The sequence below is a fragment of the Tamandua tetradactyla genome, chromosome 7, assembly GCF_023851605.1.
Source record: "Tamandua tetradactyla isolate mTamTet1 chromosome 7, mTamTet1.pri, whole genome shotgun sequence".
Lineage (NCBI taxonomy): Eukaryota > Metazoa > Chordata > Mammalia > Pilosa > Myrmecophagidae > Tamandua > Tamandua tetradactyla.
Window position 1 is genome coordinate 107,006,969 of NC_135333.1, and position 121,896 is coordinate 107,128,864.

A 121,896-nucleotide genomic window follows, 5' to 3' on the forward strand; every position below is an offset into this window, starting at 1 on the left:
TTTTTTTTGTATTTGTGTTTTATTTCATAACTAAAAATGTTGAAAAAAAAAGTAGAAGGAATTTGGAAAGGGCATATAGATATTGATACTAACCTGGGCTTTGTGATTCGCCAAGATCTCATTTAAAACCCTTAAAATATCCTAGAAAAGCCATGATCTTGCACAATCCAGCAGAAGTTGAAAATTGAGATCTCTAGGCCAATTCTAGATGGAAGCACTTTGGGATGGTCTACGTAAGGTTCCCCTACACATTTTGTTGCCAAATAAAATTATATTTAATATCATTTAATTATTTAATATCATTTTGTTGCCAAATAAAAACAAACTGATTTAACACAAAAGAAAAAAAAAAGCAAGGTATTCTTAACATTGCCTCCTGCCCTTCCATAAAAGAAATCCAGAGTAGTTAGGGGAAAAATCATTGACAGAAGAGTCTTTTGAGGACAAGGACTTTTCTTGCTTTTCCTGGAATTCTCTTTAGCAAGATACCTATATACTCCTGATGAAGACAAGGTGATTTTATATGATATACAGAAAAGGCATCAAATAACACTGATACACAGAAGGCGGAAGTTATTTCCTGTTTGATATTCCTTTAATTCTTATAATGCGTTGGAAGAATTAGAAATTCTTCTTCCAATTTCTCAAAGGAGAAAGTCTCCACTTGATGCTGGTATATATTTAACATTTCTTTGGTACTTGTTAGTCTCCCTTATTAAGAGAGAGAACAGGTTTAAAGCTCCCCCTGTAGCAAGTAACAGAATATGCTCATTGTATTCCATTGCTTTCTGTTCTTTGTTTTAATTTTATGGTTATTTTCTGTTTATAACAAATGATTCTGCTTTTTTATTTATGGTAGTGATAGGAGAATTCTTTTTTTAAAAGTGGAAGAAAATCAAGAAGTGAAATAAAGTGCAGGCAATGCCTGAATGTGGTAAAAATCATGAATGGTGACCTTGAATATCCAAAATTGGGAAACTCATGCTCTATAGCACCCAGCACCTACCTGGCTCACAGCAGGTGCTCCTGAAATAGATAGCAGTTCTTAGATCCAAAGACAGGCCTCTCTCTGCTTGACACTGACACATTTTTAAAGGTCAATCTCAAACCTGTATTCTTAAATAACTCTTAAATGCTCTGTTGCTGATGTGAGTAGCTACCAAGTCATTCAAAGAACAAGTCTGTGTCCAGGGAAAATGTATGCACCATGGATCCCAGATTCTCTCTCTCTAGAGGGTTCTCATATGCCTATAAATTTAGCAATATGCTTAAGGTTTTATAAATGGCTTTTGCTCTTATGAGCCTTACAAGATCTCTCCATTCTCTCCTCTCCACTCCTATGCTCAGTGTCTTTGTTCAGCCCGGCATCTTGTCAGAAATTTAAAGCAACTTTCTCTCTGATCTACTTGACCTTGCTTTTTCTCCATTTCCATCCAGAGCTATACTATGCTGAAACAGATTTATCATCCTTCTCTGCTTTATGTACCAACCCCCAAAGCTCTCCATGGCCAAGGCAGGAAGTCCCAACTCCACTGGGTGGCATTCAGACCCCTTGAGCAGGTTTTTTGTGGACTGTCCCCAGCTCTTCTCTCCAAAGCACACTGTACTCCAATTATACCCTCATTCTTACCTTTCCCTAAACAATTTCTGAACACTTAAGGATTTTCCAAACATCTTCATGATTTCACTATGCAGTTCTACTGCCACACAAATACTACAGGCAAAATCAGGTTATAACCTAGAAGAAATATGATTTCAGAGCCCCAGACTCTTCCTCCCACCATGTTACCACACTGGATTGAATGGTGGAATGCAAACTCCGAGACAAGTGCCAAATAGAGGCCCGCAGACCACGTGGCCCAAATTTCTCCTCACCCACTTAGTTCAACTAAGCACAACTCCCATCCACAAGGTGCCCCTGTTGTTGCTGTACCACTGGCATCCCCTTTCTACATTCTTCAAAGAGCCTAAAGCTGGTAGGCTAGATTCAAATGTAGAACTCTCAGAGTTCTTTAAGTTTCATTCAGGATTTCCAGGGGTTGATGGCCCTTTTCCTTCCATGCTGGCTCTGCCCAGTACCATGAGAGGCCTCAGACACAGGTTCATGGACATCTCAGCCTACATGTCCAAACTCAGCCCACCCCATCACACACACACACACACACACACACACACACACACACACACACACACACACAGTGTGGGGAAGGCTCCATCCCTTTGAGAATTGGTCTATTTGGGTAAGGAATTCTAGAGTAAAACTGCCTAGAGCATGTTAGAAGGGAGAACATGGACTACAGGTGGCCATATCCACAACCTGGGATCCCAAGACTCCCTGCATTTTGGAGAGGGGCACAACTACCCCACCAGGGACTTCTGATGAGCTCAGGAAGACTGAAGACAGAGGTTTCTCTTGTATTGGTCTAAGAGGATGGGGAAGTGGTGTGTCTTCAAATGAAAATAATTAAAGACTACTCTCATTTTGTGAACTGGTTGTTTCCCTAAAACAGAGATCTTCAACCCGGGGTGATTTTGTTCCCTACAAGAATTTACCAATATCTGGAGATATTTTTGTAGTCATAACTTGGAAGGTGTCACTGGCCTCTAGTGGGTAGAGACCAAGGATTCTGCTAAATATCCTATGATGCACAGGGCAGCCCCCGCATAACAAAATAGCTAAATACATCAATAGTGCCAAGGTTGAGAAACTCTTTTCTAAAAGTTAATTCGTAAGTTTGCTATATATAATGTTATTACCAAATAAATCTTAAAGCAAAGTTCAGTTCATATCACTTGACTACTCAAAACATTTAATACCCCCTACCATTACCTATAGACCGAAGTCTTAATTTCTTGGCTTGGCACTCAAAATAATTTTTGATTTGGAGCTTACTCTGTCTTATTAATTTCATCTTTCTCTATATCTCCTTCAGTAGCCTAAAATCTCCATCTGTACTCTAGACAGATTTAAACATTTCAGAATGCCTTGTTGCTATCTCCCATATTTTTCCAACCTTAGCTCACTTAACTGAGTCTCCAGCAGTGAATTAAGCCTCCTAATGTAAAATGTTCACAAGTTGGACATTATCTGCACATTAACAGAACGACCCAATTGAGGATTGCAAAATGAAAGCATGTGTAAATCACTATGTCGATGTTACATATATGATGTCCCTAGCACACAGTAGGAGCTCAATAAATAAACTGTCTCCCTCTATAATGGAAAAGGTATTCCAAGGTAGGAAAAAGCTTTTGCAAATTAATTAGCAAAGCTAGTCCCATTTTTTGTTTTTAAAAAATCCTAAATGACAACACAATAAAAATTTATTTCTCACTCACAAAAAATCCTAAACAAATATTCCTAGTTGGGGGACCAAGAAGGAAGGCAGTGGAGAAAGTGCATGCATTCATTCAGCTCCCTAGGCTGATGGAGCATCCACTCTATTCTACATGTAGCTTCAAAGATCATCCTGTTTTTTTTCTTATCGTCCAGCTAACAGCCAGGTAGAGATAAAGCACAGAGCAGACACTATCACTTCTTAACCATCATCCACCAAGAAGTGACACATATTTCTGCTCATATTCCACTGCAAGAACTGGGCATATAGCCCTTCCTGGATGCAAGGAAGGGTGGGACGGGAAATGTGAGCCCTGGCTGAGAAAGCGCTGGAAAGGGGATTAGCCATCTTTGCCACAGCAAAGCGTTAAGGGGAGAGAGTATAAAAGTGAAGAGGGTTGCCTGGCTAGAATCTGAATTGGAGTTTCATGACAGATGAGAACACTTAGGCAAAGACAGAGAGCCAAATAGTGGGACCCATGATCCCATCAGAGTTGTTTTATTTTCAGAGAAAGCTGTGAATCAGAAACCTTGAAAGAGAGTTATTTGATCAACAGTGATATTTAAAACAAATATTATAGCTTTGGAAAAACATTTATTTCACTACAAAATAAACCTGGTTTTCTTTCAGGCACACATATCTTCCTTATTTAGAGATTTATCGTTTTAAAAATGAATCACTGCATCACTACAGACACTTTTCACAGAATTTTCATGCCCATTCCAGCCATACATTTCAATCAGTGTCCTTTCTCATTGCTTCACTTACTTCCATGGGCTCATAAACCCACCCCATTGTGTTTATTCATTTGCTGCTCTGTTTGCATTGCTACCCCTGCTGTGTTTAACTCTCCTCATTTTTTGGAGGGGGCAGGGAGGGTGTCCAGCCTGTTTATTTCTAAAACCCATCAGCATCCAGTGAGTGATAAGAATCACTTCAGAGAATCTCAAGAGAATTGCATCTGGGTTACTTTTCAGCCCCATTTTTTTTGTGCAGTTAAAATGTAATTTATTTCTCTAGGCTTGTATAATGTCATGCCAAACATGAAATTAATCTTAACTATACAGCATTCAAGTTTTGACATTTCACTACCTTTAGTAAAATATTAAAAGATAATTTTCCTTTAAAAATGTCAATATGAAAGATGGGTTGCTTTCCTGAGTGATAATTTAGTGTATCTCCCACATCAACTTGCAGTATCCAGAGAAACGTATCTTTACTTTTATTATAGAAGTCAGTGGGAAAAGGAAATTTACTCTACAAAAATTCATATTTAGAGTCAACTTTTTGATGTTTGCTTTCAGTCAATAGTATAATGTATACCCATATAATCTATTGTTTTAACTCTATAGATGCCAAAAACATTTTTGTCTACTGACGCTAGAGTATCCTCGCTATTAGTGCGCCATCTAGTGGCTCAAATTGGAATATTTTTCAATTCTTTATTGAGGTAGAAATGGCTTCAAACAAATGCCATATAGAAAAATATCCAGTACGATTTCTTATTTGGTACAGTGTTGGAATAAGACTGTCATATAAAATAGCCAAGTGAAAAATGTTGAGTCCTCGAGACATTTATGGGATATGACGTAAATTCTGATTTAGCCAAAATAATTAAGAAATGGAGCTTTCTGAACAATTCAGTATCTTATCTTAGTATATCATGATACACAAAGCATAAATCCATCGACAATAAACCAAGAACTAGAATACAATAAAATGCATTTGACAGTAACATTAAATTAACTTTAATTTCACCCTTGTTATTGGGATGGCACTTTAGAATCTTGTAACTCTGTGGTATGAATATCAATTATCATTAGAAAGTATGAAAACATATTCTTTTAGCTTTCCGGTTGCTTGGATTTTAATTAAAAGTGATTCTGTATCTATAAAGGACCAAACCTACAGGGCTCAGTGTGACACCACCTTACTTGATGGTATTTAGCTCACTTCTTAGATTCCCCTATTTATTCTCATCCATTAAGTGTTTCCATCTGTGCATTTGGTTTTGAATGCATTATACTAATGACTCTAAGTTGAGCCCTAAATTCTCCAGCCCTAAATTCTCCCCTGACCCCTAGACTTTCAAATCTTCTGCCAAATCGACACACCTCTTGGATGTATAGTAGATACACTGATTTAATATGCCCAACACAGAACTCTTAATACCTATGTGTCCCCTTGCTGAAACATGTTCCTCTCCTGGTAACCCTATCAGTAAGTGACACAAACATTAAGCGCTATACACCAGTCGAGATCTTTGGGATCATTCTTAGATGCGCTCTTGTTCTGTTTCTGAGAGGAAAACAGCATAGGGCGGTTAAGGGTAGGGATTCTGGTGTCAGACAGCTTGCAGTGAAATCCCAATCCCGTTGCATACCAGCTGCCTAACCTTAGGTAAATTACTTACCCTTTCTGAACCTTGTAATTGGATAATTATAGTAGCTGGATCCCAGAAATGTTGTGACTATTAAATGAATTTACGTATGTAAAGTACTTAAATATTATATATTAGGTGTTATTATTATTCTCCCATAACTCATCTCCAATCCACCAACAAATCTTGTTGGTACTATCATCAAATTCCATCCCAAATCTGACCATTTCTTCCCACCTCTGCCACCAATCACTATTCCAAGCCCTCAACCTCTCATGTCATGTAAATCTAATTGTTCTAACAAACTGAAAGCCAACCAAATAAAAACTTCAGTACTTGAAAGCAGACTTGACACAACAACAGTTTGAATGTTCAGTGCAATTTATTTGCTTGCTTAATCACAAACTGCCAACACAGCTGATACACAATAACCAGATCAAGGGCACACAGCACATTTAAAGGTGGAGAATACCAACAAATCTAGAGTCCATCTGCAGGAAGGCTGACAAAAGACAGGCTAGGACCTTAAAAAAAGAGTTCTTGGGAGCCGGGACTGATGCGGTGTGAGCGCCCAGGAGGTGTTTGTTGATCCCAGTGTGACCAGGAGAATGACAGCAAGCCCTCCAGCACAGACCAGGGCTAGAGACAAGTCAGGGTGGCTGGGTGTCAACCTGCTTCAACCTGACACTCACTGGAGTGTCATATGCACTGGGTTTTTATACATCAGAGGCCCGGTTGCCAATGTCCTTATCAAGGGAGTACTTTCTGGTAGGCAGCAGGTGAGTCCATATCATATCTTCATGCAAATGCCTAGTTATTACTTGTTACAAAAAACAAGCTTTTCTCAATGTGTTTGCATTCTAATTGCAGTCAATATGATACCATTCAAACATGGGGTTCTCTGCCCAATGAACTGTAGCCAATCTATGACACTGGCGTTTCAAAGAGAGAAAGAGTTTATTGCTAAGTGTGAAGCAAGAGATCAGATGGCCTATTGACTTAAAATCTGTGTCCTGAACTGCAGTAACTCTTACAGTTTTATGGTATCAAAAGATAAGCAGGCTTTAGGGTAATGGCTCAATATGCAAAATTTTAAATGATTTAATTATTGAGCATGTGCAAATTGATTACATGCTAACTTTGTCCAGTAAGATAGTTTAAAATTTGGGGAGAATTAGTTCTGGAATGACTCATGTTCCTTCATTAATAAACATTAGGGGCTATCTTTCTGATCAGAAGACTCTGAAGTTGTAAAACAGTATAAGAGGGTATAAGCAGGGCCAGTCATAAGGTTTTTACAATCATAAGACAAAGGTGCTATAGCTACATAACCATCATTAAAGATCAAAACATCCCAGACCATGCACCCAACAAAAAAAGATCAAAGCAGTAGGCTTAAGTTCGTAATTTCATGTATTTCCTTTTGGCTCTTTTATAATATGTGAGAAAGTAAGAAAAGCGTCTATATAATTCAGTAATCATAATCATTAATTCTTAACTCTCAGTTACAACTCCTACCACTTATTTGTCAATTTCCTCAATCTTGAGGGATATCTAGGAGATAACCATTCTAACTTTTTCATGCTGATAAGAGGTGCTGGCATTATGGGGTAGGGAATGAAACTGGTTGTCATTCCTAGAGAGACTGGTACTTCTGGGTATCATGGCCTAACAATCCATAGGCTTTAAGTCTGAAAAGTAAAATTATATGTTTAAATAAAGAGAGTAGAAAGAATATGATAAGGTAATTGTTCTAGCTTGCTAGCTGCCAGAATGCAATATACCAGAAACAGAATGACTTCTAAAAAGTGGAATTTAATAAGTTGCTACTTTACAGTTCTAAGGCCGAGAAAATGTCCCAATTAAAGCAAGTCTGTAGAAATGTCCAATCAGAGGCATCCATGGAAAGATACCTTGGTTAGAAAGCCGATGAAGTTCAGGGTTTCTCTCTCTAGTGAGAAAGCACGTGGCGAACATAGTCAGGGTTTCTCTCTCAACTGGAAGGGCACATGGCGAACACAGCATCATCTGCTAGCTTTCTCTCCTGGCTTCTTGCTTCATGAAGCTTCCTGGGAGGCATTTTCCTCCTTCATTTCTAAAGGTCGCCAGCTGGTGGACTCTCTGCTTCATGGTGCTGCAGCATCCTCTGCTCTCTCCAAATCTCCCATTCTCCAAAACGTTCCCTCTTTAATTGGGCTCCAGAAGCTAATCAAGACCCACCCAAATGGGTGGAGACACATTTCCCCCAGTCCAGCTTGACAATCATTCTTGATTGGGTCACATCATCCAGGGAAATGATCTAATTACAAATTCAAACATACAGTATTGAATAGGAATTATTCTGCCTTTACAAAATGGGATTTAGATTAAAACATGGCTTTTCTAGGGGACATATATCCTTTCAAACCAGCACAGTGATTTATAATTGTGTTACACTGGGGAAATAACTTTTTGAAGGTTTTTAGATAGAACCCAGGCTGTTCTTTAGGGTTTTCAGGAATAGTGTTGGCAATATCTGACTGAGATCTGCATAAAAATAACTCCTGGAATGACTGCCCAACTCTATTTTGAAATCTCTTAGCCACTGAAACTTTCTTTTCTCTCTCCCACTGGAAGTGGAGGGAGGTTACTCCTGGAAGTCATGTCCCATGATACCAGGAAAATTTATTCCTGGAAGTCATGTCCTACATGGAGGGGAAGGTAATAAATTTATCTGTAGAATTTGGTTTGGTGAGAGAGGCCATATTTGAGCACTATGGAGATTTACAGGAAGTGACTATTAGACATTATGTCATACAGAAATAAGTTTTATATTGTAAGTTTCAAAATCAAGGACTTGGCTTATTAGCATATATCCTTTTATTAGGCAGGGTACATATATTTTAGAATTTTTCTAAGACCCCTGTTACAAGTTTAAATGGAGCTAATTTATATTTTTCAAAATGGAATAGATCTTAGATTTAGTTTTTGCAAAGTTCTTTGATTTCACTTTTAGTAAATTAGGAACTCATATTGCTTGAGAGAATAGCAGGAATCCCCCAGGTGGGGAAGTTTAATAATTTCATGCTTTCTTTCCCCAGTCCCTCATGGGACATTGCAAATACTTTCTTATGCCCAAAATATTCTAAAATGCACCAGGGTATTACATTAACCTCAAAGAAAACTAAGATCTCATTTCTTATTCTAGGCTCCATATCAAATAAAGCTGAATTAGGTTGTTCAAATAAACTGATCAGACTGGTGAAGTCAGTGTGCTATAAAAGTTTAAATTTGGGGACAAAATAAATCTTTCTTTTTTTGGCCTCTCATAGAAATTAAAGTTTTAAAATATAGTTAATGTCACTCTTTACCCTAATTCTAATTCACTTTAGTTCCTAACTAGATCAATCCCATTCACCTCTTTAATTGAGGTCTGATTCTGTCATTAGCCTTTTAACAATTATTGTATGAAGTCTTTTTTTTTTTTAAGAATGAATGCTTTGCTCTAGTTTGCTAGCTGCTGGAATGCAATATACAAGAAATGGAATGGCTTTTTAAAAGAGGAATTTGGTAAGTTGCAAGTTAACAGTTTTTAGGCCATGGAAATATCCCAATTAAAGCAAGTCTATAGAAATGTACAATCTAAGGCATCCAGGGAAAGATACCTTGGTTCAAGAAGGCTGATGAAGTTCAGGGTTTTTCTCTCAAGTGGAAAGGCACATGGCAAACATGGCCAGGGTTTCTCTCTTGGCTGGAAGGGCATATGGCCAACACGGTGTCATCTGCTAGCTTCCTCTCCAGCTCCCTAGGAGGCATTTTCCTTCTTCATCTCCAAAAGTCGCTGGCTGGTAGATTCTGTTTCGTGGTTCTCTGGCGTTTTCTGATGGCTCTGTCATTCTTCTCTGTTCTCTCCAAATTCTCCAACTTTCCCAAAAATGTCTCCTCTTTTATAGGATTCCAGTAAACTAATCAAGACCCACATAGAATGGGTGGAAACACATCTCTGTCTAATCAAGTTTTATACCCACATTGCTTGAGTCACATCTCCATGGCGTTAACCCAGTCAAATTTCCAGCCTATAGTACTGAATAGGGATTAAGAGAAATGGCTGCTCCCACAAGATTGCTTAGGATTAAATCATGGCTTTTCTAGGGTACATAAGTCCTTTCAAACCAGCACATGCTGCTTCTAGTACCTTTAAGTTGGAGAACTTTAACTCTGAATTTCAGGGTCACACAGAACCCAAAGTTCTAGGGAGTTACCAGGTTATACGCAAAAAGCAAAGCATCTCAGAATTTAGAAACAACAATTAAAGTTTAGGAATAAATTTGACTGCTCTAGAGCTCATGATCTAGGCCCTAATTTTCCTATAAGCATTTTCTAAATGAAGCTGTTTCCATAAATAAAAACATTTGACAATGGAGTTATATTGGGCCCACCACAAACCATAGCAGACGTTTTTGTCCAGTCTCACTTTTACACTTTTACCAGGGTTATGTTAATTAACAGGTAGAACATAATTTATATACTTGCCTTGCTTCTCTTTTAAAGTCCTTTTTTGTTGAAGATGATGCTCTGACTCATAGCTAACTATGTGTACTTTCAGAGAAACATTAGAGCAAAATTGTGAAACTGGCAATGTTTTGGGGATTCAAGATCATAAATATCATTTCCATACACAATATCTCACCTGGATTCTGTAATAAGCTCCTAACTGGGCTCTCCTCTTCTATTCTTGTCTCTGTTGGGGAATTATAGTTAGAAACAAAATCTCCTGTCAATCCAGGAAAACCTCTTCACAAGGGTAGATAAGAAAAAAACCAATTTTACTATTGAATAAGCATTAAACCAGAAGAATGTGGTACGCATCACAGTCTGCTAAAGACATTACAAAAACAGAGAGAAATCTTACTCTTTTATATGGCTAAGTGGATACAATTCATAACATTCATGTTTTCAAGATAAAATTGCTAATTTTCTTGAATCTTTATGACCGGAGAAAGGTTTTGCAATTTGGAGTCAGGTGACAGCTGCAGTTAGGCCCATCTTCCTCCAGGAAGCTTGGAACTAGGGCGCTAGCTTCCGTGGTGATTACATCTCAGAAGGATGACTCTCAAGCCTTAAGGGAATGTTCTGAGATTATGAGACCGGAGAGAGACTTATTTAGCATTGGACTTTATACCCTCACAAGTCTATCCTCCACATAGCATTCAGAATGCTCCCTATAAAAGCTTAGATCAGGGGTTGTAAGTGTAGTTCAGTGGTAGAATTCTCGCCTGCCGTGTGGGAGACCTGGGTTTGATTCCTGGTCCATGCACTTCCCAAAAAAGTGAACAAACAAACAAAAACTAAACGAACAAAAATTCAATAAATGGTGCTGCAATCATGAGGTGCTCGTATGGAAAAATAATGAAATGTGACCTCATCAGACAGCATACAAAAAAAAAGCGTAATCACAGGTCACACTATTCCTCTCCTCTAGATGCTCCAGTAGCATTCTATCACACTCATAAGCAACTGTGCTAAATTTTACTCAAGTCTGTGGCCCTGGGAAATAGCAAAGATTAAGAAATCCCCCTACCTTTTGTGCTCTGGGCAACAGCTTACTGCAAAGAACCGCCCAAGCACCTTCCCCATATGACTTAGACAAGACTCAGGGATCCTCACCTTGTTTGCCTCTGACAAGGCTGGAAACAGACCCTCCACACTCCCAGTCTTTGCCTCATAAATGATTAGCTGAACTGCTTGTCCTGTGATCAATCCAAACAAAATGCTTGTGAACCAAATGTTGGTTAGTCTTTCCTTCCTCCAGGTCCCTGAACTTTAAGGGCACCTCCCAGAAAATAGGCTACTTCAGCATAAATATTCTCAGATCTACCAGTCTTTCATCCTACTTCCTTGTACTCAGTTCTTTCCTCTCTTTAAAAAAAAAAAAAAAAATCTTTTTGCCTAGCTCTTGAAACGTTATGGACCTTATGGTTAGAGACTGATCCCCTATTGAAGTAGTCCCTTCCCTCCTTTGTACCAGCCCCTTTCCCCCTTTGCAATCATCCTTTCGAATAAAGTCTCTTCTTACCAAGTCCCTATTTGTCTTTTTATTTGATGAACGAAATCCAAAGTCATAACTCTGGCCTGCAAGTAAGTGATTTGGTCCCTGGCTACCTGTCCATCTCTCCTGCTCACTCCGCTTTGCTGCATGGCGCTCCTTGAAGTTCCTCGCACCAAGCACACTCTGGCCCATGGGCTAAGCATGAGGGTGAGGGTCCTGCCCCTAAGTATCAGCTGCTCTTCCTGTGGGAACACTTGACCCAGGTATCTTCAGGGCTCACTTCACTGCGTTCAGGTCTCAGCGCACCATCTCTGCAGGGATCCTGTCCCTCACCACTCACCCAACACCACCTTCCACCCACCCACTCACACTTTCCTTCTGCTGCTCTAGTTTTTAGTCAGAGCACTCGTCATTACCTGACTTTTAATATATTTCTCATAATAATTTTAATATAAAAGGAGGATGAAGTGGTTAGGGTCAGGTGTCAACTTGGCCAGGTGACAGCTCCTGTCGTTCTTTCTGTTTCTGTGGACTTAAATCACCAGCATGTGAAATTCATCCAAAGCCGATTACACCTGTGGTGGGCTAAGGGGCGTGGCTTCTGTAATGAATGATGTTTAATTCAATTAGCTGGAGGCTTAAAAGAGAGAGGTCAGAAGAGAAACAGCTCAGTACAGCCCAGCGTACGTCATCTCAACACTCAGAGCCAGCTCAGACCCAGATGTTTGGAGGTGCAGAAAGGAAACGCCGCCAGGAAAGCCATATAAACCTAGAAGCTGGGAGAGCGGGCCAGCAGACATCACCATGTGCCTTCCCAAGTTAGTAAATTTCTAACTAAATAAATCCCCTTTATAAAAGCCAGTCTATCTCTGGTGGATTGCATTCTGGCAGCATTAGCAAACTAAAACAGAGGGCATACAATGAAGCACTCTGGAGGAAGAGTCTGGAGTCTGACTGCCTGGTTCTGAATCTCAGCTTTGACATTTATTTTAAGCAAAGTGAATAACTTTATATTCCTTTGCATCTATTTTCTGGAGATAACATTTGAGGATAATAAAATACCTACCTCAGAGGGTTATTGTGAAGATTAAATGAGAAAAGACACTTAAAACAGGGCCTGGCACATATTAAGTTCTCAATAAGTGCTAGCTACTTTTGGAAATTTGATTATTGTCTGGCTCTCCCACTAGAATATAAACTCAATAGGGACAGGGATTTCTCTGTTTCATTCACTGCTAGGGCTATTAGCTAGGGCTCTCTAAAGAAAAAGAATCAGCAGGAGATATCTGTAGATATAAAATTTACAAAAGTGTCTCACGTAGCAGTGGAAATGTAGAGTCCAAGGTCTGTAGGGCAGGCCACAAGCTAGTAACTCCGATGAAAGTCCACAACGAACTCTCAGGAGAGGCTGACTGGGCAACCGTGGGAATGGAAGAGTCTAAATCCTATAGGGCAGGCAGTGAAGTTGGTGACGCCAACGAAGGGTCTAGATGAACTCCACAGTAGAGGCTCACCAACTGAAGCAGGAAGAAAAAATTGCCTCTTCTGAATCTTTCTTAAAAGCCTTCTTTTGATTAAGCATCACTCATTGCAGAAGACACTCCCCTTAGCTGATTACAAATGCAATGAGCTGTGGATGTGCTGACATAATCATGATTTAAGTCCATGAAATGTCCTCCTAGCAACAAGCAGGCCAGTGCTTTCCTGACCAGACAACCAGGCACTAATACTTGGCCAAGTTGACACATGAACCTGACCATGACAATTGCCATGGCCTTAAAAGATAGAGAGCACAGCATATAAGAGGTTCTCCCTAAATAGTTGTTGAATAAATAAATGACCATCATCTTCTTTCTTACTGTACTAACTACTCAGTATGGTGCTTTATTTACTCAGCATTCAGTAGTTATTCAGTGAGTGCCTACTATGTGTCAGAACAGTTTCAGGTATTCTAAGATCTCTCATTCTCATAATACACCTGGAAAAAGTAGGTAATATTGTTCCCATTTTACTGATGAGGAAATGAGGCTAGTTAAGTACCTTGCCCAAGATCACCTGACAAAATAAAGTGGCAGTTCTGAGATTCAAACCCAGATATTTGACCTTTGTTTCCAACACACCATATGTTTAGTTTGTTTACGAGTGGGGGAAGAGGATTATGGGAGGGGGTTAGAAAATTGGCTAATATTCATGTGCTTAGGTCTTTTGGAATTCATGTGACTGATGAGTGTCTTCCAGAAACTGTCCCCACAGGGCCTTTTTGAGATTTAGAGGTACATACCACCCGTCATACTGAGGCTTCTGTATGTTAAAAACAAAACAGAAAAATGACAAAACAAGCTTACAAAATTATGGTATATATTTTAAATGTTTATACTTCATAAATTAATGCCTTTAAAACACACACAAATACAATGACTACTCCTAACCTCATTTGAAATGGGCCCCATCACCTCCTGAGCCTTCCCACCACGGGCCCTGCAGCCAGGGGACCTGCTAGCCCCAAGCAAGTCTGCGGGGCCTGAAGCTGAGGCGGTCCTTCCTGAACAAAGGAAAATGGAGCTGGGTTCACACTACTGGCCTCCCTACCCTCACCCACTCACTCTCAGCTTTCCTGTAGCCTTTGGAATTTACTATTCCAATCACTGCATCCTTCCTCTCTCATAACATGAACTTACTTAAGACTGGAGAAAACAGGTTCATTTCGATAATGGGGTAAATAGGCAAGAATGAAGCCATCGATATGAAGTCAGGGAGACTCCTGCCATGTCTTCCGCTGAGTACCGAGGATGGGACGGCGAAACCTGAGTCAGTGAGAGGATGAGGGTTAACCCTTAGCCAAATCAGACTCAATAAAGATTTTTTTCTTCTGCCTACTTCCCCTTTCGTGACATTCATTTAGGACACACGAGTTACTGGGCTCAGTAGTACCTTGTGCTCTGCCCAGCAGCCCCATAATCCTGAATTGTTACGTCTTCCCTCCCTCCAAATTTTTTGTCCTTAATATTTTCTCTCTACCTTTTGCCATGGTCAAATCTTATCAGAAGTTTGTCTATTCCTTCAGAGAAGTGCTTTCATTTAAATACCTTGAGGGGAAGCGATCCTGAAGCATAGTTAATTCTGAAGAATGAAGCACTCTGGTGGTGGCCGTCCTCTCGGTATTGGTATTTTTAAAGGGAATCTTGCATTAACCCCTTGAAGGTACGGTAATTGTGGAAGGCCTGTGAGAATGAAGCTCTCCACCCTCACACTCAACCTGGACATTGAGAACAGAAACCATCCTTTACTGTCCACATTAAGACAACTTCATGCTATTCCTCTGTCTTCATTAGCATGACTTTACTTTTCCAGTAGTCTCTGCCCAGGCAAAACACTTGATTGTTCATTACAGGGACTTCTCATAAAACCCATCCCCTCTTCAACAGAAAATTGGCAGTTTGTACCTAAGGCAGATCCCTTACCTTGCTGTTTCCAGCAACCCTGAATTCTTGTATCAAGATCCTTTTCCAATTCTAACCAACCCCCACTTTGAAAGGCCCATTTTAAGTTGCACTTGTAATTCTTAATAAATTCTGATCTTTCCTTCTCCCACTCCTAGACAAGGCCAAAACTTTGGAAAGTGGTGTTCTTCCTTACTGCAGTAAGCCATAAACTCAGCTGTGCCTTATCAACAGGTTGTATTGGTGATGTGTGAGAAGCCAGCTTTTGATACGGCTCTGGAAGTTTACATTGAAAGAAGTCTGTAACTTTCAGTTATCAGATTCTACTTAAATGTGAAGCTGCCCCTACACTGATTACACAAAGGCACAAGGTGGGTGCTAGAAAATCCTCTGAGTTGTTCATATAAATTAAACTCCATAACCAAGCCACAAGAAGAGATAATTTCATCAGCCCTCGAAAATCCAAGAATTTAGATGGTATTTAATTTCAAGGGCACATATTATCTGAATGGGCAAATTTAAAGGTAAATTAGGCCTTTTAAAGTGTTGTACTTTAAAGTGTTGTAAATGAAGTATGTAACTTCTAGGTATGAAAATATTAGACCTATAAGTTGTTAGATAATTCTTTTCTTAAAAAAGAATTTCCTATATAGATACAAATGGAATGAAGATATGGTAACAAACTTCAACTTGGAAGAAGAGAAAGAGTATATAAGAGCTACCATAATTTTCCAATGTCTGTCTCTAAAACTTCCAAGAGTCGTTATGTAGCTATTTAACGAGAGAATATTTTATTTTTTAATTCTGTTCTGTTTAATGGCAGTTTTTGGTATTTCATATTTTAGAAGCCACTAGAGGGCCCTAAAGCCCACCTTAAATGCAGAAGATGTTTATTTCACAAAGGAAATAATCATTGACTATAATCAACAAAGAAAGACAATTATATAAAAATGGCAAGAAGCAGAAGAAAAAAATTTGGTCATTTGCTTTTGAATAAAAGCTAGAAAAAGAATAAGTAACTCTTACAAGAGCATGAAATACATCCCGTGTTTTCTTAGTCATTTAAGAAAACCAAGTTTTATCCCTCTACCAGAGTAGCTTTTTCCTTTTTGAGAAGATATAGGCACGTCCAATAATAACCAACTTGTCTTCAACGTAAGTGATTTCTGAAGGAACTAATGTACAGGGATTTGTTTTCCAGTGCCGAATCAATTTTTAGAGCTTCTAAGGAGGAATGTGATAATAAAGAAAGACAATTTATGAGAAATAGTGAAACCGAGTGAGGCAGAAACTCAGTTGAGTTGTTTGATCCAGCCTAAGAAACCCAAGACAGAATATTTTGCAAGACATGGTGTCCCTAACTCCATGGCCCACTGTGCTGTCCCCACCACAGCACTGCCACCCCGGCACTGGGATTCCCGTTGACCTGACTGCCCCCTGCAAGACAGGCCCACGGCTCTCTCGGTCTGCCTCTTCCCCATCGCCCAGCACAATGCCAGGCACAGAACCGGGACTCAACACATATTCTATTAAGGAAGCTGTACATGTTAATCAAAAGGAATAAATCACATTCAATACGATAAATAAGTTGGTTTGTTCAAAACAGAAATACAAATTAAGGAAGGGGACTAAGTGCCACAATTGCGCTGATGCCAGAGTAGAGATACGTGATTAGAAACAGGTACAAAGTGGAAAGCACACATTTACCAACAGTAGAAAGTGGAAGATGGAGATGTATGAGAGGCCCACAGTGAGCCTCTGGAGAGCTGGTAGACAGCTCGGGGAAAATATCAGATTTTCACGGGGATGAAATGGGTATTTAAGCCAATCTGATTAAAATTCTACGGTGTTTCCTCAGTGGGCCCAAAGTTGTCATATACGCATTTTAAACTAGAACACGCATAGAGAAATGGCCAACTGAAATGCAAATGATAGAAAGGCTCTGGGAAAGTTGGCTCAGGAGCCTCAGGATTCTGGAAGAAATAAAATTAGCCCCATGCAAGGGAGAAGGCAGCTAGGAAAGACAGAGTCCTGAGGAATAATACCTTTTTTTTGCAAGATATCTGTGAGGTGAGACAGTCAGCCTTCCTGAATGCAGCCAGCAAGGTCAAGAGTGAGCATTTCTTAATCAGTCACATGGCTCCAGGCTCTTTAAAATACAAACGCCCAGATTTTTTCTGGTAAAATAAAGGTCCATTTACTAAGTAAACAGCCCTTTTAATAAGAAGAGGAAACTTATTTTATCCTTTTCTGGTTTTTATTCCTATCACTTCTTCCCTTAATAAGGTTATTTCTATGTCTTGCAAAACCATATGTTTTCATTATCTGGTAAAAATGTCTGGAATTTTTTATTTATTGGCGTGCTTTATTTGTCTTTGTCGTAGTGCAACTAGAAATAAGTGAAGCCATGAGACTTTTTTGATGACTCAGTGAGCCTCCTTTCCTCTCAAGGTGCCCTGGTATCTTCATAGGAGAATCACCCTTCTGGCCAGATGAGAAAACTGGAAAAATCTCTCCATAGCACTGGCTCCTGATTTGCAACTGTAATCAAGATACATCATTTGAAATAAAGTCATCCATCAAACATTTACTGAGGACCTAATATATGCTGCAGATATAGAAATAAATAAGCTTTGGTCCCTAACCCTAAGGAACCCATGATCTAGTAAAAGAGAAAGAAAAATAGTGATTAAAAATACTGTGGTAAGTATTGTGATTGAGGGTCACATGGTGTAACACTTTGGGCTGCAAGCTATATTTATTAGGAATCCATTAAATGGCGAGAAAACCCAACCAACACTCGCCTAAACAAAAAAGGAGTTCATTTGTCTCATAGGGCTAATGCTGAAGCTGCATGACGCTATCAGAGACCCAGGCTTTTCTCTTTTCTTTTAACCATTCTTAGTTTGTAGATATGTCTTCTTGCTTGTTGTCTTGTGGTTGCAAAATGGCTGCTACACCTTAAGATATCATCTTTTCATGTTCTAGGTAATGACAAGAGGAAAGAACAAAAGGTAAAATGAGTCATGCTACCTCACTCTTTCTCCTTTGTATCAGGCAAGAGAAAAATTTCCCAGAGGCCCCAGCAAGTAGACTTTCCCAATTATCTCACCAGCCAAAGCCACATCATAGGGCCCCTCCCAGCCAAAAGGTAGTTAACCAGAATGGGGTTTGGGATGGGAATTAGATTAGCCAACCACAGTGTTGGCCTCACTAATGCATTCCACATCTCTTCCTTATTCTCTCCCACCTACTCATGCAACCATTGTTCTCTAATTGGTCTAAACATAAGCAGGGAAAGTGGTAGGTTGAGCCTCTGATATGCCTATGGCTATAGCTCTTTCAAAACAGTTTACTGAAGGGGTCAGGCCGGGGTAGCTCAGGGGCAGAGTTCTCCTCTACCATTACAGAGACCCAGGTTCGACTCCTGATGCCTGCCCATGCAAGGGGAAAAAAAGGTTCATTGAAGGAAGATGTTAAGCAAGGGCCAGGGTCAAGTAGGGCAGTTACAAGAACCAGACTGAAGGGGCACGGGAAGCTACGTTCCAGCCTCTGGGTTTGCCCTCCGCATCTCAACTCAAGATCTCGAAATGCATCGGGATTCCTGTCTATTGGAATGTAAGCGTTATGTAGATAATTTGGGAAACAATAGCAACAGGACTGAATTGGAACGGAAATTGGGGATATTATAGATCACTCCGAAGCGTATGAGTTGCTAGAAACTCTCCCGTCTTTGCTTTACTCGCATTTGAAGGTCCTCGGGAGATGCCGTGGATGCTGTCTGAGAACCAGATGGGAGAGCACTCCATGGCTGCCGTGTAAGAGTGGAACTGTCGGATGAAAAAAGTCATGATCGAGACCCTCTTCCTTCATGGGGTCGTCACTCTCGATTGTCATAGAAGGAGTCCTCTTCTCCAAGAAGGAGAAGCTTCTCCAGTAGCCAGAACAGGTCCCTTTCTAGAAATAGAAGAGAAAGATCACTGTCTCCGGATGGAAATCCTAAGCCCTCCCGATCCTTCTCTAGGTCTAGTGCTGTTCTAGGCCAAATGAAAAGGAATAGAAGATCAGTTGGCAAGAGGAGTGGCGTACAGGAAATAACTTCATTTGACGGGAGTATGTACAGAAAATTCAAGTTCTGCTTGAGACTTCATAAGTTTGGTGCATTTTTAAGATGTTTTAGCTGCTCACATTTGTTTATTGTCTCGTGTATCAGTGACACGCATGAAGATGTAACTCTCTGGTTTGAAATGGGTCATATGAAGCATGTTGTAATACTAGGAATTTGTTACTTTACAACGTTCCCTCAAGCAAAATTGAATTTGCTTTGAATTTTTAGTCTCGCATAGACTAATAATAAACCTCTAAATCCTGCCCAGCCAAAGTGTGATGTTTTAATAGTATGAAAACAAAACTGGCAAAAATTAAAGTCTTTAGCTTTGTCCATAGCTGGGACATAGTATGTAATTGTGGTTGAGCAAGCAGTCTTTAAAAACTGCTATGAACACAAGCCAACTGGTAAAAAAAAATAAAAGCTGCACCATTAAATTAGGTCAGTTTTAAAAGATTCAACTCGTCTTTGCACTAGACAGAATTGCCCAGTGGCTGTAGAAGCTCATATTTCAAGAAAGTTACTTTGCTTTAGGTCATAAATTCCTTATGTCATTGCTATGTATGAATACGTAGCTGTTTAATAACATCCTTTATTTGGAAATCTGAGGCTTTTCGAGATATCTCTGTCCGGCCGGTTTAAGGATACATTGTAGAATTTTGAATTACTGTGCAAAATTTTCTTCATGCTGTGATTTGTAATATGTTTTGCGAGAATCCTTGAGATTAAAGTTTTGGTTACAAATTGTTACAAATTTGTTGTAACTTGAAAGCCTGTTTTTCCTTGCAAATCTGTGAGCTTGGTGCCAAGTTCAGTACAACATTCCCATTGGTGAAGCCAGACTTATATTTTCTCTTGTAAAGTGCTTTTAAAGTAATAAAATATTAGCATAATTGTGTAATATAGTCATTTGAATCCACCACTACCACAGTTCTTGTCCCATGGAAAGCAGTTGGTTACAAAATTCTTATTTTAAAAGAAATAAATGAGGCACTATGGATTTAATCTTTTGAAATGAAGGGAAGTTTTGGTTGTCACCGAAATGGTAGTTAGTAATCCATTTCGTAGGAGTAGAAGCCAGTTGAGGGTCCATGACAGTGACCAACAGTTTGAAGTATAGCAGCCCTGGTACATTGTAACCAAAGTAGCCCATAAAAAAGGTTTTTATCATTAGCATGAAAACTTTTTTGAAGTTTAAAAAATTGCTTCCTTTTTATGTAATTTAAGATATTGCATGGGAAATTCTAAACTAATCCATTGATCCATCATGAGGTAAAGTTCACAACATTGTTCAAATATAACAGTGCAGAATTCATGAATAATATGAAGGAATGCATAACCTTTCTCTTAGAAAATGGGAGGAGTTGTAATATTTCACATTTTTGTGCAATTAGATTAAATCATAATGTAACAGTCAAAAAAAAAAAGGATGTTAAGCAAGAAAGTTCATCATTTTGAAGATTTCCCCTGTTTACATGTTGTTAGGTGTTAAACTGGAAGCTGTTTAACCAAGTTTCCTTAAATGGGTGTACCTTTCCCCCTCTTTGGAGCTCAGGATCTATCTTGACCTGTAGAGAATTCAGTATTCCCAAAACTGTTTTTAGCTTCTCAGTGTACCCACAACCTCTTGGTCAGAGAACTGAATATCCCCTCCCCAAGGGACACTCTTCTCCATTCTTTAATCCTCAACAACAAACCCATGAGATGCTAATGTATCTATTTAATAGATGAGAAAGCCATGGCATACAAAAATGTGTCTGAAATCAATGGCTATTAAGGAATGAGAATTAAAACCCAGGCAATCTCCCTTTCAATGGGCTCTGGGCAGGAGCTGCTAATAGTAAATCACCTCTCCTCAAATGGTTGGAATTGCATTCCCAGGAGTTCTTCAGGCTACAGAGACTAGACCCCTACTGTCAGCTCTAAATCAGCTTAGAAAGGTACATGTTAACACCAGTAATTCACTTTATTATATATTTTAATATAACCATTCATTTACTCAATAAATATTTATTGAGCCTCTGCTATTTGCTTGGTACTACTTCGGGGCCGTAGGGTTCAACAGCAAGCAAATAGCATGGTCACTGCCTTCTAAGACTTTATAGTCTCAAGCAAAAATAAGTGAATAAAGGAAATTTGATGAGTAATATTCGAGGTGCTATAAAAGTGCACTTACAGGGGCACTTATCCTATGGGACTGGAGAGGAGCTTGTCAGAGAGTGCTTCTAAGAGAATGTTAAGTCCTCCAAAGAACTGAGAAGTTAACCAAACAAAAAGCTGATAGGGAAGAGTATTTCAGGTAGAAATGTGTATGTGTATGCATTGGTATGTATCTAGAGTCAAGAAAATAACTTGGCTTATTAGGGAATTGCAATGAATTACAAAATACCTAGGGCAAAAATTCAAGGAAAAAATGTAGAGATGGGCAAAAGTCAAGTCATGAAGTACTCTATAACCTTGTAAGCAAAGTTTAGGTCAAATTTTTGTTCATAGCTTCAGGTTTTTACAATTAGAATCACAGTGTCACCTGTAAAGAAATCATAATATAGCTCATGGCATTTTTGTCCCAAAATTGCTTGTTAATTTCATGGTACATTGATCATTTAAAAATGAAGTTTTTTCCTTAATTGACTTTAGAATATTTGGAAATGAATTGCTTAATATTTGAACACATTACTTATACTTTATAATGAAGGAAAACTGGCTAAGTAACTATTAATTTTCTTGACAACATGCTTTCGTCTTGGTTCTCCTTGTTTCATGATTCTTAATGAAAGAGATACGCCTTCATTCTTCTAGTCTATCCAGAGACTGCTTTCAAGAAGTGAAAGTGTTTTATGAATAAAACATCATTCTTCAAAGATGTGATGATTGTATATGTAGAAGTTATGAGAGAACCTATAAACAAATTACAAAGTTACTAGATATGAGGTCATGTTAATATACATCTACTTGCATTTATATATGCTAGTAATAAAAATACATACCATTTTATATTAACATCAAAAATATCTAAGAACAAATCTAACAAAAGATGTGCAAGACCTCTATGCAACAAACTGTAAAACATTATTGTGATAAATAAAATGAAACCTAAATAATTAATGGGCTATATAGCATTCATACATTGTAAAAACAACTGAAGAAATAACAAACAAAGCTGCAAGACAACAAAAACATTTATTTGGAATGCAATTCAAGAAGCACTGATTCAAGTAGCCACCCAAATAGTGTCCTGCCTTAGCATTACAGAAAAGGGTTTTTTAAAAAAAGAGGTTAGGTAAATTTACTGTGGTTGGTGGATATTTTGAGTACTCGATTGTCCTTGGGATTAAATAATTCACTGAATTCTTTCCCTGGTGGAGTTTTTAATGATTAAATTAGTCTTAATTTTTTTCAATGGTCATTATGGTTTTTCTATTTTGTTTTGTTTTTTATCATCACAATCCACTTTTTTCTTTTTTGTGAAAAATAACAAATATACAAAAACAATATATTTTAAAACACATCACAATAATTAGTTTAGCAGATTTCAGAGTTTTGGTATGAGTTACAATTCCGCAATTTTAGGTTTTCACTTTTAGCTGCTCTAAGGTACTGGAGACTAAAAGAACTATCAATATAATGATTCAGCACTCATACTCATTTGTTAAACCCTACCTTCTCTGTATAACTCCACCATCACCTTTGGTCTTTCTCCCACTTTTTAGGGATATTTGGGCTATGCCCATTCTAACTTTTTCATATTGGAAGGCGCTGTCAATAAAATGGGATAGGGGGATGAAGCTAGCTGATGTTCTGGAGAGGTTGGCCCCTCTGTAGAGGACTTATCTGGTCCAGGGACCCATCTGGAGGTTGTAAGTTTCTGGAAAGTTACCCTAGTGCCTGGAACCTTTGTAGAATCTCATATGATGCCCTAGGTGCTCTTTAAGATTGGCAGGAATTGTTCTGGTTGGGGGTTGGCAAGCTATGATAGGTAGCAATGTCTAACTGAAGCTTGCATAAGAGTGACCTCCAGAGTAGCCTCTCGAGTCTATTTGAACTCTCTCAGCCATTGATACCTTATTTGCCACACTTCTTTTCCCCCTTTTGGTCAGGATGGCATTGTTGATCCCACGGTGCCAGGGCCAGGTTTATCCCTGGGAGTTATCTCCCATGCCACCAGGGAGACTTTCAGCCCTGGATATCCCACGTAGTGGGGAGGGCAATGGTTTCACTTGCAGAGTTGGTCTTAGAGAGAGAGGCCACATCTGAGCAACAAAAGAGGTCCTCTGAAAGTAACTCTTAGGCGTCTCTTTAGGTAGGCTAAGTTTCTCCGCTACATAAATAAGCTTCATAAGAGTAAGCCTCAAGATCAAGGGCTTGGCCTATTGATTTGGGTATCTCTAAAGTTTGGCACAATATCAGGGCATTCCCTGATGGTAAAGTTTAATAGTTTCATATATTTTCCTCCCATCTCTTAAGGGACTTTGCCAATACTGTTTTATTATCTGCTTAATATACTCTGGGATATATCCAGGCATTCCATTTAACTATGCAGGATTAAAGGCCCTCATTCTTATTCTGGGCTCCCTGTGTTTGAATTGTTTAAATGATCTATCCAGACAGGTTGAGTTATATTATGTGCTACAGAAAATTTAGGTTCTAGACAAAATAAATCTTTATTCCTTTGGTCTCAAAGAGTAGAGGAAGTTCTAAAATATGAACAATGTCTTCCTTAACCCTGTGTTCTGAATTACCTTAATCCCGACCTAATTGGCTTCATACTTATCTCTAAATACCAGGTTATACATATATAAAACAGCCTCTCAAAATCCAAAAATAACAAGTACCACTCCAGACTAAACGTGACTGCTATAAGAGCTTGTAATCTAGGCCCCTGTTGTCTTATAACTATTTTCTAAATGAAACCATTCAATTTTTGCTCCTTTGTTTCTGGCTTATTTTGCCTCACCAAATGTCCCACAGGTTCATTCACAATGTTGCATGCCTCACAAATCTGTTCCTTTTTGTAGCAGCACAATATTTGATCATATGTATACCTACCTTATCATTTGCCAATCTACTTTTCAGTCAGTGCACCCTTCAGCCACCTCCATTTACTGGAAATCGTGTATAATGTCTCAAGTCAGCAGGCCACCAACACCCTTAATTTTAGATAATTTCATTGTTCCCAACAGAAAGATAAGCACAATAAACATACCCTCACCAAATAGAAAGCCTAAACTTCCCCTTAACTGTTGTCCTTCCCCCCATTATTTGCCCCCGCTATTTGTGTGGCACTGTTGATATTTCCCTGTTAAACACAGCCCATAGCATGCAATAGCAGATCCCCCCATACCCCAAATTTATACGCTCTTTGTACAAGATTCATACCTTTACAGTAATTCATGCAACACATGAATGTCATGGGACACATGGGTCTATGAAATTCCTTTCAATCATGTTCATTTTCAATATGGCAATATTATTTATTGACACACTAGTGAACCACCTTCAATTCTATCTATTCCATTACATTTAAGTTCAACCTCACTGGCTACCTGTTCACCCATGTCTAGCTTCCATGTGTTTCTAGGTCCCCTATATTCTATATTATAAGACTCTGATTTTACCTATAGTCATAAAAGTAGAATCATAAAGTATCTATTCTTTTGTGTCTGGCTAATTTCACTCAGCATTATGTCTTCAAGGCTCATTCATCTTGTTACATGCTTCAGGACATCATTTCATCTTACTGCTGCACAATATTCCATCGTATGTATAGACCACAATTTGTTAATTCACTCGTCTGTTGATGGAGACTTGGATTGCTTCCACCTTTTGGCGATTGTGAATAATGCTGCTATGAACATCGGCGTGCAAATGTCTGTTTGTGTCAATGCTTTCAGGTCTTCTGGTTACAAACCGAGTAGTGGTATTGCTGGGTCATAGGGCAACTTGATATATCATTTCCTAAGGAACTACCAAACTGTTTTCCATAGTGGCTGTACCATTATACATTCCCACCAGCAGTGCATAAGTGTTCCAATTTCTCCCCATCCTTTCCAACATTTGTAATTTCCTATTTGTTTAATAGCAGCCATTCTTATAGGTGTGAAGTGGCATCTCATTGTAATCTTGATGTCCGTTTCCCTTATAGCTAATGAAAATGAGCATCTCTTCATGTGCTTTTTAGCCATCTGTATTTGCTCTTCAGAAACATGCCTATTCATATTTTTAGCCCATTTTGTAATTAGATTGTTTGTTCTTTTGTTGTTGAGTTGTATGATTTCTTTATGTATGCAGGACATCAAAACTTTATCTAATATGTGATTTCCAAATACTTTCTCCCATTGAATTGGCTGCCTCTTCACTTTATTGACAAGGTCTTTTGAGGTCAAAAGCATTTGATTTTAAGGAGTTCCCATTTATCTAGTTTTCCCTTTGTTCCTTGTGCTTTGGGTGTAAAATTTAGGAAGATATCTCCTATTACTAGGTCTTGAAGATGTTTCCCTGCATTTTCTTCTAGGAGCTTTATGGTACTGGTACTTATATTCAGGTGTTTGATCCACCTTGAGTTCATTTTTCTATAGGGTGTAAGGTAAGGGTCCTCTTTCATTCTTTGGCTATTGATATCCAGTTCTCCCATGCCTGCTTATTGAAAAGACTACTTTGTCTCATTTCAGTGGATTTGGAGACCTTGTCGAAGATCAATTAACCATAGATTTGGTGGTCTATTTCTGCACTCTCAATTAGATTCCATTGGTCAATAATTCTATCTTTGTGCCAGTACCATGCTGGGTTTTTTTTGTTTGTTTGTTTGTTTTTATTATTTTTTTTATTAATTAACGGAAAAAAAGAAATTAACCCAACATTTAGAAATCATACCATTCTACATATGCAATCAGTAATTCTTAACATCATCACATAGATGCATGATCATCGTTTCTTAGTACATTTGCATCGGTTTAGAAGAACTAGCAACACAACAGAAAAAGATATAGAATGTTAATATAGAGAAAAAATAAAAATAATAATAATAGTAAAAACAAAAAAAACCTATAGCTCGGATGCAGCTTCATTCAGTGTTTTAACATGATTACTTTACAATTAGGTATTATTGTGCTGTCCATTTTTGAGTTTTTGTATCTAGTCCTGTTGCACAGTCTGTATCCCTTCAGCTCCAATTACCCATTATCTTACCCTGTTTCTAACTCCTGCTGGACTCTGTTACCAATGACATATTCCAAGTTTATTCTCGAATGTCGGTTCACATCAGTGGGACCATACAGTATTTGTCCTTTAGTTTTTAGCTAGACTCAGTCAGCATAATGTTCTCTAGGTCCATCCATGTTATTACATGCTTCATAAGTTTTTCCTGTCTTAAAGCTGCATAATATTCCATCGTATGTATATACCACAGTTTGTTTAGCCACTCGTCTGTTGATGGAGATTTTGGCTGTTTCCATCTCTTTGCAATTGTAAATAACGCTGCTATAAACATTGGTGTGCAAAGGTCCATTTGTGTCTTTGCCCTTAAGTCCTTTGAGTAGATTCCCAGCAATGGTATTGCTGGGTCGTATGGCAATTCTATATTCAGCTTTTTGAGGAACCGCCAAACTGCCTTCCACAGTGGTTGCACCATTTGACATTCCCACCAACAGTGGATAAGTGTGCCTCTTTCTTCGCAACCTCTCCAGCACTTGTCATTTTCTGTTTTGTTGATAATGGCCATTCTGGTGGGTGTGAGATGATATCTCATTGTGGTTTTGATTTGCATTTCTCTGGTGGCCAGGGACATTGAGCATCTCTTCATGTGCCTTTTGGCCATTTGTATTTCCTCTTCTGATAGGTGTCTGTTCAAGTCTTTTCCCCATTTTGTAATTGGGTTGGCTGTCTTTTTGTTGTTGTTGAGTTGAAAAATCTCTTTATAAATTCTGGATACTAGACCTTTATCTGATATATCATTTCCAAATATTGTCTCCCATTGTGTAGGCAGTCTTTCTACTTTCTTGATGAAGCTCTTTGATGCACAAAAGTGTTTAACTTTGAGGAGCTCCCATTTATTTATTTCCTTCTTCAGTGCTCTTGCTTTAGGTTTAAGGTCCATAAAACCGCCTCCAATTGTAAGTTTCATAAGATATCTCCCTACATTTTCCTCTAACTGTTTTATGGTCTTAGACCTAATGTTTAGATCTTTGATCCATTTTGAGTTAACTTTTGTGTAGGGTGTGAGATATGGGTCTTCTTTCATTCTTTTGCATATGGATATCCAGTTCTCTAGGCACCATTTATTGAAGAGACTGTTCTGTCCCAGGTGAGTTGGCTTGACTGCCTTATCAAAGATCAAATGTCCATAGATGAGAGGGTCTATATCTGAGCACTCTATTCGATTCCATTGGTCGATATATCTATCTTTATGCCAATACCATGCTGTTTTGACCACTGTGGCTTCATAATATGCCTTAAAGTCAGGCAGCGCGAGACCTCCAGCTTCGTTTTTTTTCCTCAAGATGTTTTTAGCAATTCGGGGCACCCTGCCATTCGAGATAAATTTGCTTATTGGTTTTTCTATTTCTGAAAAATAAATTGTTGGGATTTTGATTGGTATTGCATTGAATCTGTAAATCAATTTAGGTAGAAATGACACGTTAACTATATTTAGTCTTCCAATCCATGAACACTGTGTGCCCTTCCATCTATTTAGGTCTTCTGTGATTTCTTTTAACAGTATTTTGTAGTTTTCTTTATATAGGTTTTTTGTCTCTTTAGTTAAATTTATTCCTAGGTATTTTATTCTTTTAGTTGCAATTGTAAATGGGATTCGTTTCTTGATTTCCCCCTCAGCTTGTTCATTACTAGTGTATAGAAATGCTACAGATTTTTGAATGTTGATCTTGTAACCTGCTACTTTGCTGTACTCATTTATTAGCTCTAGTAGTTTTGTTGTGGATTTTTCTTGGTTTTCGGCGTATAGTATCATATCGTCTGCAAACAGTGATAGTTTTACTTCTTCCTTTCCAATTTTGATGCTTGTATTTCTTTTTCTTGTCTAATTGCTCTGGCTAGAACCTCCAACACAATGTTGAATAATAGTGGTGATAGTGGACATCCTTGTCTTGTTCCTGATCTTAGGGGGAAAGTTTTCAATTTTTCCCCATTGAGGATGATATTAGCTGTGGGCTTTTCATATATTCCCTCTATCATTTTAAGGAAGTTCCCTTGTATTCCTATCTTTTGAAGTGTTTTCAACAGGAAAGGATGTTGAATCTTGTCAAATGCCTTCTCTGCATCAATTGAGATGTTCATGTGATTTTTCTGCTTTGATTTGTTGATATGGTGTATTACATTAATTGATTTTCTTATGTTGAACCATCCTTGCATACCTGGGATGAATCCTACTTGGTCATGATGTATAATTCTTTTAATGTGTTGTTGGATACGATTTGCTAGAATTTTTTTTTTTTTTTTTTTAAGGAAAGACAGAGAGAAGGAAGGAAGGATAGAAGGAAGGAAGGAAGGAAGAAAGGGAAACATTTTTAAACATTTTCTTGTTTTATTGTATTCTGTTTCTCCGTTTTTGTTACATGGGCTGGGGCCGGGAATCGAACCGAGGTCCTCCGGCATAGCAGGCAAGCACTTTGCCCGCTGAGCCACCGCGGCCCGCCCGATTTGCTAGAATTTTATTGAGGACTTTTGCATCTATATTGATTAGAGAGATTGGTCTATAGTTTTCTTTTTTTGTAATATCTTTGCCTGGTTTTGGTATGAGGGTGATGTTGGCTTCATAGAATGAATTAGGTAGTTTTCCCTCCACTTCGATTTTTTTTGAAGAGTTTGAGGAGAGTTGGTACTAATTCTTTCTGGAATGTTTGATAGAATTCACATATGAAGCTGTCTGGTCCTGGACTTTTCTTTTTAGGAAGCTTTTGAATGACTGATTCAATTTCTTTACTTGTGATTGGTTTGTTGAGGTCATCTATTTCTTCTTGAGTCAAAGTTGGTTGTTCATGTCTTTCCAGGAACCCATCCATTTCCTCTAAATTGTTGTATTTATTAGCGTAAAGTTGTTCATAGTATCCTGTTATTACCTCCTTTATTTCTGTGAGGTCAGTAGTTATGTCTCCTCTTCCATTTCTGATCTTATTTATTTGCATCCTCTCTCTTCTTCTTTTTGTCAATCTTGCTAAGGGCCCATCAATCTTATTGATTTTCTCATAGAACCAACTTCTGGTCTTATTGATTTTCTCTATTGTTTTCATGTTTTCAATTTCATTTATTTCTGCTCTAATCTTTGTTATTTCTTTCCTTTTGCTTGCTTTGGGGTTAGTTTGCTGTTCTTTCTCCAGTTCTTCCAAGTGGACAGTTAATTCCTGCATTTTTGCCTTTTCTTCTTTTCTGATATAGGCATTTAGGGCAATAAATTTCCCTCTTAGCACTGCCTTTGCTGCGTCCCACAAGTTTTGATATGTTGTGTTCATTTTCATTCGTCTCAAGGTATTTACTAATTTCTCTTGCAATTTCTTCTTTGACCCACTTGTTGTTTAAGAGTGTGTTGTTGAGCCTCCATGTATTTGTGAATTTTCTGGCACTCTGCCTATTATTGATTTCCAGCTTCATTCCTTTATGATCCGAGAAAGTGTTGTGTATGATTTCAATCTGTTTAAATTTGTTAAGACTTGCTTTGTGACCCAGCATATGGTCTATCTTTGAGAATGATCCATGAGCACTTGAGAAAAAGGTGTATCCTGCTGTTGTGGGATGTAATGTCCTATAAATGTCTGTTAAGTCTAGCTCATTTATTGTAATATTCAGATTCTCTATTTCTTTATTGATCCTCTGTCTAGATGTTCTGTCCATTGATGAGAGTGGTGAATTGAAGTCTCCAACTATTATGGTATATGTGTCTATTTCCCTTTTCAGTGTTTGCAGTGTATTCCTCACGTATTTTGGGGCATTCTGGTTCGGTGCGTAAATATTTATGATTGTTATGTCTTCTTGTTTAATTGTTCCTTTTATTAGTATATAGTGTCCTTCTTTGTCTCTTTTAACTGCTTTACATTTGAAGTCTAATTTGTTGGATATTAGTGTAGCCACTCCTGCTCTTTTCTGGTTGTTATTTGCATGAAATATCTTTTCCCAACCTTTCACTTTCAACCTATGTTTATCTTTGGGTCTAAGATGTGTTTCCTGTAGACAGCATATAGAAGGATCCTGTTTTTTAATCCATTCTGCCAATCTATGTCTTTTGATTGAGGAATTCAGTCCATTGACATTTAGTGTTATTACTGTTTGGATAATATTTTCCTCTACCATTTTGCCTTTTGTATTATATATATCATATCTGATTTTCCTTCTTTCTACACTCTTCTCCATACCTCTCTCTTCTGTCTTTTTGTATCTGACTCTAGTGCTCCCTTTAGTATTTCTTGCAGAGCTGGTCTCTTGGTCACAAATTCTCTCAGTGACTTTTTGTCTGAGAATGTTTTAATTTCTCCCTCATTTTTGAAGGATAATTTTGCTGGATATAGGGGTCTTGGTTGGCAGTTTTTCTCTTTTAGTAATTTAAATATATCATCCCACTGTCTTCTAGCTTCCATGGTTTCTGCTGAGAAATCTACACATAGTCTTATTGGGTTTCCCTTGTATGTGATGGATTGTTTTTCTCTTGCTGCTTTCAAGATCCTCTCTTTCTGTTTGACCTCTGACATTCTAACTAGTAAGTGTCTTGGAGAAGACACTTACTTCTCCCAAAGAAGTGTCTTTGGGTCTAATCTCTTTGGGGTGCGCTGCACTTCTTGGATCTGTAATTTTAGGTCTTTCATAAGAGTTGGGAAATTTTCAGTGATAATTTCTTCCATTAGTTTTTCTCCTCCTTTTCCCTTCTCTTCTCCTTCTGGGACACCCACAACACGTATATTTGTGCGGTTCATATTGTCCTTGAGTTCCCTGATACCCTGTTCAAAATTTTCCATTCTTTTCCCGATAGTTTCTGTTTGTTTTTGGAATTCAGATGTTCCATCCTCCAGTTCACTAATTGTAGCTTCTGTCTCTTTAGATCTACCATTGTAGGTACCCATTGTTTTTTCCATTTTTTCTTCTTTGTCCTTCACTCCCATAAGTTCTGTGATTTGTTTTTTCAGATTTTCTATTTCTTCTTTTTGTTCAGCCATGTCTTCTTCATGTCCTCCCTCAATTTATTGATTTGGTTTTTGAAGAGGTTTTCCATTTCTGTTCGTATATTCAGCATTAGTTGTCTCAGCTCCTGTATCTCATTTGAACTATTGGTTTGTTCCTTTGACTGGGCCATATTTTCAATTTTCTGAGCATGATCCGTTATCTTCTGCTGGCGTCTGGGCATTTAGTCAGATTTCCCTGGACCCAACAGGTTGAAAGATTTTTCTGTGAAATCTCTGGGTTCTGTTTTTCTTATCCTGCCCAGTAGGTGGCGCACGTGGCACACGTTTGTCTGTGGGTCCCACCAGTAAAATGTGCTGTGTGTCCTTTAACTTTGGAAAACTCTTGCTGTGGGGGAGGTTCGCCAGCCGAAGCAGCTTGGAAGAGTGCCAGCCGGCCCGGGGGTCCAAACGTGGGGAGGGTCGCCAGCCGCCGCAGCCCGGGAGAGCGCCCATCCGAATTTCCTAGTCGGCCCGGGGCGCCAAGCATGGCGGGAGGGCGCCAGCCGCCGCAGCCCAGGAGATTGCACCTTTCCCAGCCGGACTGGGGAGTCACGTGTTTGAAAGGGACCCCCTCGGTCACCATTCTCCGCGGCCTGGGGATTTCCGATCCAATTCTGTCAGTTGGTCCGGGGGGCCGCGTGTGGTGGGGACGCCAGCCGCCGCGGCTTGAGGGAACCGCCTGCCCAATTCTGCCAGCTGACCCGGGAAGGAGGAGGGGATGGACTCCGGCCACTTGCCGCCCCACCCGGGGAAGCCCGCACCCCTCAGCGATCTCACCAGAGCGGGTTCTCCCAGCCAGTCAGCCGTTCCAGGATGGGGTACGCTGTCTTTTTTATCTCTGTCGTGGCTCTGGGAGCTGTTCTGTATCATTTCTACTCCCCTAGTAGCTGTTCTGGGTTTGCAGCAGGGCCAGGGCCAGGGCCCGAGGCTACGGCAGGGCCCCACGCCTGGGCGCAGGATGCTCTGCCGGGCTCCGCTCTCAGTACCATGCTGTTTTGACAACTGTTTTATAATAAGTTTTAAAATTAGGAAGTATTAATCCTCCCACTTTGATCCTCTTTTTAAAGATGCTTTTAGCTATTCTGGGTCTCTTTGCCTTCCAGATGAGTTTGGTAACTAGCTTTTCCAAGTCTTCAAATTAGGTTGTTGGAATTTTGATTGGTACTGCATTGAATCTACAGATCAGTTTGGGTAGAATTGACATCTTCAATATATTTAGCCCTCCTATCTATGAGTAGGGAATATCTTTCCACCAATTTAGATCTTCTCTTGATTTCTTTTAGCAATGTTATGTAGTTTTCTATGTACAAGTCCTTTACATCCCTAGTTAAGTTCATTCCTTGATATTTTAGTCTTTTAGTTACTTTTTTGAATGGAATTTTTTCCTTAATTGACTTCTCAGTTAGGTCATTGCTTGTGTATAGAAACATTACTGATTTTTGCACATTAATTTTATATGCTGCCACAGTGCTGAAATTGTTTATTAGTTCAAGTGACTTTGTTGTAGATTTCTCAGGGTTTTCCAAATATAGTATCATGTCATCTGCAAATAATGAAAGCTTTTTCTTCTCCTTCCCAATTTGGATGCCTTTTATTTCTTTGTCCTGCCTAATTGCTCTGGTTAGAACTTATAGTGCAATGCTGAATAATAACAATGACAGAAGGCATGCTTGTCTCCTTCCAAATCTTAGGGGGAAAGCTTTCAATCTCTCTCCATTGAGTATGATGGTGGCTAGGAGTTTGTCATATATGCCCTTCATCATACTGAGGAAGTTACCTTTGATTCCTACCTTTTGAAGTGTTTTTATCCAAAAAGGATGTTGAATTTTGTCAAATGCTTTATCAGCATCAATTGAGATGCTCATGTGATTTTCCCTTTTGATTTGTTAATGTACTGTATTACATTAATTCATTTTCCTGTGTTGAACTATCCTTGCATTCCTGGTATAAATCCCCTTGGTTGTGGTATATGATTCTTTTAATGTATTGTTGGATTCCATTTCCTACTATTTTGTTGAGAATTTTGGCATCTATGTTCATTAGGGAGATTTGCTAGTAGTTTTCCTTTCTTGTAGCATCTGTACCTGGTTTTGGTACTAAAGTGATGTTAGCTTCATAAAATGAGTTAGGTAGTGTTCCTTTTCCCTCAGTTTTTTTTAGGAGGATTGGTGCTAGTTCTTTTTTGAATGTTTAATAAAATTCCCCTGTGAAGCCATCTGGGCTTTTCAAATCTCTTTTCTAGGAAGAGATTTGATAACTGATTGAATCTCTTTACTTGTGATTGGTTTCTTGAGATCTTCTATTTCTTCTTAAGTCAGTGTAGCTTGTTCATTTATTTCCAGGAATTTTTCCATTTCATCTAAGTTGCCTAGTTTGTTGGCTTATAGTTGTTCATAGTTTCCTCTTATGATTATTTTATTTCTTCAGGGTGCAGTAATGACTTCCTTCTCATTTCTGATTTTTTTTTTATTTGCATTCTCTCTCTCTTTTCTTCCTTGTCAGTCTTGCTAGTGGTCCATTGATTTTATTGATGTTTCTCAAAGAAACAACTTTTGGTTTTATTGATTCTTTCTATTGTTCTTTTGTTTTCCCATTAACTTAACTCTGTTTTAATCTTTGTTATTTCTCTTCTTCTTTTGCTTTGGGACTAGTTTGCTGTATTATGTTCCTCCAGATGTGTAGTTAAATCCTCAATTTTTACTTTTTCTTTTTTCTTCTTCTTCTTTTTTTGCATCGGCAGGCACCAGGAATCGAACCTCGGTCTCCAGCATGGTAAGCAAGAACTCTGCCTGATGAGCCACCATGGCCCACCCTTCTTCTTTTCAAACATAGGCATTTAGGGGAATAAATTTCCCTCTCAGCACAGCCTTTATTACATCCCATAAATTCTGATATGCTGTATTCTCATTTTCATTCATTTCCAGATAGCTACTGATTTCTCTGGAAATTTCTTCTTTGGCCCATTGGTTGTTTACAATTATGTTATTTAATCTCCATATAGTTGTGAAAGTTCTCATTCTTTGGTGGTTATTGATTTCCAGCTTCATTCCATTATGACCAGAGAAAGTGCTTTGAACAATTTCAATGTTTTTAAATTTATAAAGACCTGTTTTGTGCCTTAACATATAATCCATCCTGTATAATGTCCCATAAGCACTAGAAAAGAATGTGTATCCTGGTGTTTTGGGGTATAATGACCTGTATATATGTCTGTTAGGTCTAATTCATTTATCAAATTGTTTAAGTTCTCTATTTCCTTGTTGATCTTCTTAATGATTATTCTGTCTACAGAGGAGAGTGGTGTATTGAAGTCTCCTACTATTATTGTTGAAATGTCTATCACTCCTTTCAGTTTTGCCAAATCTGTCTCATGTACTTTGGAGCTCCTTGATTGGGATCATAAATGTTTATGATTGTTATTTCTTCTTGGTGAATTGTCCCTTTAATTAATATACAGTGTCTGTCTTTGTCTTTTATGATGTCTTGACATTTAAAATCTATTTTGTCTGATATTAGTATAGCTACTACTGCTTTCTTTTGGTTACAACTTGTGTGGAACATCTTTTTCCATCCTTTCACTTTCAATATATCAGTTTCCTTGTGTCTAAGATGAGTCTCTTATTAGCAGCATGTAGCTGGATTATATTTGTTAATCCATTCTGCCAATTTGTACCTTTTAATTAGTAAGCTTAGTCCCTTTACATTCAAAGCTATTACTATAAAGGCATTTCCTGAATCCACCATCTTATCCTTTGGATTTTATTTATCAGATCTATATATTCTTTTTCCTCTTTCTCTTTTTATCCTTTTAGTTACCTTACTTGTACTCATCAATTCTGTGCCCTCCTCTGGGTCTTCCTCTCCTGTCATTTTTTTTTCTGCTGACAGAACCCCCTTAGTATTTCTTGTAGGACCAGTCTCTTCTTGACAAATTCTCTCAGCATTTGTTTGTCTATGAAAATTTTAATCTCTCCCTCAATTTTCAGGGACAATTTGGATGGGTACAGAATTCTTGGCTGTAAGTCTTTCTCTTTCAGGATCTTAAATATATCATACCACTGCCTTCTTACCTCCATGGTGCCTGTTGAGTAGTCTGAACTCAGTCTTATGTGGTTTCCCTTGTATATAGTAGATTGTTTTTCTCTTGCTGCTTTCAGGATTTCTGCTTCTCTACAACATTTGACAGGCTGATTAGTATATGTCTTAGGGAAGGCCTATTTGAATTGATTCTATTTGGAGTTTGTTAGGCTTCTTTGATTTGCATATTTACATCCTTTATAAGGGTTGGAAAATTTTCCCCCATTATATCCTCAAGTAATCTTCCTAGCCCTTTTTCACTCTTCTCCTTCTGGGACACCAATGATTCTTATATTTGTGTGCTTCTTTTTGCCCATCATTTCCCTGAGATCCAATTCAAGTTTTTCCATCTTTTTTCCATTTGCTGTTTGAATGTTCAGAATCAGTTACCCTGTCCTCTAGTTCACTTAGTCTTTCTTCTGTCTCTTCAAACCTGCTGCTGTGTGTTTTGAGTATATTTTTTATTTGGTCTATAGTGTTGTTAATCTCTGTGATATCTGCTATTTTTCTATTCATTTTTTCAAATTCCTCTTTATGCTCTTCTAGTGTCTTCTTGATCTCCTTTACATCATTAGGCATCCCATTGATTTTATTTAATAGAGTTATATGAACATCTTTGATTAGTTGTTCCAAAGTCTGTGTCTCCTTCAGTGTTTTAATTGGTCATTAGACTGGGCTATATCTGCATCTTGATATGCTTAGTGATCTTCTGTTGCCTTTGAGGCATGTAAATATCTTGATAGGGTTAAGTTTGGAAGTGGATTTCCTTCAGTAATCTGAAGCTTTGTATTTGTGGGATGGATGTGGGCAAGATGTAGGACATGGGGTGAGGCACAACAATGCAGTGATGGGTTGCAGCACAGGTACAGGCTGGGGCTGTGCAGATGCACGGGGAGCTGGTGGGCAGGCAGGATACCCATGTGGAGCTTGGGGGTCATGGGTATCAGGGTGTGAGGTAAGGGGCACGGAAGTCGGGACAAAGGAAGGGCATGGCATGGGTGTGTTCTTGCACAGGGGGAAGGGTTCAGGGTGCCAGGATGTGGATGTGCAAGTGTGTAGGAGTGGGGCACAGGTTGCAGGGTTTGTGGGATGTGAGTCCGGGGCTGGTGATGTCAGGTGTGTTTGGCCCTGGCATGCGTGGCAGGGAGGATGTGGCTGTGCATGTGCGTGGGACTGGGGGGTCGGGCTCTGGCATGTGCATGCGCAGTGCTCAGGGGCAGTGGTGTGGGTTGCATGTGTGGGGGCTGGGTGTGGCCTGGATGCAGAGGTCAGCGCCTCTTACCCAGAGCTGGTGGGTGTGGTGGGGGTACACGCATGTGTATGCTCAGGTCTGGGAGTACAGGATGCTGATGTACTCATGTGCTGAGCTCAGGGGGACAGAATGGGGTTGCGTGACTGTATGGGCTGGGGCAGGTGTGGCCCAGGCTTTAGGTGAGAGTTCACAGCCCAGATGTGCAGGCAACCCCTGCAGGGGTGCAGGGAGGGGCATGGTTGAGGGGCTGGCTGTGGGCTTGTGCAGGAGAGGTGGGTCAGGCCAAGACAGACCTGTTCGGGGTGGGGGTGTAGGGTTCAGATGCAGTGGGTGGGGTCAGAGCAGGGGCAATTGGAGCATGGTGGGGGTGGTGACAGGTTCTGGTACATGGGGTGTATGGGGAGTCACAGGACAGGAGCGGAGTGCACGAGGGTAGTGTGTTCTTTAACGCAGCTTGGCTTACTTCCTGGCCCCCGTCTCCCTGTCTGTGCACTCCTGAGAGCTCCAGGCTTCCATTTAGAAATGGGCGAGTTAGGCTGTTTGCACTAGCTGGCTGGTCTCCGATTCTCTGCATCCCAATTCCTCTGCTTTTTCAACCAGGGCCTCCCTACATGGTGTAAAAAAACCCTCCCAGGATACTTAGACACCCTGAAATCACTGTCCCAGTTGCCTTCCTGTCACTTCTCTAGCTGTTCCTTGGAGTAGGGTTGAACTCGACTTATCCTATTCCACCATCTTTCCGGAAACTACTCCTGTGGTTTGTTTTATGGTGTCCAGATGTCCTTGGGGTTTTGAGGAACATTATTGCTTGAGGCTTTGCATACTTTGGCAGTTTGTGATATCTGGCTGATATCTGCCTTAGAGTTATCTCCAGAATGACCTCCTAACTCCATTTTAAATCTTAGTCATAGTAACTCTATTTTGTTTTATCTCTTTTTACAGTAAGAATAACAATTGCAAGGATCAGTTCTTCCAAAATGGATCTATTCATTCAATGCAAATACCTTTATTGCTCTTCTTTTCTTTAATAAAAATTGACAAGCTGACTCTAAATTTAGTTAGACATTCCCAGAGCTAATAATAGCCAAGGCAGTTTTTTTAGAAGAAGAACAAAGCCAGAGGTTTTTTTTTTCTGATTATCAAGATTAATTGTGACACTATAGTAAAGATACTGGCAGAAATTAAGATACAGGCACAAGAATAGACAAATAGACTAATTAAATAGATAAAGAGTCAAAACAAACTTAGACATAAATGGACACTTACTAAGCAAGGGCTTGCTGCCTGATGCACATAGAGGCCAAGGCTATGACACTAGAATTTTGAGAAAATAGTTTTATTGCGAGGTTGACCAGCAGGGAGAAAGGAAGCAAGCTCAAATCTGTGTCCCTGACCTAAGAACTAAGGGAGATTTATAGGCTGGAAACAAATGAAGGTAGGGACGGTGATGGAATTCAGGTTGGCATATTCTGATTAGTTGTTTCTATCATTGTCTGTATATGGCAGAAGCATGCCAGCAGGCCACATCTCATCTTCCTTTTGACAGACCATTCACATTTTATTTGCTTTTGACAACTCCTCAATCCTGTAATCTTGGTTCTGAGGGAAGTGATTTTGTTCCTAGTGTCTCAGGGATCATTCAAGGAGTAAAGGCACAATATGTCTGTGTTTGCATGTGCTCCATCAGCAGCTGAGTTTGACTATGACTAAGTTTGACTGTAAGACAAGCTCAGGAAATAATTTTAGCATGGCAGAGGAAGGAATTCTGATTTGCAGCAGATTTTGGCCTGAATCTGTATTTTTAGTTAGGACTCCTGGCTATCTGCCTATGGTTTCAGACCCCCCTTTCAATTATGGACATCTCTCAATCTTGAGGGATTTGCAGCAATGACCGCTCTTTTTTTCTGCTGACAGAGGACATAGTTTAGGGTTTGAGGAATGGAACAATTTGACTTGGAGTTGAAGATATTCTCAGGTTCCAGGTTGCTTTTTACAGATGGGTAAAAAGCTGTAAAGATTGAATTGGCACAGATATAGTCCAGAATCCTAAGCCTTTGAAAAGTGAATTTAACAACTGAGGTAAAAATTATAGGTCCAGGGCAATGGTGGCTCAGTGGCAGAGTTCTCGACTGCCATGCCAGAGACCTGGGTTTGATTCCCAGTACCTACCCATGTTAAAAAAAAATATATATATATATATATTTCCAAATAAGTGCTGCAATAATTATTATTCTGCTGCTTTTAACTAATATATGCCAGTCATGCTAAGAGGATGAGTTTTAATTGATTCCCATATTAAGTTGACAGAGGGATCACTGATTCCATGTAGCCATGTAGCCTGTGCATATATTTTTTTGTATGTTCTGCTCTATTTGCCCTGAAGTATTTACCCAAGTAAAACAGGAAGTATTGGCTACTGTACAAACACCATCCTGTTCAGTGAGTAGATTGTGTAAGGCTAGGCAGCTGCCCACGACTACATTTGCTAATGTATCTATGGATGAATGAATAGCTCTTAGAGTAGCTGCAGTGGTATTGACTAACCCTTCTACAGAGGCTGTGAGGTTTTATAGGGTGGCTTCATGGTAGGTAAATCATCCCCAAGGAGCTAATAATCCAGTAATGAGTCCAATGCCTGACACAATCATTCCTAGGGCTTTTTTTCCCTTAATGTGATTGAATGGTTTGTAAATGGATATATCAGATTTTGTATAACCTAGTGTACACTGACCTGTTATCAAATATTATTTAAACAATTGAATACCCTGGCGTTAGTGCTATAGCTGCACTAGACTCTGCAAATGGGAGTTGGTTTTTGGAATTTCCACAGATAAACACATAGCTTCTAGGGGTGCATGACATTTGTCAGACAATGAAGTTTAGGACTCTGTTAAGTCTTTGTGATAGGTCTAAACTGGCTTTGGTCACTTTGGGGTTATGGCATAGAGTTGATAAAGAGCCTACCTTGAGGGGCCCAGGCAAGTTACAAGATCCATGGGAAAGCATACTCCCTTGCAAAGGATGATTTTTACAGAATCCTTTTCATTCTTCCCATTTATTTGGGTTGTTGTGCACTTGTGCCCAATCTGTCTTGGCTAATCAATATTTATAGGTGCTGATTTGGTTTGCTAACTGGAATGCAATACTTCTGAAATGGATTGGCTTTCATAAAGGGGATTTATTAAGGCACAAGTTACAATTCTAAGGCCATGAAAATGTCCAAATTAAGGCACCAACAAGAAAATAGCTTCTCAGAGGAAAGGCAGCATTGGGGTTCCTCTGTCACATGGGAAGTCACACCACGATGTCTGCTGCCCTCCTGGGTTGGTTTCAAAAAGATTCTCTCAGCTCCTGTGGGTCCTTCTGGCTTCTGCTGGGGAACTTTTCTTCTGCATCTCCAAAATGTCCGTGTCTAGGCATCTGCTCTCTGCATATCGGCTCTGAGCTCTTTCTCTCTCCGTGATCTCCCTTAAGGATTAAAACTCACCTCAAGGGCGGTGCAATGGTGGCTCATGTAGAATTCTTGCCTGCCATGCCAGAGACCGGGTTTGATTCCCAGTGCTTGCTGATGCAAAAAAAAAAGTTCAACTCAAATTGGCAAGGTCACACATCCATCAGAGTAATCTAAAGACTGCACCCACAATTGGATAGGTCACATATCCATGGAAACAACCTAATCTGTTATAATTTGCTAGCTGCTAGAATGCAATACACCAGAAATGGAATGGCCTTTAAAAAGGGGGAATTTAATAAGTTGCTACTTTACAGTTCTAAGGCCGAGAAAATGTCCCAATTAAAACAAGTCTATAGGAATGTCCGATCAGAGGTATCCAGAGAAAGATACTTTGGTTCAAGAAGGCCAATGAAGTTCACAGTTTCTCTCTCAAGTGGAAGGGCATGTGGCGAACACGGTCAGGGTTCCTCTCTCATCTGGAAGGGCACATGGCAAACACAGCGTCATCTGCTAGCTTTTTCTCCTGGCTTCCTTTTTCATGAAGCTCCCTAGGAGGCATTTTCCTTCTTCATCTCCAAAGGTCCCTGGCTGGTGGACTCTGCTTCTCGTGGCTTTTTCATTCTGCTCTGCTCTCTCTGAAGCTCATTCTCCAAAATGTTTATAGGACTCCAGTAAACCAATCAAGACCCACCCAAATGGATGGAGACATTTCGTCACCTAATCCAGTTCAACCACTCTTGACTAAATCACATCATCCAGGGAGATGATCTGATTACAGCTTCAAACATACAGTATGAAATGATAGGGATTATCCTACCTTTATGAAATGGGATTTTGATTAAAACATGGCTTTTCTAGGGGGCATACATCCTTTCAAACCAGCACAGTCACATATCCATGGAAACAACCTAATCAAAGGATCCTACCCCACAATAAGTCTGTCCCCACAAGAGTGGATTAGGATTGAAAGAACATGGTTTTTCTGGGGTACATAACAGTTTCAAACCAGCAAATAGAGGTGAAACTGTTCACCCCTATTTTTACTTCATGTGTGGACTGGCTATTCACACTGCTGAATAATTTAGGACTCCATTTACTGTGTGGTTGCAAGTTGTTTGATTGTAATTGTCTGCTAAGATCCAACCTGTTGTGTTTCCCCATAGGTGTTGGAAGGTGGGATGTAGAAACACAATTTTTGTTTCTTAAATTAAGGTTGATACAGGGGTAATATTAAAGCATGGAAATGGGTCACTTGAGAGTTTTCAATTTAAGTTTTTGACAACCTTCCTGAGGGAGTAATTGGAATTTGAAGAAAGTCACTCACAGGAAGGGCTGAAAATGAGTCAGGCAGGGTCTTGGATATGAGGCTTTGGATAACATATCCAACAGTTCTGTAACTGTCTTCCAGTGGCTGCTGCCTGTCGTAACTTGATTAATAAGTTGGTTTACCTTCTGCTTATGGGATCAGACCAAAAAGATAAAGTTAATAAAATTACTAATGTGACAAGCATGGTGGAAAATAATTTTATCCTCCTTAGCTGCATAGGAAATGGTTAAGTCAGTCAGGTAATTTACAAAGGTCCATTGATCTTTAAAAATGACAATAAGATAGGCAAATATATTCATCTAAGACCAAGGATCTATCACTGCAGACTACCCTTTTAAGGAGTAGTTTTAGATCAGTTGTGGGCTCACGTGAATATTTTAGAGATGTAAAGGTTTCTGTGGTATTCAGGAACTACTCAGTGTTCAGTTGGTTTGGTCTTGCTGGTTCTCACTATTCATAGAGACTCTCTCCTATTTGGGGCTCATAATTGATCAGCTGATAGGTGCTAGTTTTCTCAGGAATAGTGAATCCACAGGTTCATGCCCTGTAACTTAACAGAAAAGTGAGTAGCCAGCAGAACTTCATAAGGCCCATTCCACTGAAGTTGTAATTGATCTTCTGGGTGATGATTTCTTAAGGTTTTAAAAAGTGTCCCATCTCTTGGATTTATGCAATGGAGGGGTATCTGTGGGAAACAAGATGTCTAGAAGCATATTGGTGAATAGCAGATAAACTAGCACTTAAAGATTATATACACTTGACAGTATCGAGTTCTTTTACAATATGATTTAGATTGCAATAAAACTTAGTCCTAAGGAAAAGTTTCCCATATATTTCATAAGGGTCCAATCAGAGCTTGCTTCTGGGGTTTATTCTTACCCTAAGCAGTGTACTTGGCAGTGCTCCATCCCATGTTAATTTCTCGGCAAATTTTTGCTAAAGTCTTCTTTAAGGTATGTTTCATCTTTTCTGTTTTTTTCCTGTGAATTGTGGCCTCCATGAAGTAGCTTCCAATGTATTTCTAGGGCTCTCACTATCTCCTTGCTTACTGTAGCAATAAATTTCCTCTGTTATCACTCTGTATAGACTATGGCAGTCCAAACCTGGGAATAATTTCTTTTAGCAGGAAATTGGTTACTACTGAAACCTTCTCTATCATGCAAGAAAAGGCCCTCCCCATCCAGAGAACGCGTCCATAAACACTACTAGGTACTTTTAATTTCCTCTGGCCTTTGGCATGACAGTAAAATCTACCTGCCAGCCCTTTCCTGGTTCTGTTCCTCATGTTTGAACCCCTTTAACAGAAGAAGGGGGTCCTGCTTTGAGGGTTATTTTTAGCACAGATTAAGCAGTTCTGTACTACCCTTTCTATTATTTTCTGCACATTTGAATCAATTAGGAATCTTTATAGCCATAGGTACATGGCATCCCTCCCATGACGAGGTCCCTGATGTAAATGTTCAGGCACTAGTATCCCTTGTTCATTGGAAATCCACCTTTCCTTGGTGTTCTAGTCTGCTAGCTGCCAGCATGCAATATACCAGAAATGGAACGGCTTTTAAAAGGGGAATTGAATAAGTTGCTAGTTCACAGTTCTAAGGCCAAGAAAATGTCCCGTTTAAAACAAGTCTATAGAAATATCCAATCAAAGGCATCCAGGGAAAGATACCTTGGTTCAAGAAGGCTGATGAAGTTCAGGGTTTCTCTCTCAAGTGAGAAGGCACATGGCGAACAGGGTCAGGGTTTCACTCTCATCTGATAAGGCATGCGGCAAACACGGCATCATCTGCTAGCTTCTTCTCCTGGCTTCCTGTTTCATGAAGCTCCCTGGGAGGCATTTTCCTTCTTTATTTCCAAAGGTCACTGCCTGATGGACTCTGCTTCTTGTGGCTATGTCATACTGCTCTCTCCAAATCTCCCGGCTTTTGCTCTTGTCATTCTCTTTTATAGGATTCCAGTAAACTAATCAAGACCCACCTGAATGGGTGGAGACACATCTCCACCTAGTCCAGCTTAACAACCACTCTTGATTAAATCACATCTCCAGGGAGATGATCTAATTACAGTTTCAAACAGACAGTATTGAATAGGGATTAGAAGAAACAGCTGCCTTTACAAATGGGATTAGGATTAAAACATGGCTTTTCTAGGGCACATACATTATTTCAAACCAGCACACTTGGTGTCTCTGTCAGGCTTCTTTCAGAGTTTATGCAAAAATCCCCATTCTATAGCCCTGCCCAAATCCATCATTGAATTTTTGGGCTTAAATAAGTCCAACTCCATGCTCAGCATCAGAGCCAAGATATTTCTGTTTGGCTTTTGGGTTTTTACATCTTGTTTAGCAGCTTGGTGAGCTAAATTATTTCCTTTGCTATCAGGCTATCATTTTTTATTGCCCCCAGGCAATGGACAATTGCTATTTCTTATGGCAATATAATGGCTTCTAACAGGGCTAATATGACAGCTGAATGTTTAATTTATTTCTTCCCTAAAGTTAATGATCCTTCCTTTCTCTTTCTGAATCACTCCATGGGCATGGACTACTGAAAATGCATATTCTAAGATCTGTATAAATAGTGACTCTTTTTTTTTATAAGGCTCTGGTGAGGGCTATAAGTTCCACCTTTCAAGTGGATGTAGCTTGAAAAAGTACATTCACGTCTAGAACTTCCTGGAGAGTTAGTATAGCTCTTCAGAATCCTCGGTCCATGAAGCTGCTCCCGTTGGTGAATATCTCTAGTTCTGGATTCTCCAGGAGTTGATCTGTGAGTTCAGGTAGGCTAGAATAGACTTCTCAATTATTTGTATACAGTTATAGATAGGTTCTTCTTGTGTATTGGGAAGTAGGATGGCTGGGTTTAAAGAGGAAACTGCCTTCAATTTAGCATTAGGATTATCTGCTAATGTGGCCTAGTACTTGCCTAGCCTCCCTGAAGTGAGCCAATATCACTCTTTGTGTTCAAGGAGGGGTATTACACAGTAAGGGGTGTATACTGAGGTTGGTTGTGTTAAAGTAAGTTCTTGAATTCCCCCAGCAGGTCCCAAGAGGCATACTAGCCCTCCTTGGATCACTGTATCTAATTGTTTAGAGAAGTAAGCAACAGGCCTTCTTGTGCTGCCTACATTTCTGTTAATACCTCAAGGCTTATTCCTTGCCACTCGTGTACAAATGGAAAGGTTTCCTTATGTCTGGGAGGCCAAGTGTTAATGCTGTCAAAAGTTTCTCCTTAATAGTATGAAATGCCTACTGGCATTCAGCAGTCCAATTTAAGGGTTTATTGTCTTTCCCTTTAAGGACTTCATATAGAGGTTTGGCTATCCGTCCAGAGTTTGGAATCCAAATACAGCAAAATCTGGCCATTCCCAGGAACCCTCGGAGCCGCCTCCTAGTTGTTGGTACAGGCGCTCTAGCTAATGCGTCTCTTCTTTCTAAAAAATCCTAGATATTTCACAGAAGGTTGTGAGATTTGGGCTTTTTTCTTGGAGACCTTGTATCCTCAGTCTGCTAAGAAAGTTCAAAATTAGAATAGCATTCTTATGTGAAGCATCCTTGATGGTACTGGCAATCAGGATATTGTTGACATATTGCAGTAAAATTCCATCTGGAAGTTGAATTTTTCTTAAATCCCTAGCCAACATTTATCCAAATAGAGCGGGGGTAACTTTTATCCCTATGGGAGCACTAGCCAGCAATACTGTTGCTTTACACTGGTTTGGGGATTCCTCCCCACCCCCCGCCATTTAAAAGCAAATAGATACACATGGAGCCTAGAATACGGAATGAGCTCTTGTAATTCTGTATAGCTTAATGTAATATGCTGATACATTCCAGAGTATGTTGGGTAGATAATAAAAAAGTATTTGCAAAGTCCCTTGAGAACTGAAGAAAAAAATATGAAGTGCTTAAACTTCCTCAACCTGGGAAATTCCTGATACTTTCTCAAACATTAGGAACTCCCAAGTCAATAGGCCAAGGCCTCAGTCTTGAGTCTGGCTCTTATGGAATTCATTTCTGTAATGGGGACACTAAGCCTACCTATAATTATGCCTAAGAGTCCAGAGAACCTCTTTTGTTGCTCAAATGTGGTCTCTCTCTCTCTAAGCCCAATGCTGAAGATAAACTCATTACCCTCCCTCCTACGTGGGACATGAATTCCAGGGGTGTAAGTATCCCTGGCAATATGGAACATGACTCCCAGGAATGAACCTGGCCCTGGCATCATGAGATTGACAATACCTTCTTGACCAAAAGGGGGGAAAGAAATGTAACAAAGTAAGGTTTCAGTGCCTAAGAGATTTCAAATTGAGTTAAGAGGCTATTCTGGAGGTTATTTTTATGCATGCTTCAGCTAGATATTGCAGCTTGCCAAGGTATACCAAGACCCAACCAACAGTACTCCTGAAAACCCCAAAAAATACCTAGGGCTCTATCTGAGACTATATAATAGTTTCACTCAGTTTATTTTTTAGAAATCTTAAACCTCCAGATTGTTCCTATGCCAGAGAAGCCCTGAAACCCAGAGATACAAGTTTCTCTAAGAACATCAACCAATTGCAGTCCATACCCCATAATGTTGGCACCCCTTTTCAACATGAAGAAATTAGAATGATCATTGCCCAAACATCCCTAAAAGACTGAGAGAAGGATCAAATGAGAGGAAGGAGTTGTAACAGAGAAGATAAGATTTAACAAATGAGTATGACTATTGAATCATTATTTGATATTTCTTTTTAGTCTCCAGTATATTAGATGAAGCTAGAAGGAAATACCTGAAATTGTGAAATGTAACCCATACCCTACTTTGAAATTTGTTCTATTACAACTTGTTAAAATGTACTTTGAAAGCTATCACTTTTCTGCATATATGATATATTTACAATAAAAATGTTTTTTTAGTAAAAGCAAATAGTTCTTGTGATTCTGGATGCAGAGGCAGAGTAAAAGGCATCTTTTAAATCCAATACCATGAGCCAGCAGAAATCCCCAGATAAGCTGGTGAGTAATTGTTTCAGTTTAGTAAACCTGACAAAATGCAATATACCACAAATGGACTCATTTTTAACAATGGGGATTCATTATCTAACAAATTTATAGTTCTAAGGCCATGAAAATGTCCCAATTAAGGCATCAAAAGGACAATAACTTCTCTGAAGACCAGTTGCTGGCAATCTAGACTCCTCTGTCACATGGTTAGGCACATTGTAATGTCTGCTGGTACTTCTCTCCCAGGTATCATTGCTTCAGCTTGTGGCTTTTCTCTAAACTTCTGTGCTGGTTTGTTTATGTACCCCAGAAAATCCATGCTGTTCTAATCCATTCTTGTGGGGGGAAACCTTTTGATTAGGTTGTTTCCATGGAGATATGACCCCACACACAAGGTAGGTCTTAATCACTTACTGGAGTCCCTTAAGAGAGAAACATTCTGGAGAGAGCTCAGACAGAAACATCCTGGGACATCTAAGCAAGGACCCACAGAACTAGAAAGACCCAGAACCTAGAGAGAATTGAGAGAAGCTAAGATATGAAATCCAAAGTTCGCCCCGGAGAATCTGAGAGGACCCACAGACATTTAGAGAGAGAAATGCCCCAGAGATACTAAGAGAAGACCTGCAGGACACAAAAAGAATGCCACAGAACCACGAAGCAGAGAGTCCACCAGCCAGCAACTTTTGGAGTTGAAGAAGGAAAATGCCTCCTGCGGAGCTGGAGAGGAAGCTAGGAGATAGCACCGTGTTCACCATGTGCCCTTCCAGCCGAGAGAGAAATCCTGGTTGTGTTCTCCATGCGCCTTTCCAGATGAAAGAGAGACTCTGAACTTCATCTGCCTTCTTGAACCAAGGCTTCTTCACCTGGATGCCTTAGATTGGACATTTCTATAGACTTGTTTTAACTGGGACATTTTCTTGGCCTCAGAATTGTAAACTTGTAACTTACTAAATTCCCCTTTTTAAAAGCCATTCCATTTCTGGTATATTGCATTCCAGCAGCTAGCAAACTTGAACAAAGGGGATTTATTAGGTTACAATTTTACAATTCTAAGGCCACGAAAATGTCCAAATTTAAGGAATCATCAAGATGATACCTGGACTCTGAAGAAAGGCTGCCAGCATCTGAAACACCTGTCAGTTGAGAAGGCATGTGGATGGCATCCACTGGTTCATTGCTTTTACTCCTGATTGCAGTGGCTGTGTTGTTCTCTGCTCTCTCTGAATCTTCTGCTTTCTCTAAAATGTTTCCTCTTTTATAGGATTCTGTAAACTAATCAAGACCCACCCAGAATAGGTGGAGACACATTTCCAGCTAATCTGGTTGAACAACCGCTCTTAATTGAGTCACATTTCCAGGGAGATAATCTAATTAAAGTTTCAAGCATACAGTACTGAATAGGGATTAGAAGAAATGGTTGCCTTTACAAAATGGGATTAGCGTTAAAACATGACTTTTCTAGGGTACATACATCCTTTCAAACCGGCCCTTATAAAAGCCAATCCATTCTTGCTACATTGTGTTTCGGCAGCTTTGGCAAACCAAAACAATTATCTGGGAATTCTTCTGTAAGTCTCTCTTAATTTCACCTCTCTTAGTTTCTGTATATGTTTTATTCTCTTAGAAAGGACTCAAATAAGGGACTTATTCAAGGTGGGTCACATCTTAATTGAAATAAACCAATCAGGAGGTTCACCTACAATAAGTCTTATACTTATTGTATATACTTATATACTTATACACAGGAATGGATTTTTAAAACATGCCTTTTCTGAGGTACATAACATCTTTAAACTACCACATTCAACCCCGCTAGACACCAAAAAGACATGCCTTTCCATACACAAAATACATTCATTACATCACAATATCACAAAAACCTTAAACCATTTCAGTAACAGTGCTAAGTATGTAGTCATCAAAATCAGCTACAGGTGTAGTCTATACTAAGGCAAAGTACCCCTCTAGCTATGAAACTTAGAACAAGTTACTTACTTTCAATAGCCAAAAGAAGGACAGTCATAGAGAGAATGTTCCCATGGCCATGGAGAGTAATTGGAAGGAAGGGTGTCTTGGTTCCCAAAGAGTGCTGAAACCCTTCAAGGAATACTCCATTAGATTTTAAGGTCTAACAGTCATCTATAGAATGATATTTTATCCTCAGAGTTTGATAAAGTGGCAGCTCTACCCTTTCCAAAGGCTTATGCAGCAGCCTTGCTCTCTGTGAATCCTGGTTTGAGGGCTCCAATATCTTCAAGCACTGGGGCAATGGCCTTGCTCTTGGCTCCACTCTCAAGAAGCAGCATCAGAGTAGTGGCCAAACTCTAAGCCTTACCTCCTCAAGCATCAGCGTGATTTCTGGACTCTGCTTCTCCAGGGCACATGCTCAACCCCCTCAGAATAGTGTGGTAGTGACCAGACTACCCAATCTCTGAGGAACGTGCCCCATCCTCTCTGAAGTCTGGGGTGGCAGCACTCTTCCTGAACAAGGGGGCAGAAGCCCCACCCTCTGTGGGCTCTGGAATAAGCTCACGCTTTCCATGCACATGGGTATGTCCACTCTCCTGGCCTAAAGTGTCTGAGCACCAGACCTCAGCTTCCATGGTTGTGCCTTTGAAATCATTTTTTCTTCAATCTGTCCTTTTTCTATTGATTTAAATCCAGGTTGGCAATGGTTCTGAAATACAGATCTCACAAAAAATATGTCAGTTTTGCATGCAGCACATAGATACCTGTACCTCCAATCGTTACTTGCAATGAAATGGCTGACAGGTTCCAAGTTCAGTTAAATCCTCATGTGCTGGTTTGAAAGGATTATGTATCTTAGAACAGCCATGTTTTAATCCTGATCCATCTTGTAGAGGTAGCCATTCCTTTTAATCTCTACTCAACACTGTAGGTTGGAAGTTTGATTAGATTATCTCCACAGAGATGAGACTCGCCCAATTGTGGTATTAACCTTTGATTAGAGGGAGATGTGACTCTACCCATTCAGGTAGGTCTTGATTAGTTTACAGAAATATTTAAAAGAGGAAACATTTTGGAAAGAGTCAGGAGAACCACGAGAGCCTACGCAGCCAGAGACCTTTGGAGATGAAGGAATACGCTCCTGGGGGAGCTTCATTAAACAAGAAGCCTGGAGAGAAAGCTAGCAGACATTGCCGTGTTTGCCATGTGCCTTTCCAATTGACAGGCCTTGAACTTCATCAGCCTTTCTTGGGTGAAGGTTAACCCCTTTTGGTGCCTTAATTTGGACATTTTCATACACTTACTTTAATTGGGACATTTTCATGGCCTTAGAACTATGAACTTACAACTTAATAAATTCCCCCTTTTGAAAGCTGTTCTGTTTCTGTATATCACATCCTGGCAGCTTGCAAACCAGAACACCTCACATGGGGCACTATTCTCTGGGGAGTTGCTTTCCAGAAGCTCAGAATTTTCCAAACCATCAATTTTTAGTTTCTTTGGACCTAAGAGTTCAATTCTCAGTTTGTCACTTTTCTCTTGTATTTTACTATGAACTGCAAGGAAAAGCCAGACCATACTTTCCATATTTAGTTTGGAGATCTCCTTAGTTAAATATCCAAGGCTTGTCACTTTCAAATTCTGCCTTTGATCTGACCTCAGGACTCAATTTTCCTGAATTCTCTGCCACTTTAAAACAAAGATTGCCTTTTTTCCAGTTTGCAATGGCACATTCTTCATTTCTGTCTAAAGCCTCAACTGAAGTACCTTTAGCATCCATATTTCTAACAGTAGTCTCTTCAAAACAATCTAGGCCTTTTCTCTCAAACTTTTCACAATTCTTCCAGAATCTTCCCCTTACCCATTTAAAAAGCCACTGTAGAATTTTTGGTATTTGCACCTCACAGCACCCACTTCTCAGTACCACAATCTGTTTTGGTTTGGTAAAATTACCAGAATGCAATATACCAGAAATGGACAGGCTTTTAATAATGGGAATTCATTATCTTACAAATTTGCAGTTCTAAACTCATGAAACTATCCCAGTTAAGGCATCAACAGGACAATACCTCCTCTGAAGGCTGGTTGTTGACAGTCTGGGTTCCTCTGTCCCATGGCCAGGCACATGGCAACATCTGCTGGTCCTTCCCCCCCAGGTTTTGTTGCTTCAGCTTCTGGCTTCTCCATCTGTGGCTTTTTCTCTAAACTTCTCTAGAACATTTTCTGTGAGCTTCTCTTAATTTTATCTCTTAGCTTCTGTATGTTTTTCATCCTTTTATAAAGGACTCCAGTAAGCAAATTAAGAGCCACCTTGAAAGAGGTGGATCACATCTCAATTGAAATATTATAATCAAAAGGTCCTACCTCCAATAAATCTGCACCCACAAGAATGAATTAATGGATTAATCATTGATGGATTAAATTACCTTTCCCAGGGTACATAATAGCTTCAAACTACCACAGTAACATAAAAGAGTTTGGCACTACTGGGCAAATGTCTTCTCCTTTTTGATTAATTGCCTTCAAGTCTTGCATGAATCTGAGATCGGCAAGGTCAAATTAACTGATATCAGAGAAGAAGTTCTATTAAGGGTTTATGATGGTTTGAAGAATGTATGTCCCCTAGGTAAGCCATGTTTTAATCAAAATCCCATTTCATAAAGGCAGAATAATCCCTATTCAATAGTGTGTTTTGAAACTGTAATCAGATCATCTCCCTGGAGATGTGATTTAATCAAAAGTGGTTAAGCTGGATTAGGTGATGACATGTCTCCACTCATTTGGGTGGGTCTTGATTGGTTTATTGGAGTCCTATAAAAGAGGAAAATTTTGGAGAATAGGAGATTCAGAGAGAGCAGAGAATGCTGCAGCACCACAAAGCAGAGAGTCCATGAGCCAGCAACCTTTGGAGATGAAGAAGGAAAATGCCTCCCGGGGAGCTTCATGAAACCAGAAGCCAGGAGAGAAAGCTAGCAGATGACACCATGTTCACCATGTGCCCTTCCAGCTGAGAAAGAAGCCCTGACTGTGTTTGCCATCTGCTTTCTCACTTTAGAGAGAAACCCTGAACTTCATCGGCCTTCTTGAACCAAGGTATCTTTCGCTGAATGGATACCTTTGATTGGACATTTCTAGAGACTTGTTTTAGTTGGGACATTTTCTTGACCTTAGAACTGTAAACTAGCAACTTATTGAATTCCCCTTTTTAAAAGCCATTCTGTTTCTGGTATATTGCGTTTTGGCAGCTAGCAAACTAGAACAGGGCTCTAGGCCATCCCTGGCCTCTTTTTTTTAAGACACTGACTTAAATGAGGGATTTTTGCATTGGGGTGAAGTTTTACCTTGATCAGTTCATCTTTCTGGTTTTCCCTGGCATTTTGTCAGTCCATGCCTCTGGACTTACTTTCAGGAGAATATTTTCTCAGATCTCAAGTTGAGTCTCTCCATCCAAGTGCAGTAAGTCTGCTTGAGCTGTGCATCTTGATTGGGAGGAGCGTTAATGTTTGTTTTTTCTAAAAAAAAAAAAAGTCATCTGAATGTTTATTTTGGTTAGCAGATCCTATCTAAGCAGTGGCATAGGACATCCAGGCATATAAAGAAAGCTATATTTTAAATTAGTGTCCCCTAGTTAACGTTCAACAGACTGTAGGAAAGGTTTATGGACCATGGCACCAGAAACTCCCATAATCGCCTTAGTCTTTGAGGAGAAAGAGCCTTATTTTTTCATCTAGAACAGAGTAAGTAGCTCCAATATCTACTTAGAAAGTCAATAAGATTCGTTACCACCAACACAGTTACCTGGGGCTCCTTGGTGGGGAATGCTGATTTAGGCAAAGGGTTGAAAAGTGCCCCCAGGCCCATCAGTCCTGGTCATCCATGCCCTCGTTACTGGACAAAGGCAGTGAATATTTTGCCTGATGTGCTCAAATGACCAATTCCAGAGACACTGAGATTTCAAAGAGAGAAAAATTTGTATTTCCAGACACAAAGCAGAAGATGAAATGACCTATCAGCCCCAAAATCTGTCTATCCGAACTGCAGTAATTCTGATAGTTTTATAATATTATGATATGGGCAGGTTTTAGGATAATGAACACAATGACCCCAGATTATGTCACTAGAGGTGATTTAGTTATTGAGCACATGCAGATTGATTACATGCTTAGTCACAGAATGTGTGAAAGAAAATAGCCTTAGTATTATGATGGGTTCGATTTTCAGTATTTATAATGAGGTATGGATGATTTACAGGTTAAAGTTTAAACTACTGCGCATGCCCATTTTGGTCAGATACAGCTTCTGTTATCAAGATAACTTTGGACTTGGGGTGAATCAGTCTGGGCTGATCCAAGACCCATCATTAATAGACTTTAGGGTTGTCTTCAGTTATCACAAGACTCCAAAGTAAATAAAATAAAATGGGGAGAAGTGAAGGTCAGTCATAAGATTTTTACAATCACAAGAGCACAAGATAAAGGCTATACAATTTTTATCAGAGATTAAGGCAGTTTGATTACAGTTCAGAAATTTCAGATATTTCCCTTTGTCTACTCCAATATATCAGAAAGCAAAAAGGAATATCTATATAATGAGTCAGCAACCATAAATCATCCCTTAAATCCTAATTTCTCAGTTACACCCTGTTCTAGTTTGCTAGCTGAGGAATGTACTATACCAGAAATGGAATGGCTTTTAAAAATGGGAATTTAATACGTTCCTAGTTTACAGTTCTAAGGCTGAGCAAATGTCCCAATTACAACAAGTCTATAGAAATGTCCAATCAAAGGCATCCAAGGAAAGATACCTTGGCTCAAGAAGGCCAATGATGTTCAGGGTCTCTCTCTCATTCTGGAAAGGCACATGGTGAACACAGCCACAGTTTCTCTCTCAGCTGGAAGGATACATGGCAAGCAAGGCATCATCTGCTAGCTTCTTCTCCTGGCTTCCTGTTTCATGAAGCTCCCCAGGAGGCATTTTCCTTCTTCATCTTCACAGGTCGCTGGCTTATGGGCTCTCTGCATCTTGTGGCTATGTCGTTCTGCTCTGCTCTCTCTGAATCTCCTTCATTCTCCAAAATGTTTCCTCTTTTATAGGACTCCAGAAACTTATCAAGATCCACCCAAATGGGTGCAGACATGTCATCACCTAATCCAATTTAACAACCGCTCTTGATTAAATCACATCTCCAGGGAGATATCTGATTATAGTTTCAAACATACAGTATTGAATAGGGATTATTCTGCCTTTATGAAAAGGGATTTAGATTAAAACATGGCTTTTCTAGGGGACGTACATCCTTTCAAACCAGCACATACCCTTAGTGATCTGAGGCCATCAATAGGCTGCCTTGCAAGCAATTCTTGGTTCTCCCTCTGTTGGGCAATTTGGGCACTCTCCTTTGCAGTGCTCCTCTTTTTTGCAGTAGGCTCACTGTCATGGCCCTAAGTGGGGATGGCTCTTTCAGTTAGTTGGAGGACCCAGGTTTCTTACCCATGACTGTCTGTCTTTACTCATCGAGGTTTTTTGCTGTCCTGGCAGGTTGTGGTTTATGGGTACAGCTAGCAGTGTGTCTTGGCACTTCATTTGCTTTTCCTGCATCTGATCTCTATTATTGTAAACTCTGAAAGCAATTTCAACTAGCTGAGACATACGTATCCTTACTCCCCCCTCCAATTTTTATAGTTTTTTCCTTATATCTGGAGCACTTTGACTGATGAAAGCCATGTTGACTAGTCTCAGATTGTACAAGTGCTCAAGGTCCAGGCCAATGTATGCCTCAAACACTTTTGGGAAAAGTGGGTGAAAGATTGACGAACCTCCAGGCAGATGAACCCAGGTGATACCACCTAAGAGTCAGCAAGGAGGATTCATGCTTCCCACCAGGGAAGGCAGGGCCCTGGGTAGGCAGTCCTGAGACCTCAGATGTCCCCTTGTGTTTGCCAGTCTGTTATCAAGTAAGGACTCACTGCCCAACATGCATAGAGGCCAAGGCTATGACATTGAGACTTTGAGAAAAGAAAGTTTTATTATGAGGTTGACCAGCAAGAAGAAAGGAGGCAAGCTCAAGTCTGTCTCCCCCACCCAAGAACTAAGGTAAATTTATAGGATGGAAAGGGAGGTCAGGACAGTAACAGGAATTCAGTTTGGCATTTTCTGATTGGTTGTTTCTAAGACTGTCTCTATACAGTAGAAATATGTCAGCAGGCCACATCTTACCTTCCTTTTGAGGGACTTCTTGCATTTTATCTGCTATCGATGACATCTCTATCCTGTAATCTTGGTCCCAAGGAAAGTGATTTGTTCCTAATATCTTGGGGGCTATTCAGGGGGCAAGGGTACAGTGTTTCTGTGTTTGTGTCTACGTGTGCTCCATTGGTGGCTGAGTTTGACTGTGGCCAGGTTTGCCTATAAGACAAGTTCAGGAAATAAAGGGAGGGGAAAGAATTCTGATAAGCTGCAGGTTTTCGCCTGAATCTGTTTTTTTAGTTAGAACTCCTGGCTATCTGACTATGGTTTCAACACTTAGGATATGACAAAGTGGGACTGTACAGTGAAGGAGAGGATATCTTCGATAAATAATATTGGGATAATTAAATGAGAAAAAAAGAAACTTGTCCCCTATCTTACTCCATAAACAGACATTAAGTCCAGGTTATTTTAGATGTAAATGTGAAAGGTAAAATAACAGACCTTCAAGATGATATGATAAAAAACTATCTTCATGATTTTACAGTAAGGAAAGACATTTTTCAAAGGGCATTTAAAAAACTAACCATAAAGGAAACAGCAAAGCAGAAGTTAGATATTTAATTACCTTGAAATTAATAACTTCTATTCACAAAAAGACATCCTTAAGTGAAAAAGGAAGCCCAGGGTAGGAGAAGATATTTAAAACACAAACAGTCAAAAGCCTCTGATCCAAAATATATAAATAACTTTTATAAATAAATAGGAAAAAAGATAAGCAAATGGAAAAAAGAATAAGAACAAGTCACAAAAGATGTTATTCAGATGGACAATAAACATATAAAAAAGCACTCAACCTCTTTATTAATCATGGAAATGCAAATTCACACTCAAATAACAGTACCCACCCACCAGAATGGCTAAAATAGACAGACAGTACCAGAATAGGTTACCACACCACTGGTAGGAGTGTAAATTGGGAACATTTGTTGGGAAACTATTTGTCAGCAGCTAGTGACATTGAACACATTTGCATCCTACATCTAGCAATTCTATTCCCAGTTAAAGATACAATAGAAATTTGTGTACGTGTGCAGAAAAAACATGTACAAGACTGTTCCCCACATTTAAAAAATAAAAGCCACAAAACAGAGGCAGCTGAAATAAAAATGTTTATTATAATAGGATGGATGTTTAATGGAATCTATTCATACGATGGAATATTGTTTAGTAATGAAATAGAATTATCTGTTGCTACACACAACAAGATGAATGAAAGCTCAGGGATGTAAGGAAAGAAGCCAGACACACAAAAGATATATACCAGATGAATGATTTTATTTATATGAGTTTCAAAAAACAAGCAAAACTAAACCAGTGTTTAGATATAAGAAAAGAAAAATGAGGACGTGCTACCCTACCCCTGCAGGGATGATTGAGAGGGACAGAGGAGAACTTCTAGAGTACTGACAATGTTCTATTTCTTGACATGAGTTGTGATTACATGGGGTTTTGCTTTATGATGAGTCGCTGAGCTGGTAATCACTCACAAAAAGATCACAGCTATAGCTTTGAATCTTTGTTTTTATTTATTATCGGAAGATGAGCATTCTTCTATATTAAAATTCCTCAAAAATAAACAAAAAAATAAGACAAGATTCAGCGAAGAGGAGGACTTGTGGCTCAGCACCATACAGAGGGAGGGAGGCCCGGGGGCCTGTTGTGAAGGTGTGCCAACCCTTAGGCTGATAGAATTGAGGTGGTATTCCAGAAAGTTCCGCTCTTTCTGTTGGGGTTTATGGAACCAGTTCTTGTAGGGGGAGAGTTTATCAGTTTTCTGAGTTTCATTAGATCTGTCTCGGCCGTAAGCCACCTTTGCCCTGTAGTCATCCAGTCCAATCCCTCTCTGTTGGCAGATAAGTGGTAACCATCCTAAAGGAGGCTTAGTGCTATTTTTCTTCCCATCGTAAATGCCAGTCAGGGCTGAGCAGAGATCTGCAGTTGATTTGCCAGCTAGTACAAAGGAATTATGGAAAATGTAAATTGCAGATTGAATTTTTCTTGAAGGGACAGCTATTGGCTCACATTTTCAGGTAATTGCTTATGTGGCTGTCAATAAAATCGCTGACCAGAATGGTCCTCCACTGACAGCAACTGTAAATTACCTCACATATGGTCCTAACACCTTAAAAATACTTGCTTGTGGCTACAGTTAAAATATCTCCAGTGGTTGGGGGAGAAGGGGAACTTGCATTAAAATCTGACCTGAAATCAATGGTAAATTTTTCTGCAGCATTTTAAGAGAAACCTATGTAAGAAGAAAGCATTACAGTCATTCGCTTAATCGCTTCTCTAGAAAGGGTCCTACACATAGGCTGAATTCTTCATTTGGGATGAAAAAATCCATTTGAAAATTTTACTCTGCAATGGATTTTACTCCAAATGCACCCTGCAACTGAATATTCCCAGAAGCACTATCTGGGTGAAACAGAAACTACCATGCATCTAATCCATTTTAATTCCAACATAACTGCATTTATAAGGCCTGTTGATGAAGTGGGAGCATTATGCATACTATAATATTAAATATGCTGCAACTAGTCATTCTTTGGAAGATTCAAAATAATCTTGGCAAAGCATCTATATATTTGTGCATATCAAAACATCTTCCTTAAAGTAGATCAGTTGTTTTGTTTAGTTTTTTTAACTTATAAAGACTAATTTTGAGTGTGGTTCAACTATAATCCATTCTAGAAAATCAATTTTTATGCATTACCATTTGCTAACATTAATGTATTACAATTTCTATAACTTTAGCCATTGATTTGTTCACTTTATTTGACAGTAAAAAAAATAAAACAGCTTAAAATAAAATTAGCCTTGCCTTGGTGAAATGTTCTATTAATCTTTCATGTTTGAAAATGAGTGCCATGGGAAAATGTCAAATGGAGAATTTACTAGGATAATGAAAGCAAATTTAAAGTACTCTATTTCCTAAACTCTCATAACTATGTTATGCCCCTGAAACTGGCTTTGAGAAGAAACTTTAAATGGGTATTGGGTTACAATAGAGCTTTTGAGTTTATGCAACTGAAAGAAACGTAGAGAAATTTTTGTCCTAATTTCAGAGAATTGTGTACAATTTTAAAAGAAAACACTGAATGACATTTTCTTTACTTTAGGTGACACCCAAAGTCGATAGCTATGTATAAAATCCATTACTGGGAGGGACAAGAGTTAAGAGGAGGTTTAGATTTCCTGTTTGGGGCGAGGGTGTGTTTATTGGTTTTCTGTCTCTTGGGAACAGTGAAATTATCTAAAATTGAGCATGCTGATGGACTGTGGACTTTGGGCCCTCTACATGATGCCTGATGAATGCAGGTGGCTGAAGGATGTACTGACAGAGAAGTAGATTGGCGAATGATGGTGTATACTTATGAATGAAGGTTGCGCTACTACAAAAAGGAACAAAGTCGTGAGGCATGCAGCTATGTGAATGAACATGTGAGACATCTGGTAAGACAAAATAAGCCAGAAACAAAAGAACAAGAATGGCATGGTCATCTTTGGAAAATGCTTATAAGAAAACAAGGGCCTAGATTTTAAGCTTTTAGAGCAGCCACATTAAGTCTGGAGTGGTGATTATTATTTCTGGATTTTGAGAGGATTGTTATTATAATTATTATTATTTCTGGATTTTATATATATAACTTGGTATTTAGAGATAAGAATGAAGCCAAACAGGTTGGGGTTAAAGTCATTCAGAACATAGGGGTAAGGAAAACAGTGTCTATATTGTAGAACCACACATACTCTTTGAGACCAATGAAAGAAAGGTTTATTTATCTGGAACTGAACTCTCCTGTAGTGCATAATCTAATTCAACCTATCTGTATAGTTCATTTGAACAATTGAAACACTGAAAGTACAGAATAAGAAAGAGGTCCTTTAATCCTGTATAGATTATTGTAATGCCTGGAAATATCCTAGAGTATTTTAAGCAGATAATCAAAAAGTATTGGCAAAGTCCCCTGAGGGAGGGGAGAAAGATTATGCAACTATTAAACCTTACCATTAGGGAATTCCCTGATACTGTGTCAAACTTTAGAGACACCCAAATCAATAGGCCATGCCCTTGATCATGAGGCTTACTCTTGTGAAGCTGATGTAGGTAGCATAGAAGCTTAGACTACCTATAGGCATGCCAAACAGTTACTTCTGGAAGACCTCTGCTGTTGCTCAGATGTGGCCTCAGTCTCTCTAAGCCCAACTCTGCAAGTGAAATCATTGCCCTCACCCCTACATGGGACATGACATCCAGGGGTTAGAATCTCCCTGGCGACATAGGAGATGATTCCCAGGGATGAATATCCAGACCTGGCACCATGAGATCAACAACTCCATCCTGACCAAAAGGGGGGAAAGAAATGTAATTAATGAAGTATCAGTGGCAGAGAGAGTTCAAATAGAGTCAAAAGGCTACTCTGGAGGTTGCTCTTATGCAACCCCCAACCAGGACCATTCCAGCTAATCCTAAAGAATACCAAGGGCAATATATAAGATTCCACAAGGGTTCCAGGTACTAGAATAACTTTCCAGATACCTGCAACCTCCAGATGGGTCCCTGGTCCATATAAGTCCTGAAACCTAGCACCGCCTCTCCAGAACATCTGACAGTTCCATCTCCCTATCCCATACTAGTGATAGATCCTTCCAATGTGAATAAAATTTAGAATTGCCATAGTCCAAATACCCATAAAGAGAGGGATGGAAAGATCAAAGGTGATGCTGGAGTTATACAGAGAAGACAGTATTTAATAAATGAATAAGAATGGTTCATCATTAAATCGATATCTCTTTTACTCTCCAGTATTTTTGAGCAGCTAGAAGCAAAACCTAAAATTCTGAGATTTTATGTTCTACAACTAATTGTGGTGCTGTGCTTTGAAATTTATAGGTTGTTTTTGTACATATGTTATTTTTCACAGAAAAAGAAGGAAAAAAAGTCAATTGTGATGATAGAAAAATATTTAAGCCGTCTAGCCTCCTATACTCTGGAGCAGCTAGAAGGAAAAATGTGAGAGGATCATATGGTAACCCATGACAAACTCTGGGATCTGTCCTGTAACCACTTGTTGAAGAGTGCTTTGAAAACTATAGCTTTTTTTATTTCTTTGCTTTGTATATATGTTATGCAATAAAAGAAGTTAAAAAAAAAAAAAGAGTCCATTACTGAGACCCTGCACTACAGAGAGACCTCTATGGTACTACTTGGCAAGCTAGCTTCGTGGGCATGCTCTCAGAAGAGCCCTGAGCTTAGAACAGCTTTCCTGAAATTTTAAAGTTTTGAGTAAGAGGCCGGCATTTCCAGGTTATACTGGGCCCTACAAATCATGGCCTGGTCTTCTTCCTTAGTATGAAAACTGAACTGTGACTTGGGCCTCCTGTTCCTTAAGGCAAACAGTTTGGCCCTGGTCAGATGCATACAAAAACAAACATTTCTCCCTTCCAATCATTTTTCCATTTCTTTCTCCCTCTTCTCCCTTAGATCTTCCTTTTAATGCTGACTGTGGTCTGCATACTTGTAGATCTATTGCCGGACTCTCTGTTATTTTCCATTGGTCTATCCCTGTGCCATAACAAAATGTGTTAGTTATAAGAGCTTTGTAATAAATTTTGATATTTGATTGCATAAGACCCCACCTTACTCTTCTCCAGAAGTGCTGTGGTTATTCTTGGTCCTTTGCTATTCCGTATAAATTTTAAAATCAGCTTGTGATGTTGTGGTTTAAGAGCACTAATCAATTCAAGGGAATTTATATCATCACAATATTGAATCTTTCTTTCCATGAGTGTGGCATACCTCTCCATTATGTAGGTTTTATTTAATGTCTTTCGATAAAGTTTCATAATTTTTTACCATTAAGGGTTTACATATCTTTTGTTTATTTTTTTCTGGATAATATTTGTTTTGGAGTCATCTTAAATGGCATAAATATTTTTAAATTTTTAAAATATGTATGTTCATTTTTAAGGTAAGAAGGTATCCATATAAAATGGACAAATCTAAGTGAAGCAATTTGTTGAATTTTGATAAATGCAAACATTTATATGACCAATACCTCTATGGTTATAAGGACACTTTACATGTTATAATTTCCTTAATTACATTTTGAACTTTTTGCTCCTAGTATATAAAAATACAATTAGATTTTTACATCGTTTTCCTACAACAATACCAAGCCCTCTTCTTAATTCTGCAAATAAGTCTCTAGACTCTTGAATTTTCTAGAAAGAAATTTTTTTTTTACTATTTAAAACTAACATTTATTGCCAGTGCTTATAATACCCATCATAAAAGTCAAAATACATAAATTACTCCAATAATAAAGTAATCAATGAAGTTAGTTTATTATAGTTATAAAATATGTATATTTGGAGATTTAATGTCTATAAATTCCTATAGCTATTTTATTTTTGACAGTAAAGATCATTATCTTACATGTTTTGGAGAAATCAAAGTAATGTAATTTTATTTCATTTTTACTTTTTCCCTGAATAAGAAGAATGTTTGTTCTTTTCTATAACCTGAAAGATAAGAATTCAAATGGAGTATTTGAAGACCTCAAATTTATATAGGACTAAGGAAAACTTCAGAATACACACCTGTGAGCTGTCATTTTTTCCTTTAATTGTATTTAAAGGAATTAATGTAAATACAATTGTATTTAATTAATTGTATTTATCTGAACAATTAATTTCCCATTTTATTCATATTACCCTTTTTTATACAAGAAAAAATACTTTCACCATTTACACATAGTTGGGAAAAAAACTAAAGTAACCTTACAAGTATTTTTATAGGTTGTAATTTCCAAAGGCAAATGTATCTTAGAAATGGCTTTAGTAGGCACTAACGCCGCCGATTGTTTTAAGAGAAACTGTGCTGCATAACAAAGCACCATCATTAGAGTAAAGGGCAAGAGGGCTCTGGAGTGGCAGGTTGATGATAATGAAGTGGAGTTCCTCTCTTAATCTTTTCAAGTCCTTTATTTAGGAAGGAGACAAGATGTATCTTAATGAATAAAGAATATTTCAACTGCTACTGTGTTCTCGTCATAGTAGAAAGAAAACTGTGGAGAGTGGACTATGATACCACCTCCAAGCTAATAAGTCAAAATGAATAGTAAAATATATAAAATAGAGGAATATTGTTACTCGTTTATACATTTTTCCCCAGTCAGTGCATAAATTTTTCAGTCAAATGTGGTATTAACATGCATTCATTTTATTAAAAGAAAAGGCAGCCTTTTTAACAAATTCTTATTCTATTAAATTTGAATATACATCTCTACTTCATATTTAATGTAATTTTAATTGCTATATAATATTGAAATTTCACTGATGGACTATCATGCAGTGAAACACACTTTCCCTTAAATTATTTCTTGTGCAGCATTTAATGGTAATAACATTATACCTATTTTTCAGAGAAAGCTGGAGCCTGGCACAGAAGTGTGGAGCCACGGAGTCCACAGGAGTGCACAGAATGGAGCGCTGGACTAGAAAGTAAGCCAGGCCATGTTCCTTGGGTGTGCTACCCTCACCAGCACATCCCTGTGACTGGCAATGCATCCCACACCCCACGCACTTGAACCCCATCACCCTCTCCCATTCCCCATGCTCCAGGTACCCCCACCCCACCAGCCCCCAGTGCACGTACCTGCCCCCTCACCCCCACCCCAAGAGCAGCCCAACCCACCTCTCCTGCATCCCTCCCAAGCATTACCTCCCCCTCCCTGTTCCCTGCAGGCTGTTGCCAGCACATAAAGGCAGCAGGCACTAACCTCCATACCTAGGCTACCCCTGCTCCCCACCCACAGTGTTGCACAGCCTCACCCCACCCTCCCTGAGCTCAGTGCATCCCTTTATGGCACTCCCAGGCTCGCGCATGTGCACGGCCCCCAATCATGGTCATTCAGCTCTGGAATCTGCACTTTACAGCAGCCTAGAACCACACATGTGTACAGCTGTCAGCCTCACTTCCCAGCTCTGAGAAAGTGCTGACCTGTGTAGCTGGGTCACAGCTGCCCCCAGTTCACAAAGGTGCAATGCCAACCTGCTGCCACAGCTCTATACATGCACAAAAGGGACCCATGCCTTAGACCAGTACACACCAGGGTTACACCCCCCAGAACTGTGCACCGCACAGCTACATCTTCCTTGGCTGCAGGGCGCCCACGTTCATAAGCATCAGCATAACATCCCCAACCTGCGCCCATACCTGCCCTGAAACAAATCACCCTATTGAGTATTCCACCTTGTGCCCTGCTCCCTGCTGCACAACTATCCCACAAACACAAGGCCTTAGACTACTGAAAGAAATCAACTCCCAAAGAAAATCAATCAAGATATTTACATGTGATGAAGACAGCAGAAGATTACTAAGCATATCACAATGCAGATAGATGTAGCCCTGTCTTAGACCAGTACACACCAGGGTTACACCCCCCAGAACTGTGCATCGGAGGAGACACAGATGTTGGAACAACTAATCAAAGATGTTCATGCAACTCTACTTAATGACATGCAGGAGATCAAGAAGATAGTAGAAGAGCACAAAGAGGAATTTGAATGAATAAATAGAAAAATAGCAGAAATCACAGAGATTAAAGACTCTGTTGACCAAATAGAAAACATACAAGAGGAACACAATATCAGATTTGAAGAGACAGAAGAAGAATAAGTGATATAGAGGACAGAATAATTGACTTCGAACACTCAAAACAGCAAATGGCAAAAAAAGATGGAAAAAATTCAATGGGAACTCATGGAAATGACAGATGAAACAAAGCACACAAATATAAGAATCAATGGTGTCCCTGAAGGAGAAGAGAGGAGTAAAGGGCTAAGAAGAATAGGTGAGGTTATAATGGGGGAAAATTCCCAACCCTCATAAAGGACATAAATACACAAGTCAAAGAAGCCCAAAGGACTCCAAATAGAATAAATCCAAATAGATCCTCCCCAAGTCACATATTAATCAGTCTGTCAGATGTTGAAGAGATGCAGAAAATCCTGAAAGTAGCAAGAGAAAAACAATCCACTGCATACAAGGGAAATCAAATAAGACTAGTTCAGACTATTCAACTAGCACTCTGGTGGTAAGAAGCTGTGGTAGGATATATTCAAGAGCCTGAAAGAGAAAAACTTCCAGCAAAGAATTCTGTACCCAGCCAAACTATCCTTCAAAATTGAAGGAGATGGCAGGCCACAGTGTTGCAGCAGGCAGAGTTCTCGCCTGCCACGCCAGAGACCTGAGTTCAATTCCTGGTGCCTGCCCATGCAAAAAATAAAAAATAAAAAAATAAAAAACTGAGGGAGAGATTAAAGTTTTCACAGACAAAGAAGGCCTGAAAGAATTTGTCAACAAGAGACCAGCCCTACAAGAAACACTAAAAGGAGTTCTGCCAGCTGAAAAAAAAAGCCAGGAGAGGCAGGTCTGGAGGAGGCACAGAATTGAAGAGTACCACTAAGGGTAATTTAATGAATACAAAGAGAAAGAGGGAAAAGAATATATAGATTTGACAAATAAAATTTTAAAAAGACAAGATGGTGGATTCAAGAAACGCCTTTTCAGTAATAACTTTGAATGTTAATGGACTAAATTTACCAATTAAAAGACACAGATTGGCAGAATGGATTAAGAAACATAATCAAGCTATACGCTGCTTACAAGAAACTCATCTTAGACACAAGGATACAAATGGATTGAAAGTGAAAGGATGGAAAAAGATTTTTCCATGCAAGTTATAACCAAAAGAAAGCAAGAGTAGCTGTACTAATACAAAATAGACTTTAAATGTAAAGACATCATAAGAGACAAAGAAGGACACTATATACTAATTAAAGGGTCAATTTACTAAGAAGATATAACAATCATAAATGTTTATGCTCCCAATCAAGGAGCTGCAAAGTACATGAGATAGACATTGGCAAAACTGAAGGGAGAGATAGATGTTTCAACAATAATAGTAGGAAACTTCAATACACCACTCTCCTCTATAGATAGAACAACCGGACATAAGATGAACTAGGAAATAAAGAAGTTAAATAACTTGACAAATTATTTAGACCTAACATACATATATAGGTCACTGCACCCCACAGCACAAGATTATACATTCTTCTCTGGGGTTAATGGAACATTCTCCAGGATACATCACAGGCTGGGGCACAAAACAGGTCTTTATAACTATAAAAATATTGAAATTATTCAAAGCACTTTCTCTGATCTCGATGGGATGAAGCTGGATCTCCATAATTATCAAAGAACAAGAATATTCACAAATATATGGAGATTAAATAACACTCTTAAACAGCCAGTAGGCCAAAGAAGAAATTGCTAAAGAAATCATTAGCTTTCTGGAGATGAAAATACAACTTATCAGAACTTATGGGATGCGGCAAAGGCTGTGCTGAGAGGGAAATTTATTGCCTTAAATGCCTCTATTAAAAAACAAGAAAGAGCAAAAATCAAGGAATTAACAGCAAACATGGAGGAACTTGAGAAAGAACAGGAAACCTCAAAGCAAATAGGAGAAGAGAAACAACAAAGATTTAAGCAGAGATAAATGAATGGGAGAACAGAAGAACAATAGAAAGAATCAATAAAACCAAAAGTTGGTTCTTTGAGAAAATCAGTAAAATTGATGGGTCACTAACAAGACTGACAAAGAAAAAAAGAGAAAGGGTGTAAATAAACAAAACCAGAAATGTGAAGGGGTGCATTACCACACACCCTGAATAAATAAAAGAGATTATAAGAGGATACTATGAACAACTATGAGCTAACAAACTAGACAACTTAGATGAAATGGAAAAATTCCTGGGGACACAAAAACAAGCTACACTGACTCAGGAAGAAATAGAAGATCGCAACAAACCAATCACAAGTAAAAAGATTCAATCAATCATCAAAAATCTGCCTACAAAGAAAAGCCCAGGGCCAAATGGCTTCACAGGAGAATTTTATCAAACATTCCAAATGCTTGATGCTGAATCCCTTGATGCTGAATCTCAGCTCATTCTGGGATTTCTGTCCCACGTTGCCAGGAAGGTCCACACCCCTGGGAGTCATGTCCCATGTACACAGGGGGAGGGTAGTGACTTTGCTTGTTGTGTTGGCTCGAGGGAGAGGCCACATCTGAGCAACAAAAGAGGTTCTCTTGGGGCGTGACTCTTAGGCTTAATTTTAAGTAGGCTTGACCTAACTTTTTGGGGGTTAAGTTTCATATGAACAAACCCCAAGACTGGGGGCTCAGCCTATAGCTTTGGTTGTCCACACTGCTTGTGAGAATATCAAGAATTCAACTTGGGGAGGTTGAATTTTCCCCCATTCTCACCATTCCCCAAAGGGGACTTTGCAAATACTTTTCCACTCACTGATCAAATCACTCTTGGATTCACTGGGGCATCACCCTGGACAAACTGACAAAATCTCATGTCCTACCCAAGGTTCCATGTACTTATGGTGTTCAACCAACTATCTACATAAGTTATATTAGGAGATGCACTAGTCAAAATATAAATTTTGCACCAAATGAACATTTTTTTCTTTAGTCTCACACATAAATTGAAATTTTAAAATACTAATTACCATCTATTTTCAGCAACCTGCCCTAATGACATTCCTTTGTTCTTCCTCATGCAAAAACATTTTTTAAATGTGTACATTTAGTCACTATCATTATACATTCTAGGCATTCCTAGTTATACCATCTCAATCTTTATCTGACGTCTTTCTTTATGATTTCATTTATGCCTCCAGCCCTCCTCCCTCTATCATTCTCACATTCAGCTTCACTCAGTGTTTTAACATAATTGTATTACAGTTAGGTAGTATTGTGCTGTCCATTTCTGAGTTTTTATATTCAGTCCTGTTTCACAATCTGTATCCCTTCAGCTCCAATTACCCAATATCTCACCCTATTTCTATCTCCTGATGGTCTCTGTTACCAACAAAATATTCCACGTTTATTCACTAATGTCAGTTCATATTAGTGAGACCATACAGTATTTGTCCTTTTGTTTTTGGCTAATCACACTCAGGATAATGTCTGTAAGGTCCATCCATGTTGTTACATACTTCATAACTTTATTCTGTCTCACAGCTGCATAATATTCCATCGTATGTATATGCCACAGTTTGTTTAGCCATCCATCTGTAGATGGAGAGTTTGGCTGTTTCCGTATCTTGGTAATTGTAATAATACTGCTATAAACATTGGTGTGCAAATGTCCATTTTTGTCCTTGCCCTCATGTGCTTTAAGTAGAGACAGCATATAGATGGGTCCTGTTTTTTAATCCATTCTACCAGTCTATGTCTTTTGATTGGGGAGTTTAATCCATTAACATTTAGTGTTATTACTGCATGGGCAGTACTTTCATCTACTATTTTGCATTCTGGATTTTATATGTCATATCAAATTTTCCTTCTTTTTACCTTTACTCAGACTTCCTTTCTACACTCTTCTCCACACCTCTCTCTTCTGTCTTCGTATCTGTCTCTAGTGCTCCCTTTAGTATTTCTTGCAGAGCTGGTCTCTTGGTCACAAATTCTCTCAGTGATTTTTTTTGTCTGAAAATGTTTTAATTTTTCCCTCATTTTTGAAGGACAGTTTTGCTGGATATAGAATTCTTGGTTGGCAGTTTTTCTCTTTTAATAATTTAAATATATCATCACACTGTCTTCTCGCCTCCATGGTTTCTGTTGAGAGATCTACACATAGTCTTATTGGGCTTCCCTTGTACATGATGGATTGCTCTTCTCTTGCTGCTTTCAAGATTCTCTCTTCTTCTTTGACCTCTGACATTCTGATAAGTAAATGTCTTTGAGTATGTCTATTTGGATCTATTCTCTTTGGGGTACGCTACACTTCTTGGATCTGTAATTTTAAGTCTTTCATAAGAGTTGGGAAATTTTCAGTGATAATTTCTTCCATTAGTTTTTCTCCTCCTTTTCCCTTCTCTTCTCCTTCTGGGACACCCACAACACATATATTCATGTGCTTCACATTGTCTTTCAATTCCCTGAGTCCCTGCTCATATTTTTCCATTTTTTCCCCTATATTTTCTTTTTCTTGCTGGATTTCAGATGTTCCATCCTCCAGTTCACTAATCTTATGTTCTGTTGGGGACCAGAGGCTAACCTAAGATAGCGATTGAGCCAACATGGCCACCCCGGCTAATGCAATGGCATCTATATAGTACAACAAGGTTCTTCACGGAAATAGGTTCCTGCCAGGACCTTCCCGCCGGCGCGAATTCCCCACCAATTATCTAACCAGTCCTCCCCGCCGGCGCGAACTCCCTCCTATCATAATGCCCTACATACCCTACTCCCTCCCCAAGCCGGTATATATACACCTGGCTTGGTTAATAAAATTTGCAGCTTGATCAGAATCCTGTCTTGCTGTCCTTCTTGCGTCTCTCTGTCCCATAGCCATTCTTCCCTCAGCAGGTGGCGGACCCCGTTGACTGTCCTGCGGGTCAGGACATTTGGCGCCCAACGTGGGGCTCGACCGCCGGCTGAGAGATAGAAGCATCGTGCGCCGAAAAATGAGGAGGGCCCTCCCATAACCCCGGTCTGCCACAGAATTAACTCGCCTGTGAATGCAGCCCCGGCGACACTGCCTCGCGCCGACGGACGAACAAAGAGAAGAGTGAAGGATCACGCAGTATGTCACTTTCATTTTCATTAAAAAAATTCACTATGGGACAGGAATCTAGTACACATGAGCTTTACGTGAGACAATTAAAAGAAACCCTCAAGACGCAAGGAGTGAGAGTTAAGAAAAAGGACCTTAGAAATTTCTTTCAGTTTGTCTATCAAACCTGTCCATGGTTCCCTGCTGACGGGACCATAGACCAAAAATGCTGATCGAGAGTAGGAGATTGTTTACAGGACTATTATAAAACTTTCGGGCTGGAAAAGGTACCAGTTACAGCCTTCAATTATTGGAACTTAATCAATGAGGCCATAAAAACTTCCCCTTCAGACCCTGAAATACTAGAGCTTTGTAGAGAGGGAGAAAATGCCTTAAAAGATGCATGTCCCCTCTCCAGACCCCACTCAGAATGTAACTCTGTAGTTACAAAATAATCCCCTCCTTAACTCCCTGCAAACCGCCAGTCAGGCGCTCTCTTCTCTCTCTCTAATGACTAACCAAAATAAGCCCTCTAACCCCCGCTGTGCCCGTTACACTTTTCCGGTCCTCCGTAGCCAGCAAAAGGCAAGGTCAGAAGCTTCTGAGCCTCAGTCTGAACAGGAAAGCAGCGACGGGGAAGGGAGCGAGAAAGCTAATGATGAGGACGAAATAAAATCCAAATGTAGCCGCGAGCGTAGCCGCGAGCGGGAGGAAACACCCCGAACCAATAAATACAAAAGGATTAATCTAAAATATTTAAAAGAACTAAAAAAAGCTGTGCATAATTATGGAGCAACTGCCCTTTTACTCTGGCTTTGCTAGACAATATTAGCGAAACGGAGCTTACTCCAAATGATTGGTCACAGCTCGCCAGAGCCACCCTATCAGGTGGCGATTTCTTGTTATGGAAAGCGGACTCTGAGGAGCAGTGTAAAAAGTATGCTGAAAGCAACGTCTTAAAAGACAGCACAAAATCCTGGTCATTAAAAAAGCTTCTAGGGTCAAGTCCTTATCATCTTAATTCTACCCAGGCACAATACCCCCGAGGACTTGGTCTCCAGATGCAGTCCGCCATCATTAAAGCATGGAGGCTACTCCCCCAAAAACGGGCTCTCACGTCCTCTTTATCAAAAATAGTTCAGGGCCCCAACGAGCTGTATACTGACTTTCTCAGTCAGCTACAGATCGCAGCCCAGTGCATTCTTGGTGATCAGGAAAGCGAAAGCGATTTTATCAAGCATCTCGCTTATGAAAATGCTAACACCGCCTGTCAGGCGGCAATCTGCCCTTTTCGTAATACTGACCTCTCCAATTATATTAAACTTTGTAACGGAATAAATCCTAATACTCAGGCAATATTAGCTGTCTTACAAAATAGCCCTCAAAACAACGGCCCCATCTGTTTTAATTGTAACAAATCGGGTCATTATTCAAAAAATTGCCCCCTACGCATTATTTTTGAATAATGGAATATGGAATAAAGCCTAAACTAATATAATAAGTGCTGAGAGTTTGTAAAAATAGAAATTATGATTAAAATCAAGAAAGATTTAATAAGTCTAAAATGACAATGTTTTCTTGAACTTTTAGCCTGTTATAATGAAAAGATATAAAAAGATTCTAAATAATTAGTTAGAAAGCAAAGAGTCTGTGTTTTATCAAAATAACTTATGTTAACTTTTGTCATGTTGTTATCTGTATAAAAAATACTGATTTTCTCCTGGGTATCATTATACTGGCAAAAAGTGCTTCTTTTCTTGCCCTAAACCAGGTGGCTTAATCGATTAATCTAAGTACTATTACTATAAATGAGTCTATTACTGGCTAAATCATATTCAAATCATATAAATACCTATATTCCTTTAAGCCAAAATATCTTAAGACTTTGTCCAATCTTTATATAAACTACATATGTATAAACTAAATTTATCCCAAGATAACCATGGCTTATATTGGAAGCAGATCAGATTTGAGGGTTGAATGCAAGGAAAAAATATACTTGTGGAGTCTTTTTTGTTCACCTGATGTTGCCATTACATGCAACTGATATTGCTATCACATGACCTTGATAAAAAATAGTTAAAATGTACACTCTAGCCGGGAGGACTGGCTATCCCCCCAGAAAGAGGTGTACTTTAATAAAGATATCTAGGTCCCAGGAAGCTCCTCTTGGTCCCTAGCCAGTTCCCAGAGGACCCAACTGGGCCCCGTCATGTAAGCAAACCGAAATTTGGCCACTATTGTGAGAAAATACCATAAAAACTGCATGCAATAAATTTAAAATTAGCAAAAATGCACAACCAATTATAAAGAATCCACATTCCTGCATTCCTTTTAAATCAATCCAATGGATTCAATTTTAAAAATCTGGTCATTTGCTATGGGTACATGTCACTATTGACACTCTGCATTCATTTTTGCTACCTGCCACTTTAGGGATTCCTAATTATATATTACAAAACTTGCTTGATATTTTACAAGGAAATTCTGATTTATTAAGCAAAAGGCAGTTAACAGCTGCAGCTGAACAAGAGTTACAATTAATTGAACAATGCATTCAAAAAAGACAGCTTGTTCAAATAAATCTAAAAAATCCTGTTGATTTTATTATTTTCTTTACCTTGCAATCTCCCACAGGCCTATTTTAGATCTATTTGAACACAATTCGCCAAGGTCCTCTGGAAAGATCCATTGGATAACACTTGGTAAGGACCAGATCCGGTCCTGATATGGGGCAGAGAATCAGTGTATATATATTCTAGGGAATTAATTCAGACAAATGGTTACCAGAGCAATTAACAAAACAAATAAACAATAACAATCTGTCCAGGGCAAAAAGGTTGCCCTGAGAAAAGGCATTTTTCTCTCTTTCTTTCTCCAGCACAGCTGAAGCTACTAATAAACCAGCAAGCCCTGCTATAACATATTCAACGACGGCTAAGCTGACAGACGACTGACGTCTAAGAATCCATCTACTGGTGTTGCTGGTCTAGGCACCGGTATCGCCTCAATCACCCTCCAACAACAAAGCCTCTCAGCCTAAGAGCTGTAATAGACGAGGACTTAACCCGTATTGAAACTTCCATCACCCACCTTGAAAAGTCCCTTACGTCCCTATCAGAAATAGTTCTCCAAAATAGAAGAGGGCTAGACCTGCTCTTCCTTAAACAAGGAGGGCTTTGTGCAGCATTAGGCGAGGAATGTTGCTTTTATGCTGATCATTCTGGCTTAATCAGAGATTCAATGACCAAACTTAGGGAAGGAATTGCAAACCGCAAACATGAGCGGGAAACCCAAGGAGGCTCCTCCTGGGGACTCAATGGAATCCTCCCTTACCTTCTCCCTATATTAGGCCCCTTAATAACCCTACTCCTTATAATATCTATTGTACCTGCTATTATAAGGAAAATACTCCAGCTTGTAAAGGATCAAGTTAACTCAGCCCTAGGGAGGCCCATTCAGGTGCATTACTAAAGGCTCCATCTCCAGGACCAGAGTGTAACCCTGGAAGGCCAAGAAAACATCTACCCTCTGTAAATTCCCCCCTCCTACGGGAGCAGCATACCACTCGAAAGTATGCTTCTAGCTTATGCTATGATTGGTACCGCTGGGTGCAAGGCAAAGCACTGCAAAGGAGGGCCAGAACAATCAAAGGCCGCTTTCGAGCTCCTTGAGAAGTATGCCTCATTTGCATAGGGGTTCGCTCTGCAAAAATTCCCCTCCCCAGAAAAACAGAGCCACAAACAACTTGGGGAATGAGGCCTCTACTTCCCCCAGCAAAGGTTAATGCCAAAAGAATGCTTAATCAGCATCCTTCCTCCATCCTTTTGAAAAACAAAGGGAGGAGATGTTGGGGACCAGAGGCTAACCTAAGATAGCGATTGAGCCAACATGGCCACCCCGGCTAATGCAATGGCATCTATATAGTACAACAAGGTTCTTCACGGAAATAGGTTCCTGCCGGGACCTTCCCGCCGGCGCGAATTCCCCACCAATTATCTAACCAGTCCTCCCCACCGGCGCGAACTCCCTCCTATCATAATGCCCTACATACCCTACTCCCTCCCCAAGCCGGTATATATACACCTGGCTTGGTTAATAAAATTTGCAGCTTGATCAGAATCCTGTCTTGCTGTCCTTCTTGCGTCTCTCTGTCCCATAGCCATTCTTCCCTCAGCAGGTGGCGGACCCCGTTGACTGTCCTGCGGGTCAGGACAATGTTCTGTCTCTTGAAATCTACCATTGTAGGTTTCCATTGTCTTTTTTCATCTCTTCTAGCATGCCTTTCATTCCCATAAGTTCTGTGATTTTTTTTTTCAGATTTTGATTTCTTCTTTTTGTCCATTCCTTGCCTTCTTTATATCTTCCCTCAATTCATTGATTTGGTTTTTGATGAGGTTTTCCATGTCTGTTTGTATATTCTGAATTAATTGTTTCAGCTCCTGTATCTCATTTGAATTGTTGGTCTGTTCCTTTGACTGGACCATATCTTCAATTTTCCTAGTGATTTGTTATTTTTTCCTGGCATCTAGGCATTTAACTACCTTAATTAGTTTATTCTGGAGATTGCTTTCACTTCTTTTACCTAGGGTTTTCTTGCTGGATGAATTTGTTGTCTCTCTGTTCTTTGACATTCAGTTCAGCTTATTCTGGACCTCTAGCTTAAGTTTTGTTTAACAGAGGAGAATTTTTCAGTTCTTGTTTTCTTGTTTCTTGCCCTGATTGCATGGTGCCTTTCCCCCTCACCCCACCCTTAGGAGGGTCTACTTAGGTATTATAGACCCCAGCCAGATTTTCCCAGACCAAACTGGTCTCCTATAGGAGGAAAGAGTCACCTGCGTTGGTTTTCCCTGAGGGTGAGACCCAGCAGGTTGAAAGACTTTCCTGTGAAGTCTGTGAACTCTGGTTTTCTTTTCCTGCCAAGTATGTGGTGCTTGTCAGCGTGCAGGTCCCACCAGTATAAGATGATGCAGTACCTTTAACTTTGGCAGACTCTCCCTGCTGGGGCATGGTGGAGATAGAGGAGAGGTTATAGACTCATTTTAATGGCTTCAAATTACCAAGCCCTGGTGTCTGAATTCCTTGAGGGAGGGATTCCAACTGAGTTGGGCTTCACCCCTCCCTTGGGGAAGGTACAGGCTCCATACAAGCCTTCAAAAGAGCTTGTTTCTGCCTGTGCCTGGGGCAGTTGCAGCCTGAGAAGCCCTGCCACTGTATCCAAAGGCAGTCAAGCCTTTGTAGAAACACAGCCACAAAACCCTCTGTTTCCTCCTTTTTTTTTTTCTTTTTCCATCAGCCCTGCCCCCTTGGTGCCAGGGCAAAACTGAATGACCTCCACTTTGACCAGGTTCACCTGAGCTGGGGGCCTATTTTTAGTAATCAGAATTTGTTAATTAATTCCACAATTGGCGTTTGGTTGGGTTCATCCCCTGCTGCTGGTAAAGTCCCTTTCCTTTCCCCTCTGGGAAGCAGCTTGTGGGGGAGGGGCACCGGCCACCGTGGCTTGGGGAACTCACATGTCTGGGGAGGCTCGCAGCCAGTCCAGCTGGTCCAGACTGGGGTACGCTGTGTGTCCAGTCACTGATGTGGCCCCAGGAGCTGTTCTGTACTGTTTCTGGTTATTTAGTAGTTGTTCTGGAGGATGAACTAAAATGTGCATATTGTTAAGCCACCATCTTGGCCTGATGGTAATATTATTTTAATACCAAAACCAGATAAAGATGCTATAAGAAAGGAAAACTACAGGCCAATCTCCCTAATGAACATAGATGCTAAAATTCTCAATAAAATATTAGCAAATCAAATCCAACAGCACATTAAAAGAATTATACCCCATAACCAAGTGGGGTTTATACCAGGAATTACAAGAATGGTTCAACAGAAGAAAATCAATTAATGTAATACAGCACATTAACAAATCAAAAGGGAAAAATTACATGAGCATCTCAATTGATGCTGAAAAAGCATTCGACAAAATTCTTTATACTTTTCTGATAAAAACACTCCAAAACCAGGAATCAAAGCTAACTACCTCAATATGATAAAGGGAATATATGGAAAACCTATAGCCAGCATCGTACTCAATGGAGAGAGACTGAAAGCCTTCCTTCTAAGATCAGGTACAAGACAAGGATGCCAACTGTCACCTCTATTATTCAGCATTGTGTTAGAAGTTCTAGCTAGAGCAATCAGGTAGGACAAAGATACAAAAGGCATCCAGATTGGAAAGGAAGAAGTAAAACTCATTATTTGCAGATGATATGATACTATGCTTGGAAGATCCTGAGAAATCTACAGTAAAATTACTTGAGCTAATAAACAAATTCAGCAAGGTGGCAGGATATAAAATTAATGTGCAAAAAATCAGTAACATTTTTATGCACAAGCAATGAGCTAACTGAGGAGTCAGTTAAGGAAAAAATTCCATTCAAAACAGCAACTAAAAGAACCAAATACTTAGGAATGAACTGAACTAGGGATGTAAAGGACAGAAAACTGCATAACATTGCTAAAAGAAATCAAAGGAGATCTAAATGGGTGGAAAGACATTTCATGTTCATGGATAGGAAGGCTAAATATAGTTAAGATGTCAATTCTGCCCAAGCTGATCTAAAGATTCAACACAGTACCAATCAAAATTCCAACAACCTACTTTGAAAAGTTGGAAAAACTACCAAATTCATCTGGAAGGGGAAGTGACCCCGAATAACTAAAAGCATGCTAAAAAGAACGAAGTGGGAGGATTAACACTCCCTGACTTTGAAACCTATTATAAAGCCACAGTGGTCAAAACATCCTGGTATTGGCACAAAGACAGAAGTATTGGCAAATGGTATTGAATCAGCAGTGCAGAAATAGACCACCAAATCTATGATCAACTGATTTTTGACAAGGCCCCTAAAGCCTCTGAACTGGGACAAAATAGTCTTTTCAACAACTGGGCATGTAAGAACTGGATGTCAATAGCCAAGAGAATGAAAGAGGACCCCTATCTTACACCTTACATAAAAATGAACTCAAAGTGGATTAAACACCTAAATATAAATACCACTAAGCATAAAGCTCCTAGAAGAAAATGTAGGGAAACAACTTCAAGACCTAGTAATAGGAGGAAGCATCCTAAAATTTACACCCAAAGCACAAGCAACAAAAGAAAAAAATAGATAAATGGGAACTCCTCAAAATCAAATGCTTCTGCACCTCAAGAGACTTTGTCAAAAAGGTGAGGAGGCAGCCAACTCAATGGGAGAAAATACTTGGAAATCACTAAAAGGTTTGATTTCTTGTATATACAAAGAAATCATACAACTAAACACAGAAAAGAACAAAAATCCAGTTATGAAATGGGCTAAAGATATGAATAAGGTTTTTTCTGAAGAGCAAATACAGATGGCTAAAAAGCACATGAAGAGATGCTCATTTTCACTGGCTATAAGGGAAATACAGATGAAGACTACAAGAAGATACCACTTCACAGCTATAAAATGGCTGCTAATAAACAAACAGGAAACCAGAAATGTTGGAGAGGATATGGAGAAATTGGAACACTTATGCACTGCTGGTGGGAATGTATAATGGTGCAGCCATTGTGGAAGACTGTTTGGCGGTTCCTTAGGAAACTAAATATTGAGTTGCCCTATGACCCAGCAATACCACTACTTGTATACACCCAGAAGAGCTGAAAGCAATGACACAAACAGACATTTTCACATCAATGTTCATAGCAGCATTATTCACAATCACCAAAAGATGGAAACAAACTGATTGCCCATCAACAGGCAAGTGGATCAACAAAATGTGGTGTGTGTATAGATATATATATATACAATGGAAAATTATGCAGCAGTAAGACAAAATGATGTCCTGAAGCACATGACAAGATGGATGAGCCTTGAGGACATAATGCTGAGTGAAGTTAGCCAGACACATATGATAGATATTGTATGAGCCCATTTGTGACCAGCATAAAGGTATAATCAGAGGCTTACAATACAGAAGATAGGGGACTTAGAGATACACAGAAGCTAGAGATGGGTGAGCCATTAGCTAATGAGGTCAAACTCTAATGTAAAGGAGTAGAAAAGAGCAAAGGTGATTATCTAGTGGGTCTAGAAGTAATATTACCATATTGAAGATGAACAAGATTGAAAGGGGTTGTATAGACCTATGTGTTCCACTGACTCACACTAGAAATATGAATGAGTTCTCGTAAGAGTTACTTCAAAGATATGATTCTTGTATAAAGAATGTTTAAGTCCAGGGTACAGGGGGAAAACTGCTGTTGCATGCTATGAGCTATGTTCAAAAGGAAACCATCCACAGCACCACAGCAACAAGCAGAGGTAAATAATGGGGGAGGGACAAGAGTTAAGAGGAGGTTTAGATTTCCTGTTTGGAGCGAGGGTGTTTATTGGTTTTCTGTCTCTTGGGAACAGTGAAATTATCTAAAATTGAGAATGTTGATGGACTGTGGACTTTGGGCCCTCTACATGACGCCTGATGAATGCAGGTGGCTGAAGGATGCACTGACAGAGAAGTAGATTGGCGAACAATGATGTATACTTATGAACGAAGGTTGTGCTACTACAAAAAGGAACAAAGTCGTGAGGCATGCAACGATGTGAATGAACATGTGGGACATTTGGTGAAACAAAATAAGCCAGAAACAAAAGAACGAGAATGGTATGGTCACCTTTAAAAAATGCTTATAAGAAAACAGGGTTCTAGGATATAAGCTTTTAGAGCAGACACATTAAGTCCGGAGTGGTGATTATTATTTCTGGATTTTGAAAGGCTGTTTCATATATATAACCTGGTATTTAGAGATAAGAATGAAGCTGAACAAGTTGGGGTTAAAGTCATTCAGAACATAGGGATAAGGAAGACAGTGTCTATATTGTAGAACCACACATACTCTTTGAGACCAATGGAAGAAAAGTTTATTTCGTCAGGAACTGAAATTTTCTGTAGTGCATAATATAATTCAACCTATCTGTATAGCTCATTTGAACAATTGAAACACCGAAAGTACAGAATAAGAAAGAGGTCCTTTAATCCTGTATAGATTATTGTAATGCCAGGATACATCCTAGAGTATTTTAAGCAGATAATCAAAAAATATTGGCAATTCTGAGGGAGAGGAGAACGATTATGGAACTATTAAACCTAACCATCAGGGAATCCCCTGATACTGTGTCAAACTTTAGAGACACCCAAATCAATAGGCCATGCCCTTGATCATGAGGCTTACTCTTGTGAAGCTGATGTAGGTAGCATAGGAGCTTAGACTACCTATAGGCATGCCTAAGAGTTGCTTCTGGAGGACCTCTGTTTTTGCTCAGATGTGGCCTCAGTCTCTCTAAGCCCAACTCTGCAAGTGATATCATTGCCCTCCCCCCTATGTGGGACATGACATCCAGGGGTTAGAGTCACCCTGGCGACATGGGAGATGACTCCCAGGGATGAATCCAGACCTGGCACTGTGGGATCAACAATTCCATCCTGACCAAAAGGGGGAAAAGAAATGCAATTAATAAAGTATCAGTGGAAGAGAGAGTTCAGATAGAGTCGAGAGGCTTCTCTGGAAGTTATTTTTATGCAAGCTTCAGGTAGACCTTGTTTCCTATCATAACCTGCCAACCCCCAACCAGGACCATTCCAGCCAATCCTAAAGAACACCGAGGGCAATATATAAGATTCCACAAGGGCTCCATGCACTAGAATAACTTTCTAGAAACCTAGAACCTCCAGATGGGTCCCTGGTTCAGATAAGTCCTGAAACCTTGCCCAGCCTCTCCAGAACATCAGATAGGTCCATCTCCCTACCCCATATTAGTGACAGACCCTTCCCATATCAAAAATTTAGAATTGCTGTAGCCAAAACAACCCCAAAGAGAGGTGTGGAAACATCAAAGGTGGTAGTGGAATTATACATAGGAGATAGAATTTAACAAATGAATAAGAATACTTAATCATTAAATTGATATCTCTTTTAGTCTCTAATATTTTAGAGCAGCTAGAAGTAAAAACCTAAAATTGTGAAATTGTAACCCATGTCAAAGTCCGAAATATGTTCTACAACTAATTGTGATGCTGTGCTTTGAAATTTATAGTTTTTTGTATATATATTATTGCTCACCAAAAAAAAAAGTTGATTATGATGATAAAATATTTAAGCCCTGAGACATTACATTCTTCTTTTGCCCCCTTTTCTGTCCTTTCACTTTCTTCTTTGCCCCTGAGTGTGGTCCGCGCTTCTTCGGAGATTGACGCTATTAAATGTTAGGAGGGGCGAACCTTCCTGTGTGGTGCGCCCACGTGTTGGAGGAGAGGAAGCTGGGCGAAAAAGAAGAATAAGAAGGGGAAGACTATCTCCCTAACAGACTTCCTGGCTGAGGATGGGGGTACTGGTGGAGGAAGCACATATGTTCCCAAACCAGTCAGCTGGGCTGATGAAACAGATGACCCGGAAGGAGATGTTTCAACCACATGGCACAGTAATGATGACGATGTATATAGGGCACCTCCAATTGACCGTTCTATCCTTCCCACTGCTCCACGGGCTGCTCGGGAACCCAATATTGACCAGAGCCGTCTTCCCAAATCACCGCCCTACACTGTTTTTCTAGGGAACCTGCCCTATGATGTGACAGAAGATTCCATCAAGGAATTCTTTAGAGGATTAAATATCAGTGCAGTGCGTTTACCACGTGAACCCAGCAATCCAGAGAGGTTGAAAGGTTTTGGTTATGCAGAGTTTGAGGACCTGGATTCCCTGTTCAGTGCCCTGAGCCTCAACGAAGAGTCTCTAGGTAACAGGAGAATTCGAGTGGACGTTGCTGATCAAGCACAGGATAAAGACAGAGATGATCGTTCTTTTGGCCGTGATAGAAATCGAGATTCTGACAAAACAGATACAGACTGGAGGGCCCGTCCTGCCACAGACAGCTTTGATGACTACCCGCCTAGAAGAGGTGACGATAGCTTTGGGGACAGTAAGTTCATTTTTATGAAGAAGTTAGTTTCTTCTGTGTCCTGAAGGAAACTGTTTAGTAATAGGACAAAGGAGTTAATTAGGTGATCACATTAGCAGATAGAGAGGGAACATAGATGTAGAAAGTTTTTGATGAGTTAATACTATCACAGACCTGATAATAGGTGCATAAAAAGAACTTGATAAATTCATAATTTACAAAACCTTACCAAACAGAATGGAACGGACATTTCTTAACTTGGTAAAGGGTATCTGCAGTAAAACGGTTAACAATGAAACCCTGAAAACATTTCCTTTAAAATCAGGACTAAGACAAGGACTGCTGCTCTTGGGCTTTGAGCTTAATTTTTAAGCTCCTCCTGCCTAGCATGAAAAGGCAAGTATAAGTGACATGGTGGGGAAGAAAAAATTTTTGAGACAAGTGTTAATAAACCCAGCATTCAACAAAATAAACTACATGAACTAATGAGAATTCATCAAGATTACGGCATTTCCGATGAATCCCAGAATGATTTGATCAGTGACTGGAAAAGTATTTGCAAGCCCCCTTCGGGGAATGGTGAGAGTGGGGAGAAATTCAGCTTCCCCAAGTTGAATTCTTGATATTCTCACAAGCAGTGTGGACAACCAAAGCTATAGGCTGAGCCCCTAATCTTGGGGTTAGTTCATATGAAACTTAACTCCACAAAGGGTAGGTCAAGTCTACTTAAAATTTAGGCCTTTAGAGTCACCCCCAAGAGAGCCTCTTCTGTTGCTCAGATGTGGCCTCTCTCTCCAGCCAACATGAAGAGCAGTCTCACCACCCTCCCCCTCTCTGCATGGGACATGACTCCCAGGGGTGTGGACCTTCCTGGCAACTTGGGACAGAGATCCTGGAATGAGCCGAGACTCAGCATCAAAGGACTGAGAAAAACCCTAGAATGAGCTGAGAATTAACATCAAGGGATTGAGAGAACCTTCTCGACCAAAGGGGGAAGAGTGAAATGAGACTAAGTGTCAATGGTTGAGAGATTCCAAACAGAGTTGAGAGGTTATCCTGGAGGTTATTCTTATGCATGGTAGATATCATCTTGTTGTTCAAGATGTAGCAGAGACGCTGGAGGGAACTGCCTGAAAATGTAGAGCTGTGTTCCAGTAGCCATGTTTCTTGATGATGATTGAACAATGATATAGCTTTCACAATATGACTCTGTGAATGTGAAAACCTTGTGTCTGATGCTCCTTTTAGCTACTATATCAACAGAAGAGTAGAACATAATGGAATAAAAATAAATAATAGGGGGAACAAATGTTAAAATAAATTCAGTTTGAAATGCTAGTGGTAAATGAAAGCGAGGGGTAAGGGGTATGGTATGTATAATCTTTTTTTTCTCTGTTACCGTTTTATTTCTTTTTCTGTTGTCTTTTTATTTCTTTTTCTAAATCGATGCAAACATTCTAAGAAATGATGAATATGCAACTATGTGATGATATTAAGAATCACTGATTGTATATGTAGAATGGAATGATATCTTAATGTTTTGTTTGTTAATTTTTTAATTAATAAAGTTTTAAAAAAAGAAAAAAAATATTTAAGCCCTCTAGCCTCCTATATTCTGGAGCTGCTGGAAGGAAAAACATGAGAGGATCGTATGATAGCCCATGACAAACTCTGGGATCTGTCCTGTAATCACTTGTTGAAGAGTGCTTTGAAAACTATTGCTTTTTTAGCTCTTTATTTTGTATATATGTTATACTATACAATAAAAAAATTTTAAAAATTATTCTATACCAAAGAGTAGGTAATCTGTTTTTTTATCCAAGATAAAAAAAGGTCAGAAAAAAACTGGAGAAAGAATTTTACCTGGAGCATTAAAGTATCAAGATAACATTTCAAAGTTCATCTAAGGTAACTCAAAAAATTAAAATAAAACATAATTTACAGAGTCAAAAAAGACTACAGAAGAATTGCAGAAGAAAATACTACCTTCAAAATATTTTGGAAGGTACAAAAGTGGCTTGAATGCTAATTTGAGAATCTTTACACTTTGCAAAATCTTTATTGAAGTATTGTCCAGTTTGACTAATGTTTCAGTGTTTTCTTCTTTGCAATCTACTCTGGTGCCTGCTACTTGTCAGAAAAGTGGGTAGAAGGTGCATGGGTGGTTCAGTGGTAAAATATTCACCTTTCATGTGGGAGAGTCGGGATCATTTCCCAGACCATGCACCCCCCCCCCCCAAAAAAAAAGTGGGCAGAATTAATTGCCAAACGCACCAGGAAAAGCCGTTTGTAGAAGTGAGACAGTACGGACATGTATGATTGTCTTATTACATCCCAGTCTGTTCCCTTAGGCTTTACAGTAGACTTAAGTTGCAAGAAGATCAAAGAGTGGCCAGATTTGAAATAGAAAGGGTTTTTGTTCTCATATCATAAACTTAAGGTTGCGAGGTTCTGATGTTGCCACTTTGGGGACTTCAAGGAAAACCATACATTTAACCAGTACTTGTCCTTCTGCACACTGGAAATCATATTATCCTCCAGGAAACCAGAAAGGTGTTCAGGCTTGGTTGATTTCCTTCACTCAGGAAAAGCCAATGAAGTTCAAGTTTTCTCTCTCAACTGGAAAGGCACATGGCGAACTTGGAAGTCTTTTAGCTTCCTCTCCAGGCCTCTTGTTTCATGAAGATCTCCCAGGGGCGTTCTCCTTCATTTCCTAAGGTCGCTGGCTGATGGACTCTGCTCTGTTGCTCGCCCATCGTTCTCTAGATAGACATTTATATTACCTTAGAAGACAGTTTGTTTGCCCCTTTCCATATCTCAATTCCTTTTATTTCTTTTTATGGTACCACTATACCAGCTAAGACATCTAATAATTTTTTTTTACAGATTTAATCATAATGAACATCTTTACCTCTTTTCTGATAATAATATTTAAAACTTTTACTAGTAAGTAGAATATTTGCTGTAAGGCTTTTTTACCCCATTTCTCTGGTTAAGAAATTTTTCTTCTATTATTAGTTTGCTGAAGATTTTGTAAACTGTGGAGAGATATTGAATTTTAGCTATTATTCTTTTCTTGTATTTAATTGGAAAATCATGTAGTTTTTCTGCTTAATGTGTTAATGGAACAAAAAACATAATTTTATTCTCTAATGCTAAATCAAATGCGTGTTCCTGGGATGTCTCCAGCTTGATCATAAAGAATTTACTTTTGTATAAATTACAGAATTTTAAAATAAAATTTGCTTAGGATTTTTATCTCTATGTTCATGAATGATATTGGCCTGTACGTTTTCCTTTTCATGCTGTCTGTCTAGTTTGGGTATCAAGATTATGTTGACAGTAAAAATGAGTTGAGGGGCAATGCAACAGAGGCTCAGTGGCAAAATTCTTTCCTGCCATGCTGGAGACTCAGGTTTGATTCCTGGTGCCTGCCCATGCAAAAAATAATAACAATAAAAAGAGTTAAGGATGTTGCCTCTTTTCCTGTAATCTGAAACTTTTTGTGAGATTGGAATAATCAGTTTATAAAATATTTGGTAGAAAATGTCCTTTAATATATGGTAGAACTTATTAAAGTTTTTTAAAAACTCAGAAATGATTGTTGAATTTAGTCAAAATTTTTTGTATGCTGTATGGCGGGGGTCACATTTCATTCTTTTTTCCTTGTGAGTATTCCCTTATTGCAAGACCATTTGTTGAATTTTTTTTCTCCTTGTTTGCTTGTTTATTTGGGAAGTGCATGGGCTGGGATTCGAATGTGGGTCTTCTGCATGGCAGGAGAGAATTCTACCACTGAACTACCTTTGCGCCCCTAATCTAATATTTTTTTCTTGCATCTCTTAACATTAGCATATAAATTTTCTCTTTCATGTTAATGTTGCAAGTTATATTAATAGATTTCTAATGCTGAACCATTTAATATTTTTTTGTATCCTGCTTGGCTTGATTTGCAAATTTTTTTTTTTTTTTTAACATGGGCAGGCACTGGGAATCGAACCCAGGTCTCCAGCATGGCAGGCAAGAACTCTGCCACTGGGCCACTGTGGCCCACCCAATTTGCAAATTCTTTTTTATGAAATAATGTTTACAGTATAATTGGCCTATAATTTTGTGACTTGAATTACTCTTGTTTAGTTATCAAGATAATACTAAATATATAAAGTAAATTAAGCAAATTTCCTCATTTCTCTATAACAGTTTATATAAAATAGAGATTAACTATTCCTTAAAGATGTGGTTCAATTCACTTACAAAACCATCTGTACCTGATGTCTTTTTTTGGAAGGAATTTTTCTTACCATCAGCTCATCATTGATGAATAGTGGTATTTTAGCATTTTAAAAATGTCTTTCTTGAGTATCTGTTGATTAATTATATATTTCTTAAAAATACCTATTTTGACTGTGTTTTCAAAACTGTTGTCATGACTTGCTTGTTTTATTCTCCTATAGTTTAAAAATTCATCATAGGAAACTTATCCTGCCTCATACCTTTTATTGTTTACTGGTCCCTGCTGTCTTTTTTCTTGATCAAAATGCCAGACATTTTAACCCTATCAGATAACCACTTTTGTTTTGTGTTGATTATTTCCACAAGCCTTTCATTTCACTAACTTATGAATTTATCATTATTTCCTGTACCATCTGAGATTATTATTTTTTCTTTTTCTTGCTTCTTGCATTTTAACATTTAGGTCTTTTGTTTTCTTTTATTTTCTATTTTTATCTAATATTTTCTAAAAATATTATGGATATTTTAAAGTCTATTAATACCCAAATAGTGGGTATTGGCTATAGTCCACAAATTTTGGCATGTATGTATCAGGAATAAGTACAAATTCCCTGACTCAGGAAATGCTTGTGTATGTGAGTGTCAGCAAAGAGGGTAATGTGACAAAGCCCAGGTAACACATTGGGAAGCAGCGGGATCAGATTATGTAGGAACTTGTAGACTATTAAAAGGACTTTGGCTGTTATGTGAAGTGAGATGAGGAGGTACTGAAGAATTTTGAGCAGAAAAAAAGACATATGGTAACTTATTTTAATAGGATCACTCTGGCTGCATTAATTACATAGATGAATTTTATAGTAAAAACTAATGAAGATAGGGGAATATTGGCTCTACCATTTTGTTGAATAGGCCCATAACAGTATTTTCAAAATCATCTACATTGTATATGAAATACGTGTGTACTGATAGGGTGACCATATAGTTGGTCATCCGAACTATGATAATTCGAAAGAGGACATTAATAATTATGCCAGGAAAACAGGAATAAGCAAGGACTGACCTGCTTATTGGGTAAAGCTGGACACACGGTTACCCTACCTATTGAGTACTTACTCACCACATGCCATTCACTCTGGTAGGCAAGTGAACTTCGACTGAGAATAATACAGGGTTCAGAGGGGAAGACAAATCATTTCGATACAGTGTGATCAATACTGCGGAAAATAAGAGAGAACAAGCCAAGCAATCCTCTTGGTTCACAGCTATTTATAAAGAATAATGTTTTTTAAATTAAGCCAATAATAGGAATAGTGTGTAGTAACAGCTTCCATTCAATCTTTTTTTACTTTTCTCAATGCATCTTGCTTAATTCATGTACCATTTAGTGATAAAACTTATGCTTCATTACTTTAAAACACTGCACAATTGCTATATTTGTTTACTACAGCTGTCACAATAAACTACCATAAACTTGGTGATTTAAAATAACAGATACCTATTTTCTCACAGTTCTACAAACTAGAAATCTAAAGTTAAGATGTAGACAGGGTTGGCACTTTCTGGAGGCTCTGAGGGTAAAATCACCCCACGTTTCTTACCTGGCTGCTGGTGGCTGTCAGAAATCTTTGACATTCCTTAGCTTGTAGGCTCATCACTCCAATTCCCGCCTCCCTCTTCATGTTGCCTACTTCTCTGTGTGCCTCTCTGTGTCAGTTCCTTTCCTTATAAAGATAGCAGTCACTGGATTTATGGCCCACTCTAAATCCAAAATGATTTCATCTTGAGATCCTTAGCTGTTTCTATCTGCAAAGACCCTATTTTCAAATGAGGTTTTGAGGTCCTGGGTAGACGTGATGTTTTTGGGAAACACTATTCAATCCACTACAATTGTCTGAAACATAAGAAAAGATACCTGCTATAATTCTAAAGCACAAAAGAACAATCCAATTTTCCTATATGAGACTATCTAATTACTTGACACTTTGTCCTGGATCTAAGGATTTTTTTTGGGGGGGTGGGTGGGTATTTTTTGTGTATTTGAAGTGGAATCACTTCAAAAACTAAAGCAATCAGTTGGAAAAAAGTTGTGGGGTTAGAGGTCAAAAAAAGGCTAAGGAAGAGAATGTATTAACTGCCACAGGTGGTGGCTTCCAAGGAGGACAATTATTATCAAATCATTTATTAAGCCTACTGGATAATTCAATGTGCAAATATTAACCAGATTGATAATATCTTCATGGACCATTTAAAAACGCTTATTCAACATTTATTCAACCTTGAGTTTCTGCTAAAACTTATTACAAGTACTTTAATAAGTTTGTTACATTCATAATAGAAAATGGATTAACAACAACAAGAAGTTCACTGGAGTTGGCCCCAAACCCTCTCAGTTACAAATTATTTAGCGTGAGTTATTGGCATGATTTAACCTGCCAGAGAAGTAGCTGTATCCTAATATTTAATAATATATTTAGGGATATGCTTTAGTTTGTAAGCTGCCAGAATGCAATATAACTGAAATGGGATGGCTTTTAAAAAGGGGAATTTATTAAGTTGCAAGTTTACAGTTCTAAGGCTTATAATGTCCAAATTAAGGCACCAACAAGAAGTTACCATCGCTCAAGTTACTACATCGCTGATGTAGTACGGGGTTTCTCTCTCAGCTGGGAGGGCACCTGGCCATGTCTGCTAGCTTTTTCTCCAGGCTTCTTCAACAGCTTGCCTGGGGCTCTGTCCACTCTGTTGGCTCTGTCGGTTCTAGTGGCTTTAGCAGCTTTTTCCAAAATGGTTCCCTCTTAAAGGGCTCCAGTAAGCAACCCCACCTTGAATAGGTGGAGACACATCTCTGTGGAACCTATCTAATCAAAAGTTACCCACACACAATTGGGTGGGTCACTTCTCCATGGAAATAACAACAACAACAAAAAAGTCCCACCCAGCAATATTGAATGAAGATTAAAGGACATGGCTTTTCTGGGATACATAATAGCTTCAAACCAGCATAAGACATAACTATAGTCAACTCCTAGATTATCATCCGTTGATCAGCATGTGTCTCTGCAAACATTTTTCTTGTATTTTATGACAGGTCCTCCTAGAAGAGGAAGCATGCTTAAAAGCAGACTTAGAATGATCTGTGCAAATTACAAGGAGATAGAATAGAACAACATTTTAAAAACTCTTCTAATTACAAGAGCTTCCAACCAAGGAAGCACTGAAGCAGAAAATAGATCAGCATTGGGGGATGCTATACGATAGGCAATCTTGTGGTCCCTTATACCTCTAAGATTCTATGAGATCCTTGAGTTGTGAAGAAGAGGCCATGCTGAGAATTTCAGCATGCCCAAGTAAAGGTGCCTAAGTCAACTGGTTGAGTAACACAGTGGGAACTGTTTCAAGATTTTTTTTTGAAATCCAAACCCCAAGAAAAGAGGTGGCCCAGGTAACAATAAGGCAGAGTAATATAATAGAAAGACACCAATTTAAAGGCAGGTAAATCTGTCTTTGAATCTTGGCTTCTCCATCTCTAGCTGTGTGTTCCTTCATATACCTTAATTAAAATGTAAATGAGATAGTGTTTGCAAATTATCTAAACGTTAGGTTCACAACAAATGGTACCTGGTATTATTCATAACTAGCATAAATTGCAAAAGTCCTCATGGTCAGTTGAAACTATTTACAGAGGGTGCATGTACTTTTAATACTTACGGTGGCATTTTTTTCTCTTATCATAATGAAGAGGCATTGTATCAACCTAAAGAATTTTCTTAAAATGGGAATTATTTGCACATACCAGCATGGGAGCACTGTCCCAGTGGGACACTGTTAATACATGCTGCTCATTGCCGAGAAATTGGGTTTTTACTGGCCCTTCCTTCTCCATTTCACTTACCAAATTAAAAAAAAAAATTGACATGTACTTGTGTGTCAAAAACAATAATTCTTTCCTTTCTTTGGAGTAATGAAACACTTGGAAAAGATATATGCCCATCATTTTTTTAAAAAATCACCAGAATTCTTCCTTGAGTATTGAGTTATTATTGCTGAAGTGGGTTAATATCAGTTTTCTTGCTGCAAGGCTTTATTGAAACAATCTAAACTTGATGTCTGATTATTCACATAATTAATGGAATTAATTAGGCATCTTAAAAATAGTATAAGCTTCTGTGACTTGAAAAGGGCTAGTTTTCATAGATTCATACTGTTGGGAGACAATTCTCCCGGGAATTCTCAATGTTTCTGCACATCTTATAAAGAGAGGTGTTGAAAGTCTTTTGTTACCAACTGTCTTTTTACAGATGTTTGTCTAAAGAACAACCTTGAAAGCTAGAGATACTGTAACTGGTGCCCGGCTACTACAGCACCAGCTGAGCCCCAATTCAGGTTCCTTAGTCTTGAAACTACAAGAATTTAGAGATGAGAGGGCCAGTAGGAATAAGTAGTAAAGTTTATTAAAGAGGAGGAGAGAGAGTACACATTAGAGAGGTTAAGGCGGACATGTCCAAGGAAGGGACATGCACTGAGTAAATTGGGTTTAGCTAGCTGTATAAGAAAGTTTTTTGGTAGCAGGTTTTCATAGTAACCTTTGAATACTAGATGTCTTCATTGTTCGGGTTCCTAGGGTGGTCTTTGGGTGTCAGGCAGGTGCTTTCTTTGTTTTAGGAGGAAATAGCTAGCAGAGGAAATGGGTAGCTCCATGGTTTGCTGTTACATACCTAAAATTTGTCTTTGTGCAAATGGTTAACAATCTCTATGACACTATGCTTCCTGTCATTAACTAAGAATTTGTTTTGGGCCCAAAATTCTAAAAGCTCTTATGGTTTTGGGCTTTAGGGAATTTTTTATCCCAGGAAGTTTGCAGCTGAAATTTGCACATTGCGTTAGTTCCTTTGGAGCTAGATAAGAAACAAAGGCCTTGCAGTTGTCTGTTAAGTCAGAGCTGAATAGGAAACCAGGGACTTAGAGCTGTCCTATTTTATCCTGCTTCAATAGTCCTTCCCCCTCAAACAAAAGACAGGCTAGTTTACTGTCCAAAATAATAAATATAATGTTTGCCTTTGGAGCAAAGAATAGGCATACTTACTGCCCATCATAAAGGATTGGGGTTAGAGTTCTCCCCTGTAACACAATCCACTGTACACACAGGTATCATCTGCCCTTGTTCCTGTTGCCCTGTGGGAACTAGAGCTTGGGAAAAATACACAAAAACTCCGATACTCTGGCTACTACTGTTGCTGTGAATAATAAACTACCCTTTGACTCTGACCCAGGAGTCTTGTGTCTTCTACAAGCATCCATTAAAGTATGGCAGGTTAACTAATAGCTACAAGTAAGGTAAAACCTCAGACCCACTGCAATTCTTGACACATTATCTGAGAGTTTTATTTGATCATTGACAGAAGGAACTAAGGAAGGGGACATGGTCCTAATGAAGTGAGTGGGAGCATTAGCAAGTTCTTTAAACCATTTTGCTAAAAGTGGAAAAAAAGTCTCAATTATTTCCATATCTTCAATACTGAAGTCCTAGAAGAGGACCAGGAAGAAAGAGACATTTATTATAAAGGGGGGGGGGGGAGCTTTGGTATGAAGAACTCTGCATTTTGAACTTGGGGGTTGGGTTCGGATTCTAGCTCTGCTAGTGGGAACTTGGACAAGTCATTTAGCCTCTCAAGGGTTGAGCCAGGTAATCTTTGGGGCCCCTTTTCAAGTTCTAAATTCTGTGATCATTGTGGAAGGGGACCATCTAAGTGCAACCTGCCACTTTTCCCTGTGACCCACAATAAACCCTGTGCTTGGGGTTAGAGGGGTTAACCTGGCTCCTAGGACAGGAACATAAGGAAACAGTCACTGGAGACTGCTTGGCTAAGTTTGTGAGTTATATGACACCTGGCCCACCACTGCTGCTATACCTATTCCGGTGGGGAAGAAGTGGGGCCCCTACCTACAGCTCACAAGAGACGGGTGCATGCAACCTTCTCCCTGTGTCAGCAAGACCAGGTGGCCATAGAGGATTGATGTCCACTAGTGAAGCTGGCCTGGCTATGAATCTTCTCTATGTGAACAAATGATTTCCCATCTAGCGCCTGTATTAGTTGTCTTTCTTGGTGGCCCTGGCACCTGTACTGGAATAGTTTGATATCTCTTTGCTATCATTCATGTGGTCAGTCTCCTCCTTGGAGGTAGAAACACCTGTCATTTTCCCCCACAATCATTCATTCCAAAAGTTGTCATTTATGGCTACACAATTTCACCTTTGTGGAAAGCTGTGTGGTTCTGATACCTAATTTTGTTCGAGAGTCTGTGTTGCATTTCAGACTTTGCTACTTATACAATGCCAATTACTAAGACTACTTTTGGTGATTTTTAAATAATCTGTCCCTATTGCACAATATATCTGATGGTAGAACGACATTATAAGTACACTGAACAAAGATGAGTGTGAGTATGGTTGAAAGAAGAAGGCTAGAGACAAGTATAACACCAGAAAGAAAGATAAGTGAAGTAGGGAAAACACCGAAGAAAGCACCAGAGCCTCTGAGAAGTGGACAAAACTTTAATTGCCGGCAGTCTCAGAGGACTCCCATCCAAAATCTGAGCCCAAAATATTCTTTGTTTCCAGATTATATAGGCTAGTAAGCAAGGCAGGAGTTACCATGGGAATGGGCAGTGAATACTAGAAAGGTATGGAATTTCTTTTGTCTGAGATGGGACATGGGCAGAGGACCCTCCTTCTGCAGATGTGACCAGGGGCTAGCAGACACTGCAGACATTTTGTTTTACTTCCTGCTTCTACATACTGCGGAGTACATAATTTCAAAATAAATTCATAAGGTGATACACACAAATGCACAAGGTAATACACATAAATTCATAAGAGTTATATAGTAATAATACCGAGGTTAAACTTATGAACTACTTCAATAGAAGATAAAAACTGAGACTGTATTAACTTAGCAAAACCTAGAGTGGTCAATGATGGTGATTAAATGTACAAATATAAGAACGCTTTTACATGCAGGAGAACAAATGAACATCAATGTTGCAAGGTGTTGAAAATGGGATGGTCTATGGAAAAATACAATCAATGCAACTAGAGTTTACAGTTAGCAGCAATATTGTAATATGCTTCCAGTAAACATAATAAAGGCAATTTACCAAAGCTATTGTCAATAAAAGGGGAATGTAAGGGAGGGGTATGGGATTCTTGGTCTTTCTCCTTTTTATTTCATTTTTTATTCTTCATTTTTCCATTTTCTTCCCTTTCTCTTTCTTTGTGGAAGAAATGGAAATGGAAATGTCGTCATATAGATTGTGGTGATGAATGCAAAGCTAAATGATTATACTGGGAACCAGTGATTGGTTACTTAGAATGGATTATACTGTGTGTGAACGAAAGTGTTTAAAAAATAAGCAGAAAGATACAAGTGCTGGAAAAAATGTGGAGAGAGGGATATACTGTTGCCTATTCACTGCTGATAGAGCAGAAGGATGGAGCAGCCCATCTAGAGGACAGAGTGGTGATTCCACAGGAGGTCAACTATAGGATTGCTATATGATTCAGCAACACCATTATTAGGGACATACTTGGAAGAACTGAAAGCAGGACACTAACGGACATTTGCACACTTGTGTTTGTGGGGGCAGTATTCACAATTTGCAATGAATGGAGGAGGCCTAAGGGTATATTGGCTGATGAATGGAAGAGCAAAATACGGTGTATGCATACAATGGAATATTGAGTGGCTACAAGAAGGAATAAAGTTGTGAAGCATGCAACTAGGTGAATGTATCTTGAGGACAGCATAAGCCAGAAACAAAAAACAAACATTATAATGCCTCACTAATATGGACTAACCATAATATGCAAACTCTAAGACTTGAACCTGAGAGCATACATTATCAAGGGAAGACTTATTGTAGAGGTTCTTAGATTGTAAACACTTAAAGCAGTCATCGGGAGTTGTAACTGTCATTTCTAAATTCTTAGATGCTGAGCTCTTTGTGTATAACCTGGTTTGTCCCTGGAACTTTGGGTATCTGTGTGACATCTGAGACTCAGAACTAGAGTTCTGCAGCTCTGAATGTCAGCATTACCCCTTACAGCAACTGTTAAAAAGCTGAAAAAGAGATCAGACTTTAATTAGAGATATGAATGAAGCAGATCTGGTTAGAACTAAAGTAAATCAGACTAAAGGGTAAAAGATGATTTATTTATTGACTGTATTTTAAAACTTCCACTTCTGTGTGAGACCAAAGGAAAAGATGTTTATATGGTTCAAAATTTATATTTTCTGTAGCACACTATCTAATTTAATTTGTATGGTCAGTTTATTCAAACATCTTAATTATATGAAACTTTGAATAGGGAGTGAGATCTCGTTGGTTTATAGAGGTTAATGTGATGCCCCAATGCATCCCAGAGTAATTTGGATAGAAAATAAAAAAGTTTTTGCAAAGTCCCATTGAGGGACTGGGGGAAAATGTAAATATTAAACTTCCCATCTAAGGAATTCCTGATATTCTTGCAAAAATTGGGGACTACCAATTTAATAGGCTGAGTCCTCAACCTTGGGGCAGCTCTTATGAAACTTATGCCTGATGAGGCGATGCTACGACTACTTATAATTATGCCTAAGGATCACTCCCAGAGAACCTTTTCTGTTGCTCCAGTGAGGCATCTCTCTCAAAGCCAATTCAGCAGGTAAACCCACTGCCTTACCCCTTACATGGGACGTAACTCCCAGGGATGTAAATCTCCCTGGCAACATGGGTCTTGACTCCAGGATATGAGACTTACCCTGGCATCATGGGGTGGAGAAATCCTTCTTGAAAAGAAATGAAACAAAATAAAATTTCAGTGGCTGAGAGATTTCAGAGTTGACAGGTCATTCTGGAGATTATTCTTATGCCTTATGTAGATATTCTTTTTTAGTTTTTAGTATATTAGAATAGCTAGAACGAAATACTTGAAACTATTGAACTGTATTCCAGTAGCCTTGACTCTTAAAGATGATTGTTTATCTATATAGCTTTTATAGTGTGATCATTGTGGAAACCTTGTGGCTGACACCCCCTATAACCAGTGTAGAGACAGATGAGTAAAATATTAAGGACAAAAAAAATAAATAAGTAATAGGGGGGATAAAGGGTATGGGATGTTTGAGGTGTTCTTTTTCATTTTATTTTTATTCTTATATATATTATTTTTGGAGGAATAAAAATGTTAAAAAATTGATTGTGATGAATGCACAATATGATAATACTGTGAACCATTGATTGTATACTTCGGATTTTATAGGGTATGTGACTATATCTCAATAAACTTGCATTTAAATAGAAAGCCTTTAATAGGAAGCCATGTACACAATGAGGTGCAAAACCACCAAAGTAATCTAGCTGCAATGAGATTCAGGAAATAACTTCATTTCGGAAGGATTATGCAGTAATTGAATACACATTCTGAAGCCAAACTGTGGCACTTCTGCCAAATACTTACTAGCTGGGCAATTTTGGGCAAAACACCTAACCTCTCTGTGCTTTATTTTTCTCATCTATAAAATAAAGATACTTATCATACCTACCTCATTGGAGGCATCAAGAACAAGGTCTGATATAAAGTAATTCCTTGATCAGTGTTAGTTATTTTCATGAGATTGTGTCACAAGAGGTGATTAGTTCTAAATGTTAAGGGCGCTGAAAGCATAAATCAATTCTACCACAGTACATCATTGCTCCACTTCTCTTTCTCACAAGCTGATTGGCCTAAGGGGATAAAGAGATAGACACTTTCTAGAGTAGCTGGAGAAGGAGGGCGGATGGTGGGGTGGGGTGGGAGTGGCGAATTGAGACCCTGACGCTATCCAAGTTTTACCTCTCCCTTTCCCACTTTCTCAGCCACCTTGCATATGTAAACGTAGTGTTAAATCTGGGGGGAATTTTAGAGAATACCAAGAACACAATCCTTTTAACGAGCTTTGGATGAATGAGAGATCCAGCAGGTGCCCTTCTGTCATGGTCAGGTTCATGTGTCAACTTGGCCAAGTGGTGGTTCCTGTTTGTCTGGTTGGCTGTTGCGATGAGGACATTTCATTGAATTAAATCATGATCATGTCAACTGCATCCACAGCTAATTCCATTTGTAATCAGCCAAAGGGGAGTGTCTTCTGCAATCAGTAATACCTGATCACTGGAAGCCCTTTAAGGAGGATTCAGAAGAGACAGGCTCTCTTCCTGCTTTGGCCGGTGAGCCTCTCCTGTGGAGTTTGTCCAGACCCTCCATCAGAATCATCAGCTTCACAGCCTGCTTGCGGATTTTGGACTCTGCATTCGCACGGTTACGTGAGACACTTTTATAAATTTTATATTTGCGAGTGTTCCCTGTTGATTCTGTTTCTCTAGAGAACCCTAACTAATACACTTTCCTTTCCCATCTGAAATGTATCCACCAAGATTTTTCAAAGCTGTAGAGTGGGCCTGCTGCCCTCTTGGGGTTCTGTCAAGGGTTACATCTTGGGGTCACACAAGACATGAGCCTGCCTCCCAGACCCCTCTACGGTGCAATAAAATAATAGTAGATCATTGCAGCTTGCAAAGCTCTTTTGTGTGTTCCTCATTTGAGCTATACAAAACACACGGTGAGGGCATGGGGTAGGAAGAGCATATGACTGGAAGTCAGAATTCAATTGTTTGATAATTCAACAAAAACTTGCTAAGTACCCACCACATGCCAGGCATCACATGCCAGGCACTTTGCTATGTGATTGAGATTCTATAGTAACCAAAACAGACAGTCCTTGTCCGTCAATTGCTAGCTGTGTGACCTGGGGTTAGGCAAACAAACTCTTAGCTCATTGCTGACTCACAGGATTACTAAGAGTAGCAAAAGAGATTATGTAGGTAAAAACTCTGCAAATCATAAAGCACTAGAGAAATGATGGCTCTTACTATGAGCTATTAAGGCACAGGATTAAATATTTTACACTATGTTCTTTCATTTCATCCTCACAAATGTGCGTGTCATTAACCACATTTTTTTCAGGAAAGAAGCAATTGCACAAGGCCATGTCCATGCACATAGCCTTGTACATGTACACACACAGGTACAAGGTCTTGTGTATTCCAACTTGTGGAGGTGGAATCTGAGTCAGGTTTGATGGACTCTACCCTCTATGTCCTCCATCATCTCAGAATATTAACTCCTCCAGAAACAGCCAATTAATGGATATCCCAAAATGAGGAAAGTAAGAAAGAACTGAGAGGATAAGTGATTTTCTTATAACTATTAGTGGCATGTTCAAACTAAGGCATTTTCATTTCAAAAACCCATTCTCTTTTCCTTGATCACACAAAAATAATTGTCTTCATCTTCTGGCTGCAGACATAATCATTGTCTTAGTTTTCTGGCTGCATCCCACAAAATGGGGTGGCTTAAACACCAGGAATTTGTTGGCTCCCAATGTCAGAGGATAGACTTGCTTACTCCCGGAATTGGGAGCATTCTGGCTGGTTGACAATCCTGGGGTTCCTTGGCTTTTCCATCTATTGGTGCTGTCTTCTCCTTTCTCTTCCAGATTCTATTGACTCCCAGCTTCCAGCTCCTCCCTTCCTCTACGTGGCTTTCTTTTTTTTTATGATCTAGTAATAGGATTAAGACCCATTGTGATTGAATTGACCATACCTTAACTAAAAATATTTCACTAAATATAATTAAGATGTCAATTCTACCTAAATTGATTTACAGATTCAATGCGATACCAATTAAAACCAAAACTACTTACTTTTCAGAAATAGAAAAACCAATAACCAAATTCATCTGGAATGGCAGCATCCCCTGAATAGCTAAAAATATCCTGACAAAGAAAAATGAAGTCAGAGGTCTCACGCTACCTGACTTTAAGGCGTATTACAAAGCTACAGTGGTCAAAACAGCATGGTACTGATGTAAAGATAGATACACTGACCAATGGAATTGAATAGAGTGTTCAGATATAGACTCTCCCATCTATGGACAATTGATTTTTGATAAGGCAGTCAAGCCAACTCACCTGGGACAGAACAGTTTCTTCAATAAATGGTGCCTAGAGAACTGGATATCCACATGCAAAAGAATGAAAGAGGAGCCATATCTCACACCCTGTACAAAAATTGACACAAAATGGATCAAAGACCTAAACATTAGATCTAAGACCTAAAATTTTCCGAAGAAAATGTAGGGAAATATCTTATAAATCTTATAATAGCAGGCGGTTTCCTAGACCTTACACCCAAAGCATGAGCATTGAAGAAAGAAATTAATAAATGGGAACTCCTCAAAATTAAACACTTTTTGTACATCAAAAAACTTTGTCGAGAAAGTAAAAAGACAGCCAACACAATGGGAGACAATATTTGGAAATGATATATCAGATAAAGGTCTGGTATCCAGAATATCTAAAGAGATTGTTCAACTCAACAACAAAAGACAGACAATCCAATTACAAAATGGGCAAAAGACATGAACAGACACTTCTCAGAAAAGGAAATGCAAATAGCCAAAAGGCACATGAAAAGATGCTCAACTTCCCTGGCTATTAGGGAAATGTAAATCAAAACCACAATGACATATCATCTCACACCCACCAGAATGGCCATTATCAATAAAACAGAAAATGATAAGTGCTGAGAGGATGAGGGGAAAGATGCACACTTATTCACTGTTGGTGGAAATGTTAAATGGTACAATCGCTGTAGAAGGCAGTTAGGAAGCTAAGTATAGAATTACCATATGACCTGGCAATACCATTGCTTGGTATCTAATCAGAGGACATGAGGACAAGGACAGAAATGGACATTTGCACACCAATGTTTATAGCAGCATTATTTACAGTTGCCAAGAGATGAAAACAGCCCAAATGTCTATCAACAGATGAATGGCTAAACAAGCTATGGTATATACATATGATGGAATAAGCTGTAAGACAGAATAAAGTTATAAAGTATGTAACAACATGGATGGACCTTAAGGACATTATGCTGAGTGAGATTAGCCAGAAACAAAAGGACAAATACTGTGTGGTCTCAATGATATGAACTGACATTAGTGAATAAACTTGGAGAATTTCATTGGTAACAGAGACCATCAGGAGATAGAAATAGGGTAAGATATTGGGTAATTGGAGCTGAAGTGATACAGATTGTGCAACAGGACTGATTGTAAAAACTCAGAAATGGATAGCATAATACTACTTAACTATAATACAATAATGTTAGAACACAACGAAGCTGAATGTGAGAAAGATAGAGGGAGGAGACCTGGGGGCACAAATAAAATCAGAAGGAAAGATAGACGATAAAGACCGAGATGGTATAATCTAGGAATGCCTACAGTGTATAATGATAGTGACTAAAAGTACAAATTTAAAAATATTTTTGCATGAGGAAGAACAAAGGAATGTCAATACTACAAGGTGTTGAAAATAAATGGTAATTCATGTTTTGAAAATTTAACTTATGTGTGAGACCAAAGCAAAAAATGTTTATTTGGTATAAAATTTGTATTTTGACTGGTGCATTCCCTGATATAACTTATGTGGACAGCTTGAATGGACACCATAAGTACATGGAATGAGTAGGTCATGAGATCTTGTAGTTTTATCCAGAGTGATGCCCCGATAAGTCCCAGAGTGATTTGAACAGTGACTAGAAGGGTGTTTGCAGAGTTCCCTTGGGGGAATGCGAGAAAGTGGGAAAATTCAACTTCCCCAAGTGGAGAATTCCTGATATTTTCACAAGAAGTGGGGATGGCCAAAGCAGTGGGCTGGGCCCTCAATCTTGGAGTTTGTTCATATGGGGCTTGACCCCACAAAGGATAGGTTAAGCCTACTTGGAATTGGGCTTAAGAGTCACCCCCCCAGAGAACTTCTTTTGTTGCTCAGATGTGGCCTCTCTCTTTCACCAACATGACAAGCAAACTCACTGCCCTTCCCCTCTCTATGTGGGACACGACTCCCAGGGGTGTGGACCTTCCTGGCAATGTGGGACAGAAATCCTAGAATGAGCTGGGACTCAGCATCAAGAGATTGAGAAAACCTCCTTGACCAAAAGGGGGAAGAGTGAAATGAGACAAAGGGAACTGTCAATGGCTGAGAGATTCCAAACAGAGTCGAGAGGTTATCCTGGAGCATTATACAGATATTGCCTTTTTAGTTAAGGTGTAATGGAGAGGCTGGAGGGAACTGCCTGTAAAAATAGAGCTTTGTTCCAGTAGCCATGTTTCTTGAAGATGATTGTATAATGATACAGCTTTCTCAATGTGAATGTGTGATTGTGAAAACCTTGTGTCTGATGTTCCTTTTATCTACCTTATTGACAGATGAGTAAAACAGATGGATTAAAAATAAATAAATAAATAAATAATAAAAATAAATGAATAAATAATAGGGGGAACAAATATTAAAATAAATTTAGTGTATTGAAATGCTGGTGATAGGTGAGGGGGAGGGGGGATGTGGCATGTACGAATTTTTTCCTTTTTATTTCTTTTTCTGGGTTTATGTAAATGTTCTCAGAGGTGATCATGGTGATGAATACACAACTATGTGATGATATTGTGAGTTATTCTTTATATACCAAGAATGGAATGATCATATGGTAAGAATGTTCTTGTTTGTATGTTGTAATGTTTAAAAAAAACAGTGGGTGCACGAGTAGTTCAGTGATTAGAATGCTCGCCTTTCATGCGGGAGACCGGGTTGGATTTCTGGAGTATACACACACACAAAAAAAATGATGTCTTCAAAAGGCCCTATTTATACTGGGCTCATAGCCATAGGGATGGGATCAAGATTAAGAACATATTTTTTCCAGGGGTACACAATTCAACCTACCACACTAATCTATATCTCTTGGTAGCCTAGGCTCTTTGACTCTTAGTTAAGCCTGTTCTGGCCCCTAACCATTTCCTGCTAAATAGTTTTGATAAAGAGTGGGGTGAGGATTGGTAGCCATAAGCCATAAACATTGGTGGAACTGAGGTTTTCTGCACCATTCTGATTATCATCCTTTCCTGCTGATATTTCATATTTGCAATTTGAGCAGATGCATAACTTGGTGACTAATTCACATTCTAGCCTGCCTTGAGCAGATCAGTAAGGAGTAGGTGTGGCAATTCGTAAAGTTGTGTGTGTGTGTGTGTGTGTGTGTGTGTGTAAACAGTTATATATATTTAGAAGTCAGAGGAGTCTTCAACACTTCTAGAACCTGGGATTTTTCTTAAACAAGTTATCAGGTGAGGTGATGTTTCATATCAGCTCTTGTAAAATCAAAGAAATCAGAACCATAGTGTATAATATTTAGACTAACAATAACAAGAATGTTATACCTAATATCACATGAGATACAATAGTAGCTATAAACAAGTAAATAATTTTGAATTACCTCTTACATGGAGGATGAGCTCTAAAATCAGCATGTAAAGTGAAAATCACATGTAGCAAAAATGTATCTTGAAAATGCTCCCAATTAACCTAGAGTATACTGATTTTTTTATAAATAACGCATTTCACTTCTTTGAGAAATTATTCACAACTTCTTTCCGTGGGTTTTGAAACACCTACCACGGGTTTTCTGACTTGACTGCATCTACTGTGTAAGTTATAGGATTGGCAGCAGTAAGAAATGGCCATTCAAGTGTATATGGTTAAATTAATTAACTTTAAATAATTTGCATTTATCTTTAGATATTTTCATTATTGAATAAGAGGAGATGAAAATTAAGCCAGTGGATGTGATTTAGGAAGTAATAACAACAACAAAAAACTTTAAAAGAAGGAACAAGGAAGCAATAAGGCAAAAGGCAGATGTTAATGAATTAGAAAACAGAAAATTGGTTGAACTAATAAATCCAAGAGCTGGTTTTTTAAATAATAAGATAAAATAGAAAAATAAACTAAAATGTAAGCTCCATGAGGGCAAGGTACCTGGCACATATTGGTACACACTAAATATTGTTTATATGAATGAATAAATTGAAAATAGGAGATTAGAAAGCAAATTGATTTGTTTTTGCAAAATTGAGCCTTTGCATATTCTTTGCAAGAACAGCGGTGAGAATGTAAAAAAGCCAGTGGGATGTTTACGGAGCTGTATCAGTTTCCTAACAAAGTACCACCCACTGGATGGCTAAAACCAACAAAAATTTAATCTCACTGTCTGGAGCTGGAAGGTATCAGCAAGGCCACACTTCCTTGGGAGGCTCTAGGAAGGCAATTTGCCTTTTCCTAGATTCTGGTGGTAGTTGACAGTCCTTGCTGGTCCTTGGCTTGCAGCTGTATCTCTCCAACTTCTGCCTCCATCTTCTCATGGTGTTCTTCCTGCATATCTTTGTCTTTACATGGCCTTCTTATAAGGACACCAGTCTTTGGATTTAGGAACCACCCTAATCCAGAATGATCTCACTTTAAATTGATTACGTACGTAAAGACCCTATCCAAATAAGTTCACATGCACAAGTCCTAGGAATAAGGATATCAACGGAGCTTTTGGGGGGAAACAATTCAGCCCACAACAGGGGCCAAGACTAGAGGTGGTGTCAATCACATCTGCCCATATACAAGGGCCACAACTCAGTAACCTGACTCCTCCAGATGCAGTAAGGGCTAGAAAAGGCAGTATTCCTTTGGCCAAGACGAAAATGAAATGATTTGGTTTCTCTGCAATAGACAGGTGCAGATGATCTTTTCTATATTTCAACTCTAAACAGCCTCCTTGCCTGTACCTCTATTAGGTCTTCACCACTTGATGCTATATACATCTTTTTTTTTTTTTTTTTTTTTTTTTGGCGTGGGCAGGCACCGGGAATTGAACCTGGGTCTCCAGCATGGCAGGTGTTCTAGTTTGCTAGCTGCCAGAATGCAATATATCAGAAACAGGATGGCTTTTAAAAAGGGGAATTTAATAAGTTGCTAGTTTATAGTTCAAAGGTCAAAAAAAGTCCCAATTAAAGCAAATCTATAGAAATGTCCAATCAAAGGCATCCAGGGAAAGATACCTTGGTTCAAGAAGGTTTATGAAGTTCAGGGTTTCTCTCTCAAGTGAGAAGGCACATGGAGAACAGGGTCAGGGTTTTTCTCCCATCTGGAAAGGCATGTGGTGAACACGGCATCATCTGCTAGCTTTCTCTCCTGGCTTCCCTTCATGAAGCTCTCCAGGAGGCACTTTTCTTCTTCATTTCCAAAGGTCGCTGGCTTCTCATGGCTATGTCATTCTGCTCTGCTCTCTCTGAATCTCCCATTCTCCAAAATGTTTCCTCTTTTATAGTACTCCAGTAAACCAATCAAAACCCACCCATACGGGTGGAGACATGTCTTTACCTAATCCAGTTTAGCAACCACTCTTGACTAAATCACATCATCCAGGGAGGTGATCTGATTACAATTTCAAACATACAGTATTGAATATGGATTATTCTACCTTTATGAAATGGGATTTTGATTGAAATATGGCTTTTCTAGGGGGTATACCTACTTTCAAACCAACACAGCAGGTAAGAACTCTGCCACTGCACCACCATTGCCAGCACTGTATACATCTTTTAATAGCTTATCTCTCCCAACCAGATTATAAGATCCTAGGCAAGAGAAATCATGTCTTAAACTCCTGTTCTGCACAGCACTCAAAAATAGGACTCTGTGTGCTGAAAAATTCCTCCTTCCTACAGAGTACATTTCAATTTACAGAGTCTTACAGATTTATTTCATTGTTGATTGCATTGCAGAAGACCAATATTTCTGCCTGTATGATATACTAGTGTTTGGATGAGCTGCAGAAGGTTGAGCAAAGCAAATGTTTCCATTCCATGCAGTTCAGCCAGGTCCATATAGAAATAACCTCTAACATAACTCTGCTGGGTTATGCTGCATTTTTCTTTTATTATTGCTGGCATTTTGCTTAAATGTTTATGTTCAGACTAATAAGTGAGATTATGGTTTCATTTTTTTTATGCTACATTTTCTATGTTGTGTATCAGGGATATCAAGTAGAAACAGGCTCAAAGATAGCAGAGATGTGTATTAGGAGTCCAAACCTCTGAGTCTCTGCTTGGAGGACAACTGCAAGAAGAGGTGTCCAACCCGAATTGGATTGTGACACTAATAAGAAACAAATTTCTTTTGTGGTAAACCACTGAAGTTTGGGGGTTCTTGTTACAGCAGCAAGCATTGCTTTTCCTGACTCATACATCCTTTTAGGTGACTTCTCTGCCCATAGGGAAGCCTATTCAAATGCCTTATCCTCACATTTCCTGTTAACTTCATTAACCTTATCAATCCCATTTCCTTTACTTCCATGTAGCCACAATCCTAGGACCTTGTCTTCCCCTAGAGTTTCTATTTCTCAAAAAATATATATATTAATTCCAAGAGTCACTCTTTTCTACAACCTCCTCTCCCTAGAGTGCACCCACTTCCTTAGTCCTACTACAACTGTTCTTCAACCTCATCAAGAGGTCTTATCTAATTCTCTATTATGCCATTCTGCCTTCACTGCCTTCTCTGCCCAGCTTCTTCTCAATGGTCCACCAGCTCAGTCACCCAGTGACTAGCCAGTATCCTGAAATCCCTTGACAGCTTGTCCTTCCTTCACACCAGTTTGGAAAAAATAAGTGTGGACTAATCTAACGGTCCACTCTCTTCTCCTCCACCTACTCTGCCCATTCTGGTGGGGGAAAAATCAAATATGTATGGAAGTGTTGCTGTCTTCAACTTCAAAGTCCTTAATATTTCCTAGTCATCTCTTTCTCTTATTCCCATCTATTTCAAATCTTCTCTACTTTAAGAACCTTCCCAACCTATCACTTCTCCTCATTTTCAGCAAATGACCTCCTTGTCAAGATCTTGAGTCAAAGATTCCCTCGACTTTCTGCCTGGACCTCCAAAACCTTTTCAGGTCCACATCTGTTTGTATTTCCTTCTTCTCTGAATGGAAGAAATGTCCACCATGCACTCATTCCCTCCCTTCCTTCATACTTGCTGCCTCAGAGCCTTTTCTTCATTCATTATGCCCTGGATCTTCAATCTTTTTTCTACTGCCACTTCCACCCAAGCATCTAGATATGCCAAAACTTTCTAAATTTCAACAACCTTCTCTTGATTTACAATCCCCCTGCATAGTTCAGGGATTAATTCTTCACCCACTGTCATCTGTCCCTCTTCCTTCACTTAACTATTTGTGCCAAGGTCACCTTTTCTAAATCCATTGAACATTTCCCAGGCTTTATCTTCCTTCATCTCTTTGAAGTATTTGGCCCTGCTGGGTACCACCTCCTTTTCCTCTTTTTGCTTCAGTGACATTTCTCTGGCTTTCTTCCTACCTCTTTGTCTTCTCCTTTTCTAGTTCCTGTTCTACCAAATAAAATATTGCTGTATCCAGTAGTTCTGCCCTCTTCTATTTTCTTCTACAAATTCTCTGATTTGTTTCATCCACTCTCATAGCTTGAACTACTAAATGCTAATGACCAAAATCTAAATCTCTAGCTCAGCTCTTTCTTCTGAGCTCTAGTTATCTTCATCCATCTTTATACTGATGTCTCTTCTTTGATGCCCTACAGGTTACTCAAATGCAACAGGTCCAAAACAAAACTCATTTTCTTCTCCTTCAAACATATTCCTCATCTTGAAAAGCATCAGCTATACTGCATTATCCAATCAGAAAGTCAGCCTGGACCCTCTCATCTAATCAGGCACCAATCTTAACATCTTGGTATCTTAATATCTCTCAAATATAACCCTTCCTAAAGATAGGCACAGTTTTAGGAATGGTAAATGAGAAATACAGAATGTTCATTAAATGACAAAGACAAACCAAAAACTCAGTGTCACAGCAATGCCAGAAGAGAATCTAGGAGAGATGTTGAGAGGGAAAGAGTTAAGGGACAGTTAGCAAGATTTTAAACAGCTGCAATTTTAAGTGTCCTGATATGAGAACATCTGAGCTATAAACTGACATAGAAAAAAAATTAAAAGGGAAACCATTACTGTAATATTTGACCAAAGCTTATATTCATTTAGATGTTTAATATTTGATGCATATGAATTGCTATTCTAAGATAATCACATTTTCATTAAAATAATATAGCCAATAAGAAGAAAGAAAAATAGAGTAAAAAGAGTGCCATGACTTAAAAAGAAAAAAAAAAAATGCTGTGAGAAATGTTTGTCTCCAAATAAAGTGATAAGTTGTTAAGACTGTGCTCTGTTGTGTAAATGTTTGGTTATCAAGTTTAAATGCTTCAGTGAAAGACTCAACTGCCACAAATATAAATCTGCACTGCGGAAAGGTCCCTCTTAAAGGTATGAATCATCTTTGATTAGCTAATAATTTAACCAGTGATTTTTAATTTTTCGAGTACTTGAAGGTTGAGAAAGGTTGAATTAATACAATTCTAGTTATTGTTTAAGGTTTTTTAAAACAATGGGTTAGAAATTGAAACACCTACAGTGAATGCTCAGACCTCTAATGACTTAGAACTTCTTGCTGGTGGGTTATGTCAATCAGTTAACAAATATATCTTGCCGTAATTTTTTTTTAATCTGGCTAACAATGTGCTAATGACATACTTCGCAAATGTAGTTTAAGGTTTTATAATTATTCCCCAGAAATATATTAAATCTTCGTGATGATTTTGAATATCAATGTGACAATATTATGAGATGTTTTATATCACCTATAGGAAATGAAGATAACATTTTAAGGCTGGGTGAAATGGAGGTATGGTTGATTAAATGTTATTATCCCCCACCACCCCATTAGATTGACATTTACTGAAATGGCAGTACCTTTAGGAATAACACAGAAAGATAATCTCTACTGGGTATGTAACATTTAAGAAAGACTGGTGATAGCAATGATTTAAACTTAATGTTAGAAGTAGATCTGAATGATAAAACATAATGTGTTTTCAGACTATAAACGGCATATGTTAGCAACTCCAAACTGTTAAGTTATAAAGAATATATTCATCTTGGAGAGTAGAGCTAAAGCTTTTCTAGGCTAGAATTAAAATTTTTATGAATGGGTAGTGATTTAATAAAAAAGAGAGAGAAAGGAAAAAAGAGGGACATGGGAAAGGGAAGAGAGAAAATTTTTTAAATCATGCTTAAAACTTGGTGCCAAGAGGGGCAAGGGTTGCTTAAGTGTAGAATTCTTGCCCGCCATGTGGGAAACCCGGGTTCTATTCCCAGATCCTGCACCTGCAAAAAGAAAAACACATCCTTTATAAAGAAAAAAAAAACCACCGGTGCCAAATTCAGTGGGGTTTTTTTTCCATGAGAATAAAAACAGTTGTAAGACTATAAACATGAGTAATATGTATGAACATATTACTGTGATCCCTGTCAGATAATAACCCACTTTTGATTCAGAAATATTTTTATTGAGTGCATTCAGTTAATTTTATCCAGCTGCCAATAATTCTTTCTGGAAGGTGCTTTAAAGTAAATTGAATGTGAACATTTAAAACAATGAATAAAATAATTTTAAACATTCCAGAGCACAAAGCTCACCAGCTTCAGTGTCTGCTTTTTGGCACAGGTGTCGGGGGGCTACTAGAATCTAACATGTGTAGGATAGGTTCTCAGAATTGTTTTTCCAACAGAAACATTAAATGTATAAGGTATATCCCCAAACTGAAGGGCCTTCTTAGTTAATTGAAGCTTTGTTTTTTCTGAGATGGCTAGAGAGGGCCAGAGGACCAGTCTGCAGCTCGTGGTAGATTAAAGCTGAAAAGCTCAGGTAGGGATTTGGCCCTGGAGCTCATGCTCAAAAGTTCCCCAATGCAATGACAAGCTGTGTTTCAGTTTGTTAAAGCTGCCAGAATATAATATACAGAAAGGGAATGCCTTTTTAAAAGGGGAATTTAATGTTATATGTCTACAGTTCTAAGTCTATGAAAATGTCCAAATTAAGGCACCAAGAAGAGGTCACCTTTACTCAGGGAAGGCCGATGGGCCAAGAACACCTCTGTCGGCTAGGAAGTCATGTGGCTGGCATCTGCTGGTCCCCTGCTCCTGGGCTCCATTGCTTTCGGCCTCTGTTCCTGTGGGGGTTCCTCACTTTACTTCTCCAAGACTGGCTTTCATCACTTGGCTTCCCTTGGCTCTCTGCAGATTCTGACTTGCTTACCATCTCATGGCAACTTCTGCTGGGCTGCAAGCATCTCCAAACATCCATGTCTCTGTACTCCATGTGTCCACATCTGCTCTGCTGTGAAGTTTCTGTCAGTTCTGAGGCTTCTGTCATTTCTGTTATGTTTCTTCTTTTAAAGCATCCAGCAAACTAAGCAAGACGCACCTGGAATGGGTGGAGTCGCATCTCCATCTAATCAAAGGTCACATCCACAATTCTGTGTGTCACATCTCTATAGAGATAATCTAATTGGAAGTTCCTGCCGTACAATATTGGATTAGGATTAAAAGAAGTGGCTGCTTGTACAAGACTAAATCAGGATTAAAACATGGCTTTTTCAAACTGGCACACAAGCATTCTTAATTCCTGTTACAAAAGGAGAAAATGTTGTGACTAAGTCGTCTAGGCACTTGTACCACATGGCCTTTGTTATAGGACAAAGGTGGTGGATTTTTTTTGCCCGATGCACTCTAATAACCAATTTCTGAAATTTCAAAGAAAGAAAAAGTTTATTACTAGGTGTGTAGTGGGAGTTCAGATGGTCTATCAGCTCCAAAATCTGTCTCCCTGAATGTTTAATTCTGATAGTTTTATAGTATTAAAAGATGGGCAGGTCAGAATGATTTGATCAGTGACTGGAAAAGTATTTGCAAGCCCCCTTCAGGGAATGGTGAGAGTGGGGAGAAATTCAACTTCCCCAAGTTGAATTCTTGATATTCTCACAAGCAGTATGGACAACCAAAGCTATAGGCTGAGCCCCCAGTCTTGGGGTTTGTTCACATGAAACTTAACCCCACAAAAGATAGGTCAAGTCTACTTAAAATTTAGGCCTAAGAGTCACCCCCAAGAGAGCCTCTTTTGTTGCTCAGATGTGGCCTCTCTCTACAGCCAATATGATGAGCAGTCTCACTACCCTCCACCTCTCTGTGTGGGACATGACTCCCAGGAGTGCGGACCTTCCTGGCAACGTGGGACAAAGATCCTGGAATGAGCTGAGACTCAGCATCAAAGGACTGAGAAAAACCCTAGAATGAGCTGAGAATTAACATCAAGAGACTGAGAGAACCTTCTCAACAAAAAGGGGGAAGAGTAAAATGAGACAAAGTGTCAATGGCTGAGAGATTCCAAACAGAGTCGAGAGGTTATCCTGGAGGTTATTCTTATGCATTAAGTAGATATCACCTTGTTGTTCAAGATGTAGTGGAGAGGCTGGAGGGAATTGCCTGAAAATGTAGTGCTGCGTTCCAGTAGCCATGTTTCCTGATGATGATTGAACAATGATATAGCTTTCACAATGAGACTCTGTGAATGTGAAAACCTTATGTCTGATGCTCCTTTTAGCTACTGTATCAACAGAAGAGTAGAACATATGGAATAAAAATAAATAATAGGGGGAACAAATATTAAAATAAATTCAGTTTGAAATAGTGGTAAATGAAAGCGAGGGGTAAGAGGTATGGTACGTATAGTTTTTTTTCTCTATTATCATTTTATTTCTTTTTCTGTTGTCTTTTTATTTCTTTTTCTAAATCGATGCAAATGTACTAAGAAATGATGAATATGCAACTATGTGATGATATTAAGAATTACTGATTATATATGTAGAATGGAATGATTTCTAAATGTTTTGTTTGTTAATTTTTTTTAATTAATAAAAAAAGTTAAAAAAAAAAAAAAACAAAAAGACGGGCAGGTTTTAGGATAATGAGCACAATGGCCCCAGACAATGTAATTAGAGGTGAAATAATTATTGACCATGCGCAGATTGATTACATTCTTAGTCACAGAACATATGTAAGAAAACTTCAGCCTTCATAGGATGATGGGCGTGATTTTTAGTATTATAATGAGGAATGGGTGACCTGTAGGTTAAAGTCATAGCACTTGTCAGGGAGGACCATTTTGGTTAGATCCAGCCTCAGTCATCCAGACAACTTTGGAGTTGGGATGGATATTTGTTCTGGGCTGACCCAAGACCCTTCATTAATACATTAGGGGCTGTCTTTAGTGATTACCATTCTCCAAAGTTGAAAAACTGGATAACTGGGTACAAATGAAGGTCAGTCACAAAGTTTTTACAATCATAGGAACAGAAGATGAGGGCTCTACAATCATTATCAGAGATCAAGGCAGCTGGATTATAATTAAGTGATTCTGGGTATTTCTCTCTGTGTACTCTAATATACCAGAAAGTAAAAAGGAATATCTATATGATTCAGTAATCAAAATCATCCCTTAAATCCTTATTTCTCATTTACACCTTTGCACTGCCCACTGGCAGAGAGAGGACTTTGGAGTCCAGGAAGGTGGAATCAGAGCCCACCTCTGCTCCCCATCACCTCCAGCAGTTTTTCCCATGAGCAAGTGGGTCTACTGATACTTAACTCATGGAGAAGATCTATTTCTTCACAATTATTCAAGCAGATTCCTGGCACTGTGCCTATAACAATCACTCCTTGAAGCACTAATGTGCTGCTGCCCAGATTTTTAGGCATTGGCTATTTAAAGAAAAATGAAGCTGACTATTATAGAGTCTTGGCCTAATACCCGTGATATCTGGACACCTGCTTCCAGCAAAGGTTATGGTAACACCACGTTTAGAATATCAATAGGGAATCACAGAGAGTGGTCCTTACCCAGAAACTAATTAAAGCACAGACAAGTGCTTTGAAGCCAGACGAATTTGGGTTCTAATCTTGTCTTCCCACTTACTAATCACATGGCCTTGGGTGAGTAATTATTTTCTCTCAATGTTCTCACCTGTAAATGGTGTCTATATTAAATGAAGTAACAGATATGAATACTGGCTCTGCCATTTACCAGCTGCGTGACCTTGGGCAAGTTCTAAATCTCTCAGTGCTCTTGTTTCCTCGTAGGTCTTTCCCATTAATTCCCAAATCACAGACTACTACAACGATTATACAGGTTAGGTCCTGTAAAGCACTTAAAACAGCTGCTGGCACATGGCAAGTGCTCAATAAATGTTAGCTGTTCTTTTTTACACTGTCACTTCTTATTCATTTATTTTATTACTAATAACCAGAACCTGGATTGATAAGATGACAATGGCATATATCACTGTAGACACCTGAAAAAAAATGCTTTAAAAATACAGAGTACATACAGTATGCCAAGAGGTATAACCTACTAAACTGGTCCACTGATACCTGTTCTCCTGGGTTTTGTATTGCACTCGCTGGAAAGAAAAGACATTTGGGTGGGTGAGAGGAGCAGGGGCCACTCTGCAAAACATTGTTGGAGGTGAGAGCGTCACTCAGCAGTGGTATCCCTCCCAAGAGCCAATGAAATGGGTCCGGCTACCAGCTGCCACTTTTGGTATTCATTATCATCCTGCATTTCAAGATCATCAAAGCACTTCACATCCATTCTCTCATATTTAACTCAAACAATGTCCCCCAGTGGAGTAAGTGGATATTCTGAGGGGCCCACACTCATATTATGCAAGGGTGTGAAGAGTTTCCATGCCACCACACCCTACTCAGGTTTCTTCCTTTGCCTTGTTTTCTCTGAGAAAGGCAAGTTTTTCCTCATATCAGGCAAGGAAATAAGTTGCTATGGGAGTTGCTGGTAGTTTCCACATCTTGACAGGAGGGAGTTAATTGGGCTGTCAGACCATATGGCCTCCACAGAGGTCATCTCTGACTGCACCTGGGATGTGACTCAGTAAACACAGCTGCTCTGCCGTTTATTCGGGAAAGCAGTCAGAATTCCTCTTGACAAAACTAGATTTTTTTAAAAAACCTATTCCAAAGGTAGGAGACAGCTTATTAAATTTGTGTCAAGCCCCCTACCTGATACTTTTAAGCCCAGACTGGTAACTTTCAGGCCCTTAACAAGTGCTAATCGGCATTACTCTGTCAGCTGAGGCTGAGAAGAGACTGACTCAGGCTGGCTGCTTCTCATGTTCTTTTCATGACATCTTTTCATAAACACCAAATGGGATGCCTTAAACAAGTGGGAATATATGCTAAGTGGGTGCTTTCATGTATTTAGACAGTTTATTCATTACTGAATATAGTAACTCTTTTTTATGCTCTTTTCAGAGGTGAGGAAGAATGTCATCACAAACTGGGGCAGCCTAGAAAATTTGTCACATGAAAATCAATGATACTGTAAACAGTAGGTGCCTGTTGTGTCCTTTCCTCCCCTCAGTGTTTATTACTGTGGACAGAGTCTTGCAGGTGCCTCTAAAGTGGACCAGCACAAGGTGAGTCCCTACCCAAAGTGCTCTGAGCCAAAAACACCAAGACCTCAGGGAAAGAAAAAAGAGCTTTTTATCGCAAAGCGAAGCTGGGAGAGGTCAGGTGAAGTGGTCTTGAATCTGCCTTTCTGAGCCAAGGAGGTGTGGGTTTTTATTAGATCAAACAAAGGGAGGTGGAAACAAGGATGTTCGGGATGTGGTACACTGTGGTGGCCAGTAATCATGTGAATTAAGAACTGCAACTTGACACTTATCCACTGTTGGTGGGAACGTAAAATAGTGCAACCGCTGTGGAAGGCAGTTTGGCGGTTCCATGGGAAGCTAAGTATAGAACTGCCATATAATCCGGCAATACCATTGCTAGTTATCTATTCAGAGGATATAAGGGTAGGACACAAACGGACATTTGCACACCAATGTTTATAGCAGCATTATTTATAATTACCTAGAGAGGGGAACGGTCCAAATGTCCATCAATGGATGAGTGGCTAAACAAGCTGCGGTATATACATACAATGGAATATTACACAGCTGTAAGACAGAATAAAGTCATGAAGTATGTAACAACATGAATGGACCTTGAGGACATTATGCTGAGTGAAATTAGCCAGAAACAAAAGGACAAATATGGTATGGTCTCACTGGTATGAACCAACATTAATGAATGAACTTGGAGAGTTGAAGTTAAGAACACAGGTTATCAGGAGATAAAAATGGGATAGAGATTGTGCAACAGGACTGCTTGTAAAAATTCAGAAATGGATAGCAGAATACTGCGTGATGGTAGCACAATAACATAAGTACACTTAACGAAGCTGAATGTGAGTATGATAGAGGGAGAAGGGCTGGGGGCACGTATGAAACCAGAAGGAAAGATAGAGGATAAAGACTGAAATGGTATAATTCAGGAATGCCTAGAGTGTACAATGATGATTAAATGTACAAATTAAAAAATGTTTTTGCATGAGGGAGAAAAAAATGAATGTCAGTATTGCAGGGTGTTGAAAATAGATAGCATATGGGAAAAAGTACAACCAATGTAAGCTAGGGTCTGTTGTCAACAGTAGCATTGTAACATGCTTCCACTGAATGTAACAAAGACATTATGCCAAAACTAAATAATGGGCAGGGGCATTGAGAAAGGGGTATGGAGTCTGTATGGAAGAAAAGGAAATGTCTTCAGATAGAATATGGTAGTGAAGGCACGTCTAAACAATTAGGCTGGATTATATGACATGTGCATAAAACTTTAAAAATGAACAGAGATGGGTGGGCCACCGTGGCTCAGCAGGCAAGAATGCTTGCCTGCCATGCCAGAGGACCCAGGTTCGATTTCCGGTGCCTGCCCACATAAAAAAAAAAAAAAAAAAAATGAACAAAGAAATAAGTGCTAGAGAAAATGTGGAGAAAGAGATGTACCTATTCATTGTCAGTAGGGAAATGAGAGGTGCAGCCCCTTGGAGGGCAGTGTGGTGGTTCCACAGGAGGCTAGGGGTGGGGATGCCATATGATCCTAAAACCCCATCGCTCAGTATATACCTGGAGGAACTGAGTGTGGGGACACAAATGGACATTTGCACACTGGTGTTTCTGCCAGCAGTTTTCCCGATTCACAATGAATGGAGGTGGCCTAAGGGTACAACAATTGAGGGATGGAAGGGGAAACTATGGTGTATGGACTATTGAGCCGCTGCAAGAAGGAATGAAGTTGTAAGGCATGCAACTAGGTGAATGAACCTTAAGAGCTATATGTCAAATGAAATATCAGGAACAAAAAGACAAATATTATTATGTCTCAGTCATATGGACTAACTATAATATTAAAATTTGGTGAACTAAAGTCAAGAGCATTGGTTTTCAGGTAGGGGCTTATTGTAAAAGGTCCTAGATTATAAGCTCTTACAGCAGCACATATATTCAGGAGATGCAATTGTTAATTCTAAATTTTGAGATAATGGGCTATTTGTATATAACATGGTCTTTCCCAGAAACACTTGGTGTATATGTGACATTGGAGACTCATAGTTGGAGTTCTAAAGCTATGAAAGTCAGCACTACCCCATATAGGAATTGTTTAAAAGTTGAAAAAGTGATCAGACATCAAGTAGAGATATGTTCTGGATAGGACTAAGGTATATCAGAAGACTAGGTAAAGGATATCATCTACATTTTAAAACTTCAACTTCTCTGTGAGACTAAAGGGAGAGATACTTATTTGGTACAAATTTTAACTTGTATGGTCAGTTTAGTTGAACACCACAAGTATATGGAATCTTGAATAGGGTGTGAGATTTTGTTGGTCTGACAGGTTAGTGTGATGTCCTGATAAATCCCAGAGTGATTTGGGCAGTGAAAAAGAAGTATTTGAAAAGTTCCTTTGGGAAAATAGGGAGAAAGGAGGAAATATTCAACTTTCCTAATTGGAGAATTTCTGATATTCTCGCAAGCAGTGGGGAAATCAAATCAATAAGCTGAGTCCTAGATCTTGGGCTCATTCCTGCTCATTCCTATGAAACCTATTTCTGCAAAGGATAGGCTAAGCCTACTTAAAATTGGGCCTAAGAATCACCCCCAAGAGAACCTCTTTTGTTGCTCAGATGTGGCCTCTCTCTCTAAGCCAACTCAGCAGGTGAACTCACTGCCATCCCTCCTACATGGGACATGATTTCCAGGGGTATAAATCTTCCTGGCTATGTGGGACAGAAAGCCCAGGATAAGCCAGGACCCAGCATAAATGATTGAAAAAACCTTCTTGAACAAAAGGGAGAGGAGAGAAATGAGACAAAATAAAGTTGCAGTGGCTGAGAGTTTTCAAACAGAGTTGAGAAATTAACCTAGAGGTTACTCTTATGCAGCACATAGAAATCCCTTTTTAGTTTATGGTATATTGGAGTTACTAAGAGAGAAAAACCTGAAACTGCATTCCAGTACCCTAGACTCTTGAAGATGATTACATAAAGATATAACGTTTACAGTGTGGCTGCATGATTGTGAAAACCTTATGTCTGATGCTCCTTATATCCAGGGTATGGATGGATGAGTAACAAATATGGATAAATATAAATAAATAACAGGGAGGACAAAGGGTAAAATAAATTCGGTAGATGGAAATACTAGTGGTCAATGAGAGTGAGGGGTAAGAGTATGTTATGTATAAGTTTTTCCTTTTTTCTTTTTATTTCTTTTTCTGGAGTGATACAAATGTTCTAAAAAATGATCATGGTAATGAATACACAACTATGTGATGACATTGTGAGCCATCAGTTGTACACCATGTATAGAATGTATGTTTTTGAAGATTTCTCAATTTAAAAAAAAACAGAAGCACACGAGAGAGCTTTGAAAAAAAAAAAAGGACTGCAACTTGGCTATTATTGCTGATTGGTCTTTTGTTTTGATGAGTGGGCTTGCGATGTTGTTAGAACTTGTAATGGTCAGACCTCGTGCTTCCCTTTTGGGTCTGGTGAGTCTCTTTCCTGTTGTTTCTGCTCACCTTGGTTCTGCTCACAAGGTATTTTCATGCTGACCTTTGGTTCAGGCTTTGTTTGGTGGATGCTGTACTAGGTTTAGCCAATTCTGTAGGGGAGGAAGAAAACAGGAACTTGTCCTGGACTTAGGTCATTGATAATTGAGGAAAGAAGAAAACACGAATGAGTCTTTCATTAATAATTGATAGCTTTAACAAGTTAGTAAGTGAGGGGCCATTCTAGTGGGTTAGTATGTGATGGTTTCAGTCTCTTTCCCAACAATTACAAGAATAAGAATAAACAGGGCTAAGATGGGCTATCATGACCATTACAATAGGAAGTATAAACAAGGCTGAGACTAGTTGGGTTTCAATAATTTCAGGTATTAATTTTTGGATATTCTACCAATATAGAGAGAAAAAACATCTATATAATAATTCAATAATCATATTCATTTGTTAGTTCCTACTTTCTCGGTGTCAGTTCCTCCTCAAACTTGTTTATCCTCAAACTTGAGGGATAGTTGGGTGTTTCAGTTTGTTAAAGCTGCCGGAATGTAATATACAGAAAGGGAATGTCTTTTAAAAAGGGAATTTATTAAATTGCAAGTTTACAGTTCTAAGGCCATGAAAATGTTCAAATGAAGGCACCAGCAAGAGGTTACCTTCACTTAAGAAATGCTGATTCTATCTGGAACACCTCTGTCAGCTGGGAAGGCACATGGTGATGTCTGCTATCTTTCTCTTCTCATTTCATAAGGATTCCCCAGAGGTGTTTTCCTTCTGCATTTCCAAAGACCTCCAGCTGTGTAAGCTCTGAAGCTTTTTCCAAAATGAGTCCCTCTTAAAGGACTCCGGTAAGCAATTCCACCCTGAAGGGGTCAAGACACATTTTCATGGAAACAGCCTAATCAAAAAGGTCCCACCCATAATTGAGTGGGTCACATCTCCATGGAAATAACTTAATCTAGAAGACCCCACCCAACAATATTGAATGAGGATTAAAGAACATGGCTTTTCTGGGGTACAGAACAGCGTACTGGGCAATGATCATTTTAACTTCTTTATGCTGAAAAGCAGTGTTGACATTATGGGGTAGAGGAATGAAACTAGTTGTCATCTTGGAGAGACTGGTACCTCTGGGTTTTAGGGCTTAACTGGCATAGGAATAATCCAGAGGCTTAAAGTCTCTGAGAAATAAATTTAAGTAAATTGAATATTATAGATTTAAATAAAAAGAGTAGAAGGAGGTGACTTATAACTTTGTTACATTGGAGAAACAACTTTGTGGAGATTTTAGATAGAACCCAAGGTGTTGGTGTTTTCAGGAAGAGTTTTGGCAGTATCTGGCTGAGATATGCAAAAGAGTAAACTCCGGAATGACCTTCCGACTCAGTTTGAAATCCCTTAGTCTGATACATTATTTTATTTCTTTTCTCCCTTTACAGTGTGAACCCATTGCTATTCCCATTGTGTTAGGGAAATTTACATGCCTGGAAATCATGTTCCATGTCGGATGGAAGGTAGTGAGTTTATTTGCAGAGTTTGGCTTAGGGAGACATCATATCTAAGCAGCAAAAGAGGTTTTCAGGGGGGTGACTCTTAGGCATTAATTATAATTAGGCTTAGCTTCACCATTACAGAAATAAGTTTCATAAGGGCAAACCTCAAAATTGAGAGTTCAGCTTATTTAATGGGAGCCCCTATTCCTTGAGAGAATAGTAGGAATTTTTCAGGTAGGGAAGTTTAATAGTTCCATATTTTCTTTCCCCAGTCCCTCCAGGGGCCTTGCAAATACTCTTTCATTTTATGCCCAGAATACTTTGAAATGTATCAGATTATTACATCAACCTGTACAGAATACTAAGATCTCATTTCTTATTCTAGGTTCCATATCAAATAAAGCTGAATTAAACTGTTCAAATAAAATGACCAGACAGGTTGTGCTGGTTTGAAAGGATGTATGTCCCCTAGAAAAGACATGTTTTAATCAAAATCCCATTTCATAAAGGCAGAATAATCCCTATTCAATACTGTATGTTTGAAACTGTAATCAGATCATCTCCCTGGAGATGTGATTTAATCAAGAGCGGTTGTTAAATTGGATTAGGTGATGACATGTCTGCACCCATTTGGGTGGGTCTTGATAAGTTTCTGCAGTCCTATAAAAGAGGAAACATTTTGGAGAATGAAGGAGAATCGGAGAGATCAGAGAATGTTGCAGCACCACAAAGCAGAGTCCATGAGCCAGCAACCTTTGGAGATGAAGAAGGAAAATGCCTCCTGGGGAGCTTCATGACACAGGAAGCCAGGAGAGAAAGCTAGCAGATGACACCGTGTTCACCATGGTCCTTCCATGGCCAAGAGAGAAGTCTTGACTGTGTTCACCATGTGCCTTCTCACTTGAAACACTGAACTTCATAAAACCTGAACTTCATCGGCCTTCTTGAACCAAGGTATCTTTCCCTGGATGGATGCCTTTGATTGGACATTTCTATAGACTTGTTTTAATTGGGACATTTTCTCGACCTTAGAATGTAAACTAGCAACGTATTAAATTACCATTTTTAAAAACCATTCCATTTCTGGTATATTGCCTTCTGGCAGCTAGCAAACTAGAACACAAGTTAAGTCAGGTAGTGTGCTATTTTTTGGACAAAATAAATATTTCTTTCTTTTCTCTCATAGAAATTAAAGTTTTAAATGACAGTTAATATCACCCTTTACTGTGTATTTTAATTCACTTTAGTTCTCAACTAGATCAGCCCCATTCACTTCTTTAATTGAAGTCTGATTTCTTTCTTTAGTTTTTTAACAGTTGTTGTATGGACTTATCTTTTTTAGAATTTATGCTGCTTATACCATTAGAATTAATGCTACCTTAGAGCTGAACTTTAACTTTGAGTCTCTGGTTTCACATAAGACACCCAAAGTTCCAGGGAGCTACAAGGTTATAATCAAAGAGCAAAGCATCTCAGAATTAATAAATAATAGTTAAAGTTCAGGAATAAATGTGCTTACAATCTAGGTCCTAATTTTCTTATAAGCATTTCTAAATGAAGCTATTTCCATAAATAAGAACATTTGACAATTGTTACATTATCAACCACAAACCATAGCAGACTCTTTGTCTTGTCTCACCTTTAATATTTATCAGGTTATGTTAATTCACAGGTAGAACATAATTTATATACTTGCCTTACTTCTCTTTTTTTTTTATTTTTTGGCATGGGCAGGCACCAGGAGTCGAAGCCAGGTCTCCAGCATGGCAGGCAAGAACTCTGCCTGCTGAGCCACCGTGCCCTGCCCCTTGCCTCTCTTTTAAAGTCCTTTTTTTTGAAGATGACGTTCCAACTTATAGCAGACCATATATACTTTTTAGAGACGCATTAGAGCAAAGTAATATAACTAACAAGGACATTTAGTCATTTCCACGATCTGTAACATTCGTCTAAGAATATCTAAAACCATGACTAACAACATTATACTGTTGTCCAACATTGTGCAGATCAGTATCCTGATATCACATGGACAGTGAGAACACTGTCAAGTCTTTAGGAATTTCATTCAATCTCTAAACACATTAATACATTTCACCCATACAAATTTAACCAATAGAAGCTTAGAAAATCCCTTTTAACTTCGATAACAGTTCCTAAACACTTCTCATGTAATATATAAAACTATTTTTAGCACCTCACTTTTACAAGATGGAAGAACAAATTCTTTGCAACAGTTTGAAATAAAAAGATTCCCTTTAGGATTTGGTTTAGGGAGGGGAAAATGTCAAAAGTTGGTAGATTTGAACATTATGTTAAACAAGAAAATGGGTTATTGTGAAACAATATTCGGTTTCTTATTTGCCAAAGTGACAACAAAAAGTAAAATAAGAGATATGATTGTAAGAAAAACACTTAGCTGCTTTAAAAGTAAGAATATGTATTCTAAAATAAAGGACAAAGTCAACACAAATATAAACAGGAATATTATTCTGATATGACATAGAATCTGTCTTCTAGACATAACACTCAGATGGTTAAGAAAAACTTTTTATAACCTTTCATTAACAGCAGACCACAATCTGCATTATTTTACAGAGAGAAAACTAAACTCAAGTTTTGTATACATATACAGTTTGACACAAAAAAAACTGTTTAAAAAGATAGTATAAACAAGCTTATCAAACTTTTGGTCAGCATTGATTATGACAAACAGAATTCACTTTCACAAATTTCCACAACTTTCCATATTCACCAGGCTTTGACCTACACATTCTCAAGAATAAAACTGCACACCTTTCCTTAACAAAGGACATCCTGTATACTTTACATACCTGCATGCCTTAAATTGCCAAAAATATCTCTGATACTATCTTTAAACATCCTATAAAACATAATTATTTTTTAATTATTTTGTCAAAATAGTAACTTCATTTCATTAAACTCAAATGTACATTTTTCACCATCTTTAAAGATCTAATAGATATAATGCATGGTTATTTTATCAGTAAATTCATATAAATTTAGAGAGAACAAAATTCATCCAAGTAGAATAAAATCGTTTGTTTAGTTCAAAACTCATCATAAAAGCAGAAATAGGACTAGACATTGTCACTGCACTTTTGAAGCTGCTTTTGTTTTCATAATATCCTAAAATTATGAACAACCTCAAAAGCCTCAAACTCTGGAAATTTTACTACAATTGTTTAATTTGTCCCACACATAAATCCAGGAAAACTTTTCCATAGCTCTCAAGAACATTTTCCTTTACTTACTGGAATTTGGCAATTAGGATGCTATTCACTTATTCCTGTCCCAAGGCTATTTATACTTTAATAATGATTTGTTTATTGTGGCTACCTTTGCTAAGGTATTATTAGAAAAAAAACATTTTAATTGGGGAATTCTCTCAGAACAAACATAACCTATTCTGCAACATTTCCTATCATTTCTAATCTCCAGGCTTCGTAGTAAAAGTTCTAAACCAAGCCCACACCTCCCCTATCTTTCTGCTCCCAACCCTTCCTCCATAACTGCCTTAGCTGGTTCATTCATATTTGGTCAAGGTTTAAGAGGCCCGGGGGCAGGGAGAGGGAAGACAGAAAGAATGAGGCCTGGTCTCCTGGATTTGGCTTTAAAAGTTTTAAATAGGGCAGTGGGATTTGAGACCTATAAGGTGACCTCAGTATTCATGAGAGTTCCTGTGGCCTTCTTATATGTGTGTGTGTGTATGTGTGTTCATCACCATGATCATTTCTTAGTACATTTGCATCACTCCAGAAAAAGAAATAAAAAGAAAAAACTCATACTTCCTATACACCTTATCCCTCCCTCTCATTGACCACTAGTATTTCCATCTACCCAGTTTATTTTATTCCTTATCCCCCCATTATTTTTTCTTTATCCAGATTTTTTACTCACCTGTCCATACCTTGGATAAAAGGAGCATCAGACACAGGACTTTCACAATCACACAGTCACATTTAAAAGTTGTATCTTTAGACAATTGTCTTCAAGAATCAAGGCTACTGGAACAGAGCTCAACAGTTTCAAGTACTTCCCTCTAGACACTCAAATATTTCATAAACTAAAAAGGGATATCTATATAATGCATAAGACTAACCACCAGGGGGCCACGGTGGTTCAGTGGCAGAGTTCTTGCCTGCCATGTCGGAAACCCCGGTTTGATTCCCGGTGCCTGTCCATGTAAAAAAAACAATAGGATAATCTCTCAACTCTGCTTGAAATCTCTCAGTCACTGAAACTTTATTTTGTCTCATTTTTCTCTTCCTCCTTTTGGTTAACAAGGTTTTCTCAATCACTTGATGCCACATCCCAGGTCATCCTGAGAGGCATGTCCCATGTCGCCAGGGAGATTTACACCCCTGGGAGTCATGTCCCATTTAGGGAGGGAGGGCAGTGAGTTCACCTGTCAAGTTGGCTTAGAGAGAGAGGTCTATGGCCTTCTTTTAATTGTTTCCAATTATTAGATCTATTGTGCCTAAAGATGTTACCCACACTATTGGAAAAGTTTTTGCTCTTCCTCAGGCAGCCCTCTGCTGCCTTAGGGAATCCTGGAGGGCAGTTACTTTCCAATGTACAGGTTCATTTACGGTAATTACAAATGCTAAGGCTTTGAACCCTGGTGACTAGAGGTTTGTTTGTTTGTTTGGGAGAGGGGTCTCCAGGAATATTTATATATATGCATGCACATACACAGTTATCCCTTCCATATTGCAGTGGTTAGGGGTACTAACCCCTAACCCTTGCTACCTAGAAAATCTGCACACATTTTTTTGCAGGGTTTCAGAAGACTCCCTCACTGTCTCTTGATTGGCAGATGCTGCTTCTCTGGTTACTTTTTACATTGTGTAAGCTAAATCTTTTTTTTTCAATTTTCAAACCAGCCTTTGCTGGCCTTAAAATTCATAGGGGTAGACCCTTAACCTTCATTTTCCTTTAGGCAAACATATAAGGACTTGGTGTTTCTCATATGATTCCAGAGTCAACCGACATGCCTTTTTCATAACAATCACACACATTTCTAGCCTTTCAGTGTCATCTGAGGCTTCTGCAAAAGCCCCCCAAAATTCTCATCTAGTTTCTTATGCTGACTTGTGATGTATCAAAACCACAACACGGAAAGCTGTGATGTGGAAGGGATAACTGTATATGTACCTATTTATCTTTAAGCAATTCGAATAGAACTCTTTTAATAATTTTTGTTTGCCAATTTGGTTTTAACATCCAGAGGTAGGAAAATATATACTGAACAAATAGACAGACCTAAATAGAAAGTTAGACACACACACAAAAAAACAGAGATGTAGGACTGTAAAACTCACTAATTTGAATACAACCTGGACAGGCACCGAGAATCGAATCTGGGTCTCCCGCATGGCAGGTGAGAATCCTGCTTGCTGATCCACTGTGGCCCGCCCTGAACACTACTTTTTAATTCTTTTCTGGTATACTTGGATATTAGCCTAATTTGGGTTATTGGTTGAAAATCATTTTCTTCTATTTCATTGACTCATATGCAAACATTGTCCAATTATCGATTATACAGTTAAGCAGGCTATAGAAACCCTATTGAGAATCGCCTGTTTGGAAATAAGTTAACACAGACCTGACAATACCAAACAGCCAAAATACTGACTAAAATTGGGGAAGATCCTGGATTAAGTTGACTTAAATTACTAATATCCAATCTCCAGACTCCTCTGGAATCACCCTAGCTTCCTGTAATCTCAGGGTTGCTTCCAACCATATGGAACTGACAGGCTGTTCCAAGAGACAAGCAGAGGATTCGCTCCTCCCAAATGGGTCCTACAAATGTTTCATGACAAACGGAGGCCCTTTGCTTTCCTTAACAAAGGTGACTTTGTTATTTGCAGCTTCGACTAAGAATTCAAGGGCTACACCAGTAAGCAAGGTACAATTCAGATAAATTAAATCAACTTACCAAAGAAGATACTTTCCTGATACCTTTTCTCTTTCCCATATAAGAAGTGCTGTTGGGATCACCGGTGCCCGGGGTGGCAAGAAGCTACAAACTGCTGACTCTCTGGACAAAAAGGTCCAGGAAGCAGTTTAGGATTGAGATGGGAGGCACTTACCTCTCCCTTCTCATGAGTCCTTGGTCAACAGCTTGAGAAGCCAAGAGGCCCCACTTTGGGCGTCAAATTCTCACAAGTGAGTCCTCACCCAATGTGTTCTGAACCAATAAGAGTCACAGAGGCTTCAGGGAAAGAAGAGAGGGCTTTATTGCAAAGCTGGCAGAGATCAGGAGACATAGTTTCCAATCTACTGCTCTGAGCCAAAGTGTGGGTTTTAATTATTAACAAAGGGAGGTAGAGGCAAGGATGTTTGAGATATCAGTCCATGGTGTTAGATAGTAACCATTCGAGTTAAGAACTGCAAGTTGACGCTCCTTTTATCAAGGGTATGGACAGATTATTTAAAAAAAAAAAAAGAAAAAGAAGGATAATAAACAAATAATAGGGGGAGATAAAAGGCAAAAATTGGGTAGATTGAAATATTGTAGATCAATGAGGGAGAGGTAAGGGGTATGGGATGTAGGAGTTCTTTTTTTTTCTTTTTCTGTAGTGATGCAAATGTTCTAAAAATGATCATGGTGAAGAATAAACCAACTATGTGATGATATTGTGAGCCATTGATTGGATAATATGGTTGGACTGTACATGTGTGGGTATTTCTCAAAAAATATATATTAAAAAAAAAAAAGAACTCCAAGTTGGCTGTTACTGCTGATTGGTCCTTTGTTTTGATGACTGGGTTTGTGACGTTGTTAGAACTTGTAATGGTCAGACCTCGTGCTTTTCTTTTGGGTCTGGTGAGTCTCTTTCCTGTTGTTTCTGCTCACCTTGGTTCTGCTCACAGGGTATATCATGTTTGGACTGACC

General features: G+C 39.0%; 1 long non-coding RNA gene and 1 pseudogene across 1 annotated transcript; one reads left to right on the top strand and one right to left on the bottom strand.

The window, feature by feature from the left end:
- Positions 1 to 18,776: 18,776 nt before the first annotated feature.
- On the top strand, positions 18,777 to 80,431 carry LOC143690554 (uncharacterized; annotated as a pseudogene).
- Positions 80,432 to 81,357: 926 nt separating this feature from the next.
- On the bottom strand, positions 81,358 to 121,260 carry LOC143691725 (uncharacterized). Its single transcript, XR_013179669.1, has 3 exons — positions 120,936 to 121,260; positions 85,224 to 85,516; positions 81,358 to 82,154 (listed from the first exon to the last, which is right to left on the bottom strand). It is a non-coding gene; the product is annotated as an uncharacterized LOC143691725 (long non-coding RNA).
- Positions 121,261 to 121,896: the final 636 nt, after the last annotated feature.